The sequence below is a fragment of the Grus americana genome, chromosome 12 (genome assembly GCF_028858705.1).
Source record: "Grus americana isolate bGruAme1 chromosome 12, bGruAme1.mat, whole genome shotgun sequence".
Taxonomy (NCBI): domain Eukaryota; kingdom Metazoa; phylum Chordata; class Aves; order Gruiformes; family Gruidae; genus Grus; species Grus americana.
Genome location: NC_072863.1, coordinates 11,886,077 through 11,998,922, shown reverse-complemented (window position 1 = coordinate 11,998,922; position 112,846 = coordinate 11,886,077). Strand labels below are relative to the sequence as shown.

General features: G+C 48.8%; 1 protein-coding gene across 2 annotated transcripts; it reads left to right on the top strand.

Moving 5' to 3' along the window:
• The first annotated feature begins 2,369 nt into the window (after positions 1 to 2,369).
• On the top strand, positions 2,370 to 44,740 carry GABRE (gamma-aminobutyric acid type A receptor subunit epsilon). Of its 2 annotated transcripts, XM_054839826.1 has the most exons (9): positions 2,372 to 2,710; positions 8,100 to 8,248; positions 8,452 to 8,519; positions 28,829 to 29,049; positions 29,635 to 29,717; positions 31,160 to 31,297; positions 32,791 to 32,943; positions 37,688 to 37,887; positions 38,998 to 44,740. In XM_054839826.1, exons 1-9 carry the CDS (start codon positions 2,655 to 2,657, stop codon positions 39,289 to 39,291), a joined length of 1,362 nt encoding a protein of 453 aa, XP_054695801.1. In that variant the 5' UTR covers positions 2,372 to 2,654; the 3' UTR covers positions 39,292 to 44,740. The 2 variants fall into 2 exon arrangements, with proteins under 2 accessions (XP_054695803.1, XP_054695801.1); XM_054839828.1 differs by lacking the exon at positions 31,160 to 31,297 and having other exon boundaries at positions 2,370 to 2,710.
• The last annotated feature ends 68,106 nt before the right edge of the window (positions 44,741 to 112,846 follow it).

Here is a 112,846-nt window from a genome sequence, read left to right as displayed (position 1 = left end):
GCCTTCACCTGCTGCTCCAGCCTGCAGTCATAAACATCGCCCACCAACATGGGAGCAGGCAGCACAGATTTCATGACTGACACTGCAGAGGAGCTTTTGAGAGAGCACAGTGGGATTCAGAAAGGGTTGCAGATGTGCCCAGACTCATACAGGACTCTCTGGCTCCCTCTGAAAGCACTGCCAGCCTTGCAAGGTTTGGGATCCTGAACCAGGGCTGGAATTGTCTCCTCGTCTCCCAGGGCTAAATCCTGCAGTGACAAATGCACAGTCAAACTCTCATTTACTGTGGCAGCATGGCCTCCCAGCTCTGTGCTCATGAGGGTTCTGTAAATAATAGGTTTTAGTAGTTTGCTGGTTAAACTGAAATACCAGAAGGGACAAAAAGCATCTTGAATAAAACATTTCATCTCCTATTTAAGTTTGGAGAATCCCATGACAGTAGACCTCAAAACAAATGCCTCTTCAAAGTGGAAAACAGGGACCATTTCCTCCCAAAACACTGGTGCAGGACATTCTGTCCTTCTCAGCACTTAGACTGAGTGTGTTTTTTCCTGGTCAAAATCATTCACTGTGAATTTGAAATAGGTTTCTCCCAGGCTGAGTCTGTGCTGTTGATAAATAAGGTGTTTGCTTGAAAAGCAGCGCTGTCCCCTTGCTCTCCTACACCATCAACATGCTTCATTCTTATCCTTGGTCCAAGTAAAAGACTCCGTACCAGTTACAACAAGAAACCTGTGTAGATGAAGGAGAAGATCAGGGAGGACAGCTGCTTGGATGCTCCCAGTGCATACAACTGCCTGGAAGGTGTCCCCAAAACAGCATCATAAATGGATGTTGTGATTCTCTAACGCTGCTCAGACCATCTCCAGCTCTCCAAGCACCAGTCCTCCCCAGATCTCTCATTTCTCAGGTAGCAGAAGGGGTGGTCAAAAGAAATTAATCCCATGAATTTCCCCACATACCGCTTCACATCCTGCATCTTGAGGGGGAGCTGCATATATGAACCCCTGGCTTTTCTGTGATCTGTTCATGACCAGAATCTTCAACAGCTACATCCTCCCTGCTGCTGCTCTTGCACCTTTCCCAACATCTGGATCCCTGAAGAACTTCTGGGGCGATCCAGTGGCTTGCTTTGAAGCTTAAAGGGCTCTTTTCACCTTCACTGCTGCTTTGATATTCATTATTTACTCTTTTGACATGTGCTTCCTGTAAACTCTGCCATCCCAGAGCTAGCTTCTTTGCATATAGTAAAGGAAACATAATCTGCAGCTGCTTCATTACAGGAAAATGCCATCTCCAAGCTGCAATGCCTGCAGCTGGCTCCTATGGCTTTGAGGCTGCTCAGATCTCATGCTTGAGGGCTTAAGGTAATCATTGCAAGAATCAGCAAGGGAGAGCCTGTGTAGGAAGATCCTTGAAAAATCACCCAAGTGTGTTGCTGTTATTTACTGCTTGTAGTCCTGTAGCACTCCTAGTCCCCACTAACGCTGGTCCTGGCCATTAGGCACTGAGTAGGCACCTAGGGAACAGGTATCTCTCCATCCTGCCGAGCTGAGCAGATGAGACAGTGGTTACCAGCATGCTGCAGATGGAGAGCAGAGAAGTGATTTGCCCATGCTCGTGTGGGGAAAGCTGTGACAGGGCCAGGAGTGAGTCAGTTGTCCTCGGTCTCAGTAGCAGGGATGGTCCCACTCCAGTCCAGAGGGGTGGCACCAAATTCCCATTTGTCACCAATGTTACCAGCCCCTCTGGGAGATGCAGGACCAGGCCCCTCTGTTGTCTGGCTCCTGCAACTCATGGCTGTAACCAGATGACGAAGGACAATTATTGGTACCTCGTGTAGCTGTAACAAAGTTGGTTCTGAGCAACTCTGACCCAAAACTCACCAAGAAGGAATCTGTTATTCCTGTTTACAAGTCAGATGCCAGCAGTGAAAAGAAATGCCCAAGTGCAGCTTGGCAAACCGGGAGAGCAGAGTGCGACAGGCTGAAAATCCACAGCCCACCTGCGACTCCCAACTGTCCCACAGCTCCCACCCATACACCCTCCCGGCTTCTCTTGCAGGACAACAGCCCCAACAGGTAGGAAAGGACCTTCCCTCAGCTGCGTCTCCCTTGCAGCTCAGCCCAGCGGGGCCTGACGGTTTGCATATTTTAACAACAATTACCCACTCTTTCTTTTTTTTAAAAAAAAAAACCCAACTGTTGTGCATTAAAAAAAAGCTACTGTTAAGAGAAATCAAGCGCCTCGTTACGTAAAGGGGGAGCGAGAGATCCTTACACCAGCTGACGGTGCTCGCTCCCCGGCAGCGCGGCGGGAGGCAGATGCGCGGGTTTGACTCTGCGGTGCGCCCCCCCCCCCCGCTGGCGCTCAGCCCTCGGGGGGGTGCGGGGGGAGCCAGCCCCTGAGCGGGGAGGTAGGACGCTGCGCCGAGCCCCTCCCCGCCGCGGAGTCGGAGAAGAGATGCCCAACTTTCCCCTTCCTCTCCGGCGGCGCGGAGCGGGGCGCGGAGCCGGGCGGGCGGCGGCCAGGCTGGAGCGCGGCGCAGCGGGCAGCGGGGGGGCCCCGCCGCCGCCCCGGCCCCGCGCTGAGCCCCGCCGGGGCGGGCGCACCGCCGCCGCCGCCCCCCCGGGGCCGGTCCTTGCCTCGCCGAGATGCCTGGGACGGTGCTGCTGCTCTGCCTGGCCCTCGGGCCGGTCCTGCGCGCCAGGTGAGTCCCCCCTCGCCGAACGGGGACGCCCCCTCCTCGCCTCAGTTTACGCGTCGGGGCAGTGGGAGGGAAGGGGCTGGAGTCGCAGCATCTCTCCCCGCGCCACCCCACCCCGGCTTCAGCGGGGGTTTGGGCACCTCTGCGCCCCCGGCGGTTCCTTCCAGCCGACCCCGAGGCAGGGTCAGGTCTGGTCGTGACAGTACCTAGCGCCTGCATGTGCTCTGCACCTCGAGTTCCCCCTTCGCATGCCGGGAATCAAAAGAACATCCCATTTTCCACCCCACCATCACCTCGCTGGCTGAATCCTGCCGGGGGCTGAGCCCTTTCTGGGGGTGTGCAGAGCACGACCTGAGGGAGCTTGGTACCTCCTGGGGGCTCCATCCATCACCGGAGCATTTCCACGTGGAGTCGGGCTGGGTGGGAAGGAGCCTGTGTCCCCTTCCCTGCACCCCATCCCCTGGCACCCCAAAAGCCCCTCACAGGTCTTGCAGCCTGGCAGGAGGAGGGCAGCGTGGGCTCTTGCCTTGCTCTACAGGTTGGCCCCAGGTCCCAGCTCTGGGTGCCGGCTAGGAGTCCGATGCCAGCCTGATGCCACTGGCACGCTGTGTGAGGAGGCGAGCAGAGGCATGGGGCTGGCAGATTACGGTTCTCTCCCAGGGCCAGTGGTTCATAGCGCTTTTCTGTAAACAGTGATGAAAGGCCCCATGCACAAGGGGTTTTCAAGTTTCTTTTTCCCTTTTTTTTTTTTTTTTTTTTTTTTACAATTCCTAGCTCTGCTGGTGAGTTTAATGGCTAGATCAGGGAAAGAACATGTTCTCAGCAGATTGTTGCCCCCAGGGCTCGGGGGAAGAGGGATTTTACTGGCTGAAGCTAATTGGCAGAATAAGCTGCCTTAAAGCCGATCAAATCCCATTACAAATGCAGTCAGGGACAGGGAGCATGAATCCTGCTACAAATGGTCTGCTCTGCCAAGGCTTCCCGACCTCAGGTGCAGGCAGAAAGTCAGTCCCTGCTGCGGTCCTTTGGAGCTTCCCAGGGTCGAGGCAGCAAGAGCTGCCCCACAGCTCGTGCCCTGACACCCACCCTCTCTCTAGCATGCTGGTGCCTGGGGGGCATTTGAGGGCCAAGAGGGTGGTCTGTGGTGGTCCCAGTTCCTGTGCCCTACCGTCCCTGCAGTGCACTGCCGCGAGCACTGCATTTTCAGAGAGTGAGTCGTAAGCTGCAAGATCACACGGAGGAGCAGTTAAGTCATGTATTCACATGCCCTTGAGCAGGAAGATTTACCCTGTAGCTGGCCCAGCTTCCCTTCTGCCCAGTTTCTCGTGTCTACCTTTTCCCTGAGACTCGCTTTGCTAGGAACAGTGTCTATGCATGTTGGGGAAGTGATGGAGTGGGAGAGGAAGTCTCTGGGAGAAGAAGGAGAAAAGGAGCAAGTTATATCAGGGTCTTACTCTGCATTCACTGCATTTTCCCTGGCTGCAGCTTGCAGGGAGTGAATCTCACCTGCCCTACACTTGATGGTGGGTTGCTGGGGTGAGGAGCCGGGTTCAGGTGCTACATGTGTGCAAGCTCTTCTCCTGGCACAAGCTGCAAGACCCTGGTGCTCGAGAGGGCTGGATGCTTTGTGCCAGGTGACTCAGCACTCTCTAGATGGTTCCCCCACCAGCGTTTCCCAGGACGCTGCCTTGGTTGGGACCAAGGCAGCCAACTCTGAGCCCTGAAGGCAAGATCCCTGCACAGCATCACACCACTGGAAAGCTGGGCTTGGCAAATGGTTGAAACTGTGCAGACTTGATGACTGGGGCTTCATGGAGTGTGCTGTGAAAGCAGAGGTACAAAGACATGTGAAACAGGTAGGGTACAGTTTAGTGAGCCCCCTGTCCTTAAATCCTCTGCCTACTACTAATTCAGAGTAATTTGCCTGAATGTCCCTATGCCTACAACCCTTGGATACATTGGGATGCGTGGCTAGAAGGACATATTAGCATGTGGTAATTAGGATTGACCACAGTGCTTTTCAACCAAGTGTTGTTCTTGCATTTTGTTGTTGTCAGTTCCTCAGGAGCAGGGGAGGCTTTGAGCTGCGTTTGCAGAGGGGCTGGACAATCACAGCCTCAGTATCTGCTCTGGGATGTTCCTGCCTCAGGGCTAAGGATGGCTAAGAGGGTGTGTGTCGCACCCCACCCCCAGCCAGTGGGTGCAGGTCTCAGTACAAAATTTTACTGGTCTCAGACTTCATTAACACATCAGGTTGCAAGTAGTAGCGGGTGTGCATCCTGGTTAAGCACCATCAGCTGTCCTGCTAGGCAAGGAGCAGAAGCGTCTTCGAGTGCTTGTGGCACATGTTGCTCTTCCCCTCCCCCTGCCAAGGGAAACCTTGTCAGACAGCTTGGTCACTGGGGGAGGGAGCCAGCCACCAGCTCTTTGGGTGGCTTTTACTTTGACCATCAGTGTGCTTGGAAACCTCAGCAAAACAGGTGTGCGCTTGAGTAAAACAGAATTAGGGAGGCAAGGCAGAGCACTGCCCTGCTGGAATGCCAAGGGTTGCCCAATGAGAGTTGTCCAACTCCATCCATATACGTGAGCACATCTGAAAGGACATCTCCCTGCTGTGCAAGTCTCCTGCTCTGGGCACCAGTGGGAGCTGTCACGGCCCTGACTGCATCTGTCAGACCAGGGGTTTCCTTGCAACGTCCCCAGCTCTGCCCTGCCGTCATCCCCCCTGCCCACCCCCTGCCAATGCTTGCAGCTGCATTGCAGCCCTGTGGCCAAGCACAGGAGTGCTGTCAGGCAGATGTTTTGACATTTCAACAAGCGGAGGTGAGGAAACGTGGCTCAGCCTTTCCTCCTGGCTGCATGGAGACATATGAGAACTGGCTGTCCCCCGTCACTGAGACAGTCGCTTTGTATGAGGAGATGGAGCCACCGGGCTGGCAAGTGTTCACAGCGCGTTGGGGATTGCCACAGGTTTGCAGTTTGACATTTCCATTAGCAGCTGTGGGGGGGACATGCACATGTCACCTTAATTCTTCTCCTCTGCAATAGCTCTTGCACTCTTCCCTTCTTGATATGAAGTGGGGCCACTCGGAAGAGAGACTGAGGAAGAGGCAGGGGCTTGCATCAGGTGGCATGAGAGTCATACTCCTGACCAGGCAGAGCTAGCGTGTGTCTCTGTGTGCACAGGCACCCAGCAAAAGCATATGTTCTCCAGCAAAAGCTGGGTTGCTTATGCTAAGATGGCTTAGTATGGTTTAATAGTCCAGGATTAGCTGCATTAGCAAAAAGCATATTTTTGGTAATGTCACTGCATCTGTAATAGGGATGTGACTCCCTGGAAATGCTACCCCAAGCCTTAGGGTGTTAATCAGCGACACTAAATGAGGGGAAGCCAGAAGGTTGAGGTCAGAGTAACCAGCCAGGTTTTGTTCGGCCCCGGAGGGATGTTTCAGACTCTACTGTAGCCTTATGGCTTGCAGGAACTGGATTTTGGCAGGGTAGAGGGACATGCAGAGTTCAGTGCTGGCAGGTAACCTGTCTTGAGCTGACTTCAAGTAGGGTCAAGGGAACACTGAGATAAAGTTTCATTGTAGCTATTCTGACTCTGCTAGAGGCAGCCTGTGTCACCCAAATCACTGGCAGCAAGGAAAAGCAGTTAGGATTGCATTCCTCTGCCCTGAGCTGGAGTTTGGGCAGAGATGCTTGTCCCTCTTTGTGCCCCACGGGAGCAGGGCCAGCCCCAGATTTCGGGTCTGGCCAGTTTTCAGGTGGGTACAGCGGTGCTACCCTGTGCCTCCTGCAGCTGCTGGATGCTGCGGAGCTGTCTGCTCAGCTGCATTTTGAAGGCACGCCACAGCATGACAGCCAGGCAAGCCCGCACTGCTGCTGTTCAGATAGGGAAGCGCATCCTGACAGCATTGCTTGAGACTCCTTAAGCATCGTTAGAAAGTGCAGTGCAATCAGACAGGAAACAACAAGCTGATGTACCAGTACCTAATGCGTGGCGGCAGGCAGCCAGCTGCATGCAGCCTAGCCCTTGTTGGGGGACCCATCCCAGTGCCTGAAAGCTGGGGAGATGTAAAGAGTTTTAAAGTGATTGTGAAAGCAAGTTTTATCTGGGGTTTTAAAAGAGGAGCATCTGATAAATTGACTGCAACATGTCAATTTAATGCTTTTTTCCCCCTTCAAGTACCTTTGCCAGGCTCTGCCTCCCCAGGCACTGAAGGGAGATTTGTATTGGTGGTGCCTGATTGCACCTCGGAGCTGTGAGGCTCCAGCTGGGAAGCGTCAACACAGTGGCAGCTCCCGCTGTGAGACCCTTTCTGGCATCGGGGCAGGTGACATGCTGACATGGCAGACGTTAAGGCCGGTGTGCTGGGTGTGGGACTGCTCGGCATCCTCTCCCACATATGGCTGTGTCATTCCGGGGACGATCTTGTGATTGAGCTGTCCAGAGCAGTGGCAGGTGGTTAGAATTTCCCAGGTGACCATGTGGACCTAATTTAATTAGAGGGTTTAGGAAAACTCCTTTAGGAAAAGGTTGGGTGTGACACGTTTAGAGAGGGCAGATTTGAAAGGCAGTGGGAGAAGCTGTTGCTTAGTGGATCATGTCCAAAGGAGGATGCAAGCTTTCCTTGCCTGGCTTGGAACTGGAAGATCAGGAAGATGGAGCATCTTTAAATGGAAACTGATGCCAGAGGCTGGGGAGGGAGGATTGGTGAGTACAGGGAATGGGTCATGGCAGGTCTTGGCCTGCGGGCAGAGGAGTTTGCAGAAGGCTTTCATTTCCCAGGATCTGTGCAGGGCAGATGGCTGGATTCCTGGCAAGCCAGTAGTGCATGCTGCCTGCTTGGTAGTTTTAGGACCTCTTTTCTCTGAAATGCTTTTATTGTAAATGCCTTGCTCCCCAAAAATGCTGTTTGGTTACTCTATTCCTACTTGGAGGAAGCCCGCTTCAGGTGCAAGCATCAGGCAGAGCAGCTGAGGTGTTTGGGGTTAACAGGCAGCTCCAGGTGCTGCTAGCAGTAGAGGAGGGCCAGGAGTGGGATGGGCAGGAACATGGCAGGGGAGGGCAGGGCAGGGACTGGCTCCCATGCTTCAGAGATGAGTAGTGTGTGTCCAAAGGGAGCTGGGGAGGATGTGGAGCACCCCATGCCTACTAGTCCTCACCACTGGCGGTAAGGTCCCTGCGTGTCCGGGGACCCTGAAGTGAGCAAAGGTGCCAGGTGAGTTGTGTCATCATAGTAGCATGGCTGAGAGGAAATCCTCGAGTTCCTCATGTTCTGCCTTTTAGCAGTGCTGCTGTACCTCTGAAACCCAGCTGTGCTCCTGCTTCCACAGAGTGCCAGAGAGATACCACAGCGATGTCTCTCCTTTTGTCTGTCCACTCCAGGTGTGAGAGCACAGAAGAATATGATTATGATTACCTCAGCATCAATAAAACCTGGGTCCTCACCCCCAAGGCACAGGAGACTGATGCCACGCAGATCCTCAACTTGCTGCTGAAGAACTATGACAACAAGCTGAGGCCTGACATTGGCAGTAAGTGTCCCCCGAAGCTCTCTGTCACCGCAGGTGGTGACCTGGCCTGGCTGTGTCTTGTGTTTTCCATGCTTTTGTGGCTGCTGTAGTTGGGCTTTTTGGTAAGATGGAGCCATGTTGATCCCAGATGCTCCCCTGATCTTCAGCCCGTCACAACTGATGCTAGCCCCAGCTCATCCATACCTATTTTATTTTCTTTACAGTCAAGCCCACGTTTATTGATGTGGATATCTACGTGAACAGCATCGGGCCGGTGTCTGTCATCCAGATGGTGAGTGGTGACATTGCTGCAGGGTTGTGGTATCACCACAGCTAAGACCGTGGGAGGTAGCTGGCCCAGTGCTGTTGGCAGGTTGTGTCATGCTGGCTAGGCATGGTGTGAAGGTGGTGTTGTCATGAGAAGAGGTGGATTTGTTTACCTTTCCTTGGGAAGAGGTGCTCTGACCTGCTGATAGCTGGAGCTGGAAAGGCTTGACAGCCATCCCAGGTTAGGAGCAAGGTCCTCAAGTGCCCTTGGTGAGCTCAGCAACCTTACCATGCTTATGAGCTCAGGGAGAAGGATGATGATGCTCTTTGGTCTTCACTGGCAATGTGTGGACAGACATCTCTGCCTGGTGGCTTTGTCCTGGTTGAGACAGTGCAGTGGTGGCTGAGAGGGGGAGCAGTGTGTTTCCCAGGAGGACTGAAATAGGTACTGGGAGATAGTTTCCATGGCAATGGTCTGATGGTGTGAAACTTCCGTGCCCAGGCCTGGCCTGCAGTGCTGGGGAGGGGCAGATGGGGTGCCTTGGGGCAGACGGCTCTTCTTCAGTACATAGCACCTTAGATTGATGCCACCACAACTGCAGCTACTCATGGCTTAGGACCCTGCAGTACTAGGTGCTGCAGAAACACTTAACAGAGATGCTCTTTGGTCTGAAGAGCCTCAAGGCCATGCACTGGAGAGCAACTGTCCATTATTTATTTTTCACAGAAAACTTCCATTATTTTTTTCCCTGTGAAGTAATTTTTTCCTCTTTTCTAGCAAGAAACAAACCTGACTGCTGTCAAGTTTGGAAAGACTTCTTTGGTCCACTGGGCAGTGGGATGGAAAGGACAAAGGAGAGGTACAGCCAGGACAATTCGTCTTTTTGTGTATCTCAATGCAGAATGGAGCAGAAAGAAAACCAGTCCCCCTAAACTGAAAAAAGAAAGTTCTCACAATGGGCATGTTGTTTTTAGTTTCCCAGGTAGAAAATTTCCACTGAACAAACCCCTCTAGGGATGGAGTAATGGCATTGTAGTTGTAGTACCACTTTCACTCCAGAAAGCATTCTGAAGCTACCCTTCTGACTAGCCACCACCGAGCATATGCCCCCAAGCAGCACCTGCTCACGAGCCACCAGATGGGGGCCTGGCTGGGTGCTCGCTTGCTCGATGAGGCCGCCATCAGGAGGCCCAGCAGGGATGGCCTCAAGATAAAAAAAATTCCTTTCATTGTTTCTGTGGGCCTGGATTCTGGGAGGAGAACTACAGCCCAAGCCATGTGGATGTCATCCCTGGCTGCCAGCAGATGCCACAAGCTCCTCCATCCCATGTGTGTCTGTGGACATGAAGTCACAGCGATGTAAAAGCAGCAGTGCAGGGGGAAGGGTGCAGGGGCTGGATGTACTCACTTGCACCCTGGCCACTGCTGTGCCTGGAGGTAGTGGAATAAGAGTCATGTTATAGGTGGCTGTCCTATCTGCTTTGCACTGCCCAAGGATATGCCAAGAAAACCACACAAAACCGCAGTGCATGTCCTCATTCCTTCTCTTTCCCTCTTAGCCATTTACCTTACCCCTTTCCACCCCTGTTGGAAGCTCTGCTCTCTTCTCTGTCACAGGAGCACTGCATAGCCATGAAGGTGATAACAGTAGAGAATGGCTTATAAAATCCAGTCTTGCATCCAGAGTTCATCTCTTCTCCTAAACGGAGATATCAGGCACTGCTGCTAGTACGGTTTCCTAAGAAACACAGTTATGCCATGGTGATGGGTATGTGAGAACATAGGTCCATCCCAATTTTTCAGTATTTTGGATCCACTGGGCTAATACCTACCATATATGGGTGCAGGTATAGGAGCTTCAGGCATATGCAGCATCTCCAGTATTTTTGTGAAAACAGGATGAAGGCAATGACAACAGCCATCCCCACCAAGGGGAAAAATTGTGTGAACTCAACCCTTACTAGACACCAGAAAATCATATGGGAGAGTGCTGCTGAAGACAGCCCTGACCGTTCCTAGAGAGCTCAACCCATATCTTTAGCTCTTTCTAAGAGTCAGCAGAAGCTTTTATGCTTCACAAAGTGGGGCTCCACAACTGTACAGGACCACAGGGGGTCCCAGCACACTTAATGTGAGCCCTGAGTGTCAAGGCAAGACTGGCGCTTGGAATTGCCTACATCTGCAGGGCTCTGCTGGGGAAGCTGCTGCCACAGGGATAATCTACCTATCTGCAGGGAGGTATTGCCATTTGTGGCAATGGCATGGCAAGGAGCTGCTCAGGCAGGGGAGGAAACCACTCCAGGTAGAGACAGTTGAGAGATTTTGTGGCATCAGTCACAACTGGCTGCACTGTCTCTCCGAAGTGCCTGGATGCTACAAGTCTGGGGTCCCTGCTGGGTCCCAACAGTCACCACTGATCTGAAGATACCTACATATGACTCCCCAAGTAGAATCTCTGACATCTCCCCTTCCCCATCCCCTTAGGTAACTTTCTAAGCTTGAATCTGTGATGCCCTTGAGCTTTAAAACCATTCTCCCTGAGATGCTGGGCTGATATTAAAGATACTGAGGACAGCTAGACCCAGGTCTCGTAACCTCAGATGGCAGCTTTCTGCCATCTGTACTCTGAGTATCTCCCCCTGCTTATGAGAGAGGCTGCATCCTGCTATAGTGTCTCCTGAAGTAAGAGAAAAGAGCTGTCACAAAGCTGCCACAGTGTCACTTCTGGACTTGGCTGCTTCACCCACTTGTTTTGTGTTTGTTTGCTTTTCCATGCTGATGCAATGAATTAAGTCATTCTGTGGGTCCTGCCAGCCACTGGCAGGCTGGCATCCAACCTATGATACAGATTGTCTTTGCTGGAGACGTGTCATTCCCACTTTGCCTCTTTTTATGTAGCTTCTCCCAACCTGAGAAGCTGCCTTCTCCCAGCTGTCAGACCCATCCCACATGCCTGATCTTTCCCTTTTCCCAGATGCAACCTGAGGAGATACACATTTCTGAGAAAAGGGAACCAGAATTTGACTTGGAGCTAGATCTCTCCTCATGAGCCCATGGTGGTATTTCTCTCTACCACAGATACAGAGGCTCGTGTAGGCTGGAAGGTCCACTGGAAGGGAAATGTCCCACTGATCTTTTCTAGGTACATTGTGATGACAGTGTCTTATGTAAACATTTCTCTTTCACATAGCCAGGCTATGTAAAAGATAAAAAACTAGCTCTGCTTTTAAGAAATATCGCAGCACTACTGTGGCTATTACCTTGGACCAGCATGATCTGTGCATCTGAAGCTGAAGGCTTCATGTCCCTGATGTGCTGGTGGAATAGAAGGCTCCAACTTAAGCAATGTCATTTGCATACTGGTGTCTTGTGATCTTCTGCTCACCCCTCAAAGGGTTAACGACTCACCACTGCCTTCAGCCTGGTGGTGCTCTGTCAGGGCTTGGAAGCTGGCCCTGCAGAGCTGCTGCTCAACCTCCAAATGATAAATCATGTCAGGATACAAAACTGATTCTGGTCCTTAAAAATTAATAGGTGATTTGAAAATGCCCTGTGCTGGGTGTGAATTCTGCATCCCTCTCATCAATCACTTGTCATAAATAACATTAACATTCAGGAGTCAGCAGAAGGCGGGCAGGTTTGGAGGGGGAAGAAATGTAAAGTGATTTCCTGGAATCTTTTGTAGACCAGAATGGCAGTCTTGTTTCCCATTTAGGCAGCTGAGCAAATTTTACATTCTCTTCTTCCTGGGGAAAGGACCCTCTGTGCTCTGCAGCCAAAATGTGGCAGTAACTAGAAATAAAGCTAGGAGATGGTTAGATGATAGGAAGTGCGATGGGGCTTGGTTGAAAGAGGATGAGCTGAGAGGGAAAAGGGTGCAGAAAAGTGGGGACTATTGGGTCCCACAGCTGTTTGCTCCAGTTGCTCCCCACCCCCATGAACCTGTTGTCTTTGGGTGGGATTGGGGCAGTTGGTGCTTCTCATGGTGGTGGGAAGATGCGTTTACGCTGTCGGGGAAAGGATGCACTCTGCCACAAGCCATTCCAGAGCTGCCTGCTGCCGCTGGGTGCTGGCTAGCAGCACCTCAAGCCAAATGAGTTATCACCCACAGTGCCACAGCTTTCCAAGCTGTGTCGTGGATCTGGATGCCCAATTAGATTCCCGTTAACACAAATAGTGTTTAGGTGTCCTTGGCTTATTCGCTAAGCTGAGCCTGGTGCAAAGACCCACCTTGGTTCTCCAAGCATGTTTGTGGGAAGAGGTGTCAGGGAAGGCTGCGGCAGCAGGGACCAATAGAGGAGACTTTGGGTTCAAATTTTTTGCTGACTGGTTGTTTGCTGGAGGGATTTGCTCGTGGTTTTGTTTTGTAATGGCTTTATTGCTATAGATTATGGCTTTAACTGGTGTCAAGGGCACCTGGAATTCTGGATCACTTTCCTTTAGGGATGCTTAACTCTCAGGAAATGATGCTTTAGAAGTAAAGCCAGCTATTGGGGCTGAGTGTCTTTCAGTCCTGAGGATGTCCGTGAAGTATCCAGGAGGGCCAGCATGGGTGGGAGTGGAAAAAGTGCTTCTGTTCCAAGATTGAGGAGCAAGCTCTGCCCAGAGCTCCTCAGATTCCTTCCAGAGGTCAGAGCTGAATGTCCATTTCTTCCTTTCTTGCACAAAATGAAGCGTGAGACTCAAGGAGTTGAACACAGAGAACCTAGCCCAAACACTGTGGTAACCTCCTGGCCAGAGTGAGTGGAGACATACCATTCATCCAGGGACCTGCCTTGGTTACCTGTTTCAGGTGTCTGGAATCAGAGGCAGTGCAGCCAGGGCTAGTTTAGATGCTGGAGACTCCTCTCTTTGGTATGTGTGAGGAGATGCCCTTGCATGCCAAATTCTGTAGCAAAACTCGATGACAGCTCTTCTGCTGGGATTGTGCACCACCTCAATCTCATTACTTAATGATAATAAAGATGGAAAGAGCAAAATTGGCTACTGTTATTCACCAGGGGCCAGATTCTGCTGCCTCTGAAGTGCCTGTGATTTCCAGGGGGTAAGGCTAAGCTCCTGCCTCCATTATTACAGCAAATTATTCACTTAGCTCTGCCTGAGAGCGGGGGACTGGAACCCGAACAGGGTGATGTGTCCAAATACATGTGTTGAATATTCCCCCCCTTCCCTCTTTAGGAAGGAGATGCTGCGCACTATTAAATTCATAATGCTGTGTCTGGCTGTACTAGTTACCATGCAACACAATAACGAAATTGAGGATGAAGAACATATTTTCCCACGTCTGGAGTACTGCAGAATAGATTTAATAGATTTGCATGTATGGTACATTTGTGAAAACACTGTGAAAAAGGGGGAGGGAGGGAAGGGGAAAATGTTTATTTGTTATCAGCTGATGAATAATTAATTTACAAACATTGTCTTGTTAAATATAAATTAAATCCTCATTTGACACACTTTATAATTTAGAAGTATAAGCCCAGCATGAATGAACTCCCCACTGACTGCTTTCATGTAAATCCTGAGGAGCCAGGGAGGGAGGTTTGGCTTTCAAAGTTAAAGCTGACAAGGAGTGGTGGTGAGGAAGGGGCTGCTGTGACAAAGCCAGCTTGGGGACCTAGGGCGCTTTGCTCATGGGTGCTTTCCATGCAGGGTTGCCTTAGTGGGGTAGGGCGACAGTGGCTGGCTGCACAATCCTCTTCCAAGGATTGCTTCCTCCCTGCTCAGAGCTGCAGGTGGCCAAGCTGCTGAATCACGGCTCTTTGAGTAAAATCCCCATCAATGTCGCGTTATCGGAGTGTGCAGCAAGCCAGCAGCTGCTTGTGAATGGCTGAGCTATTCCAGCAGCAGGGGCAAAGATCCCCAAGAGAGGAACTAGGCTCTAGAAAAGCCATATGGGGCTAAGCCACCCTTGCAGAGAACCCTTAGGCGGTTTGAGGCATCTCCACACCAAAGCGGAGCTGCAACCCAAGGAACTGTGGCTGTGCTTAGTTGGAGGGCAGTTTGTGTGGGAGCCACAGTGGGAAGCCTTGGGTTACAGCCCTGGTGTCCTGCTGCAAGGCTAGGGTTAATATTTTCATTTCTTCTTAATAGATGGGGAAACCAAGACCAGTAATAATTGTGTGGCTCTGAGGAACACTTAAGTCTTCATTATACTTAGCTTTGGCTGCTTTGGAATAAGTAGGAAGAAAATGAAATTAAAATGGCACACTTCTTAAGATGCTTGAATGTGTTGCTCTGGAGCACAAGATAAGCCTATAGGTAAAGGAAATTTGTTACCTCCTACCCTTCTTCCCTGATAATAATAGACTCCAGTGGTTGCACAGCACTTCTCAACTGAAAGGACTTAAAAATGCTTCACAAATCATCTGTCTAGGAGGCAATAGCCCACATGTACCCACTTCTAGGGTTATTACAATGCCTGAAGCATGCTGCAATGCTCTGCCAAGGACTGTGCGCTCTTCTTGGCCTGCCCGGTGTGCAGCAAGAGTCAGGCATAAATCTAGTGAAGCTGGACAGGACACACCCTCGTGTAATGAGGTAGGTTGGGTTTTGGTCCCTGATAAAGATGCATATTGTAGAAATTTAAAATGTTGGGAAATGGATATTGCTCACTAAGTGCCCCAAGTGCTTTTTCTGGCTGTTACTTTCTACACCTGAGTGATGGCTCAGTGTTGTCAGAGCTGGTGGTGCATTTATTAACGTCTTCACAAATACTCATGTGCTTGGAGAGTGCTCGTATCTCTTGATTCTTTGATGTTCAGGAACAGTCACCTGACCCCATTCCTGTGTGCCCAAGTACTACAAGAGTGACTGTTCCTCATGTAGCTCCTATTCATAGAACCATAGAATGGTTTGGGTTGGAAGGGACCTCGAAGATCATCTAGTTCCAACCCCCCTGCTACGGGCAGGGACACCTGCCACTAGACCATGTTGCCCAAAGCCTCATCCAGCCTGGTCTTAAACACTTCCAGGGATGGGGCATCCACAGCTTCTCTGGGCAACCTGTTCCGGTACCTCACCACTCTAACAGTAAAGAATTTCTTTCTGACATCTAATCTAAATCGACCCTCCTTCAGCTTAAACCCATTACCCCGTCTCCTATCCCTATTGTTCATGTGGTGGTGAGGTTGGGTACATGGAGAAGGGCAGTGGCTGTCCTGTAGCCATCGTTTGTCATTGCCTTAAGAAAAAAAAAATAATCACAAGGCCAGTGAGGAATAGCACCGATCACACGTGACTTGCGGGACAAATCACAAACCACAACAGAAGGTCTAATGAAATAAATGAGTCACTCCCATCCTGAACATATACCAAGAGCTTCCACAAATTTCAGGGTCTGCTTCGACAAATTTCAGGGTCTGCTCCCAAAATGGAAAAGGGCTGATTTATTCACTATGAATAATTTAACCGGCTCCTTTTATTATCCAGAACATACACTAATCCCCCTCTAGATATTTTTTGTGTGACATCCATGTCAGTATTTTATTTATAGGCTGTTTATTGTGCAGAAAATACAAGGATTCTGTTATCAGGGAAAATGAACAAAAAGCAGGGGGTTTGCCTCTAAAATTTGGAGCTAAATAAAATATGAAAATCTGGACAGCGGCTTCCTGGGGAGAAAAGCGCTTTTCTTCAGAGATATTTCTGGAGAGCAAAGTCCTAAAGTTTATTAACATCTGTGCTCCCCAGTCCGACACTAAGTGGGGAATGTGACTGTACTTGGTCAGGTTTCTTAAACTGCAGCATCAGTCCTGGCACACAGGTGCCTCCACACAGCCCACAGCTCAGGTGGCCTCTGGCCCTTGGGCAACATGGGATAAATCAACATTCATAATTAAGTAAGCGGTTCTTGTAAATTCCTTCACAAATCCAATTTCTGGCCTTCTGCTGGCAGGAATGGCTCTATCCTGCATTCATTTCATGCCAGTTTTTGGAGAAAAGTCACATTTCTTCAGCCAGGCAAAGTGGGGTTTTGTCATGAACCCTTGTGGCAGCCTGGGAAGGATGCTTACTGAGGCGCTTCCCGAATAGTTGGTGTGCTCACTCTGCCTGACCTGAGAGCGTTGTAATTCGTAATTCCTCACTCTTACTCACAGGAAACCTTTCTAACACAGCTTGTGACCACAGCAGTTGCTCCTGGTCTCCTTTTCCAGAAGTCTCTGCCAGGAAACTGGGTTACTGCTTGTTAATAGACCATGATGACAATTTTCCAGCGACCAAGAGACTCTCCTTACTGGGGCCTGGACCAGGTTGGCGGGATGTCTCCTGCCCTGGCAGCTATCAGCAGTCTCTTGGTTTGGTAGGAGCTTTGCCCTCTGGCAGGGCATTAAAAGAGGCTTTGCCATGATGCACAGGCATGGACATGGCTGCAGTCACTGGGCAGTGGGAATGCAACCTTGTCCGTCACACACTGGTAGGGATGTGCCTGGGAGATGCAGGCTCAGGCTCAGGGCTGCTGTGTGCATCTCCATACAGAGATGTGTGTGTGTGGACGGGCCAGGAAGCATGTGTTTGATTCGGGTACTGATCTGTGCTCTGAACCTCATTAAATTGATCCTTCCAAGCCAAAGGGAAAGCACTATTGTGTAAAATTTGACAGATGTAGGCTCTGAGCTATACCAATAGTTGTCACTTGATGGGCTGAATTATTTTAAAGGCAGAGTTGATTTATCTGAACAGAAGGCTTTAGATGTCTCCACAGGAGAGGTCTGGATATTTCAGGTGCATGAGAGACAAGTCAAAGAGCTGGTCAGAGGCCAGGATTTCTGGTCTACAGCATACAGCCAGCATCATAGGGGAGGGGGTCTTGCTTTCCTCTCCCACTTGGGACAAACAGCCAAAATTCTTAATAATTTCTGAGGGAAAATGGGTTTAGAGACAATCAAAACATTTACATTTAGTATCATCACGTTGTTTTGATTTGCATTTCATATGGTGATAAATTCTGTCTGTAAAGCATGAAAATGAGTATTTGAAAATAAAAGTCAAAATGAAGTGAATCAAATAGATAAGAGTAAAGCAAAATATTTTGTTAGTTTACTGAAGAAAAAAGGTTTCTGAATGAAATTATGAGGTTGAGGTAATTAATTTTAAATTTTAACAATTTTAATTTATTTTCAACAAAACTTCATTTTTTCAGTAGATATCAGTTCTATTTATTTCCTGTATCCCCATATGAAGCAGTCGTACCATCTCCCCTAAAAGGCTGATGTGAAATCTACCTGCTATAAATGTGTTATGAAATGGAGACAACTTCTCAGAATTCAGTGGTTGTGGGTGACCAGAGGCAATATGCTTCAAGGACCTCTTCATGCCTCGATGTTAAAGGCTGAATATTCAGACTATTATATCCCATCTCCGTGCACAGGAAGGGTTTCATTGTGCATGATACAAATTGCAAGCAAGCAGCAGTGGAGTGGTGATACTGCCAGCCTGAGCCTCCTCACAGCACCCGGGCTGGCTGGGCTGAGGCAGCTCTTTGCTTCTTCTCCCTGCAACCCCTCCCATCTCCTCTGTGCCTCCAGGCACTTCCTCAGAGCCTCTGTCTTCAGCCTGGTGTCTTTTGTGCTGGTAGGAGATACATGTTAGGGTCAGCAAGTGTGCGGGCAGGTAGATCCTTCACAGTCATCTGTCGCAATGCCTCACACTGGTCAGCAGCAGCCCATCCTTCCCCACTGTGGGTTTGCTGACTCTGCAGCTGTTTCACATCAGTGCTGCTGAGACTGGCCCCATCAATTCCCAATGCAACTGCTCCTCAAAGCCCCAGAGAAATCATGCTGGCTGCATGGGGCACTGTGAGTGGGGGAATAAGTCTGGTCAGGGGTCTTGGGCTTGCTGTGTGCTGGGCTTGGTGTGTGCTGGTAGCATGGAGCTGATGGTAGCTGTGGACCCTGGTATAAGCCTTGCTTGTCCATCTTCGTGTCCAGAGGGCTTTGCTGTGAGGATTTCTGTGGTGGTTCTCTGACCTGCAGTTAGCTGGGAATGGCTCTAACCATCTGATCAGCTTTGCTCAACAGGAGAATTGTGGGCAGTGATAATGGCTCACCAGCAGGCAGATCTACATGGGATGTGTGAACCAAAGCACTTAGGAATGTGGGTGGGAACACCTTGTCTCCATGTGGCCGGGGAACAGGGAAGGTCAGAGCAGGGACTTTGCAAATGTTGTAAGCCTTGTTTCTAACACTTCTCCCCAGTCTGCTTCTCTTTCATTACAACTTTGCCAGTGTACCTGTTACACCTCCCACACCAGACCTGTGTCCCTTGGTCTGTCATTCTCCTCCACAGACACCCAAAGCCACCTTAGTAGTGTAGTGATGAGAAGCAGAGCAGTGGGGTAGAGAAGTGGGGAAAATTTGTGGGCATTAGGTTGGTTGTTTCTACAGCCACAGGGAGTTAGGAGGGTGAAGTTAAGATGATAACTAGCTGATCTTCTCTTTGTTTGCTCCTTGAAAAGAAAAGCTGAAGGCAAAGAGAACTGTAATATTCAAGACAACCATTTTCTTTCATGATCTGGCAGTGGTGGACTGACAGACCTGTCCAGACCTTGCAGCCTTAGTTTGTCACATGAATCTGCACCTTGTGAAAAGGCATGATGGACCCTGGTTCCCCCTGCCACAGCAAAGAGCCACAGTGGTGATGTGGCTTGGAGCAGTGTGCCAGAGGGATTTGCAGAGTAAATCTCACCAGATGTAGATACCCTAAAGCCAGCTAGGGGAGTTGGGGAGGGTAGAGTGGTTGAGTTTTAAAGGTGACATCTGCAGTAGGCTAGATCTCTACAAAACAGTTGGGAGCAGAAAAAAAGGACTGGGAATACCAGCCCCCAGTTTCTGAGGAGACTTTTGGAGTCGCCAGATGCCATGGGAAGAGAGTAGCCCAAAGCAGCAGAGCTCTGCACATCCTGCTTGCCCTGGTGGCTGGTGTCCTGGCTTCCAAATGACCACCACACTTGGTTTAAAGTGTGGATGTATGCCTGGAAAGGAGAATCAGCTGGCCTGGTGTCCCTTCTGTAACTGCAGTCCAGCTTGCTTTGCCCTTTGAATACCCAACAGGGGAGACAGAAAGAAATTGTTCTTTCCTTGGGACCCAATTCATTTCTCCTAGCTGCTTTCCTCAGCCTGGTGCTCCCTTGAAATCTCATTAGGGCTGGGGTGTGATTTTGTGGTGGCTTGAAAAGAACTGCAAAAGGAAAAACAAAATGAAGCAGGGAGAAGGAGCTATATCAAGGAACTGGCAGGACAGGAAGAGAAAACTGGCAAGCACAGCAAGGGGGCATGAGAGACAACATGAAACAGGTTTCCTTGAAAGAGTCAGTGGAGCAGAGCACACTTTCCCCACCTCCTTCTTCATCTGCGTCCAGGAGAGAACAGTGTCAGGAGTGAGGATTTCTGCAGAGGGCATAAAACCCTCCACTTCTTTGAAAGCAGAACTTTCTCAGATTTTTTGAATGTGTTTTTTTTCCTTGAGGATGAAAGGGATTTATACAGGCAAACAGTGGTTTTCCTCCTGGCCAGCACAGGCATTTCTGTACAATGGATGGCATCCCAGGAACATGGATGCACTGTACTTTCTCAGACCTGTTTTGGTGGGAGGAGGACAGAGTAGTATCAGGGTTTGGGAGGTGGGCCTCCCTCTTAGGTGCCACCCTGGCCCACTGGTTCTTGGAGAGCTGAACCATACTGCCCACCCAGGGCCAGTTTCCTCGTGATACTTTGTGCTGTGTCATGACTCCTGGAGTGGGGCAGCCTGTCAGCCCACCACAGCTGTGATTCATCTCCCAGGCACAGCACAGCTCCCATGGCTGGTGGTGAGCATCACTTCTTCAGTACCAGTTCTGGGCTGGCTTCTCCATCCTGTCAATGTGCTGCCTGTGAAGGTGGTTTGACAGAGCTCAGTGCTTGTTGGAAGTGAGTGGTTCTCAGAGAGGAGCGCATATTTAGGAGAAGGCTGTAGTCATTTTCCTGCTCTGTCCCTAAGCTCCTGTAACTGGCCACTGTAGGAAGCTGTTGGGACAGAGAGACATTGTGCATTCTTATCCCCTCTGGTTTTGCATGCTGCTGTGCCACGCCATGCAGTTCCTGCACTGGAAGGATGCTTCTGGCTCTGATCCACACAGAAAGCAGAGCTCCTATGGCTCCCTGTCTCTGTCACCCTTTCCTTCCTGTCTTGACCTCAAAGCACAGCTTCTGTAGCAATTCTTTCAAGACTGCAGTGGGAGGGACTTTGTTCTCTTTGCATGACAATCAGCATCCAGCTGAGATCACTAGACACCTTTCAGTCCATGGAGAGAGGCAGTGCCTGTGCTGGTGAGTGTATGGCCTTACTAGACAAAGCAAGGTCCCATGAGAAGGTAGGAAGGGGGTGGGAAATCATGTGATGCTTGAATAGGGCCATTACAATTGAAGCCATTTCTGTTTGAGGAGAGGTATGGGCAAGGTGGTAATGCTTTTGCTGAGGCAAAGCAGCAGAGTGGTAAGCTACAGACCAAAGAGAGTGTGGAAAGGGGCATGGAGAGGAGAAGGAGGAAAGAAGACTAGAGCAGGGAGCAAAGGGAAAAGATGGAAACCCAAGAAAGCCTGGAAAGATGAAAAAACAGCAAAAGGAATTTGGGAGCAGATGTGGGCTGTTCAGTCCCTGAGCAGACAGGGAAAGGTGCTGAGAGCTTTACAAAGGTCTACAGACTACTGTGGACCACTCTACCTCTCCAAAACCCCCAGTGCCCCTGAATAGGGTCTGGATGTAAATGAGAATCAGACCCTAAATCTCAGAGGCAGTGTCGACTTGGCCATCCCCTAGTCCATCTGGTGAGCCAGCAGCAGCAGTAGGCTGTACCAGGGTCTGGCAAAGCCAGTGGTGATGCCAGTGGTGATCCCTTCTGTATGAGGTACCAGATTGGAGTCAGAGAGACAGGCCCAGCTGGCAAGCCGTAAGCCTAGGAGAATGCTTGCTCTAATACTTCAAAACCACACAGTCACACTCCTCTGGCAGTTGAAGTTTAATGTCTGGAGGACTTTTTTGCCTTCCTTTGCTTCACCTGAGGGCCGTTTCCCTGCTGCCCCAACAGGATACTGTTCTTGTTCCTGCCTCTCCGTGCTAGGGGTGAGGCAGTGAGGCTGCGGTGTCCAGCTCCTGAACTGAGCAGAAACCTCATGAGAATCCAGCAGCCCAGGACACTGAGTTTTGTAAGGACAGAGAGATGGGGCAAGGAGCACGTCAGAGGTGGAGGAACAGATGATGTTCCCAGGCAATGACAGACTTGCAGATGTCCCCATGGGGACAAGCTGACCATCCCAGACACCCCTCCCCAGGACTGCTTAGGACTGGACAACTTGGGGGATTCATGGGACCTCCTGTCTTCCTGTGCTTGGTACAGGGGAGCTGCAGCAGCTACTCTCCAAGTCCTGGGCAGTATTAGATGCCCATCCCAGTGTTTCATTTTAATCGCATTGGGTGGCATGGGAGTGGGAAGTGCAACTAAAGAAATTCCAGCTTCTCATCTGAATCTTGCCAAGCTGTCCTGGAGGAGCAATCTTGGGGAGTTAATTATATGCAGTGAGAAGGTTTGTCTTCTAGCCCTTTCAAAGGAAATTTCTTTTTGTCTCGTCAAACACCCCATGAGCTTAATGGACAAATAAACAAGAGCAGCTGCCCAAAGTGCCAAGTATTCTCTTCCAGTTATCCTACATGCTTCTGCCCTCACCTCTTCTCTTCCCCTACCTGCTTTCTTCTTCTGGCACAAAGTTGTTTCAAGCTGAACATTGTGGGGAACATTTAAGCATTTAGCATTAAGGTTTGACATGCAAACAAGACTTTGGACGAGTGTGGCTTTGCTCTGCAAGCAGACCAGGTATTTTCTACAGATCATGGTTACTGGGCAGCATCCTTGTTTGCATCAGAAGGTGCTTACACATAACTTTCCACCCAGGCCACATCCTGTCCTGAGAGTGATGCAAAACCAAACTAAAAGGAGGTGGCTCCTTCCCTGTGGTGCTTTGTGTAATACTTCATTGAAGTGTTCAGTATCTTCTCTTTTAATTAATTCTGCCCCATCTGCATATAGCATCCTGCATCTGTGCCTCTGCCTTTTCAGTAATAACCTCGTCAGGGACAATGCAGACAGACTGTGCTTCTATAAACCAGAGTCTGACTGATGTCATGTCTCAGCTCAAGGACTTTCCTTGATCCTTTGGGTAATAACTGTTAATTAGATGCTACAACACACACGTCTAGGTCACATGCCCCTGGGGCTCACAGTGAGAGACTCTGTGTGCCAGGCTATGTTCCCATGAAAAAAAGAACGGGCACCATGGCAATCAGCAGCTATCTTGGGGTTGCATGTGAGGAGATAACATCACTGAAGGACAGGAAGCAGTGGTACAAGGGAACAGCTCAGAAGAAGGGGTTTGAGGGGAAAGAAACAGTTTGGTGTGGTTGGCTGTCATGGGTGTAAAAGCCTGCCTTTTAGATGCCCCTGCTTGCACATGCACGGGAGCAGGCACAAGCAGAGGTGTGTGGGAAGGGGCAGGTAGAGATCGCAGAAGCCAGCACTTGGTTTTGAAAGCCCTGTCCAATTCCTGCCTGCAGAGACTCCAAGGGTGAGCAAATCCATGATTGGGGAGTTTGCAATCGACAGAGCAGCCTGTACAGCATGTCTTGTTTGAAGGCTCCTGGCATGAGCGCAGGACATGGTGATGGCTTTTAACAGCGAGTTTGTATTATAAAAAGAACGCTGTCTCAACTGAGATTCCCTGGGCAGTGGCAAAAGACATTCAGACAAGGACAGTGCTGCCAGTGTTGCTGCAGAAGTGAAACAGTAGGGAAGTTCAGTGTGTCACCTTGAAAACACAGATCATCAGACCTCTGCTCCTTTTGTCCTTATAAGCTCCCCTAGTCGTTCAGCATCATGTCCAAAAAGCTCTCTGAGGTCTGATTTGGAGAGAGGAGGACCTTGGAAGCATAATGAAACTTATATTCTCATTCTTTTGTGCTTTGCGTTGGGGAGACAAAACTCACTCAGAGTAGGGACACAGAGGCATCCACAAACGAGGAGTCTCACACTACTAATGGGAGAACTGAGAGAAGTGTGACACTGCCCAACCACTCGCCGAAGTGGTCGGTGTCAGGTATTAGCATACGCTGTTAGTACACGTCCTCCCTGCTTGCTGCCTTTGGAGAGTGCTTGCACATGTCATGCTAGAAGCATGTTCCTGCCTGCAAGCAGGGGGGGACAAGAAGTTGTGCATCAGATTTGAAGATTATTCTAAAATAAGGTTATCTTATGTAGTTATCTGAGTGTGGAGAGTATCTCCAGATTTTTTGCTGTTACTGAGTGTGTTCCCTGGGACATGGAGCTGGCTGCTGAGAGCAGCCCAGGGTTTCTCAGAGATGTCTGCAGGCCGGAAGGGATGCGTGGGATGTCATGGAGAGGAAAATGTTCGTCTGTGCAGGGCTGTGGGGGTGTGGAGTTGCTGAATGCAGTTCTGTCTGAAGTGGGGGATGCTTGGGCAGACCCTTGTTCTGCAGAAGAGGGAGACTGGAGGAGAGGCTTCCTGGCTTGCCTCAAGCCGCACAGAGTGACCTACCAGCCCTTGAAAGAAATACACCCCATTCCTGGGTCTCCTCCAATAACTCCTGAGATTTTCCTGAATTGCAGCACCCCAAAGAGTTTGTAATACTTGCTTTGCTTAGCTCTGTGATTGACAGCATGGGCCCATCAGATTCACATTAGCCCACCTGAAATGCTGGCCATGCTTCCCAAGAAAGCCTGCTTTATTGTACTGCAGCGAGGGATTTGCTTGGAGGTGCAGAAGGAAGGCAGCTCTATGAATGAAGACAAATATCAGAACAATAAAAGCTAGAATGAGACTGGCTAGGATATTAGTCTCTCAGCCCCAGTGTTATTTAGGACTTTTCCAAGCTATATCTCCAGCAGAGGAAAATGGAGGAACCTGTTTCCAAGTCTCTGCCACCTCTATTTGGAGATTTTTCTTGTTGCTGTTGAATACAAGTGAAGTTGCAAAAAGCACCTTTAAATCCTTAATTTTATCCTAATTTAGGAAGACATCTAAGACATCTTTATCTCATGGTTTTCCTCTCTTTGGCATCTGTCAGAAAGCTGAGTTCTTAAAGAACATAGAGAAAGAAGCTCATAGACGGATACAGAGGAACCATGGAGTACCAACTCCTCTGTATCCCTCTAATTGCACCCTTGGGAGGGGCCAGCTGAACTGCACACACAAACTCGCTTTGAGCCATTTGAAAAGGATCTTCTGGCAGTGTGCAGCTGTGTTTATTTGGTGTATAAGGTAACCTGAAAATACAAACTGCTAATTTCAAGTTGTGTCATGCTAACCCTGTGAGTTTAAGCTGTTAGTCTGAAATTGTGTGGCCCTAACTCATATCTGCTCTGAACCCAAGGTGGAACTTAGTCCAGAGTAGAGTTCCCAGGGCCAAATCCAACTGGAAATACGGGCTGGTTCTCCATGTGTGTGCACATAAACACAGAAGTGAGACAGGACGTGCAGGGAGGAGCTAACTGGGGCCAGGCTGGATGTCCTTGCAGTATCAGGAGATCAGGATGGGGAGCAGGGAGGTGCTCCAGGGCCATGAAGGTTAGGGCAGAGCGACTGCAGCTGGGATGACCCCAGGAACAAAGCTTAGGGTAGCACTCAATGAGAACAGTGGCCAGCTCCCAACTCTCTTGTGCTGGGGACAGGCTGATTTCTGAACCTGTTTTATCTTATTTTGGATTGAAAAATTTGGGATTTTCTTTGAAATTACTTTTCACACAGAAATTCCATAGCTTTTCACTTATCATAAAATCACAGAAACTATTTTTTTTAAAAATGAAAGGGTTTGAGAGTGCAGTAAAATCTTTCTGTTGTTATTTTTTTCTTCCAAGATGAAATATTCTTGTCAACTCCACATCCCCTTATTTCTCACAAATGTTCTTTTACAGGACAGGTTTTTTTCCATTAACTGTTTTCAGATTTACCATTTTCTGAAATTGGGTTTCTACCAGCATCTGCGCTGCCCACATTAGGAAAATGAGGACTGATCAGTGATGTGCAACAGTGCCAGGTGATGGCGGTGACCAAGGGTCAGCAGGGATATGCTGAAAGGCTGAGTTGGACACGAGCCCACACAACTAGCAGCGGCGACGCTGCAGGGTGTTCCTCAACATTACCTAAACTCACACGATAATATTTAGGGTAGGTAGTCTTTGGTGTACGCTTATGGGTAGTTTGATTTATTATTTTATGACTGAAGTTTGATGTAATATTGTATGCATGCCAACATGTGTGTGCTACTCCACGTGTGATCCAAATGGTGCGACCTAACTCTTAGAGCGATTCCTCTTATTTTGCTAGCTCCTTCTGTTGAAAACACTAAAAAAGCCCGTGCTTTTACAGAGAAGTTAACAACCTCCATGTGCCGCACAGCAGATGGCACAGTAGTGTTGGAGGCGTATTTTACAATAACCTTTTTCCACATCGGGAAATTGAGGCCTTGAGAAGTCTCTTTCTAATGCTTGAGAATGAGTCAGGGGCAGAGAGAAACTACAGTGGTGCAGGAGTTCAAGAAACAGCACTGCCATAAGTTTCAGGGGCTGAACTCATCCTACCAAACTTCAGCTATTCAGCCTTGATCAGCCTGGACTCTTCTAAGGTCAATAAGAGTGTGAGGCATTTCCAGAAGACAACTTGTCCTGCTTTCACATTGTGATCTCCCTCCAGAAGTGCTTAGCCCTCTCCAATGACTGTAGGGAATCCATGGTCAAACACCTCCTATTTTAATCACCTTGGCCAGATGCCTACAGCTAAGTGGGATCTGATTAATGCCCAGAGAAAGGTTTGAGCACTGTCCCACAGCCAATCAGTACAGAGCCACAGTTGTGTAAGGTTCCTCAGCATAAATGCAAACTGCTCCTGATGGGAACAGGTGCTAAAGTCTGCAGGAACTGTCGTAATTTCACCCCAGCTGGCAACTAAGCACCACACAACTGCTTGCTCACTCACCCCAGTGGATGGGGGAGAGAATCTGAAGGGTAAAAGTGCTCCCAAAGGCCAGAGCATTTTTGTGTAAATCTTGCCTCAGATAATTCTGAATGAAAATACTTTTGTAAATGCCAAAATTTCCCAATGGGTTCCCCACCTAGAGGCCAGGGAGCCATCTCAGCTAGTGAGATCTTCCTTGTGAATAGCTGTGCTTATAATAGCCACTGAAATTAGATCAAACCACAGGACAGTGACAATAACAGCTCAGATTTTTCAAAGAGCTGAATGACTTGTGGACTACACCTTTTGCAAAGGCTGGCTATGAATGGCACAAGAGAAGCTCTTTAACGCTGATCACTTCTGAAAATCTGGGCTTGACAACAAATACAAAACCCCTGGGATAGCTGACCCTCCACTCTCCCAAAACGTTAGCATTGGTTATCCCAGACCTGAATGCTGAACTTTACAGCAGGACATCTGACCTGAGCAGCCAACCCAGAAGTGAGATCTCACAAGTGACTCCAGTTAAGAGTTAGAAACTGATAGTGGCATCTAACATGGATTTATCATTGTATTTTTGGTTGCTTTCTCCTAAACCAGAGATATTGCTGAGGAGGAGCAATGTAAGCTCAAACTAGCTCAGACAGGGTTTGCAGGGGTGGGGGAGAATATGTCAAATGTTGTGTTATTTTGGCCCCAACAGCTGGCAAGAACAAGAAAATGGCCCCAAGCAGAATAAAGTCATCCCATCTCATATATGTCATTTTCTTGGGCTGCCATTACCCCATCTTGTCCCTGCTGTGCCAATGCTTCTTTGCCCACCTGTTGGCTCTGTTTCGCTGTTTCACAACCCAATCCATGCCTTCATCACCACAAACCCTATGTCCAAGCAGTACTCACTGTGATTCAGAGCATTGAGATGCTGGAATGGGCTCTTCTCACCTCTTGTTTTTGGGCAGTGGCCATGCTTGTGTGCTTGGCTTTGAGGGCTGCTGCTATCCTAGCTCTGTGTCTCCTTATGTCTGTTTTGAATGAACTGTAGAGGCAGCACCATCACTTTGAACATGCTGCATCTATCCCCATTTAGAGATATGTTAGGACCTCATCTCCGTTACCTTTGCTCATCCCTGTGTCTAACCAGGGCGAAGGATCAGACCAGAGAGTGACTCGACCACCTGAGCAAATGCTCTTTTCTCATTATCTTGTTCCTATGCAAGGGACGTTTTTGGTACCAATCACTCTTCACTGGTTGGCTGACAGTGGAGCGAGGGCGAGGAAAATGAAGCGGGGAGTCATGTGCTGCCCTGCTCTGCCTCCCCAGGCAGGACATGCTATCCAAGGGAGTGTGCTAAGAGTGCCGCATCTTTTTTAACACCATGGTTTGAGGAGCTCTGAACCAGCAGCAATGGCAGCAGAGGGAGAATGTGCTGCTGTTATAACAATTCCACTGAGATAAATCAATAGAGGGAGGAGGAGAATGGGAGGGAGAGATGGCAAAGTCAGACATTGTTCATGTCCTGCCTCTCAGAAATGCTAGTTATGGGTGAGCTAGGACACTCTGTCTCTCACCAAAACCAAAGGTCGTCATTATGGTGGAAACTCTGGTTTCTGGCTGCAAAAGACTCACGATTTTGAACTGGTTGCACCAAGAGCTGAGTCCATAGCAGCTCCTGCCCCAGCTTCCTTTTCTAATCTTCAGCAAGGGGTATCTGCCCAGGAACCCTAGTGCCCCAGTTTTTCATATAAACCATTTACAGTATAAGTCCTGCAGCAAGGGATGGATTCTCACTAGGTTTATGCACAGCACTACTATTGCTATATGTACAAATAAGGTGTATGGAGCACTGCTGGGCTGTATCCTAATAAATAACAGAAAGAGCTGTCTGCTTGCCTTCCCTGGTAAGCTGGTGAGCAGCTTTCCTTACCTGTGTTTGAAAGGTGTAGCTGAACTTCGGACTGGATTCAGCCAATGTCCACACTCCCCCTTCACGCCTGTACTTAAAAGGAGTGTGTGGCTTGAGCTGTCCATCAAGAGGAAGCCCAAGCCCTTGTTCATATGGTCTCGGCTTTCCAGCATGGGTGAGGCCAAATATGCTATGACTCAGCCCACCAGTCAACACACAGTCTTCGGCTCTTCCTAAGTGTGTCATGAATGTCCTCATCCTGAGCTAAAGATGAGCCTGGAAAGGTATCAGTGCTCACCAACAGCTGCTCCCAGACTTAAAAAAGCAAATGTTCTGGCTCTGACTCCAAAACAGTGGCCTACAGATGAGAGGACAGGGGTCTGCTTTGCCTGGATCGCTCTCAGAAAGACATGTTCTTCCTTCTCTTTCACAGGAATACACCATTGATATATTCTTTGCTCAGACGTGGTATGACCGCCGTCTTCGTTTCAACAGCACCTTGAAGGCCCTCACACTGAACACCAACATGGTGAGCCGCATCTGGATCCCAGATACCTTTTTTAGGAACTCCAAGCGGGCTGATTCCCACTGGATAACCACTCCTAATCAGCTCCTCCGCATCTGGAATGACGGAAAAGTGCTCTACACGCTCAGGTACATTCAGCAGGCACTGTGACTGGCTGCTGAGGTGAGGGAACAAGGAGCTGGTCAAGATAGAGGAAGTTTTCAGGTGCTCTGGGACAGAGTAGTGATGTCTCCCAGTGCTGATGAGAGTATGCATGCAATACTGGTTGGAGAATGGGCTTCCTCTTCCCAGGATGAAGGCTTCCAAAAAATTGTTTTTCTGTATCATACCTAGAAAAAAGTCAAAACTACATATGGCTTCCTAAACCAAATCCTTTAAAAGTTTATATTGGTCAGTCCAGCTATTTCACTCTGATAATAAACATTTGGCTTTTGTTCCCATAAATTCTCATTCCCGTAAATGAATCTGAACAGCTCACTGAAGAAAAAGGCTTTTTGAATGTGAAAATTAGATGGTTTTTTTCACTTTGAAAATATCCAAACATATGTTTTGTTTTGCCGCTGTTTTGAAATGTTCCTGCAAACAGACTGATCTTCAACAAATTTGTGTTTCTCTCTCAAGGAAATGAGAATCCCTCTGTCACGTTGTGGTGCTGGAATCAAACCACCTTCACCAACACAAAATCTGTCTCTCTCTATCTCTTCCTCTCTCAGGCTGACGATCGAGGCCGAATGTCTACTCCAGCTGCAGAACTTCCCAATGGACACTCACTCCTGCCCTTTGGTTTTTTCCAGTTGTGAGTATACATATTTTTAAAATAGTTTTAGAAGGCAAGTAGAGAAACCTCTGTACAGTAAAACTCTTCTGGGAGGGACCATCCTCTCTCTTAGCTACATTTTTCACCTAATCTCTATGACTCTTTTCCTGGGCCATTACCCATCATGCCCTGAAGCATCCTCCCACTCTTGGTGTAGCAGAGGTCTTCAGGGACAGATTCACAGCACCTCTGAGTTTCTCCTTAAGTTGGGTGGATGGTTGGAGGTGATTATTTCACTGACCTTCTGGTCACTCTGACCTACTAGACAGAATATATCCCTTCAGCTGGCAGACAAATGGCACCCATCTGCCTTGCATGTTCCCCCTTCTCCCACTCTCTGAGGGGACAGCTTGGCTTTCTAGACCTTGGCCCAGAGACAGGCCCACTTTCTGCACCCAAAGCAAGGGAGGGGTACTCAGGCCTCCCCTCTCAGTCCCCACTTGTCCATTCTCATCAGCAGACAGGGCTGCTGACATTGGCACATCTCCACTGGTAATTTTGCAGGGAGCCTTTCTGCACCAAGAGATTCCTGTCCTCATGTGTTGTGTGGAAATCTGATTTAGTCATCTTAGCTTGGGTTTGCCTCTCCCACTTCCCCTGCCACTGAAGAGATGCAGCTCACGTGGCTCTGAGATGCTTCAGAGGGAGGCAGCATGCTGAGGAGATACCATCTCCTCATCTCCCACCATTCCTCATTCTTTGCTAATTAACAGTACATGCCATACATGCTTGATAATTAGAAATGCTTTTAGTTAGCTGCCAAGCTTTTGCTCCTTCCCTCCGAGGAACTCTCTCGTAGGTGTCGAGGTCCCTGCTTCACAGTAGGCTTTTTTCTTTGTCAAGAAAACCAGAGCCAGAAGAAGCTGTGCTCCAGCCTGCAGGAGCCAGGTCTGCTTCTACACGGAGAATACAGCCCTTCTTTTCCATACATAGGTCAGCTCCTAGGGTGAAAGGCACACAGATAGTCAGAGCAGCCACAGCCATGCTGCTTCCCATGTTGGCAGCTTTGTATTCCTGGTGTACTCATGCCTGGAAAGGGAAGGTAGTCATGAGGAGTGGTGAAGGTCCCATGCTGCCCCAGGGAGCTAAAACCCTTAAAGCTTTCAGGCTGGGGGAGTCCTCTTATACCAATCTGAGTCTCATTCCCACCACTGCAGTCCTTAGAAAAGCTCAGTTTCTAGCATTGCTTTTCCTATCTCTAAGATTTGAAGTGGCCCACAAAGAGAGATGCTGTCCCTACTCCCATTGCATGTGGGGATGCCTAAGGGAATCTAAACAAAATGCATCAGAAATACGTGCTTGAAAGCTTCATGTTTACAAAACAGCTAGAGTGAGATGCCAGTACTTTTGCAGTCAGGGTGGTGAATGAGGTGGAGGCACATGATATACTCTTTCATTGATGTCCTTGCCCCTTTTCCCAGATGGCTACCCACGCGAGGAGATTGTCTATCGCTGGAGGCGCTACTCCATTGAGGTCTCTGACCAGCGCACTTGGAGACTCTATCAGTTTGACTTCACGGGGCTGAGGAACACCTCAGAAGTTCTCAGGACTGGGGCAGGTGAGGCAAAGGGAGACAGCCCACAGAAACACCAGTGCGTTGGAGACCTCATGCGAGGCAAAGGAGTCATCAGACAGCTCCACAGCAGCACAGTTAAAGAAATATAAGAATGAAGGGATGGACCTTTGCTAGAGGGAGCAGAAGTGATGGAGATGAAGGGTGAGGGGAAGATGAAGCAGGCATAGGCCAGAACCACTGATATCTGTGAACTGTGGGGTGACAATGTGAATGAAGCTATCCCTAATTGAAGGGTCAGGAGGGAGAGGAGATGGAGTTCAGATCCCCTCTTGCTGCAGTATGTGCATACTATGTGATCCCTGAGTGATGATTGTAATTGGAACAGAGTTGGGGAAATCAGAACCTGCAGGTCTCAGTCTTTCCTTCTGTAAAGTTCTGTGGGGCTGATGAACACCTGAATTACGCTTTAAGAGACAGGAACAAGGCCGCATGTGTGAGGAAACCAGGGAATGGAGGCCCTTCAGCTCCTCCTCCTTATAATAGCTCACATCCCCTTTCCTTCCCACAGACAACTGAGGAAAGCCTCTTTGGGTTCCTGCAGGTGGGGTGAGCTCATATTTTTAAGCCCTCTGAAGCAACAAGTTCAGGTAGTGCTTCTCCCACTCTGCTGTTGCCAACACCAGCAGCCAGCCTCTAACTGGGGTAGAAAGGCAGCACAAACGGAGATAAGAAGTGGTGCAGTGAAAGTGTGTTGAATGCACCAGTGGCTGTCTGACGTTTGTAATTCTCTTTTTTGGTAATTGCTTGCAAGCTCCATCTTAACCCTAGAGGTGTCAGGTAGCTTTCTTCCAATATTCACTAGGACCCTCTGAAAAAGAGGAAGAACCTCAGCTGTAAGTTGCTAAATGAGCAATTAGGATGTACAGCACCACATGCCTTTTCCAGGACCAGAACCAGAGTCTCAATGAAAGTGATTGAAGGACACCTCCTTTGTCACAGCTCAGGTAGTTAGTTGGCAAGCCAGGCCATGTAGCCTGTTACAGCTAAATAGCTTCCATAGAAAAGAAACCCATGCAGCAATCAGCTGAAGATTAATACTCTCTAGTTTCTTCCCTGAAACCTTTCCAGGCAGTGGGCTTTTCAGTGTGCTTGGATACATAGCCAGGCCAGAACAAACGCTGCCTGGTGGCCACATAGCCAGCCAGGCAGATAGCCAGTTGGGCAGCCACAAAGTCAGCTCTTAAATTAGTCACAAAGACATTAAGTCAGACAGCTACAGAGCCAGCCAGGTAGCCACAGAGTTCACTAGCCACAAAACCAGCAAGCCAGCCACAATGCCAGCGAGTCACCAGACCCACTCAGCCAGCCACACAGCTGTCCATGAAGCTAACAATCTGGGCAGCCACAAAACCAGCTGGCCAGGGACTTAAGAAGAAAAACCTCATCAGAAACACTCCAAATTCTGAAACTTTGCTGATTTTTGTGTTTTAAGAAGCCATGTTATGTTTCCAATGTCTCTGTTGCTTCTTTCCTAGGGGAGTACATGGTGATGACAGTTTCTTTTGACCTCAGTAGACGTATGGGTTATTTTGCCATTCAGACCTACATTCCCTGCATCCTGACTGTTGTTCTTTCCTGGGTTTCCTTCTGGATCAAGAGAGACTCTACGCCAGCCAGAACATCTCTGGGTAAGATACAAGTTGTGGCATGTGTGATGCTTGTCGAACTCTGCAAGGCTAGCAGACTGGCAGTGTTGGAGTACAAAATCTCCTAAGCCCTTTGCCATCTTCTGGCATTATTCAGCTTACTGGACGATAGTCCACTCCTACATCTTTCCATTTGTAACACTATCCTCAAGCTAAACTGAATCTCCAGCTGTGCTGGCTTGGACTACTGGATTATTTCAGGATAGCACAACACTTTCATATCTTGATCTGAGACCTGAAAACAGTCTTTTCCAAGTTGACAATGTGGTATTCTCATGTGCCAAAAGGGAGAGGAAAAGGGTGAGCTGTGGCATTGCAATACTGCCAAAGGGCTCCTGTCACACACATGTATTTTGCATTTCCTCATGGCTTTTCAAGGGCTCAGTGTAGGACCAGTGATATGAAGGTTGTAGGGTAATGAGCAAAGTTGCTTGGCTACATTCATAGAGTCCCAAGCTCTGGCAGGATGTGGAAGCCCTGTAGGTACAGCCTTTCTCTGTCAGTCACACCACAGTAGGAGTCCAGGATGTGGCAACAGCTCTGCCTATTGTTTAGATTTTCTCAGCAACCTGCAGGGGCTCTTGGAGGCAGGAAAAAGCTTATGTTGATTCAATCCTGCTCTGATAGGTGCTAGAGAGGTCTTTATGAATTTTTAATGTACTTTGGCTGTACCCGCATTTTGCAGCAAGCTCTGCTTCCCAGTGCTGTCCTTCACATCAGCCCCGATGACTTTCCCTTTAATTGGAGGTAGCGTTCCCAGCCCTGCCTGCAGGCCTCTGTGGGGAGGGAGAGGAGAGGCAGGGCTACTCAGAGCCCATCCATTCTGCCCACCTCTGCCCACCTCCCTATCAAAAGCAATTTCTTTGGTGCCCACGGAGAGAGCAGGAAAAGGAGTGGGGTGTCATTTCCAATGGAGGTGAGGGCACGCCATAGTCCATGGCTGGGAAAGGAATGAACAGCGAGACGCAAAATGTTCTGCACAGCTGCCACCACTATGGTGGCTGTCTCAAAAAACAAAGGCAAGTTTCCCCAGGAGGGAGGCCCCTCTCTGTGAGAAGGGACCTCAGCACATCAAGAGTAATGTATTCTCTCCACAGCCCCTATTGTACTTAATACAAATGATCCACAGTACATTTCAAGCTTGTCAGCCTGCATTAGGGAGATGTAAACTGGACCAGTTCCACTGGCATTTCAAATATATGAGAAGTCACATCACATCTACTAATGCAAATAGAGCAGGAAAAGAAGAAAATCTCTTGCCATGCTCCCACCCAGAGCCATTGGGGTGACCCCAGGAAAGGGTGGCAGGTGGGTTTAGATGGAGAAGGAAGAATGTGTGGAGTTCCTGCTTCTCCTCTACATCCTAAAAAGCAGTGGATGAGATCACGATACCAACTCTTGCAGCTGATCCTTTGTTGGCTCCTGATACTTCATCTCTGGAAACATGTCTGTGAGCATTACTGCTGCTGCAAAATCAGTTCCAAGCCCCATTCAAGTCAAAAGAGATTCCTTATCATTTCCTACCCACTTGCCCTCTACATCAAGGAATGGGTAGATTGTGAAGAGCTGTCTCTGAAGAATAGCCACGAGCAGGTTGAAAGCTTATGGGTAAAAAATAGAGACCAAGGCAACAAAGGGAACCTTGTGGTTTGTGTCTACTCCAGGCCACCCAATCAAGGGGAGCCTATTGATGAAGCCTTCTTACTCCAGCTACAGGAGGCATTGCACTCGCAGGCTCTCGTCCTGTTGGGGCCTTCACCCACCCCGACATCTGCTCGAAAAGTAGCACAGTGAGCTGTAGGCAACCCAGGAGACTCCTGGAGGGCATTGAGGATAGCTTCTTAAGCCAGGTAATAGACAGCCCTACCAGAGGGGATGCAATACTGGACTTGATGGTCACCAACGCAAGTGAGCTAATCAGTGTTGTCAAGATTGGAGACAGCCTGAGCCGCAGTGATTGTGCAGTGGTGGAGTTCACAGTCCTGAGGGATATGGGTCAGACAAAGAGTAAAGTCAGGACCCTGAATTTTAGGAAAGCAAACTTCCAGCTGTTCAAGGAGTTAGTCAATAGGACCCCCTGGAAACTGCCCTCAGGGACAAGGCAGCAGGACAGAGCTGGCAGATCTTTCAGGACGCTTTCCATAGAGCACAAGAGCTCTCAATCCCCAAGTGTAAGAAATCAGGAAAGGAAGGCAAGAGACCAGCATGGATGAGTCAAGACCTGCTAGTGAAACTAAAGGGCAAGAAGAAAATGCACAGGCAGTGGGAGCAGGGACAGGTATCCTGGGAGGAGTATAGGGACGCTGCCTGGTTGCGTAGGGATGGGGAAGGAAGGCCAAGGCGCAGCTGGAGCTGAACTTGGCAAGGGATGCAAAGAATAATAAGAAGGGCTTCTATAGGTATGTCAGCCAGAAAAGAAAGGTCAAAGAAAGTGTACCCCCCCCCCCTCAATGAACACAACTGGCAAACTGGTAACAATGTGAGGAGAAGGCTGAGGTATTCAACAACTTTTTTGCCTCAGTCTTCACTGGCAACTTCTCATTCCACACCTCTCAAGTGGATGGGCTGCAGGACAGTGACTTGTGGTGCAAAGTCCCTTTCACTGTAAGAGAAGATCAGGTTCCTGACCACATAAGGAACCTGAACATACATAAGACCCAAAAAGGTGCGTCCCAGAGTCCTAAGGGAATTGGCTAGTGTAGTTGCCAAGCCACTCTCCATGGTATTTGAAAAGTCATGGCAGTCAGGTGAAGTCCCTGGTAACTGGAAAAAGGGAAACATTGCACCCATTTTTAAAAAGGGTAGAAAGGAGGACCCTGGGAACTAGCAACGGGCCAGCCTCACCTCTGTGCCTGGGAAGATCATGGAACAGATCTCCTGGAAATTATGCTAAGGCACATGGAGGATAGCGAGATGATTCGACACAGCCAGCATGGCTTCACCAAGGGCAAGTTTGCCTCACCAACCTAGTGGCCTGCTATGATAGAATGACTGCATTGGTGGACAAGGAAAGAGCTGCTGATGTCATCTGTCTGGACTCCTCTAAGGCCTTTGACAACATCCTTCTCTGTAAATTGGAGAGATATGGATTTGATGGATGGATGTTTGGTGGATAAGGAATTGGTTGGATTGTCTCATCCAGAGGGTAGTGGTCAATGGCTCAATGTCCAGGTGGATATCAGTGATGAGTGGTGTCCCTCAGGCGTCCATACTGGGACCAGTACTGTTTAATATCTTCATCAATGACATAGTGGGATCGAGTGCACCCTTAACAAATTTGCAGAAGATACCAACCTGAGTGGTGCGGTTGACATGCCTAAGGGACGAGATGTCATTCAGAGAGACTTGGACAAGCTCAGGTGGGCCCATGTGAAACTCATGAGGTTCAACAAGGCCAAGTGCAAGGTCCTGCACATGGGTTGGGGCAACCCCTAGTACCAATACAGGCTGGGGGATGAAGGGATTGAGAGCAGCCCTGTGGAGAGGGACTTGAGGGTACTGAGGGTGAAAAACTGGACATGATCTTTCTGGGCTCTTGCCACCCAGAAAGCCAACTGTATCCTGCTGCATAAAGAAAAGCATGGCCAGCAGGTCAAGGGAGGTGATTCTCCACCTCTACTCCACTCTGGTGAGACCCCACCTAGAGTACTGCATCCAGCTCTTGGGTCCTCAGTACAGGAAAGACATGGAGCTGTTGGAGCGAGTCCAAAGGAGGGCCACAAACATGATCAGAGGGTTGGAGCACCTCTCCTATGAGGACAGGTTGAGAGAATGGGGGTTGCTCAGCCTGGAGAAGAGAAGGCTCTGGGGAGACCTTATTGCAGCCTTTCAATACATAAAGAAGGCTTATAAGAAAGATGGGGACAGACTTTTTAGTAGGGCCAGTTGTGATAGGACAAGGGGTAATGGTTTTAAACTAGAAGAGGGTAGATTCAGACTAGATATAAGGAGGACATTTTTTACAATAAGGGTGGTGAGGCACTGGAACAGATTGCCCAGGGAGGTCATAGATGCCCCATCCCTGGAAACATTCAAGGTCAGGTTGGACTGGACTTTGAGCAAACTGATTTAGTTGAAGATATCCCTGCTTATTGCAGGGGGGCTTTGGGCTAGATGACCTTTAAAGGTCCCTTCCAACCCAAACTACTCCATGATTCTATGATGAGCTTTGCATTGGGCTGAATTCATCCTGGGAGAAAATGCTCAAAGACAAAGGAAGAACAAGAACAGAGGCTTTTGCATTCCAGCTCTGGTTCACATCAGACAGAAATAGCAGTTCTGTGTCATCTGAGACATTGCCATGATTATTGCTGACTCAGCCAGACATCACTGACTGAATCCCAAATCACCCATTGCCTGCCGAAAGCCATCCATCCAATGTTACTGTCTCTTACCATGTCCTTCCTTCGGACTCTCCTCCCATTATCCAAGCAGTTGTTCCTGTGTACAGCCTTCAGCAGAGTCTGAGGTCCCCACTCCTTTCTTTACCAGTTGACATTGATGGCCTGTGTGACACCTGGGTTTTGAACAGCTTTTTTTCTATACAGCATTGTCAGAGGGCACCTCAAGACCAGAGTCTTGCTGAGCAAAGCAAAAATGGGACCAGACAACCAGAGGAACTTCTCTCCCCCAGGAGATGGGAAATGTGGATGTTTTGGGGGCTGGATGCATGTAGAAGACAGAAATGCTTCTATTCATTACTTAAACCAGCCATTTTCTCTCTTAGGTATCACAACTGTGCTAACAATGACCACCCTGAGTACTATCTCCCGCAAGCACCTTCCCCGTGTTTCCTATATCACAGCCATGGACCTCTTTGTCTCTGTATGCTTCATCTTCGTCTTTGCAGCTCTCATGGAGTATGCTACACTCAACTACCTGGTGGGAAACAAGAAACCACTTGAGCACGACAGGAAAGCCAGGCTGGTAGGTCAAAGGAGCCAACAGAGGGGGATGCTGTTAGAACCCCAAGCTATTTAGAAATATCCTCCCTAAGCCTACATTGGAAACTGCTGATGTGGTTTAGTGCCTGACCCATACTGTGTTCATAAGGTCCTGAGAGCACTCTGTGTGCTGGGTCTGAGCACCTGGAAAGTGAGACACAACCAGAAAAAGCAGCTGAGGCTTCCCTAAAATAAGGAGGTCCCTGTCAGAGCCAGGCACCCTATGCTCTTTTCAAAATTGCTAGAGAGCTTATCAGTACAGTTTAGGATGACTCACATGACCAAATGTAAATGTCCACTTTAAGACAGGGTGATCCACACCCAGGTTCTTCCACCTGTACCAGTTTGATCTCTGTGGATTACAGAGGTATCTTAAGTCACAGAGATGCAGAAACCTACTTTCTTTTGTGGTCTGTCCATCAGAAGACCTCCTGAGTGTGGGCTTAGTGAACCCCGAGTGGTCATCATACTCTTGAGATCTGCCCAAGCTCATGGCAGGTACTTCTGACACATCAGCTGAAACAGGCCTCTGAACCGGGACAGAACTGAAACAAAAAAAGACAGATCTCTTCTGCGCCAGCCTCATTTCCCAGCATGAGTAGAAAGCTCTTCCATGAGGCTCCTCTCCTGGGCCAAGAGGTTATGAGTCACACACAGCCTTTCCCCAGCTTTTCTCCAGCAAGTGACAGCAACCAGAAGACATATCTGGACTGTGTGCTGTGTCTTCAGAGACAGCTGAGATGAGGAGAATGAGGGAAGAGGCTAGCACAGCTGAAACCAAACAGGTCTTGTTTCTGCACTATTAGTGGCAGAGATGGAGAATCAGAACAATTAGATCTCTGCTGACTAAGGCTATGCACTAGAGCGCCAGGGAGGAAACTCACAGTCATGGAGGGAGCTGCCAGTCCCCACAGTATGCCAAGGTGGTGATTTACAACCAAGTGCAGAGATAGAGGATGATCAGTCATCCCTCTCCATTGAACTGCATCTATGCTATGAATTGTTCTACTGCCAATTGGATGAGTTTTGGTGTCTAGAACATGTTTTCTTGCCTTTTCCTTCCTTTTAATCCACCTACCCCTCCTCATTACAGCCACCTGCCGGGGCACAGGTGATGCCATCCTTTACCACCATCAACATCAACAACATCATGCACTGGCCCCCAGAGATAGAGGAGGATGAGGATGATGACCCTGGCTCCCCATGCCTGGAAGGAAAAGAATGCGAGAGGTTCTTCTGCTGCATTGAGGACTGTCAGACAGGAATGTGGCGGGAGGGGAGGGTCCGCATTCACATCTCCCGCCTGGACTCCTACTCTCGTGTCTTCTTCCCCACTGCCTTCCTGCTCTTCAACATTGTCTACTGGATTGCCTATCTCTATCTCTAGCTGTTCTTTGTCCTCGGCTGGAATGGACTGGAGATTAGCAAGAAGGGCTTCTCAAGGAGCATAGAGAACAGCATCTCTTCTGTTGTAGTCAGCTGTCAGTCTGAACAATCCAACCTGGTGATTCCCTCTTCTTGCTCTCTCATCTCTTCTGAGAAGAACCAGACAGCTTTTTTTTAGCCCTCTAACATATCTTTTTAGAGAATCTACCCTTCCCAAACAACCCACTCTCCAGCACTATCAGCATTTTACTCCTTGTAAGATTGCCCAAAAACGTCCTATTCCCATCTCAAACATTAGGGATTTTGTCAAAAACAAAAACCTTAATACGTTTCATTTTTTCATCCAATCCTACTCCAAAATTCCATGGGAAGTGATGGTAAATGGAGTTTTCTGCACAGTTATTAAGTCTGCAAAGGAAATAAAGTAGATCTTACAACTTCTGCACCACTTCCACCAGAACAGATTTTGTGGAGTGCTAGAGGCTTGGAAAGGTCAGAAGGAAAGAAGTGTGAAAGAGGGTAGCAGTACAGCTTTCCCACAGGAGCTGGGCTTAGCTAAAATGTTTGGAACCTGCCCAGAAAGCTGACAGTGGCACTGACAAGGATGGAGTAGCTGCAAGCCTCCACCAGCTCCCTGTAGAATATCTATGGAGCATTCCTCATGGATCACTCCACTTGTTGTACCAAGTGGCACCCAAGTGGCACCAAGGCATCCACCCACTGAGGTGTTGCTGATTCTCATCTGATGGTGGTAAAAAGCATTTCACAAGTTTGAAGGGGCCATCTGCCTTACTGGAGCAGACTCTTCAGGGCCCACAGTGACATTCTGCTTTGTGATCAGGACTTTGAGCAGGCTATGCAGCTTAGTTTGGGCATAGTCAAAAGAGGGAGAAAGTGCTTACACTACAAATACCAGAAGCAGTCTCATGAGCCAGTTGTGAGACAGCTTTCTTTGGCCATTCTCATGTGAGCTGGACCATATTGTACCATGCATCGTAGGAGGGCAGTGCTGTCCTTCATAACGACACTTGTTGAAACCATCAGAACTGTGCTTGGTAGTAGGTGCTAACCTGAGAAAGGGGCACTAGAAAAGAGAACACAATCAGCTACCAGTGCTGCACCTACCAGTGGTGGGGGGAGAGCTTTCCTGCAGGTCAAATGTGTTTCCTTAGGTTTTTTTTTAATAATTACATAAAAAAACAGACTTCACTAAAACTGTGATGGCTGCAGAGAAAAAGTTAGGAACAGCTGGGTCACAGGACAGCTAACAGGGGCAGGAGGTTTTACATATTCTTAGAGAGCAATTTGATCTGGTTTAAAGATGGATTTTGACACTGTTAAATCTGATCTGCATAATGAAGTGTCATGTTTAATTCATTCATAAATACAGCCTTACCTTGGTTCCAGAGGAACAGCTAGAGCACCTAATTAAGTATACAATAGTACAACGCTCAGCTAAGTATAACCTAATGGGGTCAGATCAGCATAGCTCTGGAAGGGGAAATTGTGCCTGTCTAACCTGTTACAGTTCTTCTTTTAAAATACCAACTGAGATAAAGGTTACTGAGAAGCATAATTTGCTTAGCTATTCCAACAGCTTTTGAAAGGACAGAAAGAAATTATGGCAGGTGGTTCTAACTGAGGAAATTGATTTAGCAAAAGAATTATTAAGGAGGTTCTAATTAGAGGAAATTAGCTGAGGAGAGGGGAAAAAAAGAATTGTTAAGGAGGCTCTAATTAGAGGAAATTAATGTTTTAGAGAGAAAGACACAGAGAAGCAGAAGTCTAAGAAAAGAATCAAAACAAGTTCCAGACAAGGAGTGCTGCTGGGTGACAGTGCCAACTCCTAGCCAAGCGGGTTGATGTTCTGCTCCTAATAGCACTATTAGATGTAGCAACAGAAAAACTTCCTGTGACTCAACTGTACACCAACAGGGAGCTGGATTAAACAGGGTGCCGTGATCTCTGTGGGGAGCCAAAAGGAAAGAGCATCTGAGATTACAACTGGCTCACATGACAGAGTCTGAGTGAAGCATGTCTTCACATGTCAGAAGGCAGATGCTAGTGTGTGCGTGGGAGGGGGCACCCTAGTGGCAAACCAGGGCCCGTGCCAAATACGCTCATTAACAGTATAGTGGCATAAAAGGTTTGCGGGCAATGTAGGCTGCAGAGAACACAGGCAGCAAAATGTGGAAGGGGAGCATCTGAGAAAGGGATGGTGGAAGGGAATATTTAACATCCATGTGCAATAAACATCTGCAATTCATTGCAGCTTCAAAGCACGTGGGAGCCTTGATGAACACAGACAATCGTCATGGGCACTGGAGTACAGGCTTCAGCCCAGAGAGCAGTAGCTTGTTGAAATTAGACCTTTTACAGAATCAGCCAGGAGAGAAGCAGGGTGTACAAGAGACCTAAGAGGATGACAAGGACTTGGGCAAAGTAGACTTGAAAGATTGTAAGATTTCACCAAAAAAAGAAAGCCAACACTTACCTAGGTAATTTAACCAATGATGGAGAATTTGACAGAGGAAAATAGCCCAGCGTGGGCTGGAGCACAAGGAAGCTGATTACTAAGGCTGAGGAAGGAGGAGGGAGGGGGCTTTTTGGCTTAGGGAAATCTGTGCCCATCATAAATAGCTCAATAAATAAAGGCACGCATGAATTCAATCATGTTTTTAAGTTTCTACAGTATCTTAAAAAGAGAAAGCAAAGAAAAGACAGAAAGAAAAATCCACCTTTTTTTGGAATTACTTTGCAAAGCTCCAGTTTCCTGAAAAAAGGTTTCCCTGCTATCAGCAGGGAATCCAAGGCACAGAGACATCTAGTAGCTGTGTGTGGCCCTGCTCAGCAAGGCAGTGGGAGCAGAGCCCCACTGGTTCCCTCCTAGACCTGCATAAACCACCCGCCCTTCCCTGCATGCTGTAGTTTCTACCATCATGCTGGAGTGGGTTATGGTCCCACAGTGTCTTTCAGCCCAAGACAGCTGTTGCCTTTTCACTAGTGTCTGACTAGCTCACTCCAGGGGACACAGCCTGAAATCATGGGGCTGAGCCATGCCACACTGAGCAGGAGGGACAGAGACACCTGGGCGGCTGCGAGATGCCTGGGTGGCTGAGCTGCCTCTTCCTCTCACATAGGTTTTGACTTTCTTCCCTGCCCAGAAACTTGGTGGAAGAGCCGCGTATTCCCGGACTCACAGGTGAGTTGGCACTGGGCTTCCCGCACCTTCTCCCTCCCCTTCCCAGAGATGAGTGTTACCTTCCTGCCCCTGGCACCTACAGAGGACCTGTGTCAGCCAGCTACTACATGACAAGTTTCCTTGCTCGTGGCTCGAGAGCACCTGATGCTGGCTATCATGGCTGATCCTGTAGCAGAACACACATCCCAAGTTAGTGAACTTTGCTGTGAATGTGGTCAGTTCCACCTCTTGCTGGACAATTATCTCTATAACTTCCAAGATAAAGTGGACAATGAACTCATCTGCCATATCTGCCTTTAGGCTCTGCTCCAACCTATGGACGCCCCTTGTGGACGTATGTACTGTTTCAAATGCCTTGAAAACTTCATGCAGGAGTATAAATTTGTCCTGTGGATCGGAAAAAGCTCTTCCAGTAGTGCCACAAATCCAGCCTTGTAGTACAAAACCTGTTGGATAAGCTGATTGTCTTCTGTCCTTTCAAGTCAGAGCGTCAGCAGACAATGCAGCGGTGTGAACTAGAAGCTCATCTGCAGAACAGGTGTCCTGGTTTCAAGAAATACAAATATGAACTACAATGGAAAAAGAGTCCCTTTTTCCAGAGGGAAGGAACATCCCCCTGTCAAGGTGAAGACAAACACACCCAAGGATCCAAAGGTACAGAGTGGAAGATTGTCACTTGTGGCAGAAGGCACTGAAGCTGCTGCGGAATGGTTAATCCAGCTTTTGAGGAGACTCCTCTGAGAGTCAGTCTTATGGCTGAAACAAACAATTGAAATTCACTGAGAAGACCCGAAGGAAGAGCTGAGGATGAGGATAGCTGAGGGTAAAGACACCCCGCTAGGAAACACTGTTGTTCAGGAAGTCTTGCAGGATTCTGTCATTGCTGCAGATGGAAGAATAGCACCTGGGTACCATGTTCTTGAGGTAAATGGTGTCAACATCAGCAGTGTGACTCACTGCCAAGCTGCCTCTTTCCTGCACCACCCAGGGATGAGTGTTGGGGCCAGTTCTGTTTAAAATTGTTATCAATGATCTGGACAAGGGGATTGAGTGTACCCTCAGTAAATTTGCAGATGACACCAAATTGTGTGGGAGTGTTGATCTGCTTGAGGGTAGGAAGGCTCTGCAGAGGGATCTGGACAGGCTGGCTCGATGGGCCAAGACCAACTGGATGAGGTTCAACAAGGCTCAGTGCTGGGTCCTGCACTTGAGTCACAACAACCCCAGGCAACGCTACAGGCTTGGGGCAAAGTGGCTGGAAAGCTGCCTGGCGGAGAAGGACCTGGGGATGGTGGTCAACGGCCGGCTGAACATGAGCCTGCAGTGTGCCCAGGTGTCCAAGGCGGCCAACAGCATCCTGGCTTCTATCAGGAATCATGTGGCCAGCAGGACTAGGGAAGTGATTGTCCCCCTGTACTCGGCAATGGTGAGGCCGTACCTTGAATACTATGTTCAGTTTTGGGCCCCTCACTACAAGAAAGACCTTGAGGTGCTGGAGTGTGTCCAAAGAAGGGCAATGCAGCTGATGAAGGGTCTAGAGCACAAGTCTTATGAGGAGTGGCTGAGGGAACTGGGGTTGTTTAGCCTGGAGAAGAGGAGGCTGAGGTGAGACCTTATCACTCTCTACAACTACCTGAAAGGAGGCCGTAGCCAGGTGGGTGTTGGTCTCTTCTCCCAAGTATCAAGCGACAGGACAAGAGGAAATGGCCTCCAGTTGTGCCAGGGGAGGTTTAGATTGGATATTAGGAAAAATTTCTTCACCAAAAGAGTGGTCAGGCATTGGAACAGGCTGCCCAGGGAAGCTGTTGAGTCACCATCCCTGGAGGTATTTAAAAGACGGGTAGATATGGTGCTTAGGGACATGGCTTTGTGGTGGACTTGGCAGCACTAGGTTAACAGTTGGACTTGATGATCTTAGGAGTCTTTTCCACCTTATATGATTCTATGATCTAACATTTGGCTAATGATGGGGACTGGAAACAATGATCTCAGCACTTATGGCTTCTGTTTGGAAGATGAAAGGAAGTCAGGAAAAAGATTGATTTCTCATTTCTCTGTCTCCCAATTCCTATCCTTTCCCTTCAAATTATGCCATGTAATGGACCATTTTTAGACTGTATGCTCTTCAAGATAGGGAGTCTTGTGTGTTTGTATAAGGACTAGCACACTAGGGCTTGATCCTTAACTGAGATTTCTGGATGCTACTTATTATAGATAATAAAAACCAGTATGGACTACCTGTCTTCAACACCACTGTCTAGCCACATTTCGTAAGAAGGTAAAAAATTGTCCCCCATCCCTTCCTGATGGGATTACTGGAGCTGGTTAATATTTTTATTTCCCCAGAGAAAAATACCGTGTTGGAAAGTGGGGGAAAATGTTGGTCTGATATTTTTGGGGGTGTGTGGAAGATTTTTCTTTTTTTTTTTTTTTTTAAGAAAGAAGTTGCTTCAAAGCAACACTGCTCAGAAGCAGTCTCTACCATTTAAAATAATTGTTTCTAATGCAAGAGAAACCCTTGCTTGGTCCCCTCAGTCTGTTGCCATTGTAAAGAAAATACTGGTGTTTGTTTCCTCAAGTATTTTTGAGGGGGTGGCATTTATATTTGGTGGACTTTATTTTGGCCTTTCTGCTTCCCATTGTAATGTTGGTGACTTTTGGGGCAATCATAATCAAAAGAATAACCCCAGCTCTGAAGAAGGCATCCCCCAAAAACCACACAGCCTCCTGTCCCTGCACCACACGGAGGAGCGAAGGCCAGCAGTGCCTGTGTGGCTGCCAAATCCAGCCCTAGGCCCACACAGCCACGTATGTGAATATTTTCCCAACACACTATGGCGCGTGTCACAGACCAGCGCCTGGCCAGGGGCAGCTTCTCCCGTGCACAGGCCACAGCAGCGCCCCCCCCCCCGCCACCCCCCCAGTTGCTGTGGAAAGCATTAGGCCAGTGCTTGAACTATAAAATCATCGTATTTCTAACGCGATTTCTTTTCCCCCCATTCTTTCCCCACTTTTAAGTGCCAACAGGAGGCATCGTTATTTTTACTTGAAGCACAGCCAGGGAGAGCACTGGTTTCTGAGGAAGGACGGGGTGCCCGTGTACCCTGGGGCTGAGGGCCCACCAGCTCAGGGAGGAGGTCCCACAGGCACAGTGCGCTCCAGCCAGCCCAGGAGGGAACACCTCCCACTCTCTCCGGCACACATTACGTGCCTTCAAGCTTTGACCGTTCTCAAAATGTTAAAAACATGAGGTGGTGAAGGAGACGGGGCAGAGGGGAGAAGAGAAAGTTGTATTAAGTTGTTACTTTTTATATTCCCAAAATACCTTCATTATAATTTGTCTTCCTCTCAATGCCTCAGATTTATAGGCTTTGGGAAGATTGAATTTAAGGAGAAGGAGCGTGGCCAAAAATGTATCAAGCTGTGCGCCGCAGGGCAAGAGAGGAGACATAAACATCAACGTGGTTGGGATGGGAGCTGCCACCCCAGGCCTGTGTCAGGCCTGCTACACCCCACCAATTTGTTATCATTGTCTCTTCTTGGAGAACGGCAGTAATCGCCCAACAGCACAGCACAACTTCTGACAGCCCGTTAGGAGCAGGAGGTAGCTGCTGTGAAGTGCTGGGGTATAACACAACTAGGCTCCCAGTGTTCCCATCAGACTGGGTGAGGAAACCCATATACCCAGGGGTAATGCTCTATTGCCTGCAGACCTTCAATAAAGAAAGAAGTTTGTTTGGAAAAAAAAAAAAGGTTTTTTTAAGGATTGTGCAAGAGAAAATTAACTCAATTTTCTGTCAGAGGAATATCAGGTCTTTCAGGCTGCATTTTTTTTGTTCTTGCTATTGCTGATTCTTTCTATTGCTGCGTGGCATGATTTTACCTTTTTCTCCTTGTTTTTTTCCTCTTCTCACCACATCTTCCAAAGAAGTAAATAATAGAGTTCAGGCCTCATCCATCCCAGCCACACTTCCACCACCACCTGAGCCCATATGACAATAACAACACCACAGTATGGAAGAGAGAAACCGAAGCCTTAATAGTTGCTGTAAGCAGATCAGCATAGAGACATCTCCAGAGAGAGCTCTCCATAGGGTCATTTCCATTCACTTTAAAGCCCACTTGGGCTGCTAGAGTGGTATAAAATGGACTCAGAAAAGCTGTTAATTAGGATTAGCAGCTTCAGGAACATCAAGCCACAGTGCTCCAAGCTGAGCCATTTATCTGAGAGGACTCGGGCCTCTTGACTGCCTTCTGAACCAAGGCACAGGACACTACATGTCAAGGCAGACAGCTTTGAAATCAGATGACAGAGCCACCCGGTCATCTATGAGAGAAGGTTCCTATCCCAGTTGCTGAATGACACTGCAGCACTTCTCCTGTGATCAGATCACCCTTTGCTGGACTTGAATGGTTGGCAGGTCCAAGATGCACCAGCCAGCTGTACAGGAGCATGGCATGGACCCATCTTATCAATACAAGTTGCATGTGGTATGAAATCCACAGGGCATATGGTGGGTGCCTGTCCTGGTTTCAGCTGGGATAGAGTTAATTTTATTCCCAGTAGCTGGTATAGTGCTGTGTTTTGGATTTCGGATGAGAAAAATGATGATAACACACTGATGTTTTGGTTGTTGCTAGGCAAGGTTGACACCATGTCAAGGACTTTTCAGCTTCTCATACTCCCCTGCCAGCAAGGAGGCTGGTGGTGCACAAGAAGGTGGGCGGGGACACAGCCAGGACAGGTAACCCAAACTGGCCAAAGAGATATTCCATACTGTATGATGTCATGCTCAGTGTATAACTTGGGGGAAGCTGGCCGGGGATTTAGGCTGCGGCTCGGGAACTAGCTGGGCATGGGTCAGTGAGGGGTGAGCAACTGTGCTGTGCATCACTTGTTTCGTATATTATTTTATTATTATTATTATCATCATCTTCCTTTTCTGACCTATTAAACTGTCTTTATCTCAACACACAAGTTTTACTTTTTTTCTGATTCTTTCCCCCATCGTGCCGGTAGGGGGAATGAGCGAACAGCTGTATAGTTGTTTTAGCTGCCTGCTGGGTTAAACCACAATAGTGCCCCTGGGTGAGGTTTCTGAATGATACATATGCCATAACAGGTCTGTAGGGCTCCAAGAGAAAGCAACCACTGTGGACAAGAGATGGCACCCATGGGTGTCAGCATGCTCTTTCAAGGCCAGTCACAGACTCCATGGAAAAACAAGGTAGTGACTTGTGTTTCACAGCTACTGGGGCATGACTTTTATTCTATTGCCATAAGCTTCCTGCCTTTCACCAGTCTACAGCATGAAAGGCCCAAGGAAGGTGATAAGTGCCTCATGTAACGGTAACACAGAAAGCCAGCTTTACAATAGCTTCTGTCACACATGCGAGCAAAACAGGCTGTAGGGAAAGGCTGAGCTGTTGCCAGGCTGCCATTGGGCTGATTTGCATCTCTCGGGTTACTGACCCTGTCAAACCTCCTAAGGCAATCTTTTCTCACACCTCCCTTTCCAAATGCAAGGTGAACCACAGATGTCTTGCATTATTCTGCTTCCCATGGTATTTTCATCTCCTCAGGGTAAAACACTACCTGAATCAGAGCCAAGCTGAAGGCAAAACTTCCCATCCGGAAGTGAAGTACTAGCTTCCTTGCATATGTCACTCTTTCTGGACAAATACACTAGTTCTGGTCATAGAATTATAGAATCATATAATGGTTTGGGTTGGAAGGGACCTTAAAGATCATCTAGTTCCAACCCCCCTGCTGCGGGCAGGGACACCCTCCACTAGACCACGTTGCCCAAAGCCTCATCCAACTTGGTCTTAAACACTTCCAGGGATGGGGCATCCACAACCTCTCTGGGCAACCTGTTCCAGTGCCTCACCACTCTAACAGTAAAGAATTTCTTTCTAACATCTAATCTAAATCAACCCTCCTTCAGCTTAAACCCATTATCCCTTGTCCTGTCACTACACTCCCTGATAAACAGTCCCTCACCATCTTTCCTGTAGGCCCCCTTCAGGTACTGGTAAGCCGCAATTAGATCTCCCCGAAGCCTTCTCTTCTCCAGGCTGAACAATCCCAACTCTCTCAGCCTGTCCTCATAGGAGAGGTGCTCCAGCCCTCTGATCAGCTTCGTGGCCCTCCTCTGGACTCGCTCCAACAGCTCAATGTCTCTCCTGTACTGGGGATGCCAGAGCTGGACGCAGTACTCCAGGTGGGGTCTCACAAGAGCGGAGTAGAGGGGCAGGATCACCTCCCTCAACCTGCTGGTCACGCTGCTTTTGATGCAGCCCAGGACACGGTTCACTTTCTGGGCTGAAAGCGCACACTGCCAGCTCATGTTGAGCTTCTCATCAGTCAATACCCCCAAGTCCTTCTCCTCGGGGCTGCTTTCAATCCATTCCTCGCCCAGCCTGTAGTTGTGCTTGGGATTGCGCCAACCCTCGTGCAGGACTTTGCACTTGGCCTTGTTGAACTTCATGCAGTTCGCACGGGCCCACCTCTCCAGCCTGTCCAGGTCCCTCTGGATGGCATCCCTTCCCTCCAGCGTGTCGACCACACCACACAGCTTGGTGTTGTCGGCAAACTTGCTGAGGGTGCACTCGATCCCACTGTCCATGTCGCCGACAAAGATGTTGAACAGTGCCGGTCCCAGTACCAACCCCTGAGGAACGCCACTCATCACTGGTCTCCACTTGGACATTGAGCCGTTGACCACAACTCTTTGAGTGCGACCATCCAGCCAATTCCTTATCCACCGAGTGGTCCATCCATCGAATCCATGTCTCTCCAATTTAGAGACAAGGATGTCATGTGGGACAGTGTCAAATGCCTTGCACAGTCCAGGTAGATGACGTCAGCTGCCCTTCCCTTATCCACTGACGCTGTAACCCCATCATAAAAGGCCACCAAATTTGTCAGGCATGATTTGCCCTTAGTGAAGCTGTGTTGGCTGTCACCAATCACCTCCATATCTTCCACGGTCAAAGAAATATCCATGGCAGCAATGCAGGCATTGACACCGCAATCTGTTTTTCAAGATCACGCAATTCAGTGCTGCTGGCAGCCATGCTTTCAGCTGTGTCCATCATAAAGGGAAAAGTCTTTTACCATATTGACAGCTGGACCATGTTCAGCCAGATCTGAAATCAGTTTTAAGGCAAAACTGGGCCTACACTCTTCTCCCATTTTAGCCACAGAAACTCCCAGGAGCCTCAAAGAATATATATGGCATCAGAGACTCACCAGGCCAGAAAAATAGAAATCCCTACCCAAGAGTCTACAGTCAGCATCTTGAAAATGGTAGGTACCTGCTGTGGTCCTTGCCATAATGGAGATCTTCTATTGCTCCTCTCCAGGAGATGTCCTTCACCAGCCAACCTTTCTATCACAGAGCTTCAGCCAGCCCCCAGCAGTGTCCAGCAGAGATCAACATCTCAGGGAAAAAGGTCAAGACAATATGTGAGAAGAACAAGCTGTAAGAGGAATTTAGTAAGCTAGAACTATCACACCTCAAAAGAATATGTACTATGTTAGGTGACTAAATCTGTGAGTAAGACCATATGTTGGTGCTTTGGCGAAGCAGGTAGAATCACAGTCATAGAACGGTTTCATTTGGAAGGGACCTTTAAAGATCAGCTAGTCCAACCCTCCTGCAATGAGCAGGGACACCTTCAACTAGATCAGGTTGCTGAGAGTCCTGTCCAACCTGACCTTGAATGTTTCCAGGGATGGAGCATCTACCACTTCCCTGGGCAACCTGTTCCAGTGCCTCACCACCCTCGTCGTAAAAAATGTCTTCCTTATATCTAGTCTGAATCTACCCTCTTCTAGTTTAAAACCATTACCCCTTATCCTACTGTGGTACTAAACCAAAAAGCAAAAGGAACCACACAACTCTTGTGGAACCATCTCAAAGTCCCTGCATGTCCCCTCTACCCAACACCACTGGGATACTAAAGTCTAACAGCCAAGTGGAGAAACCTGCCAAGTTCATTCAGGCATTTCTCATTAGTTTCTCAAGATTTCTCAATATTCTGCTTCTCAATATATTAATCTGGCAGCAAATTATAGTTGAGGGAAAAGCATCTCTCCCTAAGCCATACAGAGAACAAAAAGCGACAAAGTAAAATCATAACAGACAGGGAAACATCTTGTGAGTCATCATCTTCCCTCCTTTCCCTCTCCCTTTCCAACATTGCTGATAGCCCCGGGATTGTTCCATGCAGCCTGGAACCAGAAGGTACCTATTGCTGCTGCAGGCGTAAACCACTTCACTCCAGAGGAGAAAACAGGATTTTTAAACATGGCAAGACTTTTATTTTACATAAGTAAAGGAAGAAAACAGCAATGGCATCTTTGTGTATCTCTACTTAGGCACCTTGTACATGCTTTTCTGAAATTGATGGCCCAGTTATGCCAAATGCATAAAATAAAGTAGCTATCCCTTTTCCAAAACATTTGCCATCATGCCTAATATGACACCCTCCCCCAAAAAGCCCCACAACAAACCAAACCAACAAAAACAAAACAACACCAAAACCAAACCAACCAAACAAAATAAACCAAACAAGTGGATTCCTCAAAGAGAACACAAGAGCAGTTGTGATCAGTGCAAAAAAAGCCATCATGGCTCCATACATATGAAGTCACATGAAAGGAAAACAGCCTAATGTATGTACAGACAGAGAACATGTTTTTGTCAAATCTTCAGATACATATATCCAAACTGCATGGCATTTTCAATGGCATTGATTTTGCTGTATCCTACCACATATTTCAAATTATGAGTTGATCACCAACTTTCACTGCTCAAAAAGGAAGATAAAAACTTGCTCTAGGCTGACACATTTTAAAGAACCATTTCTGATTTCTTTGGCTAAATTTTCAGAACAAACACATTTGTCCTTGAGATAAGTTTTATTTGATCTGTATTGATATTCACAAAGTAACCCGCTTCTCCCTGGCTGAAGAGACTGAAATGTTTGCTACAGAGACTTCGGATAAGCCATTAATACATGTTGCTGGGTTTAGGGGTTATAGGGTCACCATTCCATGTGGACTATAGGTATCCAACACTTCTACAATGTTTAGGACCTGAATTTAAATTCAGCACCAGTACATATGTTTATATTAGGGGAAAACTTGGCACGTTGAAGCATAGTTCAGCGTATTTCTAATGTGATTTCCTCAATGCATTCATCATCTCCCAGGGAACCTCAGAATTTGGCCTAAAGAGAGGTCCAACCAGGGCCAGTGTACCTCATTTAGGAAGCTCTACTCTTCCACTTCCACTTGGTGCACAGAGACTTCAGGCTCATGTAAAGGAGTTACTTTTTGGTCCCTACAGCTCCCCCAGTTATTACAGCCCTCAGTCTTCCAGAATCAGAACCCAGCAGATTTTATATTGGATTAATTTCAGCGATAGGTCCATGTGTTAGCTTGCCAACATCGTTATCATACTCAGTAGCATGAGTCTCTATAGGGACAAAAAGAAAGACCTCCAAGAACTGTCACCTCTGAAGCTGAACTAGTAGCATAAAGTTCTGCTACATGCTACAAAGTCTTATAACCAAGTCTGGATTGATCTTATAGAATCACAGCTCACAGCATGCTACACATTGATCCACATCCTTCATTAGCTAAAGCAATAGAAACACCTAGTTTGGAACTCCTGGGATCCAAAAGTACAGAAAACTTAAGTCCACATGGTGAAAAGATGGATAAAAAGCAGTAAGGCCCAGGCATAACCCTCCAGAAAGGGAATTCCATTAATTCAGTTTCTCGCTGGTGCCTGCCACCTTCTTTCTGCTCTGTGATTCATTAAATTTAGGCTACTGCCCTTGGTAGCTGGAAATCTTTACTAAGTGATATACAGAAACCATCCAAACACACGGGAGGTTGCTCACCCTCTTTGTTCCATAAGACACACACACACACACACACACACAAAACCACACACTTTTTGCTGCCAACTATCTTGTGCACAGACAGCTTTCACCGGCTGTCCAGGCTCCTCTCCAGGGAAGTGTTTGTCTCGGTAACTCTTGAAAACACTGAGTCAGGCAAGACCTGTAGTGTTCCATCATAGAATCATAGAATCTTAAGGTTGGAAAAGACCGCTAACATCATCAAGTCCAACCATCAACCCAACACCACCATGTCTACTAAACCATGTCCTGAAGTGCCATGTCTACACACTTTTTGAACACCTCCAGGGATGGTGACTCAACAGCTTCCCTGGGCAGCCTGTTCCAATGCCTGACCACTCTTTTGGTGAAGAAATTTTTCCTAATATCCAATCTAAACCTCCCCTGGCACAACTGGAGGCCATTTCCTCTTGTCCTGTCGCTTGATACTTGGGAGAAGAGACCAACACCCACCTGGCTACGGCCTCCTTTCAGGTAGTTGTAGAGAGTGATAAGGTCTCACCTCAGCCTCCTCTTCTCCAGGCTAAACAACCCCAGTTCCCTCAGCCACTCCTCATAAGACTTGTGCTCTAGACCCTTCATCAGCTGCATTGCCCTTCTTTGGACACACTCCAGCACCTCAAGGTCTTTCTTGTAGTGAGGGGCCCAAAACTGAACATAGTATTCAAGGTACGGCCTCACCATTGCCGAGTACAGGGGGACAATCACTTCCCTAGTCCTGCTGGCCACATGATTCCTGATAGAAGCCAGGATGCTGTTGGCCGCCTTGGACACCTGGGCACACTGCAGGCTCATGTTCAGCCGGCCGTTGACCACCATCCCCAGGTCCTTCTCCGCCAGGCAGCTTTCCAGCCACTTTGCCCCAAGCCTGTAGCGTTGCCTGGGGTTGTTGTGACTCAAGTGCAGGACCCAGCACTGAGCCTTGTTGAACCTCATCCAGTTGGTCTTGGCCCATCGAGCCAGCCTGTCCAGATCCCTCTGCAGAGCCTTCCTACCCTCAAGCAGATCAACACTCCCACACAATTTGGTGTCATCTGCAAATTTACTGAGGGTACACTCAATCCCCTTGTCCAGATCATTGATAACAGTATTAAACAGAACTGGCCCCAAGACTGAGCCCTGGGGAACACCGCTTGTGACTGGCCACCAACTGGATTTAATTCTGTTCACCACAACTCTCTGGGCTCGGCCTTCCAGCCAGTTTTTTACCCAGCAAAGAGTGCACCTGTCTAAGCTATGAGCCACCAGCTTCTCTTGGAGAATGCTGTGGGATACAGTATTGAAGGCTTTACTAAAGTCCAGTAGATTATGTTTGTTCAGACTGGGGCACTGGAGTGTATGGGGCATGCTGGTTTTCACCATCTCAGGCCAGCCAGAGGTCCAGGCTCTCCACAGAGAGTAAATCAGCAAGGGTCTCAAGGGAGCAGAAATGCATATGGCTGATATGTGCATTTACAGGAAGAAAGAGGAAGACCAGAATATGAGTTTAGAAGAAGTTTTACCCAAAAAGGCAGCTGATGAATGCAGTAAGGCATGTGCCCTCACATGTAGTTCATGACTTTGGACGGAGCAAGCACAGGAAAAAAAAAAAAATCCAAAAATAATATAAAATTTTGGCCACCTAAAAATGTATCAGAATGGAAACAGTTTCTCACTGTGATCGGATTCTAGAGCAAAGCCAGAGCTCTCCTTAGAAGATCAAACTCTTTGTCTGCCTAAAACAGACTCTATGAGGATGAAGCACAGGGACCTCACTTTCAAACAAGTAAAAAGCCTACTGACCCCAAGCCACCCATGATACCTGTGAATATTGAAATATTAAGATCAATTCAAGCAATTAGAGCCATTGCTCAATAGATGTAACCAAACAAAAGGGAAACCATTGTAACTTAGAAAATAATTAGTTGTAAGATAAGAGGCTCTGGAACAATCTCATTTTAAACAGCTTGGCCTTGGAAGAACAGATGCGCAAAGATAAGAAAGTTACAAGGTGATCACAAAACCAGCCTTGAGGGATAAGGTATACATGATACCAGGACTGAGTCTGAAGACCCCCAACGACCACCCGACCACCCGGAAGTGCCAACAAACATGCACGGAAGACATTAGCATATGCTAACGAGTTCCCGGACAATCCATGAATGTGATAAGCACTACTCGGAAATATACTGAATATGTATATTAACATAGTATAAATACTTGCTAGTTTTGTCTTTTGGGTGTGCACGTTAGGTGGAGTTATCCCCCGTGCACCCAGCGCTGCAATAAAGAATGCCTGCTTCCTAAAACTTCAAATTAAGTCTTAGAGAGTGAATTATTTTGCCGCTTTAGGCAGTTGAAAATTGCTCCAGAGACCTCCAGTACCTGGGAGCAGGTCTCTTTCCCCAGCAATCCTACTGCTGGCCCATGCTGTGCCCCAGGGGAAATTACTTTATCCTATTCTGTTTTCAGACATCCTGCTACAGGTTACCCCCCAAGGGTCTAAATTGAAGATTAAATAATTATATTCAGGCATTGAGACCCCGCATTAGGTAGTCCTGTGTTGTGTTTTTACCCCAGTCAGCAGCTGAGCACCACACAGCCGCTCACTCACTCCCGCGCATCGGGATGGGAGAGAGAATTGGAAAAGTTAAAGTGAGAAAACTCGTGGGTTCAGATAAAGATAGTTTAATAGGTAAAGCAAAAGCTGCAGGCACAAGCAAAGCAAAGCAAGGAATTCATTCACCACTTCCCATGGGGAGGCAGGTGTTCAGCCATCTCCAGGAAAGCAGGGCTCTGTCACGCGTAACGGTGACTTGGGAAGACAAATGCCATTACTCCGAATGCCGCCTGCCCCCCCCCCCCTTCCCCCAAACTCCTTATAAACTGTCATATGGTATGGAATATCCCTTTGGTCAGTTTGGGTCACCTGTCCTGTCTGTGTCTCCTCCCAACTTCTTGTGCACCCCCAGCCATCCCGCTGGCAGGGCAGTGCGAGAAGCAGCAAAGGCCTTGGCTCTGTGTAAGCACTGCTCAGCAATAGGTCCATATAACAAAAACATCTCTATATTATCAATGCTGTTTCCAGCATAAATCCAAAACATAGCCCCATGCTAGCTACCATGAAGAAAATTAACCCTCTCAGCTGAAACCAGGACATCCTGGAATAGCACTAGCCCCCTCCTCCATAAAAATGGCATCTAACTTCTCTGGGGCAGCCAGGACAGAGCCAAGCCTTCCCTGACCCCTGAGATGGGATAGGGTTCACAGCAGGACCTGCTCAGTGCCTCCTCTCCTCATCTCAGGGACTGCTGCATTGTAAAGGCAAAATTTATTTTAGCTGGAAAAAGTGGAAAAAGTAATCAAAGCAAATGCAACAGCTCAGGAGGAATCAGAGTAGGATTAGACATTTATATGAATAAGAATAGATTCTGCGGTTCAACTTGCTGTGATAAAAATAATAACCTCAGTTTTCATGCTCCAGGGCAGAAACCTGATCTCTGAACAAGGTGTTAGAAAGAAATTTCCTCTCCCAGTAGTACTCCCCAACTGTCCAGGCCACAGCATAGGGCTTAGTGGTGTCTAGTGGCCATCACTAGAGACAAAGCTGTCTGGAAGCCCATGGTCTTGTTCAGGAGTTGCTGCAGCAGGGAGGGAGTGAAGTGGATTGCATTGTATCAGGCATAAATGAAACAAGCCCATCACTCCCTTTTCTCTTTGCATTTCCTGGCTAAATCTTAGTCCCTGACAATGAGTGAGTTTCTGTACTGCATTCCAGGGATCTCCTTGCTTTGTTTGGTTTGTTTCTGTGCAGAGATGGATCACTGCCACCCCTTGCCTCCTCTGCCCCCATGCCAGCTGAGCTGTTAATGGCCTTAGCCCCAGCTGATTAATAAACCGGCTTGAGACTGCTGATCTCTTTGGACCATTAAACCTTTCCCCAGCGACTAGTCATTAATCCCCCAAAGAGTCATCCTAGATGAGGTTGTTGTTAGCTCATCAATCCTTTTTAAGGCCTCAATTTGCAGCAGAAAGGAGCAGGGAAGGGGGGGAGGGGGGGGGAGGGGGGCAGTCTGCGTTTGTCAGGCAGTGCCATCTGTTCCCCCAGGTTACAGATAGCTACGCCAGCCCCGGCATGCCAGAGTTTAGCATTTCCACCCAGGTGAGGGCTGTCACTGTGCAGCACAGACCATCCACCAAAGAGCAAGATAGTACTGCACCAGACATCTGGAGTATTAAACAAGACCAGGAGAAAAAGCCGACATTGGTTTCCTTAATTGCAATGCCTTTGGCTGGGGCCAGAAGGCATCATAATATATGATTACCGTAGGAATACCTGGTGTATCAATTTCAGAAGAGATGCTTTCAAACAACTAACTTTCGGACATGAATTACCCAGAGTATTACTACCTATAGGCCTGAGCAAGTCCCCTTGTTTTCTCAGCTTCTGTTTCTAATCCCAATGTCTTCGTTATTAAAACAGTCCACATCTTCAGCCAGAAGACTGGATTTGCCTTAATGATGACTGTAGAAAGTGGCATTTTGAGCACCCTGGCCATAGCCGCCCACACTCTTTCAGCCTCTTCCCCCACTGTCAGCACACTAAACCTGATTATCTTTCCTTAGCTCTTCTAGGACTTTTTGATATCATTAAATCTTGTTACCATGAGCCATGCTTAGAGGCTTGGAAGGAGGATGGCGGCAGCAGAGGTGTCGAACCTCACATTGTACATGTACACTAAGTTCATCCTGGATGCAGCATAGAAATTGCATCTGCAGAACTACAGTCAAATGTTTCTGGATTTTCACCTAAAAACTCACAGCTATTTTTTTCCTCCCCTCTATCTGGAAAGGTACAGCTTTTGAACTCTGGATTTTATGTAAATGTGAGGTTTTAAATGAATGAGTGGTGCATGTTTAAGATCAGGTTTTATAGAGATGAGGTCATATAAGCCTGTCAGCTGAAACCAAGCTACATTGGTAGCTCCACACAGAGCAAACTGTGCCCCAATCTAGTCTGCACTACTGCATATTGCACTGCTGTTAATGGTCTGCTGGCGCAATTATAGAAGGGAAAGTAGTGAGGGATGATGCTGGTACACAACTGATGCTATGGACAACAGTTATCTTCTGCAGCTAGTTGTGTCAAGGATGGCTGCTGTTGAAGCCCAGTGTTGAGGCAACATCAGAGAAAATAGCTTCACAGTTTAAATTGGTAGCTTGACTTAACCATGATGCTACTGCTCCCACAGCATGTCCAAAAGGGACAATGAGAGGGCAAACCCCTGGCGCTAGCACAGCTTGGAAGAGGACAGCTCCATCCTCAGCCAAAGAGCTGGTCAGTGCTATGCTCTTCCTTAGACTTCCCATGTGTCTATGCCAGTGTTGCTTCATGTCTCTCTGCCTCAGCTACCAGCTATAATTTGGAAATGACCATGCCAGTTCTATCCTTTCAGTGTGAGACTTCTTATACCATGAAATAGGTCTCACCATTAACAAGCAAAACTTTTACATGTTCTCATCACAAGTCCTGGTATGCTGCTTTACTACAAGCACAGTGCATGACTTGCATGAGTGCATCATCAGATTAATGTGAACGTGAATCTTCAGAAATCATTTTGGCTTTAGCAGTGACTTGGCTAGTGCTGAGCACACCACGTATAGCCAACAACAGCTGCACTCCATGGGGAGTGGGGAAAAAAGAAAACAACCACAGACACATGCAAAAACCATCAGTCAGGCTCCTTTTAAATGAGTAATGCAGTGCACAGTGAAAGGCTTTTCAGCTCTCAAATCTTCACATCATTATATAAACCTTAACTCACCCCAGCTACTGAGGTTCTGTGTTTGTTTGTGGGCATTAATAGCTGCTGCAGTGTTATAATTAGAGCAGAGAATGAGGAGTCCCATGGGGAAACAGAGGAAACCCCACATTGCTGAAGTCACATACATTCAGGGAGATAAAACGCCACAGAGAAGTTCTGGAGGAAGCAGTGCTTGGGGGAGGGAATGGTTACAGCCACCACAGAAGTTGTCTCTGCTTCTCTTGGGTCTGTACAATTAATTATGATTATTAATTATATAGGATGCTACAGTAATAATTAGTGCAATAATCATCTCAGTCACTGAAATAGCCCCTTCCAGCCCCTAAATATCTTACAGGACCTCACAGGTTCCCATGCAGTCTCTTGCCTCGCTGCCTACTGCACCCTTGGGAAAGCGAAGGCTGGTGGCCCCAGCAGGGAGAAAGGACCACCCCAGCCAGGGCCCACCACCCTTCAGATACATGGTCAGGGGCCTGGGTGGAGGGCAATGGGAGCTGCTCCCACATGGGAGGGTAGCAGGGAGCACGCAGTTTGGATGCCGCGGCTTTCCTGGGAAGACTCGCTGAGTGCCTACATAGAGTGGGGAAGGGCCTGCTAAACCAAAGCCTCTCTGGGGGAAATGGGGAGCTATGGTGTGGTCCTGCTGGCCCTGTTCCCCAGCCCTCTCTTGGGCACCTGTCTAAGAAGAACTTGCATGTGACCCCAAATTCATCCCCAGAGAACAGCTTTCCCCAAATCCATCACCCATTTTTGTTCTGATGACTCCCATGGCCTGTCACAGGAGTGCTCACGTGTGCAGCATGCTGCTGTCATTTCTCCCTCTGTTCTCCCTGGCTGTGGGCATCATGGGCCAAGAGACACCTGAGGACTGGGGACATTGCACTGATGCCAGAGGTTTTGCTTCATCTCAGGGCCTTGTAAGCAACTACGTTCCTCAGTGAGCAGCCAATAGCCAGACGTCACTTCCCATCCCACAGCCTCCCACCTCCATCCACCCATCAAGTGGGCCCAGAGGACAGGAATGCCCCAACAAATCTCCAGCCTCTCTCCTTCCCATCATGTCAAGTGGCACCTCATGCATAAGGACTTAATTCAACCAAAAATTAACATATTTTACAATGCCCACACCCTGAAGAAACACTGGCGGACCCGCACCATCAAAAAAATAACTCTGAAAACCAAGAATCAACTCTCCTTCTCCACATCCAGCCTCTCCTTCCTCCCCCAGGCAAGTCCCAACTGCTGCTCACAGCATCCCATCCGTGCTTCTCTGTGTGACCCAGCAGGCCACATCACCCAGCCCCCCAGGGGCTTGCGTAATGGGGAAATGTCAGAGATTAGAGACAAGAGAGCAGTGACTGCAATATAAAAGCAAACTGAATAATTAGAGTGGAGCTGTTCCGTCGCAGAGAACAAAATGAAAGAGTTGTGTGATTTGAGCAGAAGTGACCTTTACACTTCATTACAAGGAGGTGGTGTCCTTACAGGGTTATTAATATTTCCAGCTGAATTAGCTCAGGTTAAAAATGGCTCAAAGGAATGAAGAGAGAGAGAGAGTGTGCACAAAAATATATCATTCTGTCTTTTTCCTCCTCTTTGCTTTTTACCTTTTTTGTGATTTGTTAACTTGAAAGCAGAAAGGCTGAGTGGCCACCAGGAACAAGGCTTCATTAGAAAGGGTGAGAACCACAGGATGACCTGGCCGGGAGATCTTCCCTGCCCACTGGCTGTGCTTCAGCAAAAAGCCTGTGTGATGCCTCTGTGACTGTTTCCCCATGTTCTCATCTAGGGCACAGAGCGTGTCTTCATTCACCAAGCTGCAAACATGTCATGGGACTGATGTGCAGGCATTTTTGGGCCAGCAGTGGAGCTCAGCGCTGCTGCTGTTGGGTCCAAATGGAGTCACTAGGATCTCCTAGGGCATCACAGGTCTCACAGGCGCTCTTGTGATTACTGTTCACCTCCTCAGGGCCAACTGATTCTCCTTCCTGCTGCCCACAAAACATCTTCCCAGTTTCATCAGTGGGGAAATAAACAACTTAGCTCAGCAAGCTTTACCCCATCAAACTGTGGCAACATTTACACCCTGACACAAGGGACAGACATACATCCTCCCTCCTAAATGGAGACAAAGCCAAGGCCTTCACTAAGATTATTTTAGCAAAGGATAGATCATAAAAATCCCACAGAGAGTTGAGTTGCTTCAGTCCTGTAGATGACAGAAGTTCATACACACACAGACACTTTTTTCCCCAACATGCACAAAGAAAAGAATCTTTACTTCAGCATGTCCCAGCAGACACAGGCCCACATAGCCTTACAAAAGCATGACTGTCAATAATGTCCCAAAGCACTGGGTGAATTAAATGAGCAAAGCTGAACTCAGCGATCTGAACCTAAATCCAAGCTGCAATTTTGCTGCTCAGAGCCTCGAGGTGTACAGAGTTGTGCTTTTTGCTCAGATCACTCAGTCTCGTATTAGTCCCATCAATGACTTTGCAGATGCAAAAGCGCCGCTACCTTGATAACACATCCAGACACCTGGTTGCTTCTCCACAAGCCTGACCTAAACAACTTCTTTTAGTGCCTCTCTCTGCCCAGCGATAACAAACATCAGGAGGACCCACCCTAGCAAACAGGAGAAGAAGAAACAAACATGAAAGCAGGTGCACATCAATAAGGAATGAGGGTGCTGTGGTGAAGCCTGCAATTAGTCTCATGGGCTGCATCATTACCACAGTGGTTACTTCCACACCATCCTCTGCAGGGGCATAGCAGATCGCCTTCCCCTGCTCCACTTGTGGAGGGGGGTCTTGCAAATTTAATGCAAAGACCCAAATCGAAAAGAGAGTTTAGGCTTTTGAAGCAATCATGAAATGGACACAGTGGCAGCTGCTGCTCCTCCAGTGGCTGCTGAATCACAGCCCCTCACTTATTTATAGGCCTCCCCAGGGTTCTTGCAGCCGAGCCAATGACAAATGCCAATGAACATCTACTCTCACCCCACAAGGTGTTGTTATCCTGGCTGCAAGGGAGACGGAGAGCAACTAAATAACACACCATCAGGTGCACCAGACAGATGAAGCAGAGGCAGGCAGAGGACCCAAGACACTTCACTGAGCAGCCAATGCCTCCAGCATCACCTGAGCATTGTTCCCAGCAAATGCACAGGTTCCAGTCTCTCACCCCACAGTATGTAGCTGGTGTCCATTACTAAGCCCCATAGGTTTTGCTGCTATCTCCATTCTGACAAAGGCCAATGCTTTTATGACCACAGAAAAGAGGACACTGACACACAGAGCGACCAGAGGACTTACCTGAGTTCTGAACCGAGCAGTCAAACATCCCAGACATGGAGGCCGAGATGCTGATGCTCCAGAGGTAGGAGCAGGAGGAGATATTGAGACTCAAAGAACAGCCAAAGTTTTCCCCTTTTTGCTGGAAACTATTGCACCTAGGCCAGGCAGTGAACAGTTCTGAAGGCAAGAGAGGAGAAAATTAAAAAGACTTAATCTGGCCTTGGTGCTAGGAGAAAGCATGAACACAAAGACAGGGGAAGGGAGAGGCCAAACCTTCCCCAGGCTGAGTCAGGAAGGTAGGAATACCATCCAGGGACAACAAAGGTGAGCTGTACCACCCTTCTGTCCATAAGAGCAACCCTCCCAGGTGACCTCCGCCTGGGCTGTGCTCCAGAAGGAAGAGGCTGTTTCCCTCACCGTAGTCCCAGGGAGCTCTCTCTGCATGCATCCACAAACTCTGATGCTGTACAGCTGGCAAAAGTAGAAGTCAGCCTGCAGGATCATCATTATCAGCGATGATTCACAGGCCATAGAGATCACAGCTTGCCTTGTAGATGTCACTGGGACCTGGCAGTCACAGAAAAAACATCTTATTTGTAAACTGGGACAAATTACAATTGCAGAGGTATAGCCTACATGGGAAATGCTGCCTGCTTTGCAGAGCAGAATGACTCTTTAAATGATACACGAGGCTGCAGGACCGCTCCATAGGGCTCACTAGCTGGGAAGGGGCCACCCAGGCAGGGTGTGCAGAGCCCCGTCTCTCACTCACAACCAGACCAGGGCTGGGCCTCTCTTTAATAGATTCCTGGTGTCAGCTGACACTGTGCTGCTGTAGCTAGTTTTTTATTCAAGTCATCACTCATATATTAAATCTGAAGTGGCTGTTTGGACTAGACATGTTTTCTGTGAAAACTTTCACATGGGCTGAAAAAGCAATGGGTTTTACAGGGAACACCTATGGACTTGTTGCAATGCAATTCCAGATGGACCCAGGAAGCCAGCTCTGCGAGGGAAGCTTGGATCCCTGTGGAGTTGTCTCCAGGATGAAAATCTTTTGAGGTCGTATTTGGGATTGAGCTGACAGTGAGGCCACGACTACTGATAAAAATCTCTCTCCTGACTCTTCAGTTTCGTGACATTTATAAGTATACAGTTCCAGATTTAGGTGGAATTAGCTGATGGCATAAAATGTTATTGAAGCAGGAGCTGGAATCAGGCAGAAAGGTTGTCTACATTCTGTTTCCTTTGTTTCAGCTTTCTTCAGCCAAACTCATGGCTGATCTGAGAGGACTAGAGGCAGCACCAGTCCCACACACCTGGCTGAGATCCACTGGGAAACACAACAGTGGAGCAGTGGAGAGAGAAAAAGAGGGAAGGGTTAGGAAGAGGAGACATGAGGTGCAGAAGACACCTTGCTCATCTCAGCAAACGAGTCCCACTTTAACTCCGTGAACACAGGAAATAGTAACAGCAGTAGCTCATCATCTGAAGACTGTGACATGAAATTTATCTTTTTTCCTTGCTTTCACTGCAATTTTGCACTATGTTTGATAGCTGATGTGCATATCCAAATTCATGCAGCCCTACCATCCCTCTCTCTCTGCCTACTCGCACTCACCCACGCTCCTTCTGCATGTGACTCAGGATGAAAAGAGTTTTAGAAAGATGCAGGGAACATTTACAAGCCACCCACCATTTCACCCTCAGCCTCAATGGCCACATTAGCACCTCCAGGCCAGCATTTGGGATGAATCCCTGAGACAGGCATTGCTCCTGTCCCCAGCACAGACAGGCACAGAGCAAAGCCACATAAGGTCTGCCTCAGTCATTACTGTTGGCTGGACATTGCAAGGCTGGATTTGCTTTAAGACAAGGTAAGTTTTCTGATTTCTTGCTCAGTGCCTTGCCCATATGCTGCATTGCAATATCTGACCAAGAGTGGTCACTGCAGCAGACCCAGGAGACTTCCTGAATATGGTCCCACAATAAAGAGGTACCTCAGTCACATTGGGCAATATAGGAGGGTGGGAGACATACAGCTCTGCCACATTTGCAAGAGAGCCATAGCCTGTCCTGTTCAGAAGCACCAGTAAAATTGTGATTCTGTAAACATCTGTGGCTTTTTCTGGGCTGGCTGAGTGAGGTGTGAAATGAGTGAGTCTGTGAACTCTCCAGCAAAATATCTGCAGCATGAGGGCACTGGTGCAGGTTCCACCAGCGCAGAACAGGCAGCAAAAATTCCCCCACCAGCAGCTGTCAGGGACTGACAGGGGATGAGCTACCCAGATTTGGGTGACAAAGTAAAGCCAGTCTCCCCCTCTAATGAGGCTGCTGAGCAGCAGTTTAGGGGAGTGTGTCACCACTAACATCATCCTGTTTCCATGGACACCAGATTAAGAGTGGCAGAGAGAAACTGCACTCCTAATCCCTCCCAGAGAAAAGAGCTTGCTGATACAAGAGACTTTTAAACATCTTTAATCTAAACTCAGGGTTCTCCTTTCCATGTTCTCTCTAATCCTGCTAGAGGTTACTAGCCCCTTTTAACCCCAAGCCCAGCACAAAAGCATCAAGCAGTGCAGTTACCCAAAGTCTCTGCAGTCCCTTGCTAAAATAAAATCTGCCCTCTCTATCTACAAAAATTTGTCTATCTTAAAAATAACAAATACCCCGGCCCATCATCTGCAAGTGGCCTGCAAAATGATGTCTGTATTGGCACACAGAGCCTACTTTCTAGTGATGGAACTAGGCACCGAGGACAGAGATGGAGGCTACTTCAACAAAAAGATCCAGCTCCTGCCTTCTGTATTGCATGAGACACCTATTATTGACTTTCTTCCCAGAGCTTTTGCCTTTCCTATGAAGCAGCCCACGTAAGAACAGATCACAGAATCACAGAATGGCAGGGGTCAGAAGTGACTTCTGGAGATCATCTAGTCCAACCCCCCTGCTAAAGCAGGATCACCTACAGCAGGTTGCACAGGATTGTGTCCAGGTGGGTTTTGAATATCTCCAGAGAAGGAGACTCCACAACCTCCCTGGGCAGCCTGCTCCAGTGCTCGGTCACCCTCACAGTAAGAAAGTTTTTCCTCATATTCAGATGGAACATCCTGTGTTCCAGTTTGTGCCTGTTGCCCATTGTCCTGTCGCTGGGCACCACTGAAGAGTCTGGCCCCATCCTCTAGACATCTGCCCTTTAGATATTAATAAGCATTGGTAAGATCCCCTCTCAGTCTTCTCTTCTCCAGGCTAAACAGACCCAGCTCTTTCAGCTTTTCCTCATACGAGAGATGCTCCAGTCCCCTGATCACCCTTGTAGCCCTTCGCTGGACTCTCTCCAGTAGTTCCCTGTCTGTCTTGACCTGGGGAGCCCAGAACTGGACACAGTACTCTAGATGTGGCCTCACCAGGGCAGAGAAGGCGGGGAGGATAACCTCCCTCAACCTGCTGGCCACGCTCTTCTTAATGCACCTGAGGATACCATTGGCCTTCTTGGCCACAAGGGCACGTTCCTGGCTCATGGAGAGCTTGTTGTCCACCAGGACTCCCAGGTCCTTCTCTGCAGTGCTGCTTGCCAGCAGGTCACTCCCTAACCTGCACTGGTGCATGGGGTTATTCCTCTCTAGGTGCAGGACCTGACACTTGCCTTTTTGTTGTTGAATTTCATTTGGTTCCTCTCTGCCCAACTCTCCAGCCTGTCCAGGTCTCTCTGAATGGCAGCACAGCCTTCTGGTGTATCAGCCACTTCTCCCAGTTTTGTATCATCAGCAAACTTGCTGAGGGTACACTCTGTCCCATGAAGCATCAGATAGTTTGCCCAGCAGAATGATACGCTGCAGTTGCACAGTTTTACCTAAGGACTTAGAAGCATAAAATAGTTTGTGTTGGAAGGGACGTTAAAGATCATCTAGTTCCAACTCCCTGCCATGGACTTGCTGATAATGACTTCCACAAAATCATGTTTGACCACTATCACTGCAAAGAAGTTCCCTGTTTTACCTATAGTCTCACCTGCACTTCGGGTGTGTTGATTTTCTGTCCATTCCATGAAGAAGAAGAAGAGAGTAGTGCCGCCTGGTGGGAACAACCACAGGCAGCCCACCTACACCCACCCTGCCTGGACCTCTACACTTTGTCTTCTCTGTAGGAAGCTTTGTGGGCCTCAGACCAAGACAAGTCCAAAGCAGCCTCCAGCCTAGTGGTAAGAAGCCTAAACCCCTGATGAGAGGTCAGTGTTGGAATAGCAAGGGCTCCTGGATTTGAGGTGTGGATCTCAGCCTACATGGGCCAGAAAATACTCCTTTCCAAGCCCTAACCTTCCCCAGGGGAACCTCCAGATCCCAAATTTAATTCTAGTTTGGGAGGTCAGAAGATAGTTACCATGTTCTCTACTTCTAGCAGCCCTGCAAATTTAAGTACAGCAGAATGAGGTCTGCTTCCCCTCCAGATCTTTTTGGCTTTGTCTGTCCTTTTACTGATGGACAATTCGTATCTCCAAATGCTTCAAGAGTTCTCCCCACCCTTCCTGCCCATCCAAGGCAGGCACCCACATTTTTCAAACCATCAGGCAGGGTCTTTGCCACACAGCTTTTGTTTTCTTGGGTTTTTTTGGGTTGGTTTGTTTGTTTGTTTTTTGTTGTTTTTTTTTTTTGCAATGGGATTCATGCTGATTAAGCCTCATCTACTTCTCTAAAACTCCAGGCAGGTGGGATGGAGCACATAGCCCTTTGTACTTTCCATTGAGGGGTACACTGAGCACCACAGATGTGGCTCCTACACTGCTCCAGCTCTGCTGCATCAGAGCCATGTGGAACAGCTCTGGCTGCTGAGTTGAACAAGACATCCAAGGCTCTGCCACCTTCCTGTTGCTTCCAGAAGTTAAAAGGAATTTGACTACTTGTTTTTTCTAGCCTCTCATGGTTTAGCCCAGCCATGTGAACAAACAAAACACCGTTGTGACCAGCGACTGTTTATCTAATATAATAAATGCTTATAACAACTTTGTTTTAACACGCTCGGATCAGAACTGTCATTGTCTCAACCCTTCGTGCCTCATGTTGGGCACTGGAAAGGACTGTCGTGGTTTAGCCCCAGCCTCAGCTGAGCATCGCGCAGCTACTTGCTCACTCCTCCCCCCACTGTGGGATGGGGAGGAGAATCAGAAGAAAAAGGTAAAACTCGTAAGTTGGGATAAGGACAGTTTACTGGGACAGCAAAGGGAGAGGGAAATAACAGTACTTAGAATATGCAAAGCAGGAGATACACAATGCAATTTCTCACCTGATGACACGACTGTACACTCAGACCATCCTGGAGGCGCCACCACTCTCCAACTACCCCCCTTTTATACTGAACATGACATCATATGGCATCGAATATCCTTTTGGCTAGTTTGGGTCACCTGTCCTGGCTATGTCTCACCCCAGCTTCTTGTGAAAATTAACTCTATCCTAGCCAAAACCAGGACATTACTTTTACCCCAAAACTTTGACAGAAGGTTCCTGACAAAGTTTGACAGTGCCAGAAAGATGAAGGAGGGAGTATGACCAGGAAAGTTCAGTTCAGTCTCAATTTCATTCCTCCTCCCCTTGCCAGAGGGTTTCACGATGTTCTGTACATCTGGAGGCATAGTTAGCGGTTTGCACAGCCTTGTCCCAGAGGACTGGAGCTTGTAAGTCAGCTGTACTACAAGGTCTCACCTGAGTCAGCGCTCTGGCCCTCCCCCAGGATCCTGCATATGCTGCTGTTTCTCTTAGCATTCAATACACATGCAAGCCCAAAGCTTCCCAAAAGCACAGCTCTAACACAGGCACAACATGTCTCTGGAAAGGGCCAGGCCTCAGCATATATGTGTCCTACAGCTGTGTGTAATGACAGGTTGGTTTCCTCTCCAGGCTCTGAAAGCACATCTCTGAAACACCAGACTACTTCTGATCAGCATCTCTGATTTCATGAGAGCTTTGTTGTGAGATAAAGCTGGCATGTGGGTAAGAGGGAGCAAAATTAAACGCAGGCTATTTTGAGGCAGGGTTTACTACAACTACTTCCACAGTCCTCCTTTGACTGAAGGGTCCCTGCAGTTTAGTTCATGGCTGTGCATGGTGGTCAGCAGAAGTAGAAGCAAGGAGTAAATTAAAGCGGAGTGCTGCAAAGACTGTGTTTATAGAACTTGCACCTACAGGTGTTTTTTTTCGTTGGTCAGATGATGGGACCCTGGGCTCTGTGTCGTATCCACAGCCACTCAGGGTCAGACAACCAAGACTATTTCATGTTAACATGGCCCCAAACTCGCAGAATCCCAGAATCACAGAATGGCAGGGGTTAGAAGGGGCCTCTGGAGATCATCTAGTCCAACCCCCCTGCTAAAGCAGGATCACCTAGAGCAGGTTGCACAGGATCACGTCCAGGTGGGTTTTGAATATCTCCAGAGAAGGAGAGTCCCGAGTTTGTGCCCATTGCCCCTTGTCCTGTTACTGGGCCCCACTGAAAAGAGTCTGGTCCCATCCTCTTGACACCCACCCTTTAGAGATTTATAAGTACTGATGAGATCCTCTCTCAGTCTTCTCCACACTAAACAGCCCCAGCTCTCTCAGCCTTTCCTCATAAGAGAGATACTCCAGTCCCTTGATCATCTTTGTAGCCCTTCACTGGCCTCTCTCCAGAACTACTCCATCTCACCCCTCCAGCTGGTCTCTCTGAAAACATGATGACCAGAACAGAAGATAAAACTGCAGACCTTTTATTATTATTATTATTATGATCATCATCATTTGTATGCAAACAGGTTGTACTGTCACCACCTAGGCCGTATCTAGACGCCCAGAGGCCATAGTAAAGGACTTCCAGGAAGGATGATCTCCAGTCTAATAGTGTCTGCTAAGGCCAGCACCACCGTGGATCTGTGCCTCAATCTCTCAGCCTGGGGCTGTTGGGGCAGCATGGGTGAGAGGAAGGGGTAAGGAAGGAGCTGGCCTGAGCACGCCATATAGGTAGAGGAGATGGCAACTGCCTTCCTACCTGCAGCTTTCAGGCACCTCAGTTGTCCTTGCAGAGCAGAAACAGCACAGGCAAGATGACGGATGCATTTGAGGTGCTCATGGTGGGGCACCTCGGGAGTTTCCTCCCACGCATGGGCTGGATACAGGGGGACAGCGAGCAGGGACCGGCTTTGCTGACTCTGCCTCAGCTGTCAGGCCTGATGTATCTTCAGCGGGGTCTGTCATGCTCTGCCGCTGTGGCTTGTTTTTGCTAGCGGGCAAGAGTTCAGCAACGAACAGGCAACCAGAGGGAGGAAAGCGGGAAGAAGAGGGGGCAGATGAGATAAATAGGTGGTGGGAAGATAATAAAGGAGGACAGCTGGCCTAGAAAACTCAAAAGAGAAATCAGCAAGAAAAAACCTGAAGCTAATTCCAAAGTGCAAGGTTCCTGATGAGCCCATAGGAGAGAGGCACCACATAGCACCGGCTCCCGCTTCGACTCCTTGTTGCTGAACGTACCGGTGGCCAGCACCCAGCCACGGCTGGCAGCTGTCAAAGCCCTTCACGTCAGCGTGTTTTATAGCCAAGGAAAAGCAGATGGCTGCATGGCTGTGTGGCTTTCCCCACGAGCTGGGGACCTGCACCATGCATCTGAATGCACCATGCTTGCAGTACAGAGTCACCAATCCAGGCCATGCCAAGCCTCTGCGTGCCTGCAGGATGCAAACAGGGCTGAAGTGGACCAGAGACTTGTCTTGGCCTCCATACTCCAGTCCTTTCCTTACGTTGTCATTATCCGAGACCCTCAACTCCACCAAAGGAGCTGGGCAAGAGTCTTAGCACTGCCTTAGTGCCGTGCTAAACCTCTGGGGAGGCCAGAGATGAGGGCTTGCCACCCTTTCGGCTGGGTCAGCGGGTCTACATGAAGCATTAAAGCAATACACCAGCAGTCACTGAACCAATTGAGGCTAAAGGATTTTTTTATCGTTCAGGTCCTCTGCACCACAGCACAAGAGGCAGGAACATCATAAGCCTCTTCAGTAGCAGAGAAACCATGAAGTACACCCTACTGACCTGAGCAGGATCTTGCCCAGGCCACAGATCTCCTGCAGAGAAATGAACACGTGTCTCTCAGCTCAGCATTTTTCCTGTGTAAGTGAGGCCAGCACATAAATACACAGTGCTGGTGTTTTCACAGATGGCATCAGCAAGCTAAGTCATTTTCCAAGGTTGCAAACAAAGATGGAGGGAAAGTTAGAGCAGAAGGAAGCATGGGACCAGGAAGCAGCCTATGCTTTCCAGGTTAACAGAAAAAGGAGGGAGGGGACTAACAAAGAAAACAGAACATAACTTTAATTCCCTTCCAGCCACCCTGTCCACAAGCCTCTCTCCCTGCTTAAGAAAGGCAGCTCACAGTTAATCCTCCCCACAGATATTGACACCCCTCCCTTCAGTGCCTGGGGCCTGACTTTGAGAAGTGAAAACAGCCACTACAAAGTCAAAGCTAAGTGGCAGCTTCTCATTTAACCAGCTCTAATTGCCAGCTGAGCAGATGGTTAATCTCTGAGAACATGCTGTGATACGGGTGCTGCCGAGTCCCCATAATTGCTTAAGAGCAGCCATCGAGGATGCTGGGAATCAGCCAATTATTTTCCCTGGTTTCTTTGTCTAGCTCCCCTAGTTTTCTGAGTTAGCAAAGAGCTTTTTTTGCTCAAAAGCAGCCAGCACAGGATCTCCCAACAGTTCAGTAGGGATGAAGAGATTATATCTGGGCTGGCTAATCCAGTGTGGGCAGGGAGAAGAAAAGCAGGAGGAGGCAACAGTGGGGGTCCCACTGTCGGCTGGGCCCACCATGGGGATGTCACTGTAAAACCCCTCAGTATTAGTGCTCTGGAAGTGAACGGGAGGAAAGGCTGCAGTCATAGGTGACTCCTTGCACAGAATTCATCCCAGCAAGCCAGCACTGGCCCTGAGTATAAATCACATCCAATTTCCAGCTCCTCAGTGGCTCTATTGAGTAATAAATCAGCTCTACGTCCAAGCTGGCTGAAACACTTATGCTTGCACAGTTATCTTATTCAGCGCTGAGAAGCTAAAGCCTGCTTGCCAAGGCGAGCAGGCTGGGGAAAGTCAACCATCCAAATCCCTTCAGAGCTCAGCAGTAAAAAATAAAACAAAAAAATGCCAAAAACCACAAGACAGAAAGCAAGTCTCTGAACTGCAGATCACCTGCACACCTCCATTTGTTCAGCTATTTTTCTCCATTCTGTAAGAGATGATGCAGTGGGCCAAGTATTTAGCTAGTATGATCAGCTCTCTGCAAACAGCCAGGCATCTGCCTAATGCAATGCTGATCTACATGTTCAGGTAACAGGGCTCAGCTCCCAGCCCTTCGTGATCTGTGCAGCGATTTAAAGTCTGGTTTCTTCTGTAGACACTTCATGACCATCCCTTAGATGCCACTTTTAAGCCCCAGCATAGCAGCACTTCTTTGAACTGACCAGACAGGCAGAAGTCTTCAAAGCCACCAAAAGGACTGAGGGACTCAAAGTCTATTTTTTTTAATGGGATCAGGATTATTCTTTTGTAAAGAGTTCCTAGAAGGCTGGATACAGTCACGTTGTAGATGCAGCAGTACAAAAGCACCACTGATCTCCTGAAGCAGGCCCAGTCTGCCTGGGCTACCTCTGGGTAGGAATAGGACACGTAGGTGGATTTGGGCTCTTTTTTTTGTGCTCTGCACCACCAGCACATATCCTACCCCAGCTGCAAGCCACAGCAACCACAGCATCTCTACCTCTACCACCTTACATCTGTAAGTGGCTCTCCATCTCACAGCCCATCCCTCCTATTATTATTCCAGCCCTTGAAGACACCAGGTAGAATCAGTCTTATGCCAGCTCCTGCACTGGCTTAGTGCTGGAAATCTCTTAGTGTCCCCTCTCAGCTGTGATGGGATTGGGGAGCTAACACTGACCCCAGAACACAAATCTACTCCATCCCACTCACGGCAAACTGGAAAGCTCCTTGTGAGCTGAACCAACAGAGGATTTAGGATCTCAGCAAGGGAAAAAACAGAGCAGAACAGGAGAAAAGATGACTTAAAATGCCACAGTGCATCTTCAACTCAAAGAATACCAACCACAGTGTCACAGGAGAAGAGTCAGAGATCACTCAAACAGATCTGAGCTAGTAGTTGATCGAGTTCTAATCAGTAAATTTAGGTATGTAAAATATTTAATAAGTACAGATGGATTGGCGGTTAATACTCTACTACACTTAAAGTTAGTATAGGATGCAAAGATTATCACTTAAGCTTACTATGCTTATCTGGAATGTTACATACATGCAAAAAATGTCATTTATGAACCCATCGACGTCTGGTGTCAGGTAAGGGATCAGGTAACCTTGAGAGGCATCCCTATTGAAGGGGAGATCACCACCGCACAGCCAGCTGCTATGGAGGACCCTGGTGGCTGCAGATATTTATAGCATAAAGTGGTTGATTTGTAGTCAGATTTTCTGCTGTGTTAATGCAGTTTCGGCCACTTATCAGCCCAGTCTCCAGCCAAACCAGTTTTTTGGGGGTTTGGTGCTGAGCTCTCACTGATAGCTTCACACAATAGAATTAACTTTGGTTAGACCTATTTGCTGAGCATCTGCCTGGGCCAAAGTTCAGTTAGTTCAAACAGAAGTGCATCGGTCACACCACAGTCCTAAAGCCTTTATCACAGCAAATCAAGAAAGATGTATTCAATAGCTTGCTTGATCTCTAGCAGCATCAAAACATGCCCTATGGACACTGCCAGATCTTCTAGGCAGTGACTGAGGGAGGTCCATTCTGCCAGGGCTGGGCTAGGCTCTGCTCTTATCCATCAGCCACCCCCGGCAGCAGGAGCTCCAAGGAGTGCAGCTGCCCTGGGGACGGATCTGTGAGTGACCAGGGCTCATGGGCAGCCACAAGCACATCTCCATCCTGTCTTTTGTCTGTATGCAGCAGAAACAGCATCAAATGATGGACCATGGACACAACACCAAGTGACAGCCTTCTTATAGGAGGATTTTGTGCTTACCCAGCAAGGCCTCTGTTTGGACTGGGAAAACAACAGTTCTGGGGCTCCCCAGAAGTTCTCTGGGGACAGGACAAAAACCAGGGGAACAGGAGAGCAAAGGTGTGGAAGGCTCCCATCCCAAGTAAAGGGCTGTCTTTACTCACAGCACACCCCTAATCTCTAATGTCTGCACCCCCTCCCTGGCAGCCCTTTTGTCCCCCTGCATGCCCCTGGTACCCACAACACTCCAGGGCTGCTCACTTCCACACCACAGACATGCTGACACAAGAGCCCCGATCCAGCAGCTTCACCACCTAAAAAGCCCAAGGGACAACTTCCTTGCTACAGTCAGCAAAAAATTACTTGGTGGGGGAGAGGGCAGAACCAGAAAGTGATGGCAGCCTGTCCTATGCAACCCATTTGCCCAAAGGCTGGATTGTTTGTTCCTGCCAAGTTCTGCCTTGAAATAAAAAATATCCGCCCTGTTTTCCTGCCTCCTCCCCAGGGAGGTGGCAGGATGAGGCTCAGAGAAACCAGAGCAGCCTCAGACTTGTGCTACCCTCTTGCAGCACCAGCAAGCTGAGGGGACCCCAGCCACAAGCCAAGAGGGTGCCCAGGGAGACATCAGTGTGCACGCTGCTCTGGCAGCCCACTCCCCAGCTGGGGAAGAGTTGGGATGAACCTGCTGGTGGCACACATTTGCCCTCCCTGCCCTCCAAAGTCACGCACCCAGGGGAGCAGGGGCTGCTCTTTTCTCCATCCACAGCACTCATTTACACTTATTCTCATGCTGATATAGGGACTAAGCACCCTTGCAGGTGAAGGTCCCAGCCCTGTGGGTTACTCTGTGGTCTATGCAATAGCCCCAAGAAATCTTCCATCTGACAGCTCCCTTCTGCTCCAGAGGAACCAGCTCCTACACCAAGGCGTTGCTCAGGTTGATGCAGGAGCAGAATGTTCTGCTTAGGATGAGAAGATCACAGCACTTGCATTTTCTACAAACATGAAGGCGAGCCCAGCAGTAGTGGCCAAGACCTCCTCCTTGCCCTCCCTCCCTCAGCCGTGTCCTCATGCTGTCCTGCTGCTACCCTCCACCCCAGAGACAGCTGCGTTTCAGCACCATTGCTCCTGAGCAAGGAGAGCTGTGCTGGAGCCACGGCGATGCTCTGGAGAGCTGTCCCCACTCTCCTGCTGCCTCGTTTTGCCATGCAGTTGTCTAGTCCTCTTCCTCATGGATATTACACTTGGCTGACCCTGGGGAGATCCACTAAACCTTTTCACAGCTGCTTCTAGTGCAGAAGCCTTTGCGTGGGGCAGCGTTAAGGCAGAAGACCATATGTTCTAGCACGGGGGTCAATGAGTCACTCACTGCGATTAGCATCGCTGTGATGAACCATTGTCATGACTGATGGCAGGAGTAATCTGGGGGAGTTGGGGGGGAGCAGATTTTCACAGCAGATAAACCCTAATGAACAGAGAAATAACTTCCTGTGATGTGGGAGATTTACAGAGTTACAACAGACATGTTGCATATCCTTGCAAGGAAGGAAACACTTTGTTGCAAGCAAGGCCATAGAGCAATACCTGGGGAAGAATAGCCAAGGGTGCTGAGAAGTGCATCTTCCTGCTGGGCTTGGGAGTGAGGGAATGAGCAAACACTTATGTGGAGGAGGAGGAATAAAAGTGTGGGGTGGAGCCGCAGCACAGAACAGTTTCACTGGGGTGTGGGCTGTGGTTTGCAGATCTGTCCAGGCGCTGCAGCCTCCCCTGTGGCAGAGAGCGCAAGAAAACTGTGCAGCTAAAACACATCCACCACAGCACCCAGACCCTCTTGCAGAGGGGCAACTGAGGCACAGAGAAATACAAAGCCAAGGAGTCATTTATCCAGGGCAGGGCACCCACGTACTAAGGAGAAGGAAACTTCAAAACTCAACATTGGCCTTTACACCTCACGAGTCAGTTCCCACAAGGAAAATTGCCTTGAGTGCACGCTACAGCCTTCCTCCCCATGTCAGAGGAAGATTCGCCATGGGAACTGCTGCCAAGCCGCCTTATATTAGAAGTTACTACAGCTCTGCCAGGAAGCCTGCCCCGTGCTTTCCATTTTTAGCTGCAGGCAGACCTATTCATATCAGTCACTGCTGAAACTCAGGTCCTTATGCAGAGATTTGGTGCAGTAATTCAGGGGCATGAAGTCAGGTTCTCAGGTTTGAACACAGCTTACCAAGACAAATAATAAACCTGCGAGCCGAGTGCTCACAAGCCTGGGGGCGAAGCACTGGGGATGGGGGGGGGGGCGGGGAGCGGGAGTGTGCTTCGCTAAAGGCACTCTCATCACACACATGTATTCCGTGGGATCACACCACTACTTACTTTCATGCGGAGTGACGCATGGGCCTGAATGTGATTTACCAGCTCAGGGCCATAAACTGCAAGGGAAGCAGGAGAAATGGGATGAGAGAGAGGAAGGGTCCTGGGGGAAGCGTAAACAGCTTCACAAGGCTCCAGACTGGTGGTTGTTTTCCTGCTTGTTAATTATTTCATCTTAAAATGCTTTTAGAAGGGAAGTGCTTCATTTGTGCTTAACACAGGACAAGTAAAAAAGGTGTCCCCTTTTTTAGCTAGTCACTGTAAATGTAAGGAGAGCAAATCTCAGAGGTCTGCAATAACTCGGACTTATTTGAGTAAACCAATGCAGGGAAAAGGTACATACATTTGGTGATGGAGTTCCCAATCAGCCAGACCTTGTTCTAATGATGCTTTATCATGCTTCCTCCTTTCACATGCATAAAAGCAAATCTATCCAGGTAACTGATGGTTTGAAAAATAAAAAAGGCCTCAGCGGTGAGACTGCACATCTCCTTCCCAGGAACACTGACATTGCTCCCCCTGCCAGCCGAGGGGCTGCAGAGCCCCCAACCAAGGAAAACTGTGGCACCCACTTCCCCCCAGGGAGAGGCAAAACAATCCCTGCAAACTGCCCCTCTTCCTCCATCCATAATCTGCCTCTTCTGCACCTCTTCCCCAACCTGTGTGGAAAAGATTTCACCCTCTGAGCCCACAGCTACATCACCATGGGGAGGGAGTAAATCACTGCAGGCTCCCAGGGGCCCCCCTCCGTTAAACAGCACGGGACCCCAGACCTTCCAGGGCAGACACCTTAAATCAAGAAGCCCCCAGGTTTGAAGCTATGTACAGTCATAACATCCTTAATTCACAGCTAACCTCCTGGAGCTCTCAACAGGTCCAAAAAGCCTCTGCAGAGCCAAGCCCTAGCTTGGGTGCAGAGCTGTGCTCCTGCTTCGGAGGAAAAGAGCAAAGCCCCATACAGGTGAAGGGGGCAACGCTGACGCTGGGCCCCGGTACTTACAGTGGTGATTACTCTGTAGCTGCTTTGCAGCTGGTTACAAAATGTTGGTTACGAGCATCTCTCTTTCTCTTCCCCAATGTCTTTCCAAGTGACAAACCAGACTGTGTAAGTACTCCCATGAGCTCCTAACTATAACTCTGTACTTCAGGGAATTTAATTGAGAAATCTTTCATCTGATTTGATTCAAATTTTGTATAAAATACTATCTGGAGCTCTGCTAGCTATTTTGAAGCTGATACAGGCTGTCTCTATCATTACACTTTACGGCAGCTAAACTCAACTTTGACAAAGGAAACCCGAGTACATGCTCACCCCAGAGAGAACTCTTCTGCAGTGGGCTGGAAGGAGGAGAGCCACAGCCAAAAACTATCAGTCCAGCTGACAGGCACTTGTGTGGTCAATACCTGTGGATTTAATCCCACCAGTTTCCATGTGAAGAAAACACCACATAGAAAAGCTAACTAGGATTCATCCTACCTGGCTGCACTGCTGACTCGGTCCTGTCTGTAGCGAGCAAGAAGCCTGAGGCTCTTCTGCTACAGGGTCCTGCAAGTCAGAGAGGCAGTAGGAAGGTCTCCCATGCTTGCACAGCTAACTCAGTCCCCAGCCACTGCCCTTCGTCATTCAGCATGGGACTTGCTGATGGCAGCTCCAGTCCTCCTGACCCGAGGTGTTAGCAGAGCAGGTGGAACAAACGGGCAAATGCTGCTTCTCCCAACCACATATTTTCCAGGAGGAGCAGTGATGAATTAATAGGGAAAAGAGCCCAAAAGAAAACAACAAAGAGTGTGAGCATATTAAGCACTTTCCCATCCCCAGTTTATGCTTCAGCTGCTACCTTGAGACTGGCATAGAAACCAATGTGCCATTTGCTTCACACAGCTCTTGGGACCTCCATGGCACAGTTTCCACTTGGGTAACTTAACTTCTGGAGGCCATTAGGCAGGCTAATTTCACCAGTTCCTAAGCAAATGCCTAGAGGGGTCTTTGCAAAGCCAGTTCAGCACAGCTGAAATATGGAGGAAATGTTCATTTGAATCCTAAAGAGAAATGTAATGACTGCTTTGTAGTAAAACACATTCAAATCAGCCCCATTTTTGCTGATCAAGGCATGATCTCATCAGCACTCTCCAAGAAGAGATACTTCTGATCCAGCAAGTGAGTTTAACACCTTTGTGGAAGAGTTTTCATCAACTGACAACCCCAGTTTGGGAAAAATTAGCTCACAGCATCATTCAGGCACAGACTTCAAAAAAAATGTGCATTTTTTCTATTTTTCCCCTTTTTTCCTTTTTTATTTTCTTTTTTGTTTCTGGAAAGGTACTTGCAGTTTGATGGGCCCAACTCCACTGAGATGCCATCTGGCTGAACACATCAGCAAAGGTTTGCTCTGCGAATGGCTGTGACCCGTTTATTCATTGACATGTTGGTGAAAATGGTGCTCTACAGAAGTGCTCCCATGAGCAACATCCACATCTGTGTGTGGGTGCTGTGTCCCGACCAGCATAGTTGGGAGTGAAATTAAAATGGGGAGGAGGAGACGTTGGTCACGGTGGTCGGGAAGCTGGAACAAGCCCCTGAAAAGGCAATAAGTAGCAAAGCCCTGGGCCACCGCAGCCCACTAATACAGCACAGAGGGCAAAAACATAAAGCAACCATTTTGGGAACAAGCACCCAGGGTAAGCGTCACTGGTGCCACCAGTTCAGCAGCACCACAAGGAGGAACTAAATGAGAAATCCAAAGGAATCACTTTGGCAACTTGCAAAGCAGAGAGGAGAAATAGTCCCCGGTGGGACATCTGTACTGATCTCCCCAGAAGGATGGGGGGGCTCTCCACAGACAGGGGAGGCAGGAGGGATGCTCCCCAGCCCATGCTGGGTGGCAAAACAGGCTTTGGAAGTGGCAGTAGCCGGTAATTTGTTGGACCTTACTGTTATGAGGTGCATATCTGCAGGTCCTCCTCACCAATGCTTCGCTCAGAGGGATCAGAGTGCTCCTCAACCTGCCTTAGAAATAGGAAAACAGAAGCAGAGAGAGAAGCAGCAATAGGTGAAAACAGCCAAGTTTATCCCACAGCTGATGAAGCAGAGCACACACCTGCAGCCTGTCTCCCTCAGCTTATTCCACTTCATACATGTTCCTCTGCCCAGCCAGGCACCTGCAAAGGCTGCTTTCCTCTTGCCCCATCTCTTATTTCAAACCCTGGCTTTGTCACCTGTGCCAAACAAGACAGTGTAGGGAGGGGAGGGATAGCAGGCAAGTGGCTTGTTAGAAACTATTCCTGCAACACCCAAACTTGCAAATAAGCAACATGCATTGCATTTTGATAGATGTCTGGAGACCTGATAGAATTAATTAAAAGAGAGGGAGATGGGGCAAGTATGTGAAAGGTGCTTGTGAAGAGGAGTGGGCCAGTGTTAGTGCAGTATGTATCAGCAAAGGCTAGAGAGGGCTGTGGGAAGAAAATGGGGGGCTATTGGTCCTCCCATTACTGTCATCTGGGCAGACTGGTACTCAGCCTTGGCAGCTGTAAGCACTTGCCTGTGTTCATCTGTGCATGTGTTCCTGTGTGCGAGGGCATATAGATGTTCATTTATCAAGGGACCATATATTAGCAAACTTGTGCTCTGAAACATGCTTGTGTTCGTGCAGACGCATATGCCAGTAGAGAGCAGGAAACAAACCCAAGAAATCCAGTTTCCTCTGGCTGTGTGACAAAGCATGGGGCCAACTCCTGCGGGGCTCGTGGTAGGTAAAGGTGCTGCTCCCAGGGCAGAGCGGCTCTGTGCTGTGCAGTTGTTCAGCACCCTTGGCACAACAAGGAGGAGGGGGACCATGTATCCCTGCAGAGGAACCTGTTTGGATGAAGGCATCAGGCCAGGCATCTTGCCAGCTGATGCCTTTGAACAAAGGGCTCCACCAAAGTAAACCTAGTATGCCAGTTTGGGCGAAACTCAAAAACTCCGGTCCTCTCCAGAAAGGGGATTCTTTTGCTGTCTGCCCTAGGCTAATCCCAAGCAAGCTCAAACACCTGCCACCAAGCAGTAAGTGAGGAAGGAGAACTTGGCCCCTAGCTTTCATCTTCTCTCCCACACATCAGTGGCTGCATTGTGCTGCAGCTGTCCCATGTTTCAGAGTCCCTGGCACAGAGGGGCTGCTGTTATCAGGTAGAAAACTCTGCTCCCAGCTCCAAGGACAGCATAGTGCATGATCTCCCTTTGGTAACTCCTACCTAGCTTTCCCCAATTTTTAGGGAGATGGGCTACTTCATTTGCATGGGATTTTTTCATCTTTAGCACCCACAATCCTCTGATACTGCCTGTGCTTTATTTCTTTCTCTAACCAGAGCCCTGAAGTTGTTTCTTATATCAATAGCTGCCAGTCAATCTGATTTTTAGAAAACATAGCATGTCTGGGAAGAAACCTGCAAAATGTAGAACACATTCCCCATTTGCATCCGAACGTTGAAAAACACATCTCTATGATACATCATATCAGCGCTACACCCGCCATGAAATATTCATGGCTATTTATTATAATGGGTTTTTCATTATGTTCGTAAAACTTTCCAGTGATCAGTGCATCTATTTGCTCAGCCTCCAGCCTGGATGGGTACTTTTGTTGCTCCTTCAGTACAGACAGTGTTTGAGTTAATCCATGTCCCCTGTCAGCATCAGAAGGACCCCACTGCCCTCCCTGGCACAAGGAGGAGCTGTGCTTCTTGGGCTCCATCCATCCTGGGCTGCTCGCCTCCCTGTGGCATCAACAGAATGCTAACTGGGAATGGGAGGGTGATCATGACACACTCTGCCTGCATTACGTTGCTGGAAAGGAATGATGTTCAAACCAAGATTGACTTTCCAAGTCCAATGTGACAGCACATGGAGCAGAGGAATTATATGGTGTTGCCACTCCTGCATTAGTTGGGAGGGCAGTGGGAAATGCTGCTGGTCTCACCATCCGTGCATCCTCCATGCAACATTTAAAAAGGGAAATACTCTGTGAGGATGGCTCCTAAAGGCTTTATGGCAACTGCCAGATTAATTTTATTGTAATCTGCTAAATGCTTTCCAAATGGGTACCTCTCCATTTCCTCCTTGGCACCCTGCAGGGTCTGGTATGGGAAGAAAAGCCCTGAATCATCTCTGAAACCCCAAACTGCCCTCCTGGCAATGAAGCAGAGGCAAGTACTGAACCCAGAGGGAGGGTGTGTGAGAGAGACAGAGACAGATACAGTTTCTGGAACAGATGCAGTTTCTGATTCAGAGCAGTCCTTTATAGCAGGACACTTTGTAAGAGTCCCATTCTGCAAACCTTTTATTCTTTCTGCAAGAGCTTGAAGACCTGCCTTTTACATGTGGAGGGGAGTAAAAAAAGATCTGCGAGGACAGTGAGAGCTCTCCTTTCACACAGACTGCAAAGCTGAATCTCAGTGGAGTGACCTTGATACAACCTTTTGCTTCAAACACACAGCAAACAGCTCTGCCTTGAACAAACTGCTGCAAGAGGATTCAGGCTCCTTGCTTGCCAATGCACTGGCACTGCTTTTCCCCAGAGCACAGTGTCTTTCAAAAGCAAACTGCATCAGCCTCAGAAAAATAAATAAATCTACTTTTCACATAATTTCATCTTCTGATAACAGTAATGAACTCAATCCAAGGCATTACTGGGAATTAATGACTGCCTGCCTCCTGACTCACCAGCTCTTTCCAGGCTATCATAAATTCCCAGGAACTGTTGTGAACCACGCATCAACCAGTAAGCTGAAAAGAAAACAATTGTCCAAAACCCTGGGACAAATATACAATATGCCAGTCCCACCTGGAAGCCTGGGAGTTGAGATGAGCTCCCAAATAAACATGCTTGCTCTGCCCAGATGGCTCACTGGGGGCTGGAGCCTCCTGAGCCTCCCCACAGAATCGCATTGGCAGTTTTGCATCACTTTTCCAAAATTAGTTTGGTTGAAAACAGCACATATCACCCTTGGAGAACTGTTGCTCTGGGTAATTAAACTCACATTGCATGCCATACCTTTAACCTTTTCTCTGGCTAACTCTCCAGTCTCATGATGCTCTTGTCTGAGAGATTAAAGAGCCTCCCAGAAGCTCCCCCTGGATGTAGGTACTTCCAGACCATTATCACATCACCTCTAACCTCCTCTTAATAAACTGAAAGAAGATGCTTCATTACTGAAGCTCATACCTGCTTGGCAGTTAGAAACCAGAGTACATCATACATATGAGGGCTCTTGGACTTTCTTCCTTTCAGATCACACCGCGCTCTGCAAGGAGAAGAAGATCTACATACTTATTTAAATAGCTAGATTTCCTGCTCTCCCAGCTGCAAATGTAAATTTGTATGTAATTAGGGTTAATGACTAAAGAGCATTTGGAAATTGTGCAATTCATGAAGTTTTCCATCAGAAAGGACAGATTAGATTTGCTGCTCTTTTTGAAAAATAAAAATTTCTGTCATCTGTGCATTGAACATGTCTATCTGGGCTGCTTGTTTCAAGAAATTTAACTAAATTAACACATGATGTTGTTACCATTTATTAAGTACAGGCCATTTGCAGATTTTTATGAATCAAAGCATTCAGCTTACAGAACAGAGAGAGGTATGGCAAATAGTGGAATATGTTTTAATTTGGAGAAAATATAGCTAATACGTCAAACCAGAAGGCTGAGCAGTTCCATTCCAGCCCATAGCTGCATTCATTTACTGTTGGGTCTCACTTTTGCTGGAATCATAGATCCAAACTACTTAGGTTCCAAGGACAATCACTGTACCATACAGCCCAGTGCAGAAGAGAGACTTGTCTCATGATGGATTATCCCCAGTCAGAACCAGCACAATGCTCCAAGGGCTTTGAGAAGATGAGCCCTGAAAAATAATCCTACACTACAAATGTGTCCTTCTTCCCCTCTGCAGGCACCAGCCCTGTCCTTGGACCCCTCAGGGCAGAGCTGGGCACTCAGGGGGTCCTGGACTGGCATTCATCCCATGTTGCGAGCCAGGTCATGGATGCTGCAGAGGCATACCTAGTTAACCCCATAGCTGTAGCTGTGTCCCTCCAGGTCTTTAATTAAGACAGCTTGGGCTTCCCAAGCAGTGGGATGTGAAAGCAGCACCTCATAAAAATGTCTCAGTCCCAGTTACACTTCTAAATCAGCTTCTCAGGATGCAGCTGTAACAAGCCATGGCAGCAAGGAGAAGGTTTTACCGGCTTTTAATGATGAGGTTTGGCTCAACTCTCTGCGGCTGATTCTCTGGAAAACAGCAAGGAGGAGCACTCCAGCACTATGCCACCTCCACCAGCAGCTCCCCACTGCTCCCACATCTTCCCACACATGGGTGCAGACACTGCAACAAATGCATCCTATTTCTATTTCTCCAAAGATTCACAAACTAACAGTTTTGGTTCTTTCCCTTTCGCAGACCTGATATTTTTCTGGTGGTAACCCGTGTACAATTAATTGAAGCTCCCTAACATGCCAGCTGCTCCCAGGTTCCTTGTCATGACCCTTTGAGAAAGGTCCCACAGGTCAGCAGACCACAGACTAAAAGCTGCTGAAGTGAACAAGTCCCTAGATGGGGAACCTCATGATTAAGAGCTCTTTAACCTAGCTGAATCCCTGCATGCAGGATCAAAGGCAGTAGCTGGAAGGCTTGGCATGTTCAGAAAGACATGGTTAATTGTGAGAGCAGTTAGCCTCTGCAAGAATTCACTAAGTACATGATGGATTCTCTGTGTCTGGAAGTGTTTAAATCTCAGCGGAGATCCTTTGGAAAGATAAGCTTCTGTCTGGCCAGAGTGGAAGGGCTTGCTACAGGAATAGCCCATTTTATGCAAGAAGAGATGAACAGAATGGTCTTTTGAGCTGCAAAAATCCCTGAAAGCTATAAAACTATTAATAGAGAGTGAGACATTTCTAGTGGGTTTGACAGCTAGATGACAAAACTGTGTTAAATTCCACAGGATCCAAAGAAACTATTCGGCCTCATTTTCTGATATCCTCCAAGGGGTTTCCCAGTGGGGGATATTAGTTTTCCATTTTTTAGCTTTAAAACAATTTTCCAAACTGGAAAACTTATCCAAGTCCCCTCCTCTTACTTCCCTCCACTTCTCCATCCGCTCCTCTGTCTCAGTGAGTATGTGCCAAGCTGTGTGTGGGTGAACCCCTGGGAGAGGCGGCAGCAGAGAGCAGTTCCACATATGTGATGAACAAAGAGCAGCTGGGCAGAGGGAGGACAGGCCCAACTTTGCGCTTTCTGACCCCAGAGCAATCTCAGAGCCTGGGCATAAATCCCCTTGCAGACCCTGGAGAAGCCCCACAGCACAAGGAGCCCTGAAGTCACTGGGCTGCACACATTCTGCTGCTCCCAGAATAGCTCAGTTTATCAGTGTTTCCCTATCAGTATTTCCCTTTCAACTCTGCCTGAAGCTTTATCCTCCCAAATTCAGCAGGGCGCAGCAGCTCTCAGTATCTGTTGTTGAGGGCATGCTTCTCATGCTGTCTTGCTGCCTGCTATCTCATCCACCTCGAATAATGCAAGCAGTCATGAGGCTTATTACATGATGCAGGTGATTAAGAATTAATAACTGATTCCAAAACCAATCATTTCAGCCAAGACTGCTGTGAATTTATTTTATATGTATGTTTTGAAAAAGATGGCAGATAATTGAAAATGCAGCGTTACTCCAAATCGTTCATCATCTTCAGTGAACTTCCACCCCCACCAAAATATAAAATCCTCACTTAAGCATGCTGCATCCTCCTTCCTAGCCTTCCTTTGCCGTGCTTGCTTAGCAGGGAGACTCTTCAGGGAAGCCTGATTTGCAGGTTTGTACAGCACCAAGATAACAGGCAAAAGGCATAACAGGAATGAGAATAACAATACCTTTTTTGCTTGCAAGAAGATTACACTCATGTGAGATCACATCTGCTCCTTAGCAAAATCTGAGAGGAAAAAAACCCAACACTATCACTATATGAAGAGGTACAACCATAAACTCAGCTGGAGCACCTCTCCTATGAGGACAGGCTGAGAGAGTTGGGATTGTTCAGCCTGGAGAAGAGAAGGCTCTGGGGAGATCTTATAGCACCTTCCAGAACCTAAAGGGGCCTACAGGAAAGCTGGAGAGGGACTGTTTACAAGGGCATGGAGTGATAGGACAAGGGGTAATGGCTTTAAACTGAAGGAGGGTCGATTTAGATTAGATATTAGGAAGAAATTCTTCACCGTGAGGGTGATGAGGCACTGGCACAGGTTCCCCAGAGAAGCTGTGGATACCCCATCCCTGGAAGTGTTCAAGGCCAGGCTGGATGGGGCTTTGGGCAACCTGGTCTAGTGGAGGGTGTCCCTGCCCATGGCAGGGGGTTGGAACTAGATGATCTTTAAGGTCCCTTGCAACCCAAACCACTCCTTGATTCTATGATTCTGTGAAACATAATAGCACTAACAATGAGAGTAAATCTCAAATGTGGCAAGACTGAAGGGGCTGTGCAGGGAAGAACGGGATGCAGGGAATGACTAGGCAAAGGAAACCACAGAGCGAAGGTCCAAAGGACTCTTCAGAGGTTAGTTAGTGGATGTGCTACAGGACCTGTTGGGGGGGGGGGTCAGAAATCAAGAAGGAGGCTTCTACTCTGTGGATATTTCTTCAATGGGAAGCATCAACTGAAAGCGGAAGAAATGAATGAAAAGGTGGCCAGGCCCACCAATACTACTACTACTACTACTACTAGTAATAATAATAATGAAAGTTTAGGATGTGAAAAGTAGAAGCAGACAGTCTCTGAATTCTGGTGGGACTTCCTGACAGGTCTGTACCCTGTACAGTAAAAATCTGCTCTCTTATAAGGCTGCCAGTCCTTCAGAAAGCAAAGCAGTTAATGAAATAGAGGTAGAAAAATATTTTAATGTTTCCTGCACTTTCTTGTCATTTAAATGTATGCTAGGGACTGCATTCTTCCAGAAATCCCAAGTGGAAGAAGTAAAATAACAACCACTGGTAGGATTTAACCCAGACAACCCCAATTTATTTCGTATTTATAATATGAAGTTTGTATAAACCTGTGGAAAGCCTGGGAAAAATGCATAAGCAGCAGCCACTGCTGGAACTACTGGAAGAGGAGTAATTTGCAGAAGGATCCAAGACTTATTTCTCTTGGACATCCCTTTTGACGATGACACTCTTCCCTCTGACAAAGGAGCTTGCTCTTGTGATCATCCTCTGCATACAATTCAATGTACAACACAGTGGGGATGATGGGAAAGGGGTTCCTGTGACACAGAATTGGATTTCAAAAGCATACTGCGAAGGAAGATGCAGCCTGGCATCTGAGGATCAGCAAGATCTGGAATGATCTCCAAACAGAGCAGCACGGTTCAAGTTTCTCAGATGGGTTTCATCACTTCATTCCCTGGGAGAGCTCTCAGTACCTACCACTCTCAGTTCCTAACCATCCTCATGATGCTTCCAACCACCCTAGCATTGCTCCACTGCCATTGGAGAAGACGACCTTTGCTAGTCCCACTTGCAGGTTGTAGCTGAGCATGTATAGGTGGCTGTGTCAGATCCCCAAGACACACACAAAAAGCAAACACCACAGAGCTGCTGTCTACCTGTCTGCCACAGAGCAGCCACATCAGCCAGGTCTGAGCCTGCCTTCCTCCTCTCCCACCACAGTCCTTTGAGCTGCCCACCCTGGGAATTCAACACCACTGAGATGATTTACAGATGCTTTTTTTTTTTTTCCCCCAGAGCTGTGCTTTGCATGAACCCCAAGTACTGCAGCATTAAATCAGTTTGCAAAGGCAGAACTGTGCCTGGCAGCATAAGCAGGACCTGAGAGAGACATGACAGCAGGAGAAAAGAACCAGTTAGTGCCTGAGCCCGGGCCCTGTGTCTAGATGCCAGAAGCCTCTGCAACACCCTGCTGACCGCTGCAGCTCTGCCTGCCTGAGGACAGCAGCCCCTCTGAGCACTAGGTGTTGCAGGATCAGAATATAAAGAATACAAAAGTGTGATAGAAAGGTACCCATACAGTCAGTCCCAGCAATTCTGGTGCATATATCTGGATGGAGCTGGAACCCCAGGATCCGGAGTTCATCCCTAGAAGGGCTGATCTCTTAACTCACTTTTCTGCAAAATTGCTTTCTCTGATCTCTGCACTGCCAGACAATGTGCCTTCTATGGACACTGTCCTCTGCCAGCTGTAACACCAGATGTTTGATAACACAGGGAGCATGTCATCCAGCCAGGGAAAATGCTGTGTCATGCTATAACAGCTACACTTCTCTCCTTCTCCCTATGCCATCCTAATGTAGTGCAAGAGATTGAACCCTGTAGATTTTGCCTCTATTTCTATCTAGCACCAAGGAAAAAGTCCTTAGTGCTCTTTCTTGGGAGAGCACATGCAGTTTCCCAGCAGTTGGAACAACTTACATCAAAACATGGTGTCATCATTGTATGGGGCAACTCAGCAGAGGAAGTTTCTGAGAAAGGGAAGAAAATAATCCAAATCCTGCTGAAGGCTGGCTGCGCCATAATACGAAGTAAGGTCAAGGGGCCTGTGCAGGAAATCCAGTTTTTAGGAATAAGATCGCATGATGGGTGTCATTGGATCCCAATGGATATTATCAACAAAATAGCCACCATGTCTCCACCAACCAACAAAAAGGACTGTGGAGGGTTGACCCTGGCTGGAGGCCAGGTACCCACCAGAGCTGTTCTATCACTCCCCCTCATTCACTAGACAGGGGAGAAAAAGTATAACGAAATGCTTGTCGGTCGAGATAAGGACAGGGAGAGATCAGTCACTAATTATCGTCGTGAGCAAAACAGACTGAACTGAGAGAGGAAATTCATCTAATTTATTACTAAGCAAAACAGAGTAGAGGAATGAGACATAAAATTAACTCTTAAAACACCTCCCCCCACCCCTCCCATCTTCCCAGGCTCAACTTCACTCCTGGCTTCAACCTCCACCCCCCCTCAGTAGCACAGGGGGACGGGGAATGGGGGTTGCGGTCAGTTCATCACACGTTGTTTCTGCCACTCCTTGCTCCTCAGGGGGAGGACTCCTCTCATCTTTCTCCTGATCCAACATGGAGTCTCTCCCACGGGCTACAGTCCTTCATGAACTGCTCCAACATGAGTCTCTCCCACGAGGTGCAGACCTTCAGGAGCAAACTGCTCCAGCGTGGGTCCCCCACAGGGTCACAAGTCCTGCCAGCAAACCTGCTCCAGAGTGGGCTCCTCTCTCCACGGGTCCACAGGTCCTGCCAGGAGCTTGCTCCAACGTGGGCTTCCCACAGGGTCACAGCCTCCTTCAGGTGCCTCCACCTGCTCTGGCGTGGGGTCCTCCACGGGCTGCAGGTGGAATCTCTACACCCCCTCATCCTTCCTCCATGGGCTGCAGGGGGACAGCCTGCTTCACCATGGCCTTCACCACGGGCTGCAGGGGGATCTCTGCTCTGGTGCCTGGAGCACCTCCTGCCCCTCCTCCTTCACTGACCTTGGTGTCTGCAGAGTTTCTTACATCTTCTCACTCCTCTTTCTGACTGCAAAAGCTCTCCCTAACTTGTTTTTTCCCCTTATTAATTATGTTATCACAGAGGCACTGATTGGCTTGGCCTTGGCCAGCAATGGGTCCGTCTTGGAGCCGGCTGGCATTGGCTCTGTCAGACACAGGGGAAGCTTCTAGCAGCTTCTTGCAGAAGCCACCCCTGTAGCGCCCCACACACACACACACCAAAACCTTGGCATGCAAACCCAATGCACCAGGTCTTAAGAGATATAAAGACCCTGGCTCTTCCCTGGAAAAGCTGAGCTAGTCAAACGAACCCTGGCCATGCTTCTGGCTTTGCCCACAAAGAAACTGGCTGATATTCACAGAGCAGCAAAGCTTTTTTTTTTTTTTTCCTCAGGCAGCAAAGCTTTTTTTCCCCTCTTTTCTACTTGTATCATCTTTTCTTGGTTCTTAGCCAGTACTGAGCACAACCAAGAATGCAGGAGGGGCCAGGCTGCAGCTGGTACACATCAACACAGCCTTGCTGATTCAGAGTGACCAAGCATCTGATAGGAATCCTCCCACATTGACAATGAGTGCTTGGTGACTACTGGCACTGCAGAAGTGGAAACCACACAGAAAGACCCTACCATCACATTCGACTTCTCATCCCTCTTCATACAGCTTGAGCCCTGGAGCTGCAGCAACAGGCAGCTATGCTCACCGCTGCCAGCCACATCAAGGATAAGGTTTGATATAGCAGAGGGAAAGGCAGATGCTGTACCATCTCCCTCTGTCTTGTCAGAAGCACAGTACCCTGTTTCAAAGACAGCAAGAGATTTGGGATCCTTCAGGTAACTCTGGAGGTGGCACTTATCCCCAGTTCAGTTGGTCCCTGCTGCCTCAGTGATGGAGCATTGCAAGGTTTGCAGGGTAGTTTCCCCTCAACAACCCAAGGCTTAACAAATCTTCCTGTTCAACTTCTGACTTCTTTTTTGAAGGTGTACTGCCCTTCCTGAAGCTGAACTATCAAGGCACCATCACCAACAGAAAAATAACAGGTTCCTCTAGAGCTCTTCAATGAGATTCCTGGTCTCTGGAGAGAAGATTTTCTTTCTCCAGAGAAGGCTAGAGAAAACCTTGGTGAAGACTGTGTGCCTCCATCTATTCCCGTGCTATTTCCATGTCTATCTGTCTGTCTGCTCTCCCTCTTGTCCATCAGCTGTGAGCAGCTTGCAGGGAAAACGTGCCTGAAAGGTCATGTGTGCTCATGACTTGTAGCTGGGAGACACCTGTAAATCAGAGCTTTGCCCAGCAGATCCTCTTAGTCCTCCTTCTCTTGCAAGAGCAGGAGAGAGGTGGTGGAGGTCAGGCCTTTAAAGCCAGAGGACAGTAAATCCACATGGCACTCACTCCATTGTCTGAAGATTCATGGCTTTGTTCTCTGAAGGTCAGCTTCATCTGTTCTAGTCAATTAAGAATAATCTATCACTTCTTCCTCCGCACCCTCCCTGGCCGTATGCTCCTTGTCAGCAGGAGACCATTGGTCAAATAAAAGTTAGAACTGCTCAGTGTCCCAGAGATATGCAGCCAGAGGAGCAGAAGGAGGCAGATAGCTCTTCATCTCATGATGGGCTCCCAGGGATCCTGCTTCTCTGAAAGGCTGAGGACTGGCAGAGGGGGAAAGTCCCCAGAGTGATATAAACACCTAGGAACAATTTGCAGTGTGGGGACAGGAGAGGGTCCTTCTGGCTACATCAAACACAACAACCCCGACATCTCACAACTTCTGTCACAATGTCGTTCCCACAGATCTCATGGGGATCCCTCTAGCACCCAAGTCCCTTTGCTCTCTCCATCACTTGCATATGACCACGCAGCCCACCACCCCACCTCCTCTGTCCTGCCTGAAGTCTTAACACATCTCTGTTATCTTCTCTGCTCATGGCCCCTGGAGCCTTCCTCAGAGGAAGGACTACTCCTTCCTGCCCCTGGTCTCCCTCTGCATCTGCTTTTTTGAGTTTTTCACTGTTTGCAGGCAGACATGGCAGTAGACCATATGTAATTCCCTCCTTTGAATGCTGAAACTGGAGGAGCTCAGGGCAGGCTGGGAGGAGGCTGGGTCTTGGGGATGGCAGGAGGCAAAGAAGGACTGTTAGGAAGTGGAGACACAGAGGCAGGGAGAGGTCCCAGCAGGTCTGTGAGAGCTCCAGATACCTGACAGACCCCAGTGCCACACTCAGTATACTAAAACACGGATTCAGGAACTAACTTTGAGTCTGAGCTTGAAACCCTTGACCTAAAGTTATTTTCTCATGGTTGCTCACTTGGTGGCGTCGCTAAGCATGGCCAAGCAACTGGTCTCTGTAGTTTACAGAAGGAGTCAGCGGGACTTGGGATCCCATATCATTTATGCCACTGAAACCATAGCAGAGCCAGGACTACAACCCTGACTGCTGACCCACAGCTGGGACCAGAGTCCGAGAGTGCCCTTCCAGTGGCTGTGGGCTCTGGGATTGCAGAAAGTATCACAAAACAGCATATTCTGAGAATTAAGCTCACATTTGATTTGTAAGAGTTTTCTTAAAAAAAAAACAGCCCCAGGTGATGTGGGCAGTTTTTCATCAGTGGATGGAAGCAGGCCAGTGTAGGGGCAGTGGTAATGAGGTCTCTGCCGGAGTCACTGGCAGCAGGTGGAGGGATGAAGGTGGGAGAGATGGTGACCTCAGCCATGCCCCAGGACCTTGTGCAGCTGGCTTGGTCCATCCTCTCAGGCCCAGCAGGGACCAGGAATTGGGGCACGTTCTCCCTCTAAATTTTCTCTGTGGGACAACGAGGTTGAAGAGTTTCTAGCCTCCCTCATCCTGTCTCTCCTTGTCTGCTTTGTTAGTTCATTTTGTTTGTCTGCTTTGTTTTTGAGCAGCCCTCAGGGCTGTATTTTGGACAGAGGGTTTCATCAGGCAAAAGAAAGGTACAAAGACAAGTTAATGAGAATGATTATTCAGTGACAGCTGCTGCTGCTCACCTTCTAACAAGTGTAAGGCACAGCCTTGCAAAAAACAAGGCTTTCTCTGATTATTATGTTCAGGGGGATTAACGTAGGAGACTTTGCTTAAGACCTGGAGTGATCTGATTGGAAATTGAGTCAATGAGCAGGCAAGTGCAGGGGAAAAACATACCTTGTTTAAAGTTCATTTTCTGGGAGCAGAGAGAGCCTGGGGCTGGTTTGGGGCAGATCAGAGATGTGCAGTCCTTGCTTTGCTGTCCCTGGATTACTCACCATCATCCTGGGGATGCACAGCCAAAGGCAACAGCCCACCTGGAGTTCAGCAAGGCAGAGGCTGTTTTCTCCCCCAGCTGCTGCAGTCCACAAATCAAATCCTCTCTCTTAAGCCCAAACAACCCAGGCCAGCCCAGCCCAGGGCTGGGGAGGGACTGGGACCTACTGTGGCGAACACTGGCTCTGTTTCTCACTGCAGATAGACTTCTCTCTATGACTACTGTCAGCTCTGCTAATGATTATCACTGTGTCCATGCCTGAGAACTGTTCATCATCAGTCTCTCCACACAGGAATGTGATGCCCAAGCTTGGCACATAATGCCTGCCATTTAATGTCCCTGTCAAGCCACAGAAAAAACAAATGGACTGGAAAACTGGCCCAGGACTGGTGCTTTCCTTCCAAACTTGTGTCCGCAGAATGCAGGACTCCTCTCCATTTTCAGCCTGGCATCCCAACCAGCTCCCTGCTCAGCTGGCAATGGCTGGGCAGAGCAGCAATGCCAGACATGGTTGCTTCTATCCATGCCACTGGTGGTGGGATGGGGCCTTCCTGCTGCCTCATGGCCTGGAACAGCTGGCCGGGGGGGGACAACCGCATCCGGAGGCTCTGCCCCTGCTGCTCCAGCACAGGTGTGAAGCTCGGCTGCCTTGGGAGCCAGCATTGTAGCCCTGCCACTAGCTCAGACAGATGGTGAGCAAGCCCAGCTTCATCTCCTGTGGCTGTTTGGCCACTACAGAGATGTTCAGGCCAACCCAAATTTGGCTGGCAGGTGTCTGTACCCCAAATGCAAATATTTTGACAGCAGCAGCTGTGAGCCAAGTGGATGAGACTCTTTGTTCCCCATTGAGACCAGGGTGGGTGGTCTGCCACATCACCTGGGTGCACCAAATCTGATGTTCAGCAGCTCTTCCCTCCACTCCACTGAGGTTCCCATCCTCAGTTGCATTTCGGGCACCAGTGGCCCCACACTTTCTGCCAGCACTGGCCCTGCTTCCAGGACAGCATCTCAAAGCATTGGCCGTGGCTCTCTACATTTCCCACACCAGTCCCTCATTGAAACCATTCTCCTTGATTCATGGCTGTTTCACGTCGCCTCCTCCCCACAGTGACCCCTGAGCTCTGGGGTGCCATTATGGTCTGTAGCTAGCAGTCAGTGCTAATCAACTCTTGGCTGCCATTCATAAAGCTGTGGGTGTTTTCTGGCTTTTTCTCCTGTGCTGTATTTCATTTTGACCCCTTCAGTGCCTCCTTCACCCTCTCTTTTAAATCTGGCAGCTCTTTGGATGGAGAAGCACCCACAGGGTCAGCTGCAAGCCCACAGCCAGGCAGCCCCAAGCATCTCCATCCCATCCCCACAGCTAACCACTAAAACTGGATGCAAACTGGTGACCCAGGTGGTCTCCTGGGGAACAAGCTTTGCTTCACCACAAGTGTATCAGGGGCGAGGGGTCCCACCACCATGCACACTCTCCTCTGTGTCCTGAGAGGGAAGCCCCCCATGCACTCTCCCATCCTGCTACAAGGTCAAGCGGCAGCTGAGACACATCAGCCCTGTGATCAGCACTGGTTTTCCAAAGCTCTTGGAGGGGCTGCAGCGGTTTTACTTCCACCTTTAAATCTCGATGTCTAGAAACTGAAATCAGAGTCTTCCCCTACACAAATATGCTTTGCACAGAGCCAGCCCCTGTGTCAGTAAAACTCCCATGACTAGTCCATACTGCTTATTTTCCTAGAGAAAAGAAAGTAGTGGGGTTACCATGCTCTCAAGGGATGGAGAAACCATTATGGTCTTGTCTATGTACTCAGAAGAAACCTTTATTAGCCTGTGTTTAGGGCCAGAGGTCTGCAAAAAGCAATGCTCTTAAAAATGAAATAAGAAGCCTTGAAGAATTTTTATTTGCCATCCCTACTCACAGGCAATTAGAGGAGTAGGACATAAGGTCTGGTATTATGTGGAGGCTTCTTTCTTTCTTTCTTTCTTTCCTAGTTTGTTTTAATTGTATAGCTCTTGTAGCACAGAAATGTGTCTTGCATGATAACTAAGTACAGGAAGAGCACTCCATAAAAACTCTAATCAATACCCCTGGGCAGACAGAGTCAAAAACCTCAAAAATTAGTTGGGAATTGGAAGAAAGTAACAGATGTCATTCAAAATCTCAAGACATGATGAAGGGCCGGATCATGACCTGCTGAACAGCCCCAGCAGGATGGGAGCTGTGAGAATGGTGCCTGGGAGGTGGGAATTCATCAGCACCGGGCATTAGATGCAAGGGTGGAGGAGCAATGGGAAACTGTATGAGCAACAACAAGGAAAATTGCCCAGCCAGCACTCTTGCACCTGCAGAGTTTAGCCCTGTGGCAGGAGAAATGGGTGGGACGGATGAGATACCAAGTGCACAACAGCCAATGGCACATGGAAGTGGGGGGCAGCGGGGATGGGCAAGGACCACTGGACAAGGGGAGCAGGGGGAGGTTACCTGCAGTTGCAGACAGAGAGCGGCCACTGTGTGGGTGACAGCAGGAGCCCGCCCAAAAAAGGATAACGGAAGGATTTATGAGCACAGCAATAATGAAAGCCAGTTATCCGTGACCATCTTAAATCTTGTCAGAGGTAGGATGAGAGAGGCTGTCTCCAGTGGACAGGTTGTAAGATTTAATGCTGCTGTTCCCCAGCGTAATTGCAAAACTAGCCCCCCACACACTGGCTGCCGCTCCATAGGAAGGGGCTCACACTCCAGCCTGCACTTTCAGAGCTGGTTAGGGCTATGCACCAGCCACCACAGTCAGAGAGGGCCAGCTCTTGGCCAGCTGCAAAGGGAGGGAGGTTAAATAACACAGGAGTCACTGCAGAGAGGCTCAGCATCTCTTCCAAAGATCAAGGAGGATCAGGACACCACCAGGCTGCTGCAGCCCACATGAAGGATGCACTAGAAGACTCAGCTACTGAGGACAGCACACCGGTCCCATCCAGTGGCACACACCAGCAGCCCTGCACAGCCCAGCTGCTGCAATGTCCCTCGTCCCAGCCACAGGCAAGAGGACACAGCCCTGCTGCAGCTTCCCAGGGTTTGAGAGGGCCAGATCCTGAGAAGGTCCTTTCCTCACCAGCACAAGGTGTGCAAAACCTCTGCCCCCTCTCCAAGCCGCTCATTCATCTCTGCATCACATGGGTGCCACTGAGCAGAGCCCACAGTGGGGTGCACACACACTGCTCTGCCTGCATGCAGCACATGCCCTCCCCTCCATCCCAATCCTCAAGTCCTTGCACAGCTTTGCAAGCTCGCAGGCTGGGCAGATGGGCCCAGTGGGTAGAGCTTTCATGGCAAGGACTTGGGAAGTGTGAACTCAGCAGCAACGAGGCAAACCCAGGAGCCTTCCCCCGAGCCTGGGTTCCATGTGAGATGGGTCGCTGCCACCTCCCACAGGCCAGCACCGACATCAAGGAAGGAAGCTCCAGGCTCCAGCCAGGGACACCGGGTCACAAGGGGACAGGGGAAGAGCAGCCACAGCCACTGCAGCCCCTGCATCCCCAGAGTTTGGCCCTGGGAGCTGCCTGACCCCCTCTGCAACCAAACAGCCACATCGTGCTCTCCCTGAGAAAGAAATCAGGTAGGCAATGTCTACAAGCCCATATGGAGGGGCTGGGATGCTGCCCAAGCTTGAGCTCCAAAAAAGTGCACATTTTATGGTATAAATATTTTGGTTTGCCTCCTCCTCTCCAGCCCACAAGCTCCAGCACAGAAACCACAACAGCAGTCTTCATCACAGCCATTTTGGCAATAGGCTCCCTCTGATCCCCACAGTAACTGATGTTTGCTGCAACAAAAGCCTACACAAACTCACCTGGCTGGCTGGAGCAGAAACCCCCAGCCCTGCGTGTGACCTCCCCACTGCCTGCAAAGGCCCACACGCCTCCCAGGCACTGCCATGAGAGAGAGAGAGGCTTTTGGCAGAGCGGACGGGGGCTTTCAGCTCCTGGAAGGTACTGGTCTCCCTAAGGACCCAGCAATTACCATATTTAGGGCCAAGGAGATGGCAGGCTGCCTTGCAACACCGCCTGGCTCTCATGGAGCTGTTTGGTACTTTTTGTTCTTGTCATCCCCCCCATGACAGAAAAGAGCTGAGTCCGCTCCCTTTCCTGTTAACTGCCTAAAAACTAATGCTTGCTCTGACATTAAAACAATGGCTGCAATGCAATGGGAAATCTGTCTGCCCTGCCAGCCATGCCACCTCACAGCACTTCCAACACGAGCCCTTCCCATCATCAGCTGAGCATCTCCCTGGGATGCATCCCCACTGCTGCGAGTCCTGTCCTTACTCCACACAACACATCTGCCAGCCCGCCACAAGCCGCCCCACTTTCCAGTCTCTTCCTCTTCTCCTCCTCCCTGTGCTGTGGGAGAAGCACGCAGCCACCAGAGCCACTCTCTGTCACAGTAGGCACAGTATCTGCACCACGATGTGCGAGTGGTGTGGGGAAGACGGGGATGCGTCTTTAACTATCAGAACATCTGCGACCATGTCTTACCATTGCTGAATGCAAAGAAGCACAGGCTGCCACCTCCCATAGGTGCATGAGGAGCACTGCAATTAATCCCAGGTGCCAGCCCCAAAACTTTCTCCAAAGACAGGCAAGTGTGATAGGAATTTGGTGGTGTGAAAAAGTATTCATTTGATTAAAATGAAGAGGAGGGGAAATCCATCAGGGGCTTTCTTCACCAAGTCCTCTTGGAACAGTAAAAAGAGAAGGAGAGAGAATGTGTCTAATAAAAATAATATTAAAAGCAATTTTTCACCAGCATATACTTTATGTTTTTTTAATTCTTAAGACATGAGATTGGGTCCTGCCTCCCCCAGCCCTGTTTTGATTGTGAATACAGCTGACCAGGCCCAGCCCTTCACCCCACTCTGTCTGCACAGCAGGCCCCCAGGGAGAGACCAGGAGCAGCTCTTCAAGCTGTTGCTTTGCCTTCAGACATCCAGAGCAGGACACTTAATCTGCAACACTCACTCAGACAGTGCCTCCCTGCATATATGCTCCAAAGCCACACGCCCAATGAAAAACTTGAGCTTGGGATCTGCACTTACCTGGGCAAACATTTGTTTTGTGCTCTAATAGCAAGGTGAGAACACTATTCCCCTGTGTAAACATCCACTCTCCAGACATAAGCATTTCTGAGCTGTGCTGCACTCCTCTGTTCAAACAGCCACTTTCTAGGTGAAATCTGCTGCATTCTTCTGTGTCAACAGAGTCGGTGCTTGGGGCTGTCCTAGTCTACTCTGGAACATCTCTTGTCTTGGATGGGAACAGTCCAAGGGTGGCTATTTATCCATGCAAATGCATCCCCTGTTTTTAGAGGCACTCTATTCTTTGTGCCATCTCAGCAGATGGGGCTGCAAAGCAGAAATAGGAAGAAAAGGATAATGAACAGCATAGACACAATAGAAAAAGGGGTAAAAAATACATAGTGGGTTTATCCTCCCAGGCTAATGTGATAACTGTCTTGAAAGAGAAAGGCAAAGGGAATAGAGCAGTCTCATCTCTCTCTCTCTCTGGTCTTAGTACTGGTGCTCTGTGGGAGATGGTGACCAAGGCAGGAACAAGCGGGGAACGGGAGAACCCAAAAACAGCCAAAAGTGAGTCCTGGAACGGGAAGAATGAGGCTGGAGGGAAGGTACCGGCAGAACTTCCTGCAGAGTGGGTTTGTGACCCATACCAATGTTTTCATTCATGTCCTCATGCTGATGACATTTGACGCTGGTACAAAGCCAGCAGATGGAGAAGCAGATGGAGAGTGCACAGCTCATCACCTGGCAGAAGATAGCTTAGAGACCATCAAGAGGGGGAATGAGGAGTGCTGAGTGCAGGGCTCAGGCTCATGAGCATGGAGTTAGGAACAGCTGTTTTGACTGCTCATCAAGGGCTCATCAGTTGGGAAGGGCCAAGGAAGAAAGTGGTTGAAGTCTATGAGTCCAGGAAAGCCTTGATAAACTATGAGTGTGATGGGACCCCAGAAGAGAGAAACACAAGTCTAAGGGAGGTGTTACAATCCCACTCATAGCAGTCTTTGGGGCACTGGTTAGACTCTCAGGAAAACCCTTCAGCATCAACAGAACAGAGAGGTGGCATCACGCAAGTTCCCAGTTGCTGTTGTTTTCCCGGAAAACCTTTTTTTTCATTATTTTTTCCCCCAGTTTTAGGTTTATGGCAGGATCTAGGATGTATTTAGTGATGTGTGGGTGTCACCAGCATTCAGCCTACTCTGGATGCTCATTTGGACTACTCAGCTATTCTGAGGCTGCCTTTAATGGTCTGGGACAGGTCTCGTGTCCTGTATCACTTTATGTTTCTGTTGAGATGTAAATTCACAGAGTAATGAAATGAGCCCCCATAAAGGGCCAGGGCAGGGAAGGAGAAAGCTCCTGTACCTCCTGTAGCACCTAGCCCACCCCATGCCACAGGATGGGGTCACTGTCTTGTCTCTGTAGGTGGGGGGAAGCTGAGGCAGAAAAAGTGAAATGATTTGCCCAGGGTCACTCACCACATGGTAGATAAGCCAGAAGGCTATCCCCATTAAAGAAGGTTAAAAAGGAGCAGAGAAGGGGTCCTGAGTGAATGGAGGACACATGGTATAAAAGCAGTATAGAAGAACATAGGTTGCTCAGCTTTGGTAAAGCAAACTGGTAGTGATGTGATTTTTTTTCTCTATAAATACATCTGGAGGGTAAACACCAGGGAGGGGGAAAAAAACCCGCTATTTAAGCTGAAGGCACAAGAAAACATTCATATTAATGTTTGAAGAAGTAAAAGAACAGGTTATGGAGAGAAGGAAGGAATGAATGGCTTGAAGGAAAGAGAGAGGAGATACAGGCAGGACAAACCACTGAGCTGCCAGGCAGGGGCCCAGTGGGAACTGCCTCTCCCAGGGGAGGATTCCCACGGGATCAATGCCCTTGCAGAGCTCAAGGTCCACATGCTTCCCACCTGACAAGGTTAAATGGAGAGGCAAAATTAGACAATCTTTGGCATCATGTGGGAGAAGGAGAGGGGGAGGGCAGGAGCAGGGTTACAGAGGCATCACAGCAGAAATGCTAGTGCAGGACCTGAGCAGGGTGCACAGGGCAATAAGGTGGCTGCTGCCCTGCTCCCCAACAGGACTAGCAGGAAAACAAGTGCCTGGGCCCACAGGAGCAGCTGATGCCTCCTGCCCTTGTCGCACCAGGCTTTCTGTACACACTGGCAGGTGCTGGGGAGAGCCGCGATGCCTCCGGGTTGTGCATGGACCAGCAAGGGGTACAGATCCCTCCAAATGTCACCAGCCAGCGCATGTGCTCTGCTGCCCACTTGGTTCAGAGGCAGAGCCAGACGTTGCAACCCCCACCCCCACTTCCAGGAGCAAGCTGAGATTTCCATAACCGTTAAAAACAAGCCTTTGTTATTAGCCCTGTGAATTATTTATTCTATCATAATTAATGCAAGACTGTTAATGGCCACAGCAAAGCTCCCCAGCTCGTCTGTCTGCAAACAGTGCTCCACTTCTGCTCACCATTACTGCATTAAATATACATCAGGACTGATAAATGGCTCCAGTGTGCTGATGACTGCGAGCCTGTTGAACAAAGCACTCTGAGTATGGATACCTCCCTTGGGAAGGGCTGTGCTGGGGTAAACCAGAGGCAGCAGGGGAGGGAAGCATCTCCCAGGCAGGACAGGCTCATTCCCCTCTCACAGCTCATCCCGTCCCCTGCTCTTACCACTGAACAGAGACACCTTCCCACAGATGGTATCTGAGCCATACTCAGATAGATCAGTCCCCTCAGGCTCTTGCTTCCTGTCTGCTCTCTCTCTTTTCAAGTCAGATTTGGAGCCCATGAACCCCTCTAAGTCCTCCTTGCTTTTCAGCCCTACTAGGCTTGCAGAGACACCAGCCAGGGTGCAGTGCTCCAGGGACAGTGACCATAAGACACTGGTGTGCTCTGGGAGGGTGCCCAGGCCTTCAATGGATGGCAGGAGCTGGAGGCTTCCCCAAAATTCCTAAGCCTTGGCAGAGAAGGACTTGTGGCCAGGTGCCTTTATCATCTCTCCCAAGCATCTCTGCAAACACTTCTTTGGCATGAGAGAAGATTTTGGTCCCCTGTTCCCCCATCCCTTGTCACAGGGGACTTGGGTACTCCTGGAGCAGCAGGGGAACGCCTGCTCTGGCTGGGCCTCCCGGGACACATGAAGAGAAGGGATGGGCTTCTGTTGCCTTCAGTGGTTTCATAGGTTTAAGCAAATGCCCAGAGAGGAGGGACGTGGGGAGTAGCTTGCCTAATTAATAAAAAGAAGAGGAAATGAACAGCTGCTCTGAAGCTCCTGAACTCTTTTGCTCCTTTCTCAGACTAGCCCTTAAGAACTAAAGCCATTCCAGAGTATGAGGCTTCCTCAAACTCAGTCAGCTTTTAGGCAGAGAGCCATGCTGGGAATACCTGGGGAATAGGATCCCATAAGGATATGTATTGTGGGATGCCTCAAGGACTCCCTGACAAGCTCACCTGTCATTAGATTGGTGAAAAACAAACCAACCCAGCCGAATTCAGGCTAAGTGCAACAAATCAATCTGCCAGGGATCAACACCTGGGAAACCTTTACTCCCTACCCCACCAAAACCTCCTCCCATTAACATCCCTCTGACAGACTGTGTCCTCCAGGACACCCTGTACCTGAGCACCCTGGTGCTGCTTGTTGTACACTTTTTTTTTCCTTTTCCAAAACTGCCATTCCTTCTAGTCGGCAGTGGCAAGCTCAAGAGAAAAGCAGGTTTCAATTATGGCTAAATTTGATTTAAATCTGGAATATGGCTATACAGCATATAGATCTCTCAAGAAACCATAAGAGCAGCAGTTACATAGCCCGGCTCCATGAGATTGCTCCAAGCAGCCTTTCACTGGTTAAGCTGGTGCCTGGGAAAGGATTATTTCAAAACATGCAATGGACTGACTCTAACATGGAGGTCTGAATCCAACAGCCAAGAGTGGGGCTAGTGGAGCTTCTCCCATCCCAGCAATCAGCGGGTTTAAAACAAGGAGAGAAAAAAGGAAGTGTTAAACATGTATTGTCTGGGCTAATCCTGGCCCAGCGGTGAAATGCACTTAAAATGACCCTTCTCTAAGCTTTATCTCTCTCATTTGATGTTTCTCTTATTCAAGGATCTATCTGGCTGCAACATCTATTTCTCTGTCAACAGCCCTTAGTGCTCTTGCTATCTTTAGTCTTGGTTTATTGATCCTCATTCCTATCTATCCGTCTAATTCTTTTGTACTTATTTCTGCCTGTCACTCGATGTACCACAGTACACCTGTCCTGTTTTACAATCTGTAGTTCGTGTCAGCCTCTTTTTTTTGTGTTTCCCCTTCCTCAGTGAGGAGGGACACCAAGCAGGGAAGTGTGTTGCAGCCTGCAGTGCCTGCATGGCTCCTGGGCAGGCGTGGGAGATGAGCAGCCTGAAGGACAGAGCTGCTTTCTGTCAAGAAGAAACCCCTCCTTGGCAGGGCTGGAGCAGCCCCTTGACTGCACCTAAGGCGATAAATATAAATCAGGCCGCAGCCACCCAAGCTGCAATGTCGGACCTTCTGCCTTGCGACTCCTGCTGTGACACACCTTACTGAAGAAGATTAGTCAGAACCTCAATCCTAATGCCGTCTCTGAATCCAAAACACCAGCCATACCCTTGGAGATAAGGGCATCTTTGACAGCAGCGTCAGCTCTCTGCACTGGCTGGATCAGGCCATAGCAGAGCAAAGCAGGGAACAGGGAAAGACAGATGAAAGGAGAAAAGAAGGACTGAGAAAAGGGGGAGTATGGACGTGTGCCCTCAGAGCTGCTCTCATTTTTTTTTCACCTTTCATGTCTTTGAAGGTGAACTGGGAAAAAAAGAGGCCAAGAACAAAGCCTTATCACTTACCCTGGTTTGTTAACTCATTATTGTTAATGTGGGCCATGCTGTGGCAAGCAGAACAAGAGGAAGGAGAATGATTTTCTGTCTCAGAGTGGGTGAATAAAGTCCCTCCTTACTCAGCAGACAGCCACTTTTCAGAGGGCTTAAGCTGATGGATGCACAGATTGCCTGGGCATCCCTCCCCAGGGTTTGGCAGGGCTGAAACCCTCACAGTGGGTCTGGTCCATATTTTCATGCTTTGCTGTGGGACCAAGCATGCTGGAAGCCCCGTCTCTGGACACCACTGAAGCACATCTTTAGTGTCCACATAGCACATCAAGAGTGACACCTATCTGTCATGAAAGTTGGCAGTCAAAGACTGGCATACCCTCTGCTGAGGAACTGGGCTTGGAGCACAGCGGCTCAAACTCATCAACAGCCACCACAGCTGTGTGTGGTGGACAAGGTGGTGTTTGAAACCCAGACCCTGGCCAGAAGGTAGGTCTGGATCCTCAGCAACTGTCAGTCCCTTGTGTCTATTGCAGCTTTTCTAAGGATGGCTTGTATCTGTGAAGTGTCCTGTTGTTCTCCAGGCAAAGCTAAGTAAGTACAGATACAGAGTGTATACTCATCTGGAAAGCCAGCAGAAAAACCAATGCCCTTCCTGAGTGAGACTGAGGCCTCAGAAAATCCCCAGGAATCCCCAGATCCTGATCCCACCAAACAATGCAAGATGACTGCTCCCAGAAGCATTGATAAAGGCTGAAGTGGGAACATACAGCTCCATGAAAATATGGCCAAGAGAACTGCCAAACTTGATACCCCTCTCAGAAGTGGGGACGGATACACATCATGGTGATGATCTCTGGAAAATCTTACGGGTTTTCACTGAAGGTTTTCCTGTAGGATGGTATTCAGGAGGACAAAGCACTGCAGATGTGTCCTGAGTCACAACACCCTCATGGGGTAGAAATCCTGGGGCTGAACTTTGGTTACTTCATGGCCCATAGCAGCTCAGGGACAGAAAAGTTGCTATCTCCATTTCTCTGTCTGAACTACCAGATTGCCCCTGCTTGGGCAAGCAACAACCAAGACACTGATGCAAAGACCATTTTTTGCCTTTCTGCCACAGCCACGAATGAGAGAGATGAGGAAACAACCACCAGTGGCAGACAGAGATTGAAGAAGATTCATGCCTCCAATAAAAACTGTCCCCCTGCTGTAGTCCCAGCACTTCAGCCGGAAACTGCTTTCACAGAAAAATGACACTAACAGTGAGGCTGCAAGGTCACGTCCTTATTTAAGAAGTCCTGTTGGGTTCTTGGGAAGGTCAGGAAAAAGGGATAGGATGCAAATAAGGTTTATGTTCTGGCTTTGGGTACTCTAGTGTAAGACTGAAGTCCAGGGCTTCAAAATCAATGGTTCAAATTACTCCCATGCTCTTTGCAAGCTGGTGGGCTTTGAAGGTGCATGCTTGCATTTCCATGCAAGAGTTTTGCCACAGCCCTCCTTGGTGCTCTCTGACATGCTCCCGGGCAGAGAAACTGAGGCCTGCAAGGGTAACAGTGACTGGACGCCATCACTGTCCCAGAGGGATGCTCCATCCAGGCTTTAGCAATGGGTACTCCCAGTACCTCCAGCAGGAGCCAGGAACCCACCATGTCCTTCTTATATCTCCTTGCTCCATCTCCAGCAGCAGAGTGGGGTGAGAGCAGCCAGATCCTTCCATGTGCAAGTCCAGGCTCTCCTTCTCCCTTATCTGGCATTGAGCAGCACATTATTGCATTTTTTCCACTGTAAGCTCGTTGGGACCTCCAATGTTGCCATGTGCTGGAGTGGAAAAGCTCTACAGCCTTGGGGCATGAGTCTCACTTTCTCAGACACGTCTCACCTTGAGTGAAATGGTCCCAGCAGCTCTTCCTTCTCCTGCCTCCCACATTCACACCATGTTAAATGCCATGGTTGTCATAAGTAACCTCCAGATTTACTGTATAAGTGCCGCTTCCATGTGGTGGGGAAATCCTTCTGGGATTCCCCAAAAGTGCTGGCTCTTGTCTGAGCTAACTGCTGCAGCAGCCAAAGGCTGAAACAACCTTAATCTAACCAGTGCAGAACCAGGACCACGAAAATCTGTGAGTTTATAACAGGCCCCAGGAGAAAACCAGGAGAAAAATGGGATGAGAATAGGGACAGAGGAAGGAGGCATGGACACTTGCCCCATGCTCTCAACCACCAGCAAGTTGTGGTTTCAAGGACTTCTCAGACTTAGTTGTTTATTTTTAAAAGCTGTTGTGCTCCAACACAGGCCACAGCAGTTCGTGACCACCAGAAGACGAGGGCTTTGGGGACAGGACTTGTTAGGGGACCAAACACTCATCCACACTGCAGGAGAACAGAGGGAAGGGAAGGAGGAGTGTGGCAGTAATTCAGCCTTAATTAGCCTCATCAAAGATTAATCTGCTAATTTCTCTGAATTTGCAGAGAACGTTAACAACATCAATACAATTCATTGGCTCTTTGAAGATCTGGCAGCGTAAAGCCAACCCAGTCCAAAAAGACAGTACGGGCTGGGAAGGAAGGGCATGGGTTTAAGCAGGCAGTGAAGTGCGGTGGGGATGGGAAGCCCCAGGCACTGGGATTTGCTCCAGAAGAGCCTTTGGAGATGCTGAGCTTAGCGTGGGACCCTCCAGCTGACATGATCCCCCTCCCCTCCATCCCAGCTGCAGCTGGCACACGGGGACATGGAGCCAAGAGGGCGCAGGACCAGTCAGCAGCAGGGGACCGTGGTGGCACCCAGCGTGATGAACGCTGCATGGTAAAGTCACGAGCTGCTGCAGCAGAAAATGACGCAGAATATCCTGTGCCAGAACAAGAGGCTGAATGCAGTGGGCCAAAGCACGGCAGCGCGATAGTCAGCTTGGGTAGGTCACTGGAGAGCTCACCAGTCCTGGCCAGAACTGGGTTTGGAGGTGGCAGCTGAGAAATTTTCGGGGCCATTGCTTGGCTCTGGAGATTAAAAAACCTGTGCTGATCACAGAATCACAGAATGGTAGGGGTTAGAAGGGACCTCTGGAGATCATCTAGTCCAACCCCCCTGCTAAAGCAGGATCACCTACAGCAGGTTGCACAGGCAGATTTTGAATATCTCCAGAGAAGGAGACTCCACAACCTCCCTGGGCAGCCTGCTCCAGTGCTCGGTCACCCTCACAGTAAGAAAGTTTTTCCTCATATTCAGATGGAACATCCTGTGTTCCAGTTTGTGCCTGTTGCCCATTGTCCTGTCGCTGGGCACCACTGAAAAGAGTCTGGCCCCATCCTCTAGACATCTGCCCTTTAGATATTAATAAGCATTGGTAAGATCCCCTCTCAGTCTTCTCTTCTCCAGGCTAAACAGACCCAGCTCTTTCAGCTTTTCCTCATACGAGAGATGCTCCAGTCCCCTGATCATCCTTGTAGCCCTTCGCTGGACTCTCTCCAGTAGTTCCCTGTCTGTCTTGACCTGGGGAGCCCAGAACTGGACACAGTACTCTAGATGTGGCCTCACCAGGGCAGAGAAGGCGGGGAAGATAACCTCCCTCAACCTGCTGGCCACACTCTTCTTAATGCACCTGAGGACACCATTGGCCTTCTTGGCCACAAGGGCACGTTCCTGGCTCATGGAGAGCTTGTTGTCCACCAGGACTCCCAGGTCCTTCTCTGCAGTGCTGCTTGCCAGCAGGTCACTCCCTAACCTGCACTGGTGCATGAGGAGCTAGGAAACATCTCAGCCTGAGGTCTATCAGCAGCAGAGCATCACCATCCTCCTGGTCCGAGACCAAGGTTGGAGAAAGGAGAAGAAATAACAGCCAAGTATTCCATGCAAACAGGTCCATAAGTCTTAGTTCTCACAGAAAGCACAAGCTATGCCCTTCGTGTCTGACAGAAAGCAATCAAGCCAAGGCCAATTTACAGGCAACCTTTGCCACTGCTTTGCAGTCAAAAGATTTCCATAAACTGCTGGTGGGTTGTTTTGGGGTTTTTTTCCATGAGACATTTTCCCTTGATTTGTCTTTCACAAAAGGTCATTTTTAAAGACAGCAGCCCACTGGCGGCCATCACTCAGAAGCTCTGACAAGCCAAAGGAACTGTCAGACCACATTTTGCCTCCTGGCTACATTCAAGGTTTTGCATTCAACTTTTTTTTATTTTCCTAATAGAGTTTTCCCTTCAAGGCCAGTGCACTATCAGAAACCAGAGAGCACCAGCACAAGGCAGAACTTCACACAGGAAAAGTCTTACAATTCCATTTACTGCCAGGGAGATGTTACAGTAGGTGGCCACAGCAGGAAATCTCAAAGCAGACATTATCGAGGTAGCAGGGTACAGAGCAGTCCCAAATTTAGGAGCATCCAGATAATGGTGATGTTTGCAGGGATCACAAGGGATTGAATAGGAATAAGACTCACTGTGTCCCAGGTGAGCAGGCAGGGGAGAGCACTGGGAAATGGCAGGGCTCCTGAAGCCTTTTCTTAAGGAGGGCATGTCTCTGTGTCAACTGCAGACTGCACAGCAGGCAGGAGAGCCTTTTCGCTGGGTGTGGAGTCCTCCTCCAGCCCTGAGTACAGTGAAGAAACTCCACAAGGAAATTGTTCTGCTCCTGCCAGTCCTTCTGGAGGACGGCACCCAAGCAGGGACCACAGCTGATGTGACCCAGACCAAACCGTGCATATGCCAGCATCACTGGGGGCTCTGAGAAGAGCTTGTATCAGCACAGATTATTAAGAATAATAATTTACACTTCCCTTTCATTGTGGGGGCTGGAAGGTGGGCACGAGCCATGCCTGAGCTCTGCAACTCATGCCAGCCCATGAGTTCACTGAGGATGCGAGGGGTGCCCCAGGGACACCTACTTGGGACAGCCATCAGCCAGGGGACCGGAGAACAGGTGGGAGGGAGAAGAGACCACCAGGGCAGGAGAGGAGTACAGAAAACTGATTGTGGCATATTGCACCTTTTGTTCATAACTGTGATATAGATAAATGATTAAAAAGTCCTTAGTTGAGATAGGGTGAACTACCTAAGGCCCCAGAATAAGCTGCAGTGGCAGCCTCGAAGATGTGGGTACAGATGATGCAAAAGACCCCAGGGCTACCCACATCTCATGGATGGTAATTCAAACTTGGGAGCTGAGCAAAATCCCTCCTAGGGGTTACAGAAACATCAGAGAGCAGATGTCCTGCGTATGTGCAAGGCACCAGATTTAGTTAAATCAGATGCAATGTGAACTCACAGACCAGTGAAGAAAAAGCCAAGCATAAGGCCTGTTGGAAAACACGTAAAAACCAGGCCAAAGTGGACTCAAGTGAGAGGAGGAAGAAACCCCCTACAGTGAACAGCACATTTCTCCCGGCAGAGAGCTGAGGAGGGTGACGGCTCATTGCCCCCACTGCCTGCACCCCGAGACACCCGGGGGAAGCCCAGCACCAGGGGCATAGGGGAAATACTGGCTTTTACTTGCACAGCAGCTTGTAACTGCAGCACTGCTGATGGCATTTATTAAGTATTGATTGCAGAATCAGTAGGCTGTCAGTGTTAGTATCATTTTAACTGGACTAATAGCAACAACTGTTCATTGCATTTTTGGTTATGTTATTAAAAGTTTTAATTAGACTAATAATAAATTCTTGGCTTGGCATAAGAAGGTGTGTTTGGCTTTTGGTAGATAACATCCCCCAGCTCAGCTAACACATCACATTCCTGCCCTGCCTCCTGGGTTGGATGGGATGCAGGGACCTGCCATCCTCCTGACGACTCAGCACCACCCCCTTCACAGAGATCCTTCTTGGGGCAAAGTCAGAGCTAATGCCTTGCAGCTCTCCCCCCCTGCAAAGCGATATTTGTGGATCAGGACACAGACTAACTCACCACCTCCACCTTGCACAACTGCTCGAGAGCAGAGCTTTAATCCCAGTCTGTTGCTGATACCACTGCAGAGGCAGGTTAAGGAGACAGCAGTGACTGGCTCACATCAGCCATGCTCCAGGTAACTGAGCCACATTGCCAGGAGCAGCCCAGGTCAGCGGCAGCAAAGGAAGGCTTTAAACCTCTGTGAAGGACAAGTCTGCCTATGGGAAAGCATCTCTATACCCATGCAGATGGCAGCATGTTACTGGTTCATATAAGCTCCTGAGAGTATTATACCATGCTGAGCCCCTGTAGCAGCAGGGAGCCCTTCGCTTGCATACATGGGGATCAGCAGGATCCCTTTTCAGGGCAGGCATCTCCCTGTGGATGCTGAGGCTTCTCCCCTGCAGACACCACAGATCTGATCACAGCATTAACCTGGCTCTGAGCAGGGCTGGAAGGATGCTGCAGGACTGAGAAAGGACTGAGTTCAAGGTATCTGCAAGCAAGCAAGAGCTCAGCCCCACACCAGTCCCAAGCAGGGTTCATCCCTGTTTGCTCCCTCTCCTGCAACCTACCCCCAGGAGTATCCTGGGGGCAGATGTGACAGGTACCATCCTGAAGGCTGGCATGGGCCTGACAGCCCCCCTAGATTCTGCCCCACTGTGCAATCCCAAAACTTGGCATTGTGTGGGGCTGCTTAACCCTGGAAAAACCCCTCTGTGTGCCCACACCAGCTGCACCTTCATAGTCCGGAGGCTTTCCCCACCATAAAATCCAGGTGGAGGGATACAGACGAGCTTGGCAGAGAGATAGGTGGCCTCAGATCCCTCATCTCAAGCAGGAGCACTTTGCCCAGCTCCCCCCAGCACCCCAAACAAGCCAGGCATTTTTCCAGCTCGTTTGCATGCCTCCCCATCCTTCTCTCAGCCCCTGTCCCCGTGTCTGGCAGCCTCCCAGACCTCCCCAGGGCAAGAAACAGCCTGTGCTTACAGCCCACCCAGGCTAACAGTTCACCACAACATGCTCATTTTTAATTGCTTACCCAAGCAATAAAGCAGAAATGAGGAATGGCAGCTAATTAAAAGTATTGATTCATGTGGCATTCAAAACTATCTGGAGTAAGCCAGGGGGAAAGAGGGATGAGGAGCCTGGAAGAAGAAGAGGGGATAGCAGGGCTGCAATGCTCCAGACGGGTGTATCCTTGCTCCTTGTGATTTCTTCCAATGGGGAAGATTCTTCTGCTCTAACAATCCTGTTCCTACAATGCACTGTCCCCAAGACACTGGGTCTTTACCAAAGAAGTCTCAAAAATTCCTGTTACATCAGCTCCATGTGAACCCTCACTGAAGCTTGGTATACCCCATGTATTTTTAAGACTAGCTGATGGCAGGCAGTCAAAAACCCTGAAATGGGGGGACAGCACAGTTGGGCTGTGTTTCTACAGCAATGGCACAGCACACTCAAAGGTTACTGCTTGCAGTCCCCTCTGACCTTCACATCTGCAAAGCTGTGTGCAAACACACAGAATATGTTGTCTTTGTGACTCAGGTACATGCAGACTAGGAGGGTGCCTGAGGCCAGCAAACCCAGACAACTTCCAGTCTAGATGCTCCACAGCTCATCGACTTTGCACACCATTGAATACCCTCTGCTATAAGAAGATAGGTTTTAGCACCGAAGTCAGTGCCTATAGCTCGCATGGGAATGGGAGCAGGAGAGATGGAGGCCATCACCAGGGACTCAGGTCTCTGCCGTGGCTAGGTTTCTCTCAGTAGAAACATGCAGTTCATTAGATGAGGAAGGTACTTAGGACAGGACGGGAGCTGAGGCTGCCTGTGCCTGTCCAGTGTGGGTCTATCTGGAGAGGAAGGTGGCTGCTGAATCCTCACTTCTCAACAAGAGCAAAAACTTTGTGTCTCAAGTGAAGAGCATCTAGACAGCGGTCTGCCAGTGACAGAGCTATGAATAGACTTAGAAGTACCCACAGCCACCCACGAGGTGAGAAACTGCTGCTTTCTTCCTCGGCATTACCCATGTCACCATCTCCCCACCCCTCTGTATTCTGTAGCTACCAATAGCTGTCCTCATGGGGTCAGAAAAGAGCCAGAAACTGGGACTGAAAGCTTGCTCCCTATCCCTCTGATCACACACACCAAGCAGATGCGACCATGACCTAGATTACAAAGTACCCAAGCGTAGTATCACCATCTGAGGACTCAGAAGCAAGGATGATCCTGCAGGCAAGGACTTTTGCTCTGGATATGGTCCAAAAGCTTCTCAGAGAAGTACCAGATTACCTTCAAAACTGCCCCAGCAGCCTCTTCAGCAAGGTTCACATCCACATCATGGGCCCTGGGAGGATCTTCACCCTCTGCCTGGTGTGTTATCAGGGCTTCCTCTGAGCTCTATGGAAAGCTGTGGGGGATTGCAGACACACGCTTAGGCTCCTTCATCTCTACTTCTTCCATCCTATCTTGTTTTGCCCAGACAGCAGCCTGCTCTACCTAAGCTATTGCAGACCATCCCGCCTAGCAAAGCACCTGGGATGGGGGGCACCAGGGGAGTGGCCACTGGCCCTAGGAAGAACTCCTCCTAGGGCCAGCAGCCACTCCCCTGGTGCCCCCCATCCCACACTGCACACAGGGATCACAGTGCTGGAGGAGATCAAAGGTCCTGCTACAACTGCAGGTAATCTGGCCAGGCAGGCAGGCAGAGGGATTCACTCTCTGTTGCAGACTTTATCTGGCTCCAGGAAGGATAAGCCTATCCCCCCCCCACCCCCACCCTCTAGTCCAGAAGATGTAATGTGACATGTGGTTGAGACCAAAAGGCAATGTCTAGGAACAGGTCCAGGAAAAACATGTCACTTGGGGCAGGGAGAGGACAAGGGTGACTGAATGGTCCAAAATGATCCAAATGATCATGAGCAAGCCATCTTCCTTCCAGGGAACAGCTGCATGGCAGTTTGGTGACCTTCTACACCACCTCTGCATCCCAGCTCCTGGAGAATGGGTGGAAATCTTGCTCACAGCAGCCCTCTGCATGCGGTGCCTCACTCCTGGGAAGGCAGCACCAGCAGCACGCAGGCAGTCCCGGTTCTCTTGGGTGCAGAGGAGGCAGGAGCTGGGGGAGGCAAAGCCATCTAGGGAATGCTCAGAGAGGTCCATGCTGGAGAGCTTGGAGCTGTCTCCAAACTTTCCTGATTTTCAAGAGCCTTCAGTCCAGCTGAGCCTGTAAGAGAGAAACAATGTGGTGAGGAAGACTGAACAAGACTGGAGCTTGCCCACTGGTTCACACCACTGAGGTCTTGGCTGGACAGCCAGACCTCATCTCAGCAGTGCAGAGCAGACTGTTGCAGTGGCACAGCCCTGTGGAGAAGACCATCACCAAGCTCAGCAGCACCAAGAGTAGCTGTACTGCTGCCCCTGCCATGGCACACAGCAGAACCGCAGTCATCAGGGATCCCAGTGAGCCATGACCTAACCATCTCCACAACTCTGTGTTTCATACTTTTCCCCCGGCACTGCATGCACCACAACAGATCTTCTCACTGGGTTGAGTGTGCTGTGCTGCAAGACTCAGAAGCTTCAGGCTTCCTGCCAGACCCTGGGCTTGAAGCCAGGCCCACTCTGCAATCCCAAAATCCAGTGGTCCAAACTTACATGAACTCTGCTTGCAGCTTGCTGATCTAACTTACTGCTGGAGAAGGGGCAAAGCCAGATGGTCTCCTGTGCTGCAGTCTCCAGCCCTGCTGTCCACGGCCTAAGGAAAAGAAGTTATTTTGGATCTTGCTCACAATCACCAAAATGGCCTCTTCACAAACATCTTAAGAAAAACAAAAAAAGCAGGCAGCCAGGAGACAGGAGTTATAACCACTGTGTCCTGGAAAGCTCTCTCCATTTCCCCAAGCTGTGAAATGGGTACTTATATTTCCCCGAGGCCAATGAGAGAGCTTTTTCTGGGTATCATCCAGCAATGATTATTTCATTCCTAGAAGCAGTGTTCAGAGAGAAGGAGGAAAGCCCAGTACCACACAACATGTTGATGGTTGATTCACCCGAGAATCCCAGCCATTTTCCTGCACCTCTGGCGAGGAAAAGAAGGTCCGAAGATGCACCCTTTGGTAGGAGCAGCTTTGCAGAAAGCATCTGCTGCAGAAGTCAGGGGGCTTCCCTGGTTCAACGGCACTGGAAAGGATGACTGCGTGGTAAGGAACACACATTTCCCCCTGGTCTGCCCTCTCTAGAGGTCAATATATTTGCTCATATTTGATGTCTCCCACCCACAACACACAGCTGAGAGAGCTTCTGTTGTATAGGGATTATTTTTTGCAAGGGAAGAGATCTAAAAGAAGGAAACGATAATATACAGACAAAGCAGTTTAATGTATTGTGGTGCATAGGCAAGTCTCTGCAAGGTGCTGAGCAGACCCTTACAGTGGGCACCCTCAGCTTTTCCTCCTGGATGCAAGTTCTAAGGAGCAGCCTTTGACAGCCCTCTGCTCCCCATCTCAAGAAGAGCCTTAAGGGGAAAGGTACATACTGAAAACACCTGTAAAATGGGCAGCAGCCAAAAGTGTATCTGCTGTGCCCCATGTCCACTCTACTGGGAATTTAGGCAGCCCACAAGCGCAGCTGCACCATTGTGTGCTTCTTTCCAACATCTGCCTGTCCTGCTCACTGAAAAAATCATGGAGCTGCTTCTAATTTCATTAGCAGGCCCATCAAGCAGTTCATCAATCTATGATTTCCTGGCTTGCTGCTGTGAGGAAACAAGCAGGATCTGCTCTGAATTCACGAAGCCATCCTCTGGGGTAATTTGTCTGAAGGCTTAAAATTTCCCGAGTGGATTATTATCTCGGATTAAAACTGGAGGAGGGAGTGGTTTTACTTTTTTTTTTTTTTTTTACCTGGAGTAAGTCAGAATATCCCCTAAAATGCCAGCAGCTCCCCACCCCAGAGGCAGGCGTTGCCCTGTCCCAGAGACGGGCAGGGCCAGGCAGGAGCACAGGCACCAGCTGCCCCGGCCGGCTGCACGCCCCAGCCAGCCTCGCTCCGCAGCAGCTGAGCAGCAAAGCCCACAGGCTCTCCACTTGCCGCCCACAGAGAGGGGCTCGGATTGGGTGCGTGGGGCAGGTAAAATAGATCTGAGAAGCGCCGGAGTGACGGAAGAGGCTCCAACTCGCCCTCCAAGGAGCTGCAGCTCCATCGGGAAACACTCACGGTTGCGTTGCCGAACGCTCGGCTCCCCACACCTGCTGAAACGCGAGTGGCTGCGAACCCACAGCCCATACGGAGGGTCCCAGCTGCCGGGGCCGCATCCAGCCCCCTGCAGCCCCCACGGCCGCGGGCGGGCGCTGGCTCTGAGTGCCGCGGCTGCCGGGCGCGGCGGTTCCGCGGTTCACAGCTCCCTCTCCTGGCTCCCTCGCCGCATCCACAGGGCCACGGCGGCGAAGGTGGGTGCTCACCCTCCTCTGCTCCTCTGGCGGAGCTAGGCGGGAGGGGCGGATGCTCTGCCGCTGCGCCCGCATCCTCCCCGCCTGCCGCAGGCAAAGAACGAGCTGCAAATTCAGGAGCGATAAATCACAGGAAAGGGGAAAGCCGGGAGCCAGGGCTCTTGGTGTTACAAGAAAAAGCAGAACAGAAACCACCTCATCTTCAACAGAAATCATCTTAATAAAAAAAATTTTACAATTTAACTTAGAGATGACAGAAAACTTTTTATCATACCCCAAATTCTAATTTTGGTAATTTAACCTTCCCTCCCCCACCAATCCCAAAAAGCAAGGCCATTATTTTTAAGTGGAAAATTCTCACACAAAATGAAAAGAGGCAGTCTTATGTTGGAGAGAAAAGAAAGGACAAAGCAAACACGCTCAGTTTTCCACCATGAACCTTTCTGGGTTGATACCTCCCCATGTGTCATCCCATTATTTTAGCCAAACAATTGGCTGAATTTGACCAAGAACATGAATGCCTCCAAAATTCCCTTCTCCATCAAACATTCTTGTCCTTGGAAACCAGCCACAGCCCACCCATGGACCCAGTAGGCAAGAGCAGGAGGTCCCAGATGCCTACACGTGGGTCAGGGCAAGCTACATGGCAGAAGCAAGAAATGAGGTTGCATGGCCCAGTCACAGCAGCCACACAGTACTGTCAGGCACAGGTGTCATTACTGCTTATGTTGAGGTTGTTGTTGCTCACAGGGTTTTTGTGGCCTTTCCTGCACTGCACCCCTCACCAACAAGCTGCTTACACCATGGAGCCCGTACAGCTGCAGCACAGACTGGCAGAGCTTTGCCATTGCATG

Bases quoted from the DNA above. Each gene is read 5' to 3' on its own strand.
- GABRE (XM_054839826.1), top strand. From the start codon at position 2,655: ATGCCTGGGACGGTGCTGCTGCTCTGCCTGGCCCTCGGGCCGGTCCTG. The intron at 31,298-32,790 runs GTGAGGCAAAGG...CTTCTTTCCTAG, and splicing joins AGTTCTCAGGACTGGGGCAG to GGGAGTACATGGTGATGACA. The intron at 37,888-38,997 runs GTAGGTCAAAGG...TCCTCATTACAG, and splicing joins ACGACAGGAAAGCCAGGCTG to CCACCTGCCGGGGCACAGGT.